We start from the raw sequence: 144,179 nt of genomic DNA, 5'->3' as shown, positions 1-144,179 counted from the left end.
TCCCAGGGAATAGAGAGCCCTGAGGAGAGGTAGAGAGATGGGGGAACAGCTGGTTGATGGAGAAGTCAGAATACCCACACTAAGTTTGTTATCTCATATATGCCAGTTTGAATCTATTGTGTCCCTAGAAAAGCCATGTTTTAATCCTGATCCCATCTTGTGGGAGCAACCATTTCTTTTAATCTTGATTCAGTATTGTAGGATTGAAATTTTTTATTAGAGTAACTCCACGGATGTGGGACATGCCCAATTGTGGATGTGATCTTTTGATTAGATGGAGATGTGACTCTATCCATTCCACGGTGGGTCTTGATTAGTTTACTGGTGTCCTTTAAAAAAGGAAACATTTTGGAAAGAGGTCATAGCCCACAGAGAGAGCCTAGACACAGTAGTTTGGAGGTGCTTGGCCCAGCAGATGTTGTTCTTTGCCCTCTCATGAGATGTTAAGCAAACCAGAACTTGGAGAGAGCTAAGGGAAGCCAAGAGATGAAAGCCAACCCCAGAAAATTAAAATGAGGAACCCCCACAGGAACAGAGGTTAAAAGCAGTGGAGCCCAGGAGTAAGGGATCTGGGCTTAAGGGACCTGAGCTAAGCCATGTGACTTTCCAGCTGATAAAGATGTTCCAGGTCCATTGGCTTTTCTTGAATTAATGCATCTTTCCCTGGATGCCTAGTTTGGACATTTTCATAAGTGAAGAACTATAAACTTGTAAGTTAGTAGTTCCTTTTTAAAAAAGCCATTCCATTTCTGGTATATTACATTCTGGCAGCTTTTACAAACCAAAACATCATATGAGCACAATTTTTGGCACTTCAAAACTTGCAAGAATATCAGTCATCACAGATCACCACAACAGATATAATAATAATGAAAAACCTTTGAGAAATTCTATTGCAAAAATGGCACTGGTAGACTTGCTTGATTCAGAGTTGCCACAACTTTTCCATTTGTAAAAAAGTACAATACATGCAATGTGCAATAAAGTAAAGCACCACAAAATAAGGTATGCCTGTATGCATACATATAGATAATATTTTTTGTATCTAGCTACCTGTATTTATATTGAGCTAAATATGAGCTCATACTGTGTCCTCAACTCCAGTCCTGTCCTTCAGGGTTCATTCTAGCCTACCTCCTTGTATATCAGTAACTGTTCTCCCCCAAAATGAGAAAACAGGTCTCCACCTTCTGCATGTACTAATTTTTTCAAACCCAGTGTATATGTACAGCAATTTCAGATTTGTTAACCCATAAACATGATGAGAAACTACTATTTACAGTACAATGTTTATGTGCACTCAGTTTTGTCCTTAGTATCACACCATTTCACACAATTACCTAGGTCCACAACTATTATTCCTACCCTTCCAGTGAGGTTGTATTATATTTTTGTAACAGATATTTTTTCCCAGTTTCCATCTTGGGATTCTCCAACCTCCTAGTTTTAAAAGAAATTGCATACAGTGGGTACAAGTGTAGTGCAATGGCAAGACCCAGTTTCAATTCCTGGTTCATGCACTTCCCCAAAAAATGAAAAAAACAAGTAAAAACAGACAAGCAAAATTCAATGAGTGGTGCTGCAATAATGTGATACTCATGTGGAAAAATAATGAAATGTAACCCCGCCATTCAGCATCCCCCGAAAAAAGAACTTGCATACGTTTTCATTCTTTGTGCTATAAACTTCTACAGGATTTTACAAAGCAATAGTGTTATATACTCACCAATAGAGTACCCATCAAGATTAGTTCCACCACTCTTAAAAATCCCTTGGGCTTTCTCTTTGGGATTTTGCCTTCCCAAAATCCCTGCAGACACTTATTCCATGTTTATATTTTTGCCTTTTCCAAAATGTAACTTGAATGGAATCACATAGTATGTAGGGTTTTTGATCTGGCTTCTTGTACTTAGCAAAGTGTGTTTAAGATTCATTCATACTGTTGTGCAAATTAATAACTATTTCCTTTCTTTGATTAAATATTTTATTTGGAGATAATTGTAGATTCACATGCAGCTTAAGAAATAAGGCAGAGAGATCCTGTGATTCTTCAATGCCAGTATTTTGCAAACCTATAGAACAATACCCAAGCAGGATGTTGACACATTTAAGATACAGAAAATTTCCATAACTACATGGATCACTCATCTGGCCACCCTTTTTTAGGCATACTCACTTCCCCCTGCCCTGATCATATTCATAACCCCTGGCAACCACTAATCTGTTCTCCATTTCTATAATTTTATGATTTCAAAATTGCTATATAAATAAAATTATATTGTATGGAATCCTTGGGGACCAGCTTTTTATTTTACTCAGCAAAATTTGTTCAATGTCTATTTCATTTCCTTCAAGACTTCCTCTTGACCTTAGGATTATTTATGTGTGTTTAGGTTTCAAGAATTTGGAGATTTTCCTTTTATCTTTCTGTATTAATTTCTAATTTGGTTTATTGTGATATTCAATAATATTCTGTATGATTTTAAATCTTTTAAGTTTGTTGAAGTTTGTTTTATGATCCAGAATAAGGTCATATTGTATATGCTCCATGAGTGCATGGAAAGAATATGAATCCTTCTATTGTTGGAACAAGTGTTTTGTGAATTTTGAACAGACTCTTGTGGTTAATATTGATATGAATACTCCCATTTTCTTTTGATTAATTTTTGTGTAATATAACCCTTTCCATTCTTTACTTTCAACCTGCCTATATCATTATGTTTGAATAATACTGTAGCCAGTATATAATTGGATCACGTTTTATTTCACTATGACAAGCTCAGCTAAGAATATTTATATTTAATGTAATTACTGATATGTAAGGGCTTACATCTATCTTTCTTACATTTAGTTTTCTGTTTTTTCTATTTTTCATTTCTGTTTTCTTTTGCCTGCCTTTCTTTAGGTTACTTGAATATGTTTTAGGATTCTGTTTTGGTTTATCAAAAATGATTTGGGGTGTATCTCTTTGTGTAGCTTTGTAGTAGTTACTCTATGTCTCTGAGTATATAACACGAATACACATACACTTTTTATATCACAGTATACCATTTGAGAGAAGTGTAGAAAATACCTCCTTTTAATATCCCTTACCCCCATTTAAAATATAATTGCCTTAAATATTTCCATACAATTAGAACCATATCAGACAGTGAAATGATTTTTGCTTCTACTATCAAAACAATTTATGAAGTTCCAGAGAATGAAGTTCCATTGTATTTACCCATATTTTTGTTTTCCATGTTTTTTATACTTCCTTAATGTTCCAAAATTCCTTCGTGTATTGTTTCCTTACAGTTTAGAAACTTCTTTTACTTATCCATTTAGGGTAGCCATTCTGGCAACAAAACTCACTTAGTTTTCCTTCATCTAATAAAGTCTTCATTTCCCTTTACTCCTGAAAGATATTTTCACTAGATATAGTTTTCCAGGTCAACAGTTCTTTTCATTATGATGTGTGTTTGTGGATTCATGTGTTTATCCTGTTTGGAGTTCATTTAAATCTGTAAGTTTATGTTTTTTGCCCATTTTGAAATTTTTTCAACCATTATTCTAAAACTTTCCCTGCCCCACCTTTTTTCTCTCCTTGTGAGACTTTAATGATATTGAAGTTAGATCTCTTTGCTTTATTGTCCCACAGGTCCATAAGGCTTTGTTAATTTTTTTAAATTTTCTCTGTTTTTCAGATTGGGTAATTCTGTTGTTCTGTCTTACATTTCATAGATTCTTCCATCTGTCTCCTTCATTGCTACTGAGCCAGTTCATTTGGATTTTTGTTTTGAATGTAACATTTTTAGTTGTATAATTTCTATTTGTAGTAGTTACTCTATGTCTCTTGAGTATATAACATGAATACATCTTTATTTATTTGCTGAGACTTTTACTTTTTCATTCATGTCAAATGTGTTCTTTCATTGTTCATTGAAGCAGTTTTGCAATGGCTGCTTTAAAATCTTTGTCATATGATTTTGACATCTGTATCATCTCAGTGTTGGCATCTATCCAGTTGTCTTTTTACCATTCAGTTTGACATCTTCCTGATTCTTGGTTTGATGAGCAATTTTCCCTTAAAACCTGGACATTTTTGGTATTATGTAATAAGACTACATCTTAATTAAACCTCACCTCTTGTCTGGATTCCTGTTACACTATTCAATCACAGAAAGAGAGGATGCTGCTTCTTTACTGCCAGGTGGGAAAAAATTCAGGTTCCCCATTCTGCTTCCATTGACACCTGAGGTAGGGGCTCTTTTTTAGCTGGGCAGGGATGGAGTTCTGGTTCTACACTAGGCACTCATTGATGCCTCAATGACTGGGAGGGATGAGTGCTTTACTACTGGTTCATGTGTAACCTCCACTGATAGTGCAGAAATGGTAGTCTCATGACTACTGGGCAGTAATGAAAGTCCTGCCATCTCATTTGGACTCTTCTGACACCATCCCAATAGGGAAAAGGAGGGGTCCCTCATCACTGACAAGTGTGGTGGAAATCCAGGCTCACACCAATAGTTTCCATTGACACTGCAGAGTCAGGAGCTTGTTAATTCCCAATAGGGATAATAATCTCCATTTCCCACTTTCTTTTCCAACACTAACACAGAATTGTTGGGGTTTGGTGATTAGGCAATATATTACAGTCTCTAGAGGTTAGAATTCCAGACTCCCCACTCTGCCTGTTCTAGTCTGCCAAAGCTTCCAGAAGGCAACACAGCAGAGATGGATTCGCTTTTTGATAAAAGGGGATTTATTTAGTTAAAAATGTATAGTTCTTCAGAGGAAAGGCAGCTAACTTTCATCTGAGGTTCTCTCTTACACAGGAAAACAAAGGGTGATCTCTGCTGGCCTTTTCTCCAGGCCTCTGGGTTCCAACAGCTTTCCCTGGGGTGATTCCTTTCTGCATCTCCAAAGGCCTGGGCTGAGCTGCAAGTGCTAAGATGAGGTATGCTGAGCTGCTTGGGTTGTGCTGCATTGACCTCTCTCATTTATGCATCCAGCCAATTAAATCAAACATCATTCATTGCAGCAGGCACTCCCCCTAACCGACCGCAGATGTGATCAGTGACAGATGAGCTTCACACACCATTGACTCATGTCCACAGCAAGAGAACTAGGCACCTTCTTCTGGCCAAGTTGACACCTGAACCTAACTACCACACTGCCTTTGGTGGTATTATTTTCTGTGGCATTTGGTTGGAATAGACCCATTGTTGTCTCAATGTTATGTCTTGTATGGCTGCTCCTTTCCTAGTCCTTTGGCTAGAGAGAGAATGCTTTTGCATTTGATTTTTGTTTGATTGTTGTTTTTTTGTTTTGGACCCATTCGTGTTTACAGGTGGCTAGCCTCTTCAACTCTAGTGCTGAAATATATGCAGCAAAACAAAATAAAACAAAACAAAAAAACAGGGAACTAAACATGATGTCATTTCTTGAATTCTAAAGTCCCTACCCTGTCTGTCTTCTATATACTTTTAAGAGTCTTATATTTATTTTATATATAATTCCATGGAATTATAGTGGAAGGAATAAAGAAAACTATGTCTACCCCTTCATGGAAGCAGAAGTCCTGCTCTTTTCTTTTGATTGCTGAATAATGATATATCAGTTTGCTTACCCATTCACCTATTGAAGGACATCCTGGTTCTTACAGTTTTGTTGACTATGAACAAAGCTGCTATAAACAGTTGCATTTAGGTTTTGTGTGAATGTAAGTTTGCAAATCAGATGAGCAACTACTTGGGAGTATGATTACTGGACATTAGTAAGTATATGTTTAACTTTATAAGAAACTGCTGAACTCTCTTCCAAAATAGTGATACCATTTTGCATTCCCACCAGCAATAAATGAAAGTTTGTATTGCTCTGCATTTGTGTTAGTTAGATTCAGTTGTCAACTTGGCCAGGTGAGCAAACCTAGTCTTGTTGCTGCGGACATAAGCCAATGGTACGTGAAGCTCATCTGTTGCTAATTACATCTGCAGTCGGCTAGGAGGCGTGTCTGCTGCAATGAGTGACGTTTGACTTAATTGGCTGGTACTTAAATGAGAAAGCGTAATGTAGCACAGCCTAAGCAGCTCGGCATTCCTCATCTCAGCGCTTGCAGCTCAGCCCAGGCCTTTGGAGGTGCAGAAAGAAGTCACCCCGGGGAAAGTTGTCAGAACCCAGGGGCCTGGAGAGAAGACCAGAAGAGACCATCTTGTGCCTTCCACGTAAGAAAGAACCTCAGTGGAAAGTAAGCTGCCTTTCCTCTGAAGAACCAACAAAATAAATCCCCTTTTATTAAAAGCCAATCCGTCTCTGGTGTGTTGCATTCCGGCAGCCAGCAAACTAGAACAGATTTCAAACTAGAAATCTTAGGCAGCCAGCAAACTAGAACAAAATCAACAGGGAACACTTGCAGATATAAAATTCATGAAAGTGTCTCACGTGACCGTAGGAACGCAGAGTCCAAAATCCACAGGGCAGGCTGCGAAGCCGATGACTCTGATGGATGGCCTGGATGAACTCCACAGGAGAGGCTCACCAGCCAAAGCAGGAATGGAACCTGTCTCCTCTGAGTCCTCCTTAAAAGGCTTCCCATGATTACATTTAGCATCACTAATTGCAGAAGACACTCCCCTTTGGCTGATTACAAATGGAATCAGCTGTGGATGTAGCTGACGTGATCATGACCTAATCCTATGAAATGTCCTCATTGCAACAGACAGGCCAGCAGTTGCCCAATCAGATAAACAGGTACCACAACTTGGCCAAGTTGACACCTGTCCCTAACCATAACAGGGCCCACTTTCATTCTTTTGCATATGCATATCCATGTTTCCCAGTTCAAATTGCTGAAGAGACTATTTCTTCACAAATGAGCCACTTCTTCCCCTTGTCAAAAATCAGGTGGCCATAGATATGAGGATCTATTTTTGAACTCTCAGTATGACTCCATTGACCTGTGCACATACCATGTTGTTTTGACCACCTTAGCGTAATAGTAAATTTTAAAACCAGGAAGTATGAGCTCTCCAACTTCATGCTTCTTTAAAAAAATGTTTTTGGCTATCTAGGGCCTCTTAATCTTCCATATAAATTTGATGATTGGATTTTCCATTTCTGCAAAGAAGGCTATTGGAATTTTTAATGGGATTTCATTGTATCTGTAAATCGCTTTGGGTAGATTTGACATCTTGATGATAAAGTCTTCCAATTCATGAGCATGATATGTCTTTCCATTTATTTGGGTCTTATTTTATTTGTTTTGCCATGTTTTGTAGTGTCCCATGTATAAGTCTGCTATATCCTTGGTTAAATTTGTTCCTAGATATTTGATTCTTTCAGTTTCTGTTGTAAATATAATTTTTGTTTTTTTCTTCTGATTGTTTATTACTAGTGTTTAGAAACACTACTACTGTTTGCATATTGATCTTGTATCCTGCCATATTGCTGAATTTGTTTATTAGCTCTGGTATATCTGTTGTAGACATTACACGATTTTCTATAGGTAAGTTCATGTCATGTGCCTATGTTGCAAATAGGCAAAATTTTATATTGGTGATAATGGACTTCCATGTCTTCTCCTTGATCTTAGAGGGAAAGCTTTCAGTCTTTCACAATTGACTATAATATTGCCTGTGGGTTTTTCATGTATTTGTCATGTTGAGGAAGTTTCCTTCTATTCCTGTTATTTCTAAGTGTTTTTATCAAGAAGTGGTGCTAGATCTTGTCACATGCCTTTTTCGTTCAATTGAAATGATCATGTATTTTTTTTACCTTGTTTTACTATTGTGGTATATTACATTAATCGATTTTCTTATGTTCAAACATACTTGATGCCTGAGATAAATGCTACTTGGTCATGGTGTATAATTCTTTTAATGTGTTGTTAGATTCAGTTGCTAGTATTCTGCTGAGGAATTTTAGCTTCTCTATTCATAAGAGATAATGTTCTTTAATTTTCTATTCTTGTGATATTTTTATTGGTTTTGATATAAGGGTAATGCTGGCCTCATAAAATGAGTTGTCATGTGTTCCCTCCTCTTCTATTTTTAGAAAAATTTGAGCAACATTGGTGTGAATTTTTTTTGGAAAGTTTGATAAAATTCAACTGTGAAGCAATCTGTTCTGCACTTTTCTTTGTTGGAAGAGTTGTTTTTTTCTTTCTTTCTTCCTTCCTTCTTCCTTCCTTCCTTCCTTCCTTCCTTCCTTCCTTCCTTCCTTCCTTCCTTCCTTCCTTCCTTCCTTCCTTCCTTCCTTCCTTCCTTCCTTCCTTCCTTCCTCCCTCCCTCCCTCCCTCCCTCCCTCCCTCCCTCCCTCCCTCCCTCCCTCCCTCCCTCCCTCCCTCCCTTCCTCCCTCCCTCCCTTCCTTTCTTTCTTTCTTTTGTATGCTGTATGGCGGGGGTCACATTTCATTCTTTTTCCATGTGAGTATTCACTATTGTTGAATTTTTGTTGGGTTTTGTTCTTTGTTTGCTTGCTTGTTTGTTTGGGAACTGCGTGGGCTGGGAATTGAACCTGGGTCTCCCACATGGCAGGTGAGAATTCTACCACAGAACTACCCTCACACCCCAGTTGGAAGGGTTTTGATTAAATAATTCAATCTCTTTACTTGCAATTAGTTGTTGAGATCCCTTTTTTGTTGTTGTTTTTGGGTCTCTAATTGGTGTATAGTCAGGAATTTATCCATTTCATCTAGTTCCTCTGTTTTGTTTTTGATATACAGTTGTTCATAGTATTTTCTTTTAATCCTTTTTATTTCAGTGGTATCAGTAGTAGCATCTCCATTTTCATTTCTGATTTTAGTTATTTGCTTCCTTTATTTTCCTTGGTCAAGCTAGCTAAGAGTTTGTTGATTTTATTGATTTTTTTCAAAATGCTAACTTATGGGCTTATTGATGCCCTATTCTTTTTCATAGTTTTCTGTTTCATTTATTTCCATTCTGATCTTTGTTATTTCTTTCCTTTTGCTTACTATGGGTTTAGTTTTTTCTTTTTCTAGACCTTCCAGCCATGAAGTTATGTCTCTGATTTGAGATCATTTGTTTACAATGTAGGCATTTAGAGCTATAATTTCCCCTTCGTCACTGCCATTGCTGGAGCCCATACATTTTATATATTGTGTTTTCATTTTCATTCACTTTCAGATATTTCTTAACATCTCTTGTGATTTTTCTTTGACCCATTGGTTATTGAGTATATTATTTCCACATATTTGTGAATTTTCCAGTTCTTTTCTGTTATTTATTACCAGCTTCATTCTATTATGGTTGAAGAAGATACTTCATATGATTTCAATATTTTTAAATTTGAGAATTGTTTTGTGCCCTAACATATAGCCTATCCTGGAGAATGGTCCATGCACACTAGAGAAAAATGGGTAGTCAGCTACCCATTGTGGTGATGTATCTATATATGTCTAGTATATCTATATATATGTCCAGTAGGTCTAGTTGTTTTAGAATATCATTCAGGTTTATTTCCTTAGTAATCTTCTGTCTAGATGTTTTAATCATTATTGAAAGTGACATGCTTCCCTCCTCCTAATAATTATAGAATTATTTCTCCCTTCACATTTGTCAGTATATGCTTTATATATTTGGGCCTCTGCAACTAAAAATATGTTTATAGTTATGTCTTTTGTTGAATTGACTTCTTTATTAGTATATAGTGACATTCTTTGTCTCACATAACTTTTTTTTACTTAAAGTCTATATTATCTGATATTAAGGTAGGCACCCACCTCTCTTTTGACTGCTATTTGCATGGCATAATTATTCCATCTTTTGACTCTCAGCCTACCTGTGTCCCTTAATTTAAGGAGAGTCTCTAATACAGTTGGATCATCCTTTTTATCTATTTTGCCAATATCTGCTTTTTGACTTAGAGTTTAATCCATTTACCTTTAAAATAACTACAAATAATGCAGGACTTTTCCTGCCATTTTGCTAAATAGTCTTTGTAAGTCTTATACCTTCTTTTGTTACTCAACTCTTCCACTTATGCCTACCTCCATATTTATTTATTTGTATCATAACATCTTGTGTCCCTTCTTATTTTCTTTGTGGTTATCATGGGGCTAAAATTTAACATCACAATTCCATAACAATCATCTTTGATTTGATACCAACCTAAGTTCAGTAGATTTCTTCTACCTATTCCTACAGCTCTATGAACCCCCACCCTTTTCCTATACTTGTTATATCTTTATATGTTGTAATTCCAAAACTATAGTTTTATCTTTACTACTTATGCATTTGATTTTTGAACCTCTAATAAGTAAAAAAGTGGAATGATATACCAAAAAGGACAGTAAAATATTCCTGAAATTTTAGTTGTCTACATTTACATTCACTTTTTTAGAGGTCTTTATTTCTGTTATTCAAATCCACTCTAGTGTTCTTTCCTTTCTGTGTTAAGAATCCCCTTTAACATTGCCTGTAGGGTGGGTCTACTGGTGCTAAAGCCTTTCTGTTTTGTATATCTGAGTATGTCTTAATCTCTCCCTCATTTTTAAAAGATAGTGTCTTTTGCTATAAACTTTCTTGGTTGGAAATTGTTTTCTCTCAGCACTTGAGGACTTCATCTCACTGCTTTCTTGCCTCCATGTTTGCTGATAATAAATTGGAACTTAATCTTATTGGAAATCCCTTGTACACAACCCATTGCTTTTCTCTTACAGTTTTCAGAACCCTTTTCTTATCTTTTGCATTTAACAGTTGGAGAACTATGTGTCTGTCCATATTTTTCTTTCAGTTTATCCTGTTTGGTGTTCATTGTGTTCTTGGATGTGCAGTTTTATATCTTTTTCTAAGTTTGGAAAGATTTCTGTCATTATTTCTTTGACTATTTCTTCTGCCCCTTTCTGTCTTTCCTCTTCTTCTGGGGCTCCCATAATGCATATACTGGCATGCTTGATGGTGTGCTTTAGGTTAGTTTCAATTTTATAATTGCTTTTTCTTTCTGTTCATTACTATGACTCATTTAAATTATCTTGTCTTTGAGTTCATTGATTACTTCTTCTGCCAGTTTCAATCTACTGTTGAACCCCGCCTTGGGAAATTTTTTATTTCAGTTATTGTGGTTTTCAACTGCAGTAGCTCTCTTTGTCCTTTTAAAAATGTCTTTTTTTTTTTGAGATCTTCATTTTTCATTCATTATTTTCTTGGTATTCTTTAGTTTTTTTAATCTATATTTTTCTGCATTTCCTTGCATATATTGAGGATCATTTTTATAAAAGTCTTTGTCCAGTATATTCACAATCTAGTCTTCTTCATTGATGTTTTTTGATTTTTATCCTCTTCCTTTGAAATGATGTTTTCTAGATTTTTACCCTCTTCCTTCCATTTGATGTTTGTCTTGTAATCTTTCATTGTACACTGTACATCTAAATATTTTAAAGTTTAACTCTGAGATTTTTTCCCCATAATCTGTATTTCTTGATTGTGCATCCAGTTGGTGTTATGACAGAGATTTCCCTGAGTGCCAGGAGCTAATAAAACCAAACACACCAATGCAAAAAATGTCTTTCAGAGTCCTTGCAAATTGGTTACTTATTGTCCAGTGCTCTATTTCAGTGTTCATCCCTCTTATGAAGAAGACCAACTCAGGTGAATGCAAAGTGCTGAGCTCTCTGTCTTTTCTGAGCCTGTGTTTTGTCTTGGGCTTGTGGTTGTGCTTGCTAAAGTCTTAGGAGTTCCCCTGTTACAGGAATTTTAATACCCCCTCTACTACCTATGAAATCCCTCCTCAGGTTGCTGTGTTTTAGGACTTAAAGCAGATAAGCCTATGCCTGAGGCTCTTTGACTTGTTTGTTACACTGCTATAACTGTCCCAACCTGCTTTTGCCTGGAGAGTAAATCCTGGGGAAAGAGAAGAGTCCAAGAGGTGTTTCCTAGGTCAGTCTTTCCCAGCCAGAATAAGGCCAGGGACCAAAATAGAAATACATGTCAGCTGCACAGTTTGCTCAGAGGAATGAGGGAGAGGCCAGCAAGGTAGAGATACTCCTATATGGCTTTTTGAAGCTATGTTTTCTTGATTAGGCACTTGCCTAGTTAATGCAGCCCTTTAATGATTTGTTTGTTTGGGGTTTTTTTGTAGTTTTGAGGGTGGGTACTGCTTTTATGACTCCTCTAGTCCTTTTGCCTAAGGCAGGGTGGAACAGTGTTTGTCTTCAGAGCTGTATTTCCAGTGATATGAAGTAGCTAATCAAAATCAGAGAGCAGTGATCAGACTGCACACCTTAGATCTTGGGGAAGCGGTACTTTATATCCCACTCTGACACCAGCATGATGAACCGGGAGCCAGGGTGAGGATTCTACTGCTGCCTGCTGAAGAGATGGGGTCTGCAGGATCATAACCACTGTAAGGAGAGTGAAATTCACCAGTATTTACTGCAATTTGCCATTCTCAGCCTCCCTCTCTTCCCTAGATTCTATATAGTGTTTACAAGACTCTAGAGTTTCAAAATAATTGATTCAGAAAATTCACACCAGCTCAATAGTTCTTCTGGTTGATGGGCTATCCTGGGACTTCCTACTCTGACATCTTCCCACAATCCTCTTTACCTTAGTTTTTGTAAGATATTTGCACTGTGCCTAGAATTACGGGTTGAGAGCATTTATTTTTCTTTCAGAGCTTTAAAGAGGTTGTTCCATTGTCTCCTGGCTTGCATAGTTTCCAAATAAAATGCTTATCTTTGTCTTTCTGTTCATAATGTGACTATTTTTCTGGCTGTTTAAAAGATTTTCTCTTTATTACTGGTTTTGGGTAATTTGATTATTATGTGCCTTGGTATAGTTTTCTTCTTGTCCCTGGGGTCATTGATTTCCTTGGATCTGTGGGTTTATAGGTTTTATCAAATTTGGAAATTTGGGGCTATTATTTCTTCAAATTTTTTCTGCAACTCCCCCCTCCCTCAACTTTCTTTTTCTTTCCTTGGGGGATTCCAATTCTTTTATTCTGGTCTGAGTGAAGTTGCCCCACAGATGTATGTTTCATTTTGATAGTTTCTATTGTGACATCCTCAAGTTCATTAATCTTATCTTCTGCAAGAAGAAGAAACTTGGATTGTTCATCCAAATCATTGTTTGTAGAATCTCTAGAAGTTCCATTTGAATAATTTTTATCTCTTTTATATTTCTACTTAACTTTTGAACATATGGAATATAATTATAATAACTATATTTAGTTTCCCTATCTTCTGATTCTTCTGCCCTTTCTGGGTCTTATTTTTAGCAGGCAAGAGTGACTTTATTCCAAACTGTATGCAAATAGAGAAGAGAGAGAAACCAGAAGGCTATTGTGATGGAGAGAAATAGAGAGACCTGGGGTGGAGGTGGTAGGACTAGAAGGCTGCCACAGAAGGGCTGAATTCTCATCTAAGTCAGTTTTGATTGCTTTTTCTCCTTCTTTCGGGTTGCACTTTGCTGCTTCTTTGCATGCTTAATCTTTGCTTGGATGAAAGACTGCAAATTTTACCATGTTGATTCATAAAATTTTTGCTTTCCTATAAATATTCTTGAGCTTTGTCCTGGCATTTAGTTAAGTTACTTGGAAATACTTTGATCCTTTTGGATCTTGCTTTTCAATTCATTAGGAGTGACCAAGGTAATATTTAAGCTGAGGTCTCCATCTATTGATGCAAAATCCTTCTGAGTATTCTATCCAGTGCCTCATGAATTTTGATTTTTTTCTAGCCTACTACTATTCACAAGTGGCCCCTGGTGAGTACTGTTCTTCTAATCCTTCTATGTTGTTATTTCTCCAGCAACTAGTAGTTTCCTTACATGCATGCACTTATTAGTACTTTGGGGAATAGTCAAGGGAGATCCGTTGTAGATCTTCAGAATTCTCTCTCCACTTTGGTCCTCTGTTCTGTGAACTCTAGCCTCCTTTCTTCTCCAGATTCTCACCTCCATCTCTTTTACTCAGGACTCATCTGCCCTCCATCTAGGTTCTCCTTTACTGCTTCATGTCCTGTAAATTCTCCTAAAGCAGTAAAGTGGGGGCAATTAGAGAGCTTGTATTGTTTCTTTCTTATGTCTCTTGGATCACTGCTCTTTATTGCCTGATGTCGTCTTTCTCATATTATTTTGGCTACTTTTTTAAGTTGCTTCAGGAAGGAGGAAAATCCAGTCCTTGTTACTCAATTTTGGTTGGAAGCAGAAGTCTACACCACAACATTTGAACTACCTGGGCCAATGATTTTGGCTTTCAGGACAATTCACTGTCAGGATACTGGGGAATTTTAGGGAGCCAAATGGAAGAAGCTCACATGTACTCAGTGACCTGGGAAACCATTGGTCACTGAGGCATCATCCTCTGTTTTCTTTTATCTGAGCACATGTCCCCACTCTTCTCTCTCTCTCAGCTATTTCCTCTGCTTTCACGTGGCCCTTCAAGGCCAATAGCTTGATTAAATCATGGCCATTAGTTTCTGTGCTACCACCAGTTTCTCTCTTTTTCTGTCTCGATTCAATTGCTTAGGTGACAAAACCTGATTGGATCTGTTTGAAGTGACTTCTACAACACAGAGGCTGTGGCCAGGCTAGGCTTGACTTCCCAAAGCCAGATATACAACCCTGCAGCTAGGCAGGATCCAATAGAGAGTGGGTTTCTCCTCCCAAGGGTGGTCAATAGGACAGGTTAAAGTAAAAAACATAAGTTAAATGCATATGTACCAAGTTTAATAGTACATCTAATATAATTGCTAAACAATAAGTTTCATCTTATGATGCCTGTTTTACCATAGTATTTCAAATGCCTTTGTAGGCAAGCCCTAAACTGCTTCACAGAGCCAGTTCTGGAATAAATTCCTATAATATTTTCTAACTTGGATGTCATTTTGATGGTCACAGTTAAGGCCAATAATAGTACTTCTTTGCATGTTGTTTCATCTAAGAATAACTGACCACTGAATACCTAATATTTCATGTCTTGCTAGAAGGTTGGTTTCAACAACTCTGGCTCTTGGGGTGATATGGCCTATTTCCCTTTGAATCCTCCATACTTTGCATGGTGTCTGACACAGGGTTGTGTTTGATAAATGTTTTTTAAATGGATCTCTCACTTCCCCAAATGGATGAATTTAAAAGTAAATCTCTTTTAATCATTTCCAAAGAAAGAAGCTGTTAGGGCAAATCCTATAAGCTACTTACTTCTCTTCCTTCCCTTTCTATTTACTCAAATAGAAACAGGTTAAAATGAATATTTAGGGACAAACACAAAACCAGCAGTGGAGAACAGGCAAACTATGGTAGAACTAATAGCTGAATTCATTAAAAATTATGTTTTGAAGTATATTGAATAACGTGGAAAATGTGCATGATACATCTAAGTGAATAGAAGCAGGATCTAAAAGTGTATTACAGTATGATTCCAATTTTACAAAAAAGAAGCATGCTTACACAAAAGAATGTGATTATCACTAAATTGTTATTGTCAACCTGAAATGCAAATTAGAATCACCTGTAGAACTTTTAAAGCATAGCAATACCAAGTGCTACCCTAGACCAATTAAATCAGAATCACTGCAGGTGGGGCACAGATGATTCTAATCTGCACCACAATGAAGAACCACTGGTCTACATGGTGGCTGATTTTTATTTTCTCCTTTATGATTTTTTGGCTTATGCAAAATTTCTTCAAGAAAACCAACATTGCTACATTCATAAATAGAAAGAGAACAACTTTTAAAAAATAAGGAATGTATAAGATAACTTTGAAAGACATGTGAAAAGAGGAAGTATTAGGGGATTACTGCACCTAATTTTGGTGAGGAAGGACTCATAGATCAATAGTGTGTATATAAGAGTTAGGAGATCCCCACCTCAAAACATTGCCAGGAAGACGGTTGTCAGGGCAACCAAATGCTCCCCAACACAGCTCATTTGAAAACCAAAAATAATTTCATGACACTTCAGCCCTAATTCATGAAACAATTTACTTTAAAATACTACAGCATCCCAATGGTAATATCATACTAAGTGCTGAAAGACTGAATGCTTTCCCCTAAAATCAGGAATAAGACAAGAATGCCTGTCCTTGCTATTTATATTCAACATTGTACTGGAGATTTCAACCAGGGCAGTTAGGGAACATAAAGAAATAAAAGACCTCCAGATTATAAAAGAAAGCATAAACTATTTCAGTTGACCCAATCTTGTAAGTAGAAAATCCTAGGGAATCCATGAAAAAGCTATAAGAATAAATCAGCTCAGCAAGGTTGCAGGATACAAGATCATCATACAAAATAGCAGTTGTATTTCTATACACTAGCAAAGAAAATTCTGAAAAATGAAATTAAGAAAATAACTTGATTTGTAATAATATCAAAAAGAAGAAAATACTTAGGAATAAATTTAACCAAATTAACGCATGACTTGTACATTGATAACTACAAAATAGTGAAAGAAATTATGAAGACTGAAAAAAAATGGAAATACATCCCATTTTCATGGATCAGAAAACAATATTGTTGAAATGGAGATAGAACCCAAATGCCTATCAACTGAAGAATGGATACATAAAATGTGTCATATTCATACAATAGAATATTATTCAGCAATAAAAAATGATGAAGTACATGCTACAAAAAAAGGATAAGCCTTGAAAGAAGGAAGACAGATACAAAAGGCCACGTATTATATGATTCTATTAATGTGAAATTTTCAGAATAGGCAAATCTATTGAGACAGAAAGATTAGTGGTTCTCCAAGTAGTTGGCTGCTGCAGGTTTTATGAACAGTGGAGGCAATTACACAGGCTTCAGCAATCTGAATATCCAAGGTATATCTGAAACTTTGCTAATTTCATAGTAAATGCTACAAAAAGGTTGCTAATGGTGAAACTGATGATTTGTTCATTAGTGTGATAAATGTTAGACATTGGATTGGATTGGTGAAACTGAGGGTATTTGAGAAATGCATCCTCACTAAAATATTTTGAATCAGGGAGGCCTGGTCCTCAGGAAAAACACTCTTGTTTGGGCTTGATTCCCAAGCATGAGTAGACATGGGGTCAGAGTTAACTGATGCCTAGCTCTGTGTTAACAGAGGCTATCTCTGGATCACTGCTAGAAACACTTCACACAAACTTTTCATATAAGGCAGGAGGTTCTGAGCACCTGAAGGTACAGCTTTAAAGAGCCTCTTGTGTGAACCCTACTGTACCTGCTGGCTAACAGATGTGTATTTCATAATACCTATGGCAAAATTTGATGGCACATGGGCTTTCTTTATCACTTTCTAACAAGGTGGTAGGAGAGTGGCTAGTCCTTGATCACTTTCCTTGTGAAAAAAGAAATGGACCATTACCTGCTCTATAGACTTCAACCAGGTTGAAACACCTTGATAGTATAGTTCAGTGTAAGAAAAAGTGGGGTTGTAAATGCATCTCTCTGACTAGGGCTACACAAGCTCATCACAACTTAACTAGGTGTGCTGGGTTACTTGAGTTTTATATACTAGTGACTCTCAGCTTGTGACAAGCCTCTATCTTCCAAGTCCTTTTAAAATCCATTACCTGGAATTTGAAGCAGTTGCCCAAGATCTCTGGGTAGAACAGGTGCTAGTTCTTCTAGGTCCAACAGACAGTGTAAATGGAGCCCCACTGGCAGTGAGCTGTATACTCCAATCTGCACACAGCCAGAGCTCCCACTTGGGCCTCATAGGCCCTGCCCTCAGCCCTGACTGAGGAGGGGATGGGCTTCCCCCAAATCATCTCTTTATTGCTTGGCAGTTGGAACAGGAACACCTTGCTCTAAACCACTTTTAGAGCAAAAGTCAAATCAAAGATAATTTAGAAACCATTTCAGAGTCACAAAAAATACTCCCTTACAAAACGTTCCTGAGTTCTGCCCTTCACCCCAGATGCCCCTTTCCTATGACCACTTCACTGCCTATGCCTGTCTTCCCATACTTAGCACCATTCAGTTTCCTCCCCTGCATTCCTTTCCAGCCCCCTTTGGGGGAGGATGTCATTGATAACACAGAATACAAATATGACAAATTAAAAACACATTGAACAGAAAGTAAAATAAAATAAAACCAAAAATTATTTTTAAAATACCAAAAAAAAAAAAAAAAAAGAAAAATACATTGAAGTTGAGCTACAGAAGCATGAGGAGGAAGTGAATTTCACTTGAAAGGCCTGAAGGATCTATTTATTCTGTGGGGACACCCTGGACTTGAGGGATCTGGCACTGCCCTTATAAAGCAAGAAGCACCAGGCAGAAGGTAGAGGGAAGAAGCACATATGCTTTCAGTTTGAATGAAGGGGACATAGAGAGTTCTGGAAGGCTGCATCCTCCCTGGCCTTGCCTCCTGCCAGCTGTCTCCCCAGCAGAGCTTTGAGCAGAGGCAACCTGGTGCAGTAAAAGCACTGGATTGGGAATCCAGGCTCCTAGGCTTAAATCCTAGCTCTAATTCTCTGAGCAACTTCAGCAAGTCCCCTCTCCCCTCTGGGCTTTTGAGCCCTCATCATTTGGGGCCAAGTAGCCTCTAACAGCCTTGATGGTGTCATGTTTTGTGATCTCAGAGCTGCAATTTTCCCATGTCAGTTTCAGCATATTAGCAGTTAGGATGTTGTTAGCCACAGACTTCTGGGTTGAATGAGCAAATGGTTCAGTGACGGGATTTAACAACTCTTCTGTCCCTCCACAGTGTCATCTGAAGTCTAGGCCCCTTGGTGGTAAGATGGCTGACAATAGTAACTGTAGCCACATGCTTCTATTTATACATTCCAGAGTGTGTCTTGCTTTCAGAACTCTCATGAGAACAAGCATGCTCTTCCCCAGGGCTCATAGTGAACATTTTGCCACATTTCAGTGTTGTTTAGGCTTGCCCTGACCCAGGCCAATCGCTGCGACAAGACAGATGACATTACTTTCATTCACTTAAATTAGTCAGTGCTTACCCCTGGGACTGGGGATTGCTTGGGGTTCAGCCCTACAAAGTATATAACAGCCATTCAGTAGGAGAGAAGTTGCCTGGATATTTGGGAACAACCTGCATGTCCTCTAATTCATGGAAACTCATTGAGATGTGCACAACATTTTCTAGTTTAGAAATCATTTTCACATCCACTTGAGTTTCCTAATAAAAGTACATGTTTACCCTATGTGTAAACCAATGGATGAACCCTTCTTGGTAAAGAAGATAAGGGAGCTACCAAGGTTCTTTGAGTTCTGTAGGGTTTGGCAAAACAGTAACTCTTAAGGAAGAAGAACAAAAAGAGGGCCTACCTGTTGTTTGGCCTATGCAAGAGAAGACTAAGAACGGTTAGTGGGTTGAAGGTTATTTGAAGAATACAATGTTTAGGTAAAAAAAGGTTGGTGTCTGCTGGTCTTGAAGAGAGTTGAGGCTTATTGGGAAATAGGAATAACTGAAGTAGCAGGAGGGGAACAAGGACATGAATGATTGACATAATATATGGGCAACCATCAGCTCACCAACAGTTGATGGATCCTTAGTGAGGTGTCCTCATTATTTCTCCTCCTCTTCCTCCACTTCCTTTTTCTTCTTCCCCTTCTTTCTTCTCCTTTCCTTTCTCCTTATCCATCTTCTTCTTTTACTTTGGAAGAACTCATCTTTGAATAAAGTCCTTGTATATCACAATTACAGAAAGGGCCCAACTTCAGCAAATTGACAAATCCCATCCTTGACAAGTTCATACAATAAAATTCTAGAAAGTGTTGTTTTCAACCACCCTACATAAAAGTTTACCTATTAAATTTTGAAATCCCTTAACTGTGTTAGTTGTCTTCTCTTTGTTTTTAAAATACAAATAAAAGGTTATTGTACAGAATTAAGACCTTCATATTCCACAACTCACTAAGGCTCAAGAAAGACTGCATAACTTTTATGTCCTTCACAAAAATATTGCTTTCACTATGTTCTGTCCTCCACTATTAAAAATGGCCTGACTAAAATGTTAGCAAAACAAACACCAAGTCCTTTAAAATAGACTGTCCCAAAAATTATTTCTTGGAATAGGTGATCTTCAAGGCATGGGATGGTGTGATCTTAAATCCTTGTAATACATCCCTCCAGCACCAGCTTCCCTATCATTTTCAAATTCAACAAAAGCAATGTCATGTCTTCCAGGTACCAAACAGACTTCCTTAAAACCAGGGAACTGATTAAACAGTATGGATAACATCATCTCATTAGTTTTTTATAGTAACTTATTAAGGAATAACATATAGTTTGGAGGATAATCAGGAACCCGAAGGTTCGCTATTGTATTTTCTTGTGTGTTATTTGAATTTGGTGTTCCCAGACCAGGCTTTTTGTTTGCAGTGGTTGTGGTCTACTTCACGGTTTTGGCTTTTTTCTTTTCTTTGTCAGCAAACATGCCATGCATTTTAGGTATTATATCAGAATCTGTTTTTGCATACTGGATTTGCATTGGGCTGCCATAAAATGGAAATCCTTGTAACTGCCTCAAGGCATTTGTGGATGAGCCCAGTTCCTTAAATACAGCAATTGTCTGTCCCTTCATCTTCATAGTCTTTAAAGCTATAATATCTACCACATGGCCAATTGAGAAAACAGGGCATAGAGGGATCTCTTCAATTCTTCTTTTTAAATTTTATTATTCATATTGTTGAAATAGATGATATGATTTGGCTCTAATATCCATGTTTTTGGTTAAATCATCCAAATAACCTGAGATCTTGCAGTAGGCCTGGGAATTCAGCCCTTGTCTTTTAACTCTTCTCTTGGTTTTTCTTTCACACCACTACACTATTTCACCATAGTATCAACTGTGACCTTGCTTTATCTACTTGGGTGCATCACATGTTCCTCACTTTCACAAATATTTACTGTGTATCCATTGTTTGTGAACAGCACTGGATCACAGACAGGGGAAGAGCCCACTAACAGAGAGAGTCCTTGAATGGATAATAGCTAAAAGGTAACGTCTCAGAGACACAGTCTCTCCAAACAGAAGTGAAATAATTGCAGCTGGGATTGCAAAGCCGAATGGGGAGTGACAAGGACACAGGTGCAACTAAAAACAAGGAGACCATTGGGGGCAGAGTGGTCTTGTAACATCTCATGAAAGGTTTCTTGGTGGCCTCAACTAGAGCATGGGCACTGGTAGTCACCTCCCCACTGCAAAAGGGAGCACTGGAAGGTCCCTGAAAGAACTGTTGAACACTTTGCACAAGCGTTCGTTTCTCACTTCATCCTCACAAGACTCCCACCTTTCCAGATACAGGCATGCTCACCCAAGGTCTGGCCCGAAGTCCACAGCCACTGCCACACCATCCTCAGTCCCATTCCGTCCCCATAGTTACAAGGTTCCTAAATGCGGAGGCCTCCCAGAGCGAGAGTCTCAGTCTCCATTCCTCCTTACCTCCCTTGCCAACCTCTCCTCCAACCCTGGCCTGACACACCCCGGCCCCACTAGTAGGCTCCTGGCTCCAACAGGGAAAGGTCGACTGAGAGAGCAGCAAATGGCCTAATTATCTTCCTAAAAGCACCTAGACTGGAAGATGCAGAGGAAACTATGTAAGAAACCTCCAATTTATATGTGACTGAAAAGTAAACACAGACCTTTCAGTCCTGCCCTGCCCTGCCAATTTGGCTCCTTTCAAAGACATGGTTAGTGAGTTGGGCCTGCAGTAAACAGCTGGAGAATAAGCCTCCTGCATCCCCATTTCCTTGAAAGAAACATGTGGCAGCCAGAGTGTGCACCTTGGCAACACATGGAGTTCTGAACAACAAATACTGGGGCCCCAGAATGGAACCCTGTGGTCATAGTGCCCTCCCAGGCCCACTGACAGAACCCAGCTGCCTGGTGTCCAAGTGCGTAGAGAAATGTCAGATCCCCAAGCCCACCAGAGAATTTCATGGAAGACCCACCAGCGAGAAAAACATCAGAGCTTTCCAGGCAACTTAGGCTTTCAGGGAAACCGGTACTGTTCCACATTTGGAGAGACCCTCAAGTTCATGGAAACAGAGAAGTCCTATTCGATTCTATCTTTCAACTGGAAAGAAGAGAACTTGCTGAAAAAGAAACTCAGTTTTCTGGAGGCCATGAAAAAATCTGAAGCCAATGCCTGGCTAATGGAACAGAAAGCCTTCTATAAGCGCTGCCACTCTAAGCTCCAGCGGTCAGAGCTGGCACATGCCCGCCTGCTAGGCAACAAGGATCTTGTCAAACAGCTCACCAACAAGGATGTGTTCTCCAACTACACCAGTACCTTGGTGGATGAGAGCGAAGCAGCAGTGAAGGCAATAGTCCAGAACAGGAGAGACTGTGAGAAGAACAAAATGTTCTTTAGGCTTAGCTTAGATAAGGAGAGACTCCACCCAGCTCTCAGGAGTGGTTTGCTTAAGAGTGTGGAGACCCAGGCAGCTTCCAGGGTGAGTCTAACATCAGACTCCAAGGAGGAGAGCTTGAAAACTACTGTAAAATTAAGGAGGTCCCCCCCTGGAAGGGAGGGCAAGTCAAGTCTGGTTTTATCTTTAGAATCTCTTAACAGTCCAGAGCAGGAAGCACAACAGACAAAGCCTGAGGAGGGCAAAGGGGCCGTAAGGGATTTCCCTAGTAAATCCTCAAGCATCCTGCATAATAATCTCCAAGACCCAGACAGTGGCTGGAAAGCAAAAGGCAAGCTTCTTAAATACATAGTCTATGGTGACAGGTGTGAGCAGCACTCCAAGAAGAAAAGACCCAAACCCAGGAATGGCCTCCACAACCTGCAGTGATAAATGGGTAGGAAGGATAGGCATTTGTTTTTCTAAGGCTCTTCTCCTATTCCTACCCATTTACTGTTCAGCAACTATGTCTTAGTACTTGCCAAAGTAAGTATCTCACCTCTGACCTCAAGACTGCTCCTCAACTCAGGGGAAAAAAAAGCTTTCCTCTTCTATAAAAATGTGACCATCAAGGCAGGATTTAACAGTAAGAAAATGAACCCTAGACCATGGCTGTGCATCCCTTCAGATGGAGACTCTCAGACAGCAGCAAGCACAGGCAGCTAAGGAAGGGCCAGTGGGCCCCGGTGATTTCAGACCAAACAGTTTCCTAGGAAAAATCTCTAAGAGGAACATGATTTGGGGAAACTTTTTGCCAGTTTTGCTCTTACTGTAAAAGAGAGTAAAAAAAAAACAATAATTTGAGGCACATTAGCAAATTTGTTTCTTCTGAGGATTGGGGAGGGAGATCTGGCTCTAATTTCTGGCCTTTTAATAAATAAAAGCAATCAAACAAATGAAAACTTACTAATTGACTAGAGCACTAAGTCAGAGTGAGCAGTCTCTTTGTCTCTCCCTCTGTCTCCTCCCATTCTGCCCACCAGCCCAACCCAGGTGAGTGCCTGGCATCCAGTTAAGCAAAGGCATTGCTGGATCAGCAAAGTTAAAACATCTTTAGTCCTTTCTCCCTCCAGTGGTCTGTCAATAATTCAGACTATTTTCCTGATGTGGCATTAGGCATTTAAAATATTTTTATTATCAATTAGGTGGTCATAATATATATATATATATAGGCACTTTCACATTTAAATGAAGAGAATAATGTTGGGGCCCTCCGTGAATATTAACACTGTGTTTTTCTAAATATTTAAGTCCCATGTGACAGTGAAAGGAACCAGTGGGAGTGGAATTACGTTATAAAGCAATTGCTAGATAATTGCAGATTTACAGTGCCCAATGCCAAAATCAGGTAAGTGAAATAAGGGCATTTGAGGGCTGAAGGCACTCCAACCCCACAGGAGTTGGTATGTGTTGTCTCAAATGGTGGTGTACATTTCACATGGATTCAGTGGTCATTTTAATTTCTTCCATGGTTTGGCTGAGTAGAAGCATTTAAGCATACAGATGGTTGCTATAATAAAATAGCCACCCCTAAATAAATAATGGGATTACACATGTGATCTGGGGTGGAGAAAGAAGGGGGACAGAGAGGAGCGGGAAAGAAACCAAGGTATCCTCATCAAATTAAGGTCACTTAGGACTGATTTACTTCACAATTTCTTAGAAATAAGAAAACGTGCTGTTTTCCTCTCACTGCATTTCAGAAACCAGCTCAAGCCACAAGAGTAGTGACTGGGTATACTGTCCCTGTTCAATGGGGAAGTGTGTGTGGAATGTCTGCATCCCTGAAAAGCTCCATTCAAGTCCTCTCTTCACAGGCAAGATCAATTCAATTCTTATAGGACCTTTTATGTGTTATTCCTGCAGAAGTCTGGATGTCTACTCTCAAATCAGGCCCTTTGGGTTTGAATTCATACTCTTATTCATACATTTCTTCAACAAATATGTAGTATGTGTTGAGGTGAAGAAAACAGACATGTTCTTCCTCTTATAAAACTACAATTTAACGAGGAAGCTAGGCAATAATGAAGTGAACAAGTGAAAATAATTAGATTGTTATAGGTGCTATGAAATTAAGTTGAACATTTTGTGAGACGATTTAAATATGAAAAACATCTCAGTCCCCCGAACACCGCGTATTGAAGGTGAGTGGCATTTCCCCAAGTTTGTGTGCCAGTTGAAAGCATCCTGTGACCAAGTTTTGCAGTGTTAGGTAACTAAATGAGTTCCATTGGATAAGTTGTGAGTGTAAGTGTACCCTATCTAATTTTGGCAAACTGGGATCATCACAACTGTGCCCTTTTGGACCCACTGAGAAGTGAGCAGAATCCATCAGTGCCAGGCACACTGATGGGTTCTAGAAAGGGGGGGGGGGGATGATTTTGGAGTTAATATGGATAACATTTCAAAGTTGTCAAAATATGGTTATCACTGTGATGATGGTAACTATGCCCTTCTTGAAAGGTCTCATGGGAGGCAAGATTGGAGAAAGGGGGTTAATGGTGTGCAGAGGGACAAAAGAGAAGTGGATGGAAGGCAATTAGAAAGTACTTGATACACATGACAAGGCCAAGAAAGCATGTTCATATTCTATTCTGGTCACTGGAGGTGCAGCCATGCACAAAACAAGGTCCCTGCCCTCACTGGGCTTAGTGTCTAAGGAGGAGCACAGATAAAAATAGGCAACAAATAAATTAACTGCTGCTTCTTTTCTTTTACGAAGGGTTCCTTCCATAACTTCATATGCTAGCATTTTCCAGGGGTTCTGTCCATCCCCTTCTCTCTGTCCTCTTTCCTTTGATGGCTGGTATTCATGCCTATTTATGATCTACATGCTGAAGAGTCACAGATTCTTATCATCTGTGTAGACTTCTCATTTCCGTATTTTTAACTGCCTTTGGACAGCTCTACTTGAATATCCCCCAGACACTTCAGCTAAGACATGACCCAACTGTACTAATTTTCCCTCCATAAACTGCTCCTCTTCTGTGTAGATCCAAGAGCAACACTATCCACTCAGTCACCTAAACTGGAAGTCATCCAAACTGGAAATCTGAGTCGATTTTGATTCTTTTCTCTCCTGTGTAAGACAGAATAATCAATTACCCATTGCAGGTCCTAACATGTCTACCTTCAGGCTCTGATTGCCTTTCTAGAATTTCAGCCACAGCCTAACAGAAAAGACCACACAGGAATATATGCCCCTCCAGTTTATGTAATAATAGATTAAAAATACATAACTGATTGTGTTTGCTTCTCAACATCTCAGAATAGTCTGAAGTCTTTGGTGTGGTCTAAAAGGTCCTTCATGATCTGACCCATCTTACTTCCTATCCCATCTTGCTACCTTCGAGCCCTACACTTGGGCATACCGAACACCCTCCATATATGTGCCTGGCATAAACCTGCATATATGTTAAGATTTAGCTAAATTTTCATTACTTCTTTGATAAGATTTTGAATCTGAATTCTGTGCCCAAATTGTGCTTTTGTAGAATTCTTTTATTCTTAGTGGTGTGTATGTCTGTCACACTCAGATTGTCTCCCAGGAACAGACTCTTTAAGGGAACAAAGAAACCCTGACTCAACCTGAACCCTCCAGCAGACTAATCTCCAATTGGTATTTGCCAGCTATATGTTAAAGGAAAACACTTAATACTTCAGTTGGAATGGGGATAAAGGGAAATTTTGAAGTAGCCCCTAGAGATCTTTTCTCATAAATATCTTCATCCTAAGTGTCCTAAGTCCTATCTGTAGAATTGATTTACTAGATAATGTGGACTCTGCATGTGCCCGTGTCAGGAGGGAGGAGAGGGGGGCACGGATGGAATGGGGCAGCAAAAGCAGAACTTCATTCTTCCTGGATTTATTTTTCCAGGGACAAAATTTCAGGTCATCTAGTTTTCTCGCCACTTTCAGGTAATAAACAAAGGGTTAATGTTTCCATGAAACACCAATGCACGAAACCCTTTCTTTATTGAAAAAATAACTCTATCTCTGGATCAGGCCTTCCTCTGATGGGAACAAGTTATTTTTTCCTGCCTTCATTAACCTTCATTTTCTTTACCACTGAAAAGCTATTTCTCACCCTTCCAGAGGGAAGGCAATTAGAGAAATATACTGATTTACCAGCTGGTGCGGTTATAATGCTGAACTATAGGAAGAGGAGGTGGCAGGGAGGAGTGATAGTGACTTTCTTTCATGGTCTCTTCTGTGAATTCTTATAGAACACCACCCTGCTGGGAACCCCATCTGAGATTCTCTGGCGTGGCTGGTAGCTTCTAATCTTCCCTTCATCCTGCACAGCTTCTACATTTGAGGGAAGTCTGGCTGCTGCATGCCTGTCTCTTGGCTTGGAACCATCTCAAAGTTGGTCCCTTTCAAGATGGTTCATGGTCCATTTCTTATGGTGAAAAGATGTAGTGCCCGGTAAAGAGACATTTCAGCCCATTATTGGTATATTTGCCCTTTATTCAGCTGTCACTTTCAGCTATCTCTTACCTGAAGAGCCTTTCCAGGAAGAGTCAGGTACCAGTCCCTTTGTCCCCTAAAATATAAAGATTGCTGGTTGAGATCTCCAAATCGTTCATTTGAAACATCCATTCATTGGGTTAAAGATAAGGGGAAGCATCCAAAGCATTCTATGAAGCCCATATTACCCTGATGTCAAAACCAGACAAAGACATCACAAGAAAACTAAAGACCAATATCCTTTATGACTATAGATGCAAATATCCTAAACAAAATTCAAGCAAATTGAATCCAGCAGCAGAAAAGGATTATGCATATAACAAAATGGGAAAATCCATCAAGATAATGCTTATTAATACAAACATAGACAAACACCACATGATCATCTCAACAGAGAAATTAGATGAAATCCAAAATGCTTTCATAATTAAAACATTCAACAAACAAAGCAAAGAAGGCTTCCCAACCATTTGATAAAGGGCATCTATGAAAATCCCATAGCTAACATAAAACTTAATGGTAAAAGACAATGTTTTCCCTCTAAAATTAGGAACAAGATAAAGATACCCACTCTCACAACTTATATCAATATTGCATTAGAATTGTAGGACAATTAGGGAAGAAAAAGAAATAAAGGCATCTAGGTTAGAAAGGAAGAAGTAAAACTATTTGCATTTACAGATGACATGATCCCATATATAGAGAATCCTAAGGAATAAGATAAAAAAAACACAAGAACTAATAAATGAGTTCAGTAAGAATTTGTACAAAACATTGCTGAAAGAAATTAGAGAACTACTAAATAATTGGGAAAACATATTGTGCTAATAGAAGATTTCAATACGTTAAGAAGGCAATACTCCCCAAATTGGTCTAAAGATTCAATGCAGTTTTCCCCAAAACTGACTTTCTGATCCTAAAATTGATATGGAAATGCAAGGGACCCAAGACAGTCAAAATGGTCTTGAAAGAAAAAAAATTGGAACACTCGCATTTCCCATTTTCAAAACTTATTACAAAGCTACCGAAATTAAAACAGTATGATGCTGGGGCACACGGATACTTAGTTCAGTGCTAGCATTTTCTCTGGCCATGCCAGACACCTTGGTTGACTTCCCAGCCTATGCATTCAAAACAAAACAAAAAACATTCAACAAATGGTGCTATTTAATGGTATATTTATATGGAAAAACAATGAAATGACACCCACCACACAGCATACAAAAACAAAAACAAACAAACAAAAAAAACAGTATGGTACTGGCTAAAGGCTAGACAATTATAGTTGAGAGTCCGGAAATAAACCCTTGCATTTATGGTCAATTGGTTTTCAACAAGAGTCCAAAAAAACTGATGGGGAAAGAACAGTCTTTTCAACAAATGGTGCCATGACAACTGGATAGCCATATGTCAAAAAAAAAGTAACAATACACTATATGCAAAAATTTACCTAAAGTGAATTGAAGATCTAAATGAAAAAGCTAAAATTATAAAACTGTAAGAAAATATAGGTGTATATCTCTGTGGCTTGGATCAGACAAATGTTTCTATGCTATGAAACAAGCAATGAAAGAAATTGGATATCACCAAAATTAAAAACTTTTGTGCTTCAGAGGACACCATCAAGAAAGTGAAACTACTAATCATGGAATGGGAGAATATATTTGCAAATCATGTATCTGATAAGGGATATGTATCCTGAAAATATAAAGAACTGAATTATAAAAACATAAATAACCTACTTTAAAAATAGGCAAAGGAGGTGCAAGGGTAGTTCAGTGGTAGAATTCTTGCCCGCCATGCAGGAGACCTGGGTTCGATTCCCAGCCCATGCACTTCTCAAAAACAAACAGAAAACAAACAAAAAATTTCAGCAAATGGTACTGCAATAACGGAATACTCAAATGGAAAAAGAGTGAAATATGACCCCTGCTATATAACATACACACACACACACACACACACACACACACACACACACAATAAACAAAGGATTTAAATGGACATTTCTTCAAAGAAAATAGACTAATGGCCAAGAAGCATGTGAAAAGATGCTCAACATCATTAGTCAGTAGGGAAATGCAAATCAAAACCATAATGAGATAATACTTCACAGTCATTAAGAGGACTATAATCAAAAAGGTATTGTGAATACTGGTAAGGACATAGAGAAATTTGAACTCTCACACACTGCTAGTGCAGATATATAATAGCATAGATGCTTTGGAAAAGTTTGGCAGTTCCTTGAAAGGTTAAAACATAGTTACATATGATCCAGCAATTTCACTCTTAGGAGGAAGAAAAAAAAAAAAGAAAATTTAGGTACACATAAAAACTTGTATATAAATGTTCATAGTCATATTATTCATTAGAGCACAAAACTGGAAGCATTCCAAATGTCCATCAATTAACAAACTATATTAGTACACTGAAATATTATTCATTCATTCAAAGAAATGAAGTATTGATAAATGCGACATGGGTGGACCTTGAAAAGTTTGTTAAATGAAAAAAACCATACACAAAAGGTCACAAGTAAACCATTTCATTTATATGAAATATCCAGACTAGGGAAACCAACAGAGACAGAAAGTAGATTAATGGTTGCTAATGGGTATGGGGTTTCTTTTGGGGGTGACACGTTTTGTAATTATATAGTCGCAATGGCTGCATAACTTTGTGAATGCAGTACAAAAATCACTGAATTGTACACTTTTTAAAGTGGTGAATTTTACCTCCAATGAAGATGAGAGGAAGCACCTCTCCTCCATGTTGAGGTAGATGAGGGTGAACGTGTAAGAAATACTCATTACAAACATCTCTGGCCTCTCAGTGGACTCCTTTCTCTTCTTTAATTGGCAAATGTTGGGAGAACCCATCTCACAGTCCTTCAGTAATATCCTCCAACAGGTTGTCTAGCATCTATATCTCAGCCTCATTGACTCCTGACAATAGCAAAAAGGTAGGTAATAGTACATCGACTTTTGGGTAGGGTAGTCTCAGCTGGGGGAAGAGGGAAACTCATTTGATGCCAAAGTCTGCATCCTCAACTGCATTGTGTGTACTGTTTACCAGCCATACCCCGTCCCATTTTCTTGGTTTCTTGGGGAAACCAAGATGGCTATGTACTGCTCAGCTGACCCCTTAAATCCTGATTTAAGGGTCAATTTGTAGCAATGGAAAGATCACACTTCAGTTGTCAAATTGGGCTTCATCCAGACCCCTGTCCACTTCCTAGCTGTGTGACCTTGAATAACGTGCATATCCTCTTGAACCCTGGTGAACTAAAATGTGAAATGAAACTAGATTATGTATACAAGATACTCATTAGGCACTGCAAGACAGCTCCTTTGAGAACCGAATTAGAGAGTGTAAGCAAATGTTAAATGTGGATGTGAGGTTCTAGCGAAATAGTTTTCATACAGATTTGGCAGAGGAATGCTCCTTGATAGGTTTGCATGGCTGACTACATTTCAACAGTGTAAAACACAATTCCTCCCACCTACCTCATATCTACTCTGGGAAGGAATGTTGACACAAAAGGGGTGGCTGCACAATGCTCTTGACTTCTATAGCAACCCAAACGGCAGGGAAGGGGAAGTTGGACAATAATCTTGCTTTCAAAGCCTGTCCCTTTTTATCACCTTCACCTTTTGCTGATCCTCCAAGTGCTGAGATGATAGCCAGTGGTTCCAAGGAGTCTCATTCTTAGAACCTGAGGGAGTAAACCCCTAGACAATAAAAATTCAAATATTTAATAATGAAAACTTTTCCCTGACCCTAGGTGGGATATCTAAGAAAATAGAGGCCATCTCTAGTGAGAAAACAAGAAGCTTTATTTAACATTCTACTGTATGCTGGCTTGTTTTCCATCACTCAAGTGGTGGCTAAGAGGCTGAGCGGTAGGATGGAGCCAATGTCTTCAAGTTATCATGTCCCTGCTACATGTGAGAGGCATAAAGATTAAAAAAAAAGTCTTAACCCATAAATTTGCTTACATTCCATACAATGGTTTTCAAACGTTTTTGCTGCGGTACCCTTCTTGCCAAAAAATAAATAAATAAAAAAGCCTTATAAACAAAGCACTAAAAATGTGGAAAGGATTTTAGTGAGGGTGGCCCCCAAGCCACACCTTAAGTCACTGGGATAAATAATTTTAGCATCCTGGGCACAAAAAAATCTCTTCTCCCTTCCCTGAGGCTAGCATACAAAGCCTTCCATGTATCGGGCCCCACTTACCTTTCCAGTTTTGCAGTCTATTACAGGTACCTACCCCTGCACCCATACCTAGCATCTTAATTTGTCATTTTTTTTTCTCAAAATAACCTTCAAGATGCTTTTAGTGGAAAACAAGAAATGCTGTATTGCCAGAGCACATACATAGCATAGGTTGCTATAAAGTTATGGGACTATTTTAAGGATCAAGGAAGTCTTTATGGGCAGGATGCTTTTTAAATGTTTGCTTTTGATAAGGAGGAACCAGGTTGAGACAAGACAGAGCAGTCAGAGAAGGAGGAGCCCAAGTTCAGGGTGTTGTCAAGTTCAAAGACTCAAGCTCTGGACTTTGGCAATCAGGGGGTTATTAGTTTCCTTAGAGCAGTTTCAGTGGAACAAGTCCAATTAGCTGGGCTTCCTCACATCGATATCCACCTTACATCGATATCCACCAGTGGCTAACAAATACCAACAAACTGAAACTGCAACAGGGAAGGGGGCAATAAGGCTTGGGTCTCTGCACCTTTAACATCCTTTGCCCTTCCCAGGTGAAAGAAGGCAAAATAAGACAGGGAGCAACTGGAAGCTACTGTTGGACTCTTTGGTAGCTAAGGGAAGGAGCTGGAAAAGTAGAGTTGGCCCTAGAGAGAGGCTGGTAGAATGCTGGAAATATATTTAAGGGTATCAAGACTACAGATAGAATAGTTTGGGGAAGAAACTCTCTTCTGCCAGTTTGTAAGGGACTTTAAGAATAACCCTAAAAGGGCTCTGCAATCTGTGTTCTTACAGGAACAGGGAGTGATGCTCTCAGATAATGATCATTTTGTCCTTTCTAGTAAGATATCTTTGGCCAAAGGAGAATGAATCACAACAGCAAATGCCCTTAAAATTTGATGCCTGTTTCAAGTTTCCTTTTGATATATATATCTCTCTATATAGGCATGTATTCTAAAGTAAGGATAAAGTTGTAATTGGATGTTATCGAATAATTAATCATAGCTCAGAAAAGTAGTTTATAGAGTCAGGACACTCAGCTCATTTGCTGAAAGTGCCAGGCTCGAGAAAGGTATGGCTGTGTTTTTAAGCTGTATGCTTGAGATTTTCTATAATAATAAAATGTAAAAGAAAATCTGTATTTTATTTGGAATGCCAATTTTTTATGAGTCATAAAACATAGGAAAGATCGACAGAGAAGCTCTGTGCTTCCCCCCCACCACCATCCCAGCTTCCTTAGATTGTGGGCCAAGACCAAAAACTGTAAGAGAATATCTGAGCTAAAACACTTTGAAAACATGACATTTAGGGTACAGGGAATAGCCACTATAGTAAAAATCAATATTGTTTTCCTTAAGGTAACTTTCATTCAGTGACATTTTAGTGAACAGTAATGAAAAGGTAACAATTGTACAGAGAAGTGGTCATAGCCTAAGATCATTATTATGAAGCAAGCAAGAACACATTAGTCTTCTCAAAAAAAATTTAAGGGTGGATTTAAACTTTGACGTTTTAAAAACAATAATGTGATATGATTTCTATATACTCATTTACCATCTCTAACCTTTCCATACCAATACATCATGACTGCAGAATCTCAGTACTATAGTGATAAAACTTGAGAGAAGAACTTAAGAGTACAAATTTCTTCATGAATTTATTATATAAAATGTACCCAAAGTACTTGATTTCTCCTGTTCTCACATTCATGAACACATGACGCACAATGGATGGGAGACCCTTTAGATACCGGAGGGTCCCTTGCATCAAGGTAGTGTACAAACCTTAAGTGTTCTAAAGGCTGGCCCACAAGAAACCCATGTTATCTTATCACAATATGGAAAGCATTGATTTTTTTTTAACCACTAAATTATTTACCACTGTTTTATTTAGCATTATGGTACACAACAGTTCTCTCTTGATTACTAAAAGAATTTATTAAAATAATCCTGAAAGACATCTTTTCCCCATCCAATGATATGAAAGCTGTATTTTTCCTGTCAGTTTCAAACAAATCATCAGGTTGATCTGTACTGGTTAATTAAAACAATCAACAAGACACAAGCTCAGCACATTAGCTACAGCTTGCAGCAAAAAGATATATCAATGTCTCTCCTCAGTTAAAAATACATAATCCTTTTATTTTATATTGTAATAAAAGAAATTAACATCACAGACACAGAAGACTAGGGAAGGGGAAACTACTTACTTCTGAATGTCCAGTAATTTAAACCTATACGGACTTTTCCATAGTACTTGAAAGTAATCTTTAACACTTACGTTTTGAAGTAAAATTTAATCTTTGGGGATACACAATGTAAATAGATCTTAGAAGTAATAGTTCCATTAGGTTCCAGGTTTGCTAACTGTATGATTAAGTAAAACAAGGCACAGTAGCCATCCTTTCCATTATGTTGCAACACTGATCACGTGCCTTGATAAAATGGCTGATTAGACAGGATGATGGCAACACGAAGGGAAGACTTTGGATTGTCTATTTAAAATCCAGATAATAAGTAATTAATAAAAAATTTATTTTAAGTGCACTTTCACATGCTTTTTGTTTATAATAAAGAACGAACTTCCTAATTTTCTTGCAATAGCATGACTACCATTTCATTTGGCCAAATGCACTTTTCCCAGTAAACTTAAAACAACAACAACAACAACAAAAATCCCTGTCTTTTCATATACTAAGAAAGAGGATTGGCTACTGAAATAGTTCATTGCAAGACACATGAAGACGACATACTGTGTGGCATGAGTTGCTTTTAATTTTTTGTGCTGTTTCTAAAGTAAAGTTCTGAGGGCTGTAGTTAAACATTCCAAATTCTCCCTTCCATCTTTATTGATTCTCAAGATTTTGCACAGAAAACTCCTTTGGGGCTAGAACAGCAGCAATTGCATCACACTGTTTTCAAGACTTCAAGTTTCAAAAGCAAATTGTTTTAAAAAATACAGTTCCTGATTTGAGTTAGATACAGGGACAAAAAATAGCACATACTTGAAGGTTACATGGTCTACAAATGATGGCAATATTTTCCTTGGGAGAGTAGTTTTGTTGGTATATATTTTTTAAATACTCAAAAAGGCTCAACCTCAAGCAGTAATAAACACAAGCAAAAGTGATTTAACCCTTAAAATAAATATTCAGAAAATCCTCTCTGTACATACAAGTGAAAGAATATGTAACACTTTCACACCAAAAAAAAAAAAAAAAAGAAAAAAAATTTGTTCATATAAGCAGCTGAAATCTGCTGTTCCAGCCCACATGTCCCCAATAAAGAAGGGAGGCACAGACACAAGTGACTACTATGGTTCACTATCTTACAGCCTTTTTGTACTGGGACACTATCACCACCAATTTTATCCCTGTTGTTACATTTATTAAAATTTTTAATTTCTTTTTTCTCTTTTCTTTTTCTTTCTTTCTTTTTTTTTTTTGTTACAGCATGCCAAATCCTTTGGCATATGTGATGGCCTTCAACAATCTCTCTTTAAGTTTTTCTTTACTTGAGTATTCCGGAAGTAAAAGGACATTAAAGCAAGTATGAGATGTAGGTAACCTAAATAGAGAGAAAGAGGAAAATAGTAAATCATGGGAAATACTACCAATATTAAATGCTCATACTTTTACAGGGCATACATAGTTGAGATGGTATGCAATGCAAACTATACATTAATGCAAATCATAAAGATAAACATTTTGGTTCTTGTGCAGCCACCAAAAATCAGTATTTTTTTTATCTTGCCAATTATTCCAGATAATAATTTGCTGCTGATCTTGTACCACCCACTAAATTATTACTATGTATTAGATACTGTTTCAGGTACTTACCTGTGTAATTCATTTAAATATATATTTTCACAACAAACCTATAAAGTGGGTATAGGTACCCCTACTTTACAGATGAAGACAGAGCAGTTACATAATTTGCTCTAAGACGGAGATACTATTCAAATCTACTTTTCAAAATTTTGGTCTGTCTTTTTTCATGCAATAATTGCTAGCAATAAGACTATGTAAATGACTTGCTAATCATTACAAATAAATTTATGTAACACCATTATTCATCAAATAATGCAAAATAAATATGAACAGAAAAGCTTCTACATATTTAAACCATTAAATACACTATTGCTCATAGATGGTTACTATTATATAAAGGAGCGAGAACACAATGAAATGCCAAGAACACACAATCAGGCACTCTAGCATGTAATATTGAAGAGACAATCTCCTGAGCCTCAATTCAACCATTCTAAATATATTATATAATGTGGCTTTCAATTAATAAATTCTGAACCCAAAACTGAACCATACTAATTTGCAAAATTTCAAATCAATGTAAGCCCCAAAGTAATTTTTAACTTGGCTAGTTAAAATTTTTTTTTCTAGAACAATAGTAAAATATATTCTGAACTTATGTAATGGGAGATGTCTATATAAAAATTGCAAAACTGCATCTATATAAAATTGCAAAACTGCTAAGAAGTTACAAAGACAGTACAGTTCATACTTGTCTGATGTGGAATGCAAGGCTTTTGGTATATAGTAGTAATTTCATAATTACCTTTCTGTGTCTGGGCCATTTTTGGCTATAATCATCTTTAACTTTCCTAATCCTCCCACAGGTGCTCTATCTGTGCCTGTTGTAAATTGCAAAAAGAGTCTTTTCTGCTCATCTGTAAATGAATGAACAATTTCCCAGAACTCCCTATAATGAGAAAAGAACAATACTGATTTCAGCTTGGCCTTTATTATAACCAGCAATAATATAACCTTATGATTTTTATTAAAACCATATTAGAAAACAACCCAGAAGTTACTATCAGAAACCCTAAATTTCAATATTGGTGATCTAAATTTACGCAAATTTATTTTAAGAAATACATAATAAATTTAGGTTCATCATTATATTATTTACAACAGTAAAATACTAGTAAAACTTAAGTGTTTAACAGTAGGAAATGGTTACATAAGTTATGAATTGTAAGTTATGAATTATCTGATGGTATATTATGTGGTCAATTATACAAACACAAGAAAAACCAAAACCCAAAGAATTGAAAACAACTGAAAGGAAATACACTGAAAACTAACAACACTGGATATCTTTGGATTTGTATATTTTATTTATCCCTCCTTCTTATTCTCCTTGTTTAGTTACCCTCTATTTACCTTTGAGGGAAAAAACATTGATATGGATGAATAAAAGAAACAAAAAACCCAAATACCAGTAATATATATACAATTTCTATAGATAACTACAACCCTATTAACAAGCTCTGTTTGGGGAGGAGAGTGATTCTATGAAATAAAAAGTCATGTCATAATGGCACATTATTCTGAGTCCTCGCCCACAAAATGCAAGTTCATTAAAAGCAATCTTGACATGTTTGGGGAGGGGTCCCTTGGAAGAGAGGTATCCTTTGATAGTAGCCTGGCTATAAAGGGATGGAAGTGGCTGATGAAAAATGCCCTAATTTAAAAAGACAGAATTGAAGGATCAGAAGGCAAAGGACCACATAAAACAAAATCATATATTATGAGAAACTGCCCTTTATTATAGCAACACAGAAGAGATCACCAAAGCCAAATAAACCCCTTCCCACTGCATGGGATTGCCGAAAAGCAGGTCCAGAAAAATCAAACATACTGAAACATGGGAAAATATAATTTCGATACCCTAAAAAAAGATACTATTTAAAAAACAAACAAAAAGTCCAGCAAAGAGACGCAAACCTTTCTGGAAGAAAAAAGTATATCAGAAGAAATCAGTCATGATAAACAGGACACCTACAACATAATATCCCAATACGAAGTGAAAATACACAGCAACCAGGGAAAAAAGACTATTAATCAAAAATACAAAAGGGAGATGGACAAATACAAAAAAACAGAAATAAGAATGCTAAGAATATAAACTAAAGAAGTATGCAAAGATGGTTCAGAAATAAGCACTAATTTACAAGATAACCAAAGGAGGAGCAATTTGACCCAAATTTTTCCCAGAGACATTCAAGCCTGAAAAAGAGAAAAGCAACAAAATGAAGTACATAATTTAAATGCATATCAAAACAATATAAAGGAAAAGATCAGTATCTAAATATATAAACATAAAAGGTTTCACATGGCAAAAGAACTGTAAAAGCAAAGCAAGTTGAAAGAAAATGACAAAGTTGAACAAATATTTGCAAATGTACCAGCAGTTAATGGGGTTAATCTCCCTAACTTAAAGTTTCTAAAAATGAAGGAAAAGAACTGAACAGCAAATGAACAAGACCATGAAAATTCAAGTGGCTCTTAAATATATGAAAAGACGCTTGCCCTCATTCATAATGAAGAAAATTTTTAATTACACTGAAATACTGTTTCGCACCTGTCAGAAAATTTTAACAACACATTCAAGTTTGGGAGGCTGTAGGAAAGATACACTTTTTTAATATATTGCTGATGGGAGTGAAAAATGCTAGATTTTCTATGAAGGGAAATTCGGCAATAATTAGCAAAATTACATATACTTTTACCATTTGATGCAACAACCCCATTTCTAATAATTTATTTTAAGAAACACCTACATACATATGGAATGGCAGACGCACAACATAATGCACTATAATTTCTAACAGCAAAAGGTTGGAAATAATCTCTAATCAGAGAATGATGTGAATAATCTATGCTGCATCAATGTGGAAGGTATTATTGCATTGTTATTGAAGTGACTTCCAGTATATATTTGGGGGTGGGGGGTGAGAATTTCCAGCATTGTCCCCTGAAAGTCCTAGAGGCCATAAAATCTGATAGCAAATACCACATTCTTATACCCAAAATTTGACTTCTAAATACATTTCCTAACAAAGGAAACCAAGATTACTTGAAAAAATGGCTTATTTCAGGCCCAGGGTTAAAAACGTTCAAGGTGAGCCGGAAATTCCAAAATCAAACCGCGGAAAGTCAAAAGGACTTAAAAGCCAATGTGATAGACTTCTTGGGGGCAATCTAAGTATCATTAAGAGCATGAGACACATTAAATATATAAAAACCACCAGTTCATAAACATTACTCAAAACAGTAAGATTAAAAAAAAACTTCAAAAAAGCCAAAGTCAATTGTGACTACTGCAATCACCACATTAATTCCTTACTTTAAAAACTTCAAACTCTAAATTACATTTTATCATGCCTTTGCAGTACAAATTGTTTTTCAAGGTATGCAAACAGCTCCTGCGGATGTGGAAAAGGAATGGCACACGATATATGCAGAATGAACAGAAGAATTTTTTTCCAGCCCCCAGTAAAATAATGGGTTCAAGTAAGGATAATACTAAAACTGGATGAAAGATAGATAAAAGGTCCTGGGAAGATGATACAGTGTTTAACTAGAACATAGCTTACAGGGGCTGGGGTGGGGGTAGGGAAGGGAGAGTGAATATTTAAATTATACAGAGTTTCTATTTGGGGTGATGTAAAAGTTTTGGTCAGGGATGAACATAATTAACAGCAATGAATTATATATTTGAGGTCAAAAAAGGGAAAATTATATATGTTACTAGAATAAAAATTTTAAAAATACAGCACAAAATACAATGAACTCCAATTTAAACTACAGACAACAGTTAATAGTACAATAAATATTATATCATCAATTTTAATAAAGGTACCACACTAATACAAGGTATTAATAATGGGGAGGATATAAAGGAACTCTGTATTTTCTGTATGATTTTTCTGTAAACCATCAACTTCTCTAATTAAAAAAACATTAAAGAAAAAAAAGAAATAATGGCTGAAACTTCCTATGTTTGGCAAAAGACACAAACACACAGATTCAAGAAACTGAGAGAACCACAAACACCACGGACCAAAAAATCATGCCATAATATATCATAATTAAACTCTGAAAATTAAACCCAAAGAAAAAAATCTTGAAAGAGGCCAAAAAGGTATGACATGTTCTTATAGAACAACAATTTGAATGACAGCAAACTTCTTCCATGAAGTCAGAAGAAAGTGGTAAAACCTTTTTTTCAAGTGCTAAAAGGTGTCAACCTTGAATTCCAGATACAAGATACAGTCAGCTATTTTTTAAGGAATGAAGGAGAATATTTTTCCTCTCTTCACACAAAGGAAAATTAAAAGAATTCTGATTAGCAGACATATCTTAAAAGACTGACTAAAGGAGATGATAAAAGAAGGAATCTTGGCGCATCGAGAAGGAAGGAAGAATAATAGTAACAGCAGGAATATGACATATAATAGATCACCCTTACTATTATGAGTTTGGTAAATCATATTTGATGAAAAAAAATTATAATAGCATCAAAACTCAATACTGATATTTAAAAGTAGGGAAAGTAAAGGGACCCTAAATGAAAGCAAGGTGACCAATATTTCACTCAGTCACCCAGAGGAACCACAAAGAAAAATATACAAAGCAACAGACACATGCACTCAAAACACTATAAATAAGTCAAGAGGGCATCTTACAAAATGCTTAAGAAAAGAGAAATAAGAAACAAATAATAAAATGGCAAACCTAAGCTGTAACTTAGAAAAAAGTACTTTAAATGTAGATGGCCTAAATATCCACACACAAACAACCACAATCCAATTATATGTTGTTTACAAGAAACTCCTTTCAAATTCAATTACAAAGGATGGGTTGAAATTAAAATGATAAGAAAAAACCATACAATGTAAATTAATTTTAAAAAGCAGGAATGGGTAATAATAAAGTAGACTTCTGAGCAAAAACATTATAAGAAATAAGAAGAGACATTAAATAAAGATTAAAGCATCAATCCACCAAGAAGACATAATGGCCCTAAAATGTGTATGCACCAAATGACAGACCCTCAAAACATATGAAGCAAAAATATGATAGAACTGCAAGGAGAAAGAGAAAAATCCCAGAAACAGACCCCACAAAAATATGTGCAAATGATTTTTAATTTACGTGTAAAACAATTCAACGGAGGAAGGGTGGACTAGTATCTAGAATATAAATTCTTCTAAAATTCAACAGAAAAAAAAAGTTGCACTTTGGGCAATTATGCCAGAAAACTGAAAATTTATGCTTACACACAAAGAAAACTTATGTTTGCACATGATTGTTCATAGCTGCTTTATTTGTAGTAGCACCAAACAGGAACAAACCATAAGTCCCCCAAGAGAGGAATAGTTTATCAAACTGTTAAACGATCCATTTATAATATTCTTGAATAACATTCTTGATATGACAAAATTAAAGGGCATATGGTCTCTCTATATAATTACTTACAACTATATGTGAATCCAAAATTATTTCAAAATTAAGTTTAAAAAATAAACGAAGCATTAAAGAAGATTAAAATTAATATTAGAAAGTAGGTTTTGGAAGAAAGCAAATTAGCAAGAACAAAGAGGGAAGTTATGTAATGATAAACCGATCAATCCATCAATGAGACATACAAAGGTTCAATGTGTATGTACCAAACAAAAGAGCTTCAAAATACATGAAGCAAAAACTTAGAGTTAAAAGAAAGAAAAGATAATCCATAATTATTGTTGGGGCCTTCAACAGCCCTCTCTGAGCAACTGAGACTAGAACTACTAGAGAGAGTATCAGCAAATCTATCAGCCCATAATTAACTACTTAATATTTGGAAAAAAAAAAGATCTAATTGACAAAAAAAAAATCTAATTTATTAAACACTCCACCCAACAACTCAGGATATATTATCTGCAAGAATCCATGGAACATTTACCAACATATACCACATATGGTCATAAAACAAATCTCAACAAGTTCAAAAGAAATGAAAGTATATAGAGTAGAAATGAATGAAATTGAATACAGGACAACAATAAACAAAAATCATGAAAACAGAAAAAAGAAGTAAAGAAAGAAAAAAAAGAGAGAAAACATAAATTACAAATACCAGGAATACAACAAGGGTTATCATTTCAAACCTTGTGGACACAAAAGGATAATTAAGGGAGTATTATGAACAACTGAGCACACATAAATTTGATAACTTACATGAAATAGACCAATTATTTGAATAAAACAAACTACCACAATTCACACTACATGAAACAGATAATTTTAATAGTCCTATAATCATTAGAGATATTGAATTCTTAATTTAAAAGTTCCCTGAAAGTAGTCTCCATGGCCACATAATTTCAATGGAGAATTCTATAAAATATTTAAGAAAGAATTAATACTACACATCTACTTAATCTCTTTCAGAAAGTGGAAAAAGAGGACTACCCAACCCATTTTATGAGATCAAAATTACTCTCTATTAATACTAGACCCAGACAGTAAGTAGAAAACAGAAACAAAAAGCTATAGACTGGGTGGGCCACGTGGTTCAGCAGGCACACTTCTCGCCTGCTATGCTGGAGACCCGGGTTTGATTCCCAGTGCTTGCCCATGCAAAAAAAGAAAAAAAAATGCTATAGACCAATATTGCTCATGAAATTAGATGAAAAATCCTCAATAATATATTACCAAATTGAATTCGACAATGTATGATAATAATTATATATGTTATGAGCCAAATGGGATTTATTCAAGAGTGCAAGGCTGGTTCACAATTCAAAAACCCATTAATGAAAAACATCATATTAATAGGAAAAAGAAGGAAAATCATGACCACATCAACTGACACAGAAAAAGCATTTGCCAAAAGCAAACACCCATTCATGATAAAACTTTCAGCAAGCAGGCACAGAGGGGGAGGGAACTTTCTTGAATTTACAGAGTATCTACATTAACATGTTTAGATTAAAAGCTATATACTCTCCCCTATGATCAGGACAAGGCAGGATTTCTACCTTTAATATTCCTCTTCAATGCTGTGCTTTAAGTTCTGGCCTGCAGAATAAGGCAAGACAAAGAAATAAAGTGCAACAGATTGGAAAGAAAGAAATATAACTGTCCTTATTTGCAGCTGACTGTCTACACAGAAAATGCTGAGTCCAAAAAAACACTTCTATGAATAAAGTGACTTTGACAAAGTCAATGGATACAAGAATATGTGCAAAAATCAATTATTTTTCTATATACTAAAAACGAGGCATGTAGAAACTGAAATTAAAAACACAGTGTCAATGACAATCACACACAAAAAATATTAGATATAAATGTAAAACAGTATGTTTAGGAGCTGTATACTGACAATTACAAAATGCTGATGAAATAATTCAAAGAAGATCTGAATAACTGGAGAATGATATACTATTTTGATGGATTTAAAACCTGACAGAGTAAAACTGTCATTTCTCCCCAATTTGATCTTAGTATATTTCCTATCAGAATTTCAATGGCTTTTGGTAGACTTAGACAAGGTGAATCTAAAATTAATACTGAAAGGCAGAGGACCTAGGGTAGCTAAAACAGTTTTGAAAAATAAATAGAAATCTTTCATTTTAAGTAGGAAGAATTACTTCATCTAATAGTAAGGTTTACTACATAGCAATCAAGGTGTGGTTGGCAAACACACACACAGACCAATGAAATAGCACAAGGAATTGAGAAACAGATGGACAGAAGTATTACCAACTGACTTTTGGCAAAGGTGCAAAAAAGCATTTCACTGAAGGAAAGACATGCTTTTTAAGAAAATGTGTGGGAGCACTGGGCATCCACAGTCAAAAAGTGAACTAAATTTTAAAAATTTTAGTCCAAAAAGTAAACTAAAATTCAAAAATTTTTTAAAAACTTCATGTATTATACAGAATTTAACACAAAATGGACCGTAAATATACATGTAAAATATAAACCTACAAAACTTTTAGAAAAAAAAAAGGGGAAATTTTTTTGGATTTAGTGCTAGGTAAAGAGTTTTAGACTCAATACCAAAAGCATAATTCATAAAAAGAAAATTCAATCAATTAGAATTCATAGAAATTAGAAAGTTCTGCTATGTTAAGAGGATGAAAAGATTAGCTGTAGACTGGGATAAAGTATCTTTAAACCACATAACCCACAAAAAGATTACAATAATATATAAAGAATTCAAAACTCAACAGTAAAAAATCACATATCTCAATTCCTGGCCCATGCACTTCTTAAGCAAACAAACGAACAAAAACAAACAATTCAACAAATGGTGCTGCAATATTAAGATACTCACATGGAAAAAGAATGAAATGTGACCCCTGCCATATAGCATACAGAAAAAAAAAAAAAATGAGATGTCATGGAAAAGGATATGCGGGTGGCAAAATAAACACATAAAAACATATTGACATCATTTATCATCAGGGAAATTCAAATTAAAACTGCAACAAGAGGGAATTATGGGAAGATGGTGAAGTAGGAAGCTCCAGGAACCAGTCCTCCACCAGAACAATTATTAAACAGGCAGGAACTGTCTGAATCAACTATTTTGAAAATTCCAGTGACCAGCAAAACATTGTACAGCATGTAGGGAACAGCTGGAGGAAGAGGCTGATAAATTTGGGTAAACACAAAAACACTCATTGGCTCTAATTATGGGGAATAACTGTGATCTTATTAAGATTAATATGGACATAATTAGTGATCTGACAAAGTCAAAGGGTGGGGGGTATAAAGAGATTGTAACTAAATGTGTTCTGCTCTTTCAGGTTCACTGTGAAGGAGGGGAAGACAGACATGGGGAAAGAACTAGTGAGAAATTGGTTAAGAGGAGGTTTTGTTTCAAGAATAAAATATAGTGGAGGAATCAAGGGAAGATGATAGAGTATGAAGCTCCAGGAATCAGTCCCTCCACCAGAATAACTATTAAACAGGCAGAAATCTTGTGACTCAATTTTGAAACTGTGGAGTCCAGTAGAGTATCTTACAACATTTATGCAAGAGTGGAAAGAAGAGGCTAGTAAATTGTGGTAAATACCAGTGAAGTGCCCTCTGTGTCGTGGGTAACACTGGCCATTCCATACTCTCAGGGCAGGCAGTAGTGGGATCTGGTCTCTGGCACCAATAAATTGTGCTAGGGATAAACATAAAAACTAGTTGTCCAATACTTGGTGGTGGGGGTGGAAGTGTGTTAAGTTTCAATTGCTTATCACTGCTTTTGATGGGCTACTTCAGATTCTTGGGGGACCCTTCTCATAGAATGACCTTTGTTTCAGCTTACCCCAGACAAAGTCAGTGGAAGAGACTTAAAGACAGTATGATTCCTCAGAGCTGTGGAGGACAGTTGAAAGGCTCAATTTGCTTGGTAGATGCTTTGAAAGAAAGCACAGCTTTGGGGAGTCGCAAAAGAAGAACCTGGCACCCTTCCTGTTCAGTTACAAAACTAAATACACACTTACCAAATGACTCAATAACTGCATTCTTGGGCATTTATCCCAGAGAAATAAAGATGTACATTCACACAAAAATCTTTACATGTGTTTGTTAACAGCAAGCTTTATTCCTAATAGCCAAAATCTGAAAATACCCAAATACCCATCAACAGATGAATGGTTAAACCTACTGTGATAATTCCAGATCATGGCATACTACACAGCAATAAAAAGGAGTGAATTAATGATATACACAACGCTGATGGATCTCAAGGGAATTATGCTCAGTGAGAACAGCCAAACTCAAAAAGTTGTAGACTGTCTGATACCATTTATATTACATACTTCAAATAATGAAATCATAAGAGATAGATAACAGAGTAGCGGTTGCCAGTTATGGATTTGGGGAGGGGTGTAAGCAGATATAAAGGAATAGTATTAGGAAGTCAAAGGTTATGAAACAGTTCTGTTCTTTATGGTAGCTACTATGCAAATACATGATAAGATGCTCAGAATTATACAAACACAAAAATGAGTTCATGTAAAATTGGTGAAATCTAAACATGCTCTACAGACTGGGCAATGCCAATTTCTCTTTATTGCTATTATGCAATTTGATAGTTATGGAAGACATTACTATTGTGGGAAAATGAGCAAAGGGTACATGGGGCCAACCTGTACATGTCTTGTAAAAATTTCTGATGAATCAAGAATTATTTTAAGATAAAAATTTCAAAAACAAATAAAAATCTTCCTACTAAGAAAACTCCAGGCCCATATGGTTTCACCCATGAATTCAAACAAATCTATAAAAAAAGAATACCAATCTTATGCAAATATTTCCAAAAACAAAGGAGGGCAAAATTTTCAACTCATTATATAAGAGCAGCAAAACCTTTATACCAAAATCGAGTAACTATATTACAAGAAAAGGAAATTGATTACAGATCAATTAAACTCATATACATAGACACAAAAATCCTTAACAAAATGTTAGTAAAACAAATATAACAATAAATTTTTAAAAGAGTAATAGAACCTGACTAAGGTAGATTTATCTGGGACTGGAAGCTTGATGTAACGCTGGAAAATTCACAGGAATTAATCACAGTAACAGAATAAAGGAGATAATAATGATCATTTTAATAGGTGCAGGAAAAAGCTGTTGACAAAATTCAACATTTTTGATAAATTTGACCAAACCAGAAACAGAAATGCCTTCTTAAGTCTGGTGAAGGTTATCTATAAAAATTTACAGATAACATTAGAGATAAAGGTGAAATCTTTTATACTTTTTCAATAACATCAGAACAAGGTAAGAATGCCTTGTATTGGAGTTTCTAGCCAGGGCAATAAAATGACAAACAGTAATAAAAGGCATAAAGATTGGAAATAAATAAATAAAACTGTCTTTATTTGCAGGTGACAGGACTCATTATACAGAAAACCCTAAAAATCTATTAAAAAACTACTAGAACTGAAAAGTAAATTTAAAAGGGTCATAGGATGCAAGGCGTGAAAATCCACTGTATTTCTATGTATTAGCAAGAAATAAACGAAGAATGAAATTTTTAAAATACCATTTATAATAACATCAAAAACTGAAATATTCAAATTCCTAACAAAAATACATCGACAAGGAGGTGTATACGGGTGGTTCAATGGTAGAATGTTCGTCTGCCATGCAGAGACCTGGGTTTCTTCCCAGCCCATGTACCCCCCAAAATAAAAAAATAATAATAATAAAAATTTTAAAATGCAGCTGACTTCAAGATAAAAACTACAAAGCAATGCTCTGAGAAATTAAAGAAAATTCAAATTAATGGAGATATATCATGTTCAAAGACTGGAAAAATTAACATTGTTAAGATGTCAATTCTATACAAATTGAGCTACAGGCACACAATATATTTTGATTGAAGTATGGGAATATGGTTGCAATTTTTCAAAACTCTCTAAATTGTCTATGTAAGCTCTGTACATTTCACTGTGTTCAAATTATACTTCACACAGTACCAACAACACTATCACTACTACCATATTAGGAATGTTTGGAGAGCAGAATCACCTACATTAGTTTGAAAACTGGTATACAATAGGAAAGAATAAAGCATATATCCTGCCTGATATAACTGCTACAGTTAATACTTACTTAGCTGAAGTATTTCAGCTAATTAAAAAAGTAACAAAGTAATAGAATATCACCATTTTCAACCCTTAATGGATTAACAGTTCTAGGCAATGATCTCCAAAGGCTGACAAAAATTTACTAGAAGACGGATCTTCAGGTCTTGAGTAACTCCAGATAGAAGCATAAACCAACCAACAAAGTTACCTTGCAGCGGGGAGGCAGTGGAAAGAGGGGAAAACAGACCTGAATCTGATCAAGCCTTTCAAATAGAAACTCAGTCAGTTTAAAAAACAAACAAAAAAAAGCAGTCTTGTCAAAACAAAGAGAGAAGAAAAAGCCTTTGAAAGATGTTTCTAAGTAGTCTATTAAGAAATGAAGTCAGTTTCCAGTTGTTAGAAAACAATATGCATGAAAACTTTGTGACTCAACATTTCTACTTTTTAAAAAAATACTGTACTTATATAAATGTCTGTGTTTCAGTTTCAAATGTAGTGTTATTATTTAAGAAAAATTTATTTTCATTAAAATTCTTAACTGATGAAAATTAATAGAAGAATATTTTATATTAAAATTATTTTAACAAAATTACTTTTCTATGTGATGTTTTATAATAAAATCTTAATTTTTTTACTTGAAATGTATTAGGTCCATTTTTTTTCATTTTATTTTGAGAAATTCTGAATACTGCATATGAAATAAACACCAAGATGCCTATATTGTCATATTTTCCCTGATATTACTGGAAATCACTATTCCAATTCTTGAACTTCCTACTTGTTAAAAAGTCTAAATAATGAATAAATATTTCAATCATATTGTCTTGACCAAACTGTTTTAAAAGGTTTAGAATATCATTAACTCAGAGGATGTTAGAGGCTATTATATCTCTATCATTTTACATAGTAGTAGCTTCTTTTCAACTGCACTTCTTTTCTTAAGGTATGTATCAGTTACGAATTATGTTATCATAAAGCCTAGAAATAAAATTAAAACCTTAATTTCAAAAATAATTTCTCCATAAAGAAGAGCACAAATCTATTTTCAGCTATTCTGCAAACACTAAGATACTACTATTTTCCATAATAACTGTATTAGAAATCCTATCTATGGATTAATAACAAAATGATCAATAATAAAATAATACTGCGACATTTCCTCTTTAACTCACAAATGGGGATTTCCTATCAAATGTTACCTCAACCCCTTCTTTTGTTTACCTTCGAAACTCCTGAATAAATAGCAGACTAATGGGTTGCTAAGGGTAAAATACATGCACCACTGCTACTAGAAATGACCAAGGGTGTACTAGAAAGAGAAAATACTAGTAGCCATCTACAAACCAGGATGAAGGACAAAATACATGACATAAAACAAAATAACTTAAAATATTTTTGCTACATATGGTGGATATTCACTCTGGTGTTCACATACTTGAGTCCTAGAGTAGTAAGTTTGGAAACAGCCTCCAGGAAGGTACTTGTTTGCATGCCCACTCACCTGACCCCATCAGTGGGTGCCAAAATGTCATCTTTGTCCCCTTTTACCAAATTCCACAGCAGGGGAGGGTAAGCCTATGTCTTCCAAGATTGGATAATACAGTACAGAAGTAGAGAGTAGAGAAAAAAGAACATTTGCTTGGAAGCAGATAGAATTTGGAAGCTCTGCCTCTTGGAAATATGGAGCTCAGTTTCTTTAGGTATAAAATAAAAATACTAGTATCAATCTTGGTATATTACCATAAGGATTAAATAAAAGAATGTACCATTTCATATAAAAAACTGCTCAAAACAGGGTGACTGTGTAACAGCTCAAGAATCCAGAGTTCAAAAGGAGGGATATTCAGAGGTGGCAGTTCTGCAGTTCTATTTTCATCATCATCTTCTAACAGTAGGAAGTACACTAATCAGAAACATCAGGAATATTACACAATTTATATCCCAAATGCAAAAGAAAACATGCAACTTACAAAAACTACTTCATAAAAATAAATTGCAAGATTAACTACAAAAGGTGGTAATTAAATACAAATACATTTCTAATTTTATAGATTGAGAATTCGTGGGTTCGTTTATTTGGAAAGTAGAACCAAGACACAAAGGTCTATAGCATAAAGCTTCCCATCCTTCCCCTTGGTGAATCAAATCTTCCTTTTAGGAATTAAACACCTCACCTAATCAGAACAGAGTCTCTGGTATAGCCACCATCATATTCTGTAGTTTCTTCAAGTGCCTGAAAATCTAAATTCTGCAAATACAAGAAAATATATCTTAACATCTTCTCTATCACACCATTACAAATGATAAATCAATGATTTTTTTTTTTTTTTTTTTTTTTGCAGACATCTACTTCCTTACCCGGCTTCCACAAATAAGCAATTCAATTTCCTCTGGTCTGAATAAGTACTTTAAGGGAGATTCATTGGTCACCATATGAAAACCTCTCCGAAAGGCCTTGAACTGTTTTTCTACTGATTTATTGAGAATGTAGTCAGAATAAAGACTGACAAATTCCTGCAGAAAACATTAACCACAAAACTTCTTATAATATGCTATGCATACAAAACAACAAGATATTGAGCTGCATAGCTTTTTGTTATTATTTTCCCCAGAGAAAAATATTCAAGAATATTTTAAAAATTCAAATTTGACACAAACAAAAGAAAATATTTTTAAAAATTCACAACTCTCTGCAAAAGCCAATATTAAACTGCAAAGGCCATAAACATAAACCAGTGTACAAATGAATTCAATTTTTATTAAACAGAACAGAATACAATTTGTAGGTTCCCTCAGCTAAGTATGCAAACACAGATAGAGAAATCATGCATACATCTTTTCTTAATTTAGACAAGTCTACCTACTTACAGAAGTCAACATCTTAAGAGTGCAATGTAAAGGATTTGAGCAAATCAGAAGATTCATATTGTCTATTATAGAATATTTGGGAAATTGCCTACTGCATCAATCAGCAAAAATGCTGATTTTCTTTCTTAATACATAAGCCACTGTGCCATACCATAAAATAAAAATGTAATTTATATTATAAAGTTTTATTTTGTTAGAATGTATTCCTATCAATTTGTTTTTGTTCTTTTTTAAGTTTCCTATAACTTAATTTTCCTGTTACATTCTGGATAATTTCTCTCTATTCCTAAACATATTTTTCTATTCAACAGAAAACATACAATTACTTTAAAGAATATATATATATTTATTTATTTATTTATTTTAAAAATTTATTCTCAGCTACTCCTATACTTGTTTTTTTGCATGCTGTATGGACGGGGTCAAGTTTCATTCTTCTTCCTTATGAGCATTCCGTTATTGCACCACAGTTTGTTGAATTTTTGTCTGTTGGTTTGTTTGCTTTTATTTGTTTTTGGGAAGTGTATCAGCTAGGAATTGAACTTGGGTCTCCAGCATGGTAGGTGAGAATTCTACCACTGAACTACCCTTGCACCCCTCTACTTTAAAGAATATTTTCAGAAGCTTATTTATGTCACAGAAAGGATATATATGTATAAATTAAATGTAATTATTTGCACTTGAGACATATGAAAAGAGAATTAATCATGAGCCCCCTACTTACCTCTACCACTTAATATGAGAAACACCCTGCTTTCTATTTTATATTCCAGTAAGACAGAGTTCATTGCTATGTCCTACTCTATGTCCTCTTTCTCCAAATGGGGGTTGGTGCCCAACTATGTGGTCTCACACCAGCTTATATTTGCCTCGTAATATGGTAGACTCATCACATTCCACACTGAAACTTCCTATTTACATGCCTGATTGCCAGCCAGACTGAGAGCTTTTTCATTCCTAGTGCCTAGGACAGTACCTGGTCCATACTGAGTTCACAATACATATTCATAAAATGATTTGACAAAGAGCTCTTCTGGTACTTTATATTAAGTATGTCATTGTAAAAATACAAAAATCTTCCTGAATGAAGCAAAGAAAGGCTACTTATATAAAAGTCCTAGTTTCAAGTGTTTCTTTGCCCCATCAGTTCTTTATTCCATTCTTATAGCTTCCAAAGTTCAATTCAATGAAATCATATGTGTGGGAAGACATCCTTTAATTTCTTCCTGCAATCCTCTTTCTGTTCTGCCAAACTCTAGATATAAACAATTTGTTTAAATGACATATAATGATAATTCTAATGTAGTTCTTACTGGGAAAGGAGGGATTTTGCCCCCAGGAGACACCTGGCCTTGTCTGGAGACAATTTATGGCTGTTATAATGTGGGCAGAGGGTGCTACCAGTATCTAATGGACAGAAGCCAAGGATGCTGCTTTGCATCTTACAATGTACAGGAAAGCCCTCACAATAGAGAATTATCTGGCCCCAAATGTCAACATTACTGAGGTTGAGAAATTTTAATCTAATTTAAACTCTATTTTAATCCGGCCTCTTAGAATGTATCCATGTCTTTGTCTCCTATATTATTTCTAATCTAGTTATAAAAGTTTCTGGCAATAAACCATATGAATAGGGAGCCCTCTTCCTATAGAAATCATTATATGATTCTGTACATAGTGGCAACAGAGGTATGGCGATCTATAAGTCTTTAGACAGTATAATGGTATAATCCAATCCTAATGGCATTTACATGCTTGACCTTACATAAGAATGACAATTCCATTCAAGCTACTTTCCCATCATTCAAAGTAGAAAGAAGAGAAAATTCCAAGGAATAAAGTTATGAATTTTTGTCAGGTCCAAAACCTGACATCTCTTACTCTGAGGTCCTTGAAGATTTCATTTCTAAAACTTCTAAAATGTAAAAAAGGTCTAGGTAAAAGAAAGAGTTTTTAAAAAGTATATGTCCTTAGAAATATTAAATGATTATTTAAAGCCAGTACAATAATGCAGGGAGAGAGATTTGCCATCTTTTTCTGTATTTTCCAAATTTTCTACAATGAACATATTACTTTCCACTTGAAAAAAGCTGACCTTTTCACGTTTTAAGTAAATAAAACATTCATGAGAGATATATTAAGAAGTTCTGAAATACTTCATACCAACACAATTTACTGCTTAAAAATACACTTATAAAGCATGCTTACTGCCATAATGTTTGTGCCACAATAGATGTAATTCCACGGTATCCTAAAATCTAAGGTTTTGAAAAATGAGGATATATCATTTACATGAACTTGGTTACTTGATTTTCTTGGTTTTTTGTATGGACTATTACATAATTCTTTGAAAATTCAGGCATAAGTGCTTTAAAACTGAAATAAAAAGACGAGAACAATAAAGAAATAAAAACATTTATTACCTTCCTGTTTTCATTTGTAATTGGGATTTTATCACCATTTTCCTTTAGATCATACATCATTGGATTACCGAAAAGATCTGTCTGCGATATCTGGAAAGTGATCATCATATCATCTTCCACATTTCCTTCATACTCCAATAAATCTCTTAAACTCTGATAGAGAACCTAACAACCAGAAATGGAAAATTGAGGCTACCAAAGAATTACAAAATACAACAAATAGTATCATTCTTCTTGGAAAAAAGTAAACTCTGACAGTAAGAATTACAGCACAGATAAGTATTCCTATCTCCCAAATAGTTTACAACATAGAAAGTAAAGAAAGATGTTTAGTCATTTATTCCCTATCTCTGCTAAGAAACCCCACACCTCTATGTGAGACATTTCACACAGCACTGGAGAAAAACCTCAGAGGTGTCTCGGGGAGAGGGAAAGGGGAGAAATGGTCACATTGACTGTAGCCACCAAGCTCCTCAACCTTGATTTCACCTGGCAATCTCATACAATTTCATTTAAAAACAAAGAAAATGTTTAAAATCAAGTGTTTTTCAGCATTAGTCTATAAAAACTGCTTGCTGGCAGTAATATACACTTTTGCCTTAGAGTTTTTAAGTGTTCATGGCACTTCAATTAAGTTAAAACAACTTTATCTTATTGAATATAAATAACAAATATTCCATAAAAGCATTAAAATTCTTATATAAATTAAATAATTGTTTTACATTTAATAAAAATCCAAAATATTTAATGCAAAAAAAAAAGACAAAGAACTTACTGGGTGTGAATCTCCTAAGTCTCGAAAAGTTCCTTTTTTTCCCATTAGCTTCCTGTAGACAACCATGGGAAAATGTACATCCAGTATACAGTTATTGTAAATAGCCAGACCCAGAACTATGCCAATCAGAGTAAACTGACCCTCAGTTTCAAAAGAAGATGGATTAAACCAAAACAATTTTGTAGATTCATCATATGTGAACATACCTATAAGAAATGATTTAAGAAAAGATGTTACTTTTACATTTTATTGAAGATACAATTGATGATGTATGTCTATTAATACAAATGTAAATATTATAGAATTATTCATGTAAAACATATTACTAGGTATACAAAAAATATTTTTCTCTATCACATTAGCACTTGAGAAACCAACTTTCAAATATATTCTGATTTTGATATAAGTTATACCAAATGGTAGTATATAATTTTAAAAATCCAAGGAAACAAAATAGCATTTCCTGGAAAGTTAGGAAAATAACTTTCAAGTTCTTATCTTCCCTTTTGGCATATGAAAAGTCTAAATTTACAGTTGTAATTTATTGCTGAATGGGTTAAAAATGAAGACAATGAATTATCAGTAAAGAAAAAAACTATAACACTTTGAAAATATTTCATTTATTAAAACTATCCAAATGTATGGTTTAAAAATACCTATTTTGAATTAAAGAAAGGTCTATTTTGCTTTAGTTTTTTCAAATTTGCACAACGGTATCATAAAAATTTTCTAGCATTTTTCTAAGTCGGATGATGTCAAGTACACAAATTTTAGATAAACTTATTAAACTTAGATTATGCCTAAAATCCAAAGTTATTTAATATTAATTAAGAACCAATAGGTAAAACAAAAGCAATTTGCATTTGTACTATTCTTTCAGTTTTTTATGGTTTTGCTATTCAAAAACCGCACACTTGGAGACCTTTTTTTTATCACACATTACAGAATGGCAATCTCTGCTTTCACATATCTGAATGTATATTCCAGGTATACCTCGTTTTATTGTGCTTTACTTCGCTTCGCAGATACTTTTTTTTTCTTACAAATTTAAGGTCTGTAGCAACCTTGCATTGAACATATCTACTGGCACCATATTTCCCACAATACGTGCTCACTTTGCATCTATGCGTCACATTTTGGTAATTCTTACAATATTTCAAACTTTTTTTCAATATCCTTGTATCTGTGATATCAGTGATTTTTGATGTTATTATGCTAATTGTCCTGAGGTGGCATGAACCATGTCCATATAAGATGGGAAACAATGAATATCGTGTGTGTTCTGACTGTGCTGACCAGTCATTTCCCATTCTCCCTCCCTTTCCTCAGGACTCCCTATTTCCTGGACACAACAATTAATAATCTTACAACGACCTCTAAGTGTCCAAGTGAAAAAGAGTTGCACATCTTTCACTTTAAATTAAATGCTAGAAATGTTTACGCTCAGTGAGGAAGGCATGCCAGAAGCCAGTACTAGACTAAAAACTAGGCCTCCTACACCAAAGAGTTGGCCAGGTTGTGACTGAAAAGGATAAGGTGGTGAATGAAATTAAAGGTGCTACTCCACTGAATACATGAATGAGAAGAAAGAGAAACAGCCTTATTTCTGATACAGAAACAATTTTATTGGTCTGGATAGAAAATCAAACTAGCCATAACATTCCTTTAAATCAAAGCATAATGCGGAGTTTAATCCTAATCCTATGAAGGCTGAGAGAGGTGAGGAGGCTGCCAACGAAGAGTCTGAAGCTAGTACTTTGGTTCATGAAGTTTAAGGAAAGAAGTCATCTCTATAACATAAAAGTGCAAGATGAAGCAGCAAGTGCTGATGCAGAAACTACAATAAGTTATTCAGAAGATCTAGCTAAGATAACTGATGAAGATGGCTACACTTAACATGAGATTTTCAAGGTAGATGAAATAGCCTTCTATGGAAAAAGATGTCATCTAGGACTTTCATAACTAGAGTGGAGAAGTCAATGCCTATCTTCAAAACTTCAAAGAACAGGCTGACTCTCGTTAGAGGCTAATACAGCTGGTACCTTTAAATTGAAGCCAATGCTCATTTCCATTCTGAAAATCCTAGGGCTCTTAAGAATTATGCTAAATCTACTCTGTGCTCAAATGGAAAAACAAAGCCTGGATGACAGCACATCTGTTTACAACATGATGGACTAAATATTTTAAGTCCACTATTGAGACCCACTTTCAGAAATAAAGATTCCTTTCAATATACTACTGCACACTGACAATGCACCTAGTCACCCAAGCCTCTGATGGAGATGTACAATGACAGTAATATTTTCACACTTGAACACCCATTCTGCAGCCCATGGATCAAGAAATCATTTTGACTTTCAAGTCTTATTATTTAAGAAATACATCTCTCAAGGCTATAGGAGCTGCCTTAGATAGTGATCCTTCTGATGGATCTTGGCATAGTAACTTGAAAACCTTCTGGAAAGGATTCAACATTCTAGATGTCATTAAGGACATTCATGATTCATGGGAAGATGTCAGAATATCAACATCAATAGGAGTTTGGAAGAAGCTGATTCCAGCCCTCATGGATGACTTCAAGGGGTTAAAGATTTCAGTAGAGAAAGTAACTGCAGATTTGGTAAAAAAAAAAAAAAAACAGCTAGAGATCTAGAATTACACATGGAACCTCAAAGATGGGATCGAACTGCTGCAATCTCATAGAACTTTAATGATGAGGAGTTGCTTCTTACAGATGAGCAAATAAAGTGGTTTCTTGAGATAGAATCTACTTCTGGTATAGATGTTGAGAACATTGCTGAAATGACAGCCAAGGATTTAGAATATTACATAAACTTAGGTCATAAAGTAGCAGCAGAGTTTGAGGGGACTGACTCCAATTTTGAAAGAAGTTCTACTGTGGCTAAAACGCTGTCAAACAGCATCATGTGTTACAGAAAAATCTTTCATGAAAGGAAAAGTCAATCGATGTAGCCAACTTCACTGTTGTTTTATTTTAAGAAATTGCTACAGCCACTCCAACCTTCAGTAACCCCCACCTGGATCAGTCAGCAGCCATCAACATACAGGCAAGACCCTCCACTAGCAAAAAGATTACAGCTCACTGAAGGTTCAGCTGATGGTTAGCATTTTAGCAATACAATTTTTAGACATTTTTTTAGATGTAATGCTACTGCACACTTAATGGCTATAGTATAATGTAAACATAACTTTTATATACATGGGGAAACCAAAAAATTTACATGGCTCCTTTTACTGCAGTGGTCTGGAACCAAACCTGTTAATATCTCCAAGGTATGTCTGTACTAAGACAGCACTACCTTCTTCCCTTTAAATGAACATCAAAAAGGTAAAAAAGATAATGAAATTACATTTTACTTCAATTTACAGCTTTTTAATTTTACTAAAATGTTTCTGAATTAATATGTGAAAATGAATGAAAATATTTTAAGATTTAGGTCTCAAAATATTCCTGTGATTTCTGACAGAACAGACTTTAGAAATCAATACTGTACATCTATATATTTATTTTTAAATTGGTTCAAGAATTTTAAAAGCTTCTAAAATGTTTCTTCTTTTTCACATTTTAAGTGAAAAATAAAAGGAACTTTAAAATGTCCCCTTGATCATTAAAGCATAAATTATTCTTAGGAAAAAATTGTAAGCAATTCAAGTCTTTAAGAGATAATGGCTTGAAAATTATACAATTCAACTTGAAGTTCAGTTTTGATCTAAACTTCTTTACAGGCCTAAGTTAAAACATCCATGGAAAACTATCAGTTTATAAACATGGTGTTTTCATGGCCAAGAACAGTCGATAAATAATTATAGTCAATAAATTCAATGAAATCTCACAAATGCATGTCCTAGGTTTCAAGAGTAATAAAGCATGAATTATTCAACTATAAATCATCACAGCCACTACTGTTATCTTTGTACACGAAAAATAACAGTCTTGAAAGTCCAGGGAGATTCCATTTTAGGTAAGAATTTTAGGGACATGGAAGCCAAGATAAGGGTAGCTCCTAAATATTCCTTTTCAATATTTCTATTGCTATTATTTCAATTATCTTACTAACTTCTTGCTTTCAATTAAAATTATAATTGTTTTTTCTTCAAAGTATTTCTGTATGTACATACACTTTTTAGCTAATATATAATATTTCTAGATATATCAAAAGCTAAAGTTCATTATAAACCAGTGAACTTAGGCATACTTACCTAAATTCTGTAGTTGATTTTTCCTTAAGAAGTTTACAAATTAATTTTCTCTTAAAAAGGGTGTGCTGGTTTGAAAGGAAGTATGCCCCCTAAGAAAAGCCATGTTTTGATATAAATCCCATTTCTAAAAGGTAGAATAATTCCTATTCAATACTGTATATTTGAAACTGCATTGAGATCATCTCCCTGGTTGATGTGATTTAGTTAAGAATGGTTGTTAAACTGGATTAGGGGATGACATGTCTCCACCCATTTGAGTGGGTCTTGATTAGTTTCTGAAGTCCTATAAAAAGAGAATGAGAGATTCAGAGAGAGTGACACTACGAAGCAGAGAGTCCTTCAGCCAGCGATCTTTGGAGATGAAGAAGGAAGATGTCTCCTGGGGAGCTTCATGAAACAGGAAGCCAGGAGAGAAATCTAGCAGATGACGCCGTGTTCGCTATGTGCCCTTCCAGCTGAGAGAGAAGCCCTGACTGTATTCGCCACGTGCCTTCTCACTTGAGAGAGAAACCCTGAACTTCATCGGCCTTCTTGAACCAAGGTATCTTTCCCTAGATGCCTTTGATTGGACATTTCTTTAGACTTGTTTTAATCGGGACATTTTCTAGGCCTTAGAACTGTAAACTTGCAACTTATTAAATTCCCCTTGTTAAAAGCCATTCCGTTTCTGGTATATTGCATTCCAGCAGCTAGCAAACTAGAACAAAGGGTATGGTTTTATGCAATTTGGCTTAGAATATGTTTGGTTTAAAAATGTCATAGGATTCTGATATTAATAAACATTAGCTAGAAAATAAATTACCCTTACTTTAACTTTTTTTTTAATGAACTCAAAATGGTAGCTTTTGTATGACAAAGAGACCAAGAACTGACTAAGTACAACAGAAAAGTCAAAGCAATGCATACCCTGGGAAACAACAGACTGTAACAGTTCAACTCTCAAAGTTTAAAGGAAATGATCTGCATTATTCCATGCCATTTTCACAACTCTGGTGTAATTCTACTGGAAACCTTTTCCTACAATTGTCATTAACTCAACTTTTAAAAATAAGCAAGCCTAGTAACTAAGTGGTTATTTTGTAGAAATTGAACTAGTTCAGAATCATTCAGTTAGGAGGATTGATTATGCAAGGGCCTCTGTCTTTTCCCTGCTGTATTTTGCCTATTCTGTATCAGGAAAAAAAATGAACTCAAATCCTTCACTTTCACATTGACATATACAGACCAGCCTTTTCCTAAACTGTGTTCAATGGAAAACTCTCTAGAATGTGGATATTAGGAGACAAAAAAAAAAGTTTTGGAGTACAAAAACTTGGGGAAACATACCTAACAATAGTAACTCCCTCAAATTCCTATAGCAAATAAATCTAATTAATTTGGTACCATCCAGTGTTTCTCAACTCTGAGCATGATACAATTGGGAAACATTTTCAACATTCTTCAGACCATTGTTTTATTAAACTCTTGTTTAAGAAATACCATGAGTTTGCTAACTGCTTTACACCACAAAGAAGAGCAACCAAATCCCTTCGGTTATTCTCACACACCATTCTAAAGTGTACTCAATTTAATTTATTTAAGAGATAATTTCCTATATTAAAACGTTTCGTTAAGTAATAGAAACAGGAATTTAAATAAATAAATGATGAAACCAACCCATAAAATCCATAAATTTAGTCTTATCTATGATTCCCCAACCTTCTTTTGATGCTCTCCTAAACTGAGACTGTCAGAGTAAACAAATTGTTTAATTTGAGAGGATGATATGAGACCATCATTACGTATTTACCAATATCTGGATTGAAGATTTCTTCCACAACCAGTTGAAAAAATTCTTTGGAAACACCTCCCTCATCAACTCCTTGTTCTCCTTCAAATTCCACATACAGCTGTTTCTTCAAGTCTGCAGGATTTTCCATAGCGATCATCTCTAGCTAGTGAGTGAAAAGATAAATATGAAAAGAAAATGGCAGAAAATAAGAACAAAAAGTAGGGATAAGGTACAAATAGAAAAATCTCACACTTTTTTAAAATTGGAAACAGGAAGCAAACTGTTAAATTCAGGAAAGGCAATAGTGGTTCTCTAAGAGTAAACAAGGGTGAGGGAAAAAAAAGAGCAAACAAGGGACTCAATTTCATAGATAATGGAAACACAGGAAACAATTGTAAAGGGGCTGTTTTCTAAGCTTAGTAATTTGTTATAAAATTAGCACACAGTAGAAAATTAGAAATAGATCTTCTGTTACTTGTAAACAAATATGGACTGTACAGTTAGTTAGGAGTCCTAGAAAGAAGTCAAGACAGCAAAATGCATAAGTAACTGCTGAAACTGTAAATAATTTCAGCAAAAACATTGGAGTATAGAAATCTGACTTCAAATTTGTTTGCAAGTAATTCTTTATATTTATTAGAATAAAAACAAAAGAATTAAGTCTTCATAATTATTAAGTCATAAGGAATTTCAATTAAGAAAACTACATGAGATAAACAGGGAAGCAGCTTAAGGCTTTTCATAATAGTGTTTAGTATAAATAACCACTTTTTAAAAGATTAGAACTCCTTTCTTAAACCCACATTTCCTTGAAAGCAGGTGAGACATATGTTTGCTCATGTCCTTGCTCAACCTATCAATAACAAATATTAAACCCTAGCATTATCTTTAAATCTTTTAACCAATCCTTTTTTTTTAATTTAAAGAACAATCAATATATATATAGTGATCAATCTGAGGTCACTATGAGATCCTGAAGTTCCTTTTTATTAATAAAATTAATACTGGACTGTCTTGAAATATTTATACTGTAAGTTATTTGTTGTTTTAATTCAGATATTAGAAATTTACTAACAGTAAGCCTAAAAGATTACTCACCTTATTTGCCAAATGGGTGCCACATGCCTTTTGACTGTTTAAAAAACAAACAAAAAAACTATTCCTCAAGGATGAAAATTTGCCAAAACAGAATATTAAAGAATGTACAGGTTATGGCAATAATGAAAATGGAATTTTAAAAATGGGTTTGAGCAAAGCAAACCACTAGAATAAATGTATTATAGTTCTAAAATAATCACCTTTGGTAACGGCATTTGGACTGTCTAATGTGTTTATATAAAAAATATAATCTTATTAATTAATGCATCAAGTCAAAGTGCCCTAGATCAGTGTTTTGCAAACTGAAAACAACTCATTAGTGGGTAGTCTAATTCATTGTTTTTGAACCACCAATGCAGAAAAAAGAAATAACAATGTAATCCTTATCATAAAGGCACCAACTGTTCTGTGAAACTTTTGTATTAATTATATGTACAAATCAGTATGTACATATGTACTAGGGAATTCATGTAAAGTATTTCTTATTGGGGATGCAATAAAAAGCCTGAAAAAACAATGGCCTAAATGATCTGGATATTTCCAACTTTTGAGTTTTATGATTCTGTGAATTTAGTTAGAGTCAACTGTAAAAAAATTAATTAGTGCCATCATTTTTTTTTAACTTTAAAGAATGGCTCTATCCTTGCTGAACAGTGGTCTCTACCATTTACAAAATCATTTTTACGTCACATTACATTAAAAGAACTTATTTTTGAGGCAGCATATTGTTGCAGAGATTAAGTCAGAATATTCTGTACTAGTCCCAACTGTCACTTAACTTTAGCAAACGAGTCTATTAAGCCTCAATTTCCTCATCTGCAAAGAAAAAAACAAAAAGGATACTACTTATATGCATACTGCAAAGTTGTGAAGTTTACTAAGAATATATGAAAAAGTTCTGTAAAGCAGGCAGTATTATTAAGATAGCGTATCATATTGTTACCTTTTTTAACAACTGACGATAAAATTATCTTTGAAGAAAGGAACCTAACAAAGCTTAGTCCAACTTTGGAGTGCAACAAATGTAGATTTGAAAATAACTTTGGGAAAAAAATAGTTTCAGTTTAGAATCTGTTTCAAGCTAAGAGTATACAGAATTCTGAGGACTAAAATTAGAATTAGCACCTGTGCTGGTCTGAAATTGTTACATACCCCAGAAAAGTCAGGTTTTAATCTGGACCCAATCTTGTGGGGCCAGACCTACCTACTGTTTAGGGTGGGAAATTCTGACTGGATTATTTCCAAGGAGATGGACACACCCAGTTGTGGGTGTGACCTTTTATTTAGATGGAGATATGACTTCTTCCATTCAAGATAGGCCTTGATTAGTTTACTGGAGTCCTTTAAAGGGGAAATATTTTGGAGAATGTTCAGAGCCAGCAGAAGACCCTGACAACTGGAGATGCAGAAAGAAAATGCCCCTGGGGGAAGATGTTTAAAACCAGAAGCCAAAGGACCAGCAGAGGCCAGCCACATGTGCCTTCCCACCTGACAGAAGTGTTCTGGACCCATTAGCCTTTCTTGAGTCAAGGTATCTTTCCGTGGATGCCTTAGTTTGGACATTGTTTATGGCCTTAGAACTGTAAACTTGTAATAAATTCCCTTTTTAAAAGTCGTTCCATTTCTGGTATATTGTATTTACCAAACCAAAACACCATCTTAGCTTAGGTGTGGTTTATCCAGGGCCAATTCTGACTATCTTGCCAATGTCCCAAAATATAACACATTTTGAACTTTCTTCTCCCAGCTTGCAACTGGCTAGGTATTAAAGGAATATAAGTTAGTATTTACATTTGCCTTTACAACATAAAAGCAAATCTGCTTATATCAATTATATAACATATTCCAAAATGAAAAACAGGTGACTTTATGATTATCTGATATTTAGATTATACATCTGTGCTGGTTTGAAAGGAAGTGTGCCCCCTAAGAAAAGCCATGTTTTAATATAAGTCCCATTTCATAAGGTAGAATAATCTCTATTCAACACCATATGTTTGAAACTGTGATTGGATCATCTCCCTGGTTGATGTGATTTAGTCAAGAATGGTTGTTAAACTGGATTAGGGGATGACATGTCTCCACCCATTTGAGTGGGTCTTGATTAGTTTCTGAAGTCCTATAAAAGAGGAAATATTTTGGAGAAGGAGAGATTCAGAGGGAGCAGAGAATGCTGCAGCACCACGAAGCAGAGAGTCCACGAGCCAGGGACCTTTGGAGATGAAGAAGGAAAACGCCTCCCGGGGAGCTTCATGAAATCGGAAGCCAGGAGAGAAAGCTAGCAGATGATGCTGTGTTCACCATGTGCCCTTCCAGCTGAGAGAGAAACCCTGAATTTCATCGGCCTTCTTGAACCAAGGTATCTTTCCCTGGATGCCTTTGATTGGGCATTTCTATAGACTTGTTTTAATTGGGACATTTTCTCGGCCTTAGAACTGTAAACTAGCAACTCATTAAATTCCCCTTGTTAAAAGCCATTCCATTTCTGGTATATTGCATTCCAGCAGCTAGCAAACTAGAACAACATCCTATAGCTCTTTCTCATTAATATCAATAAATAAGAGCTGAGTCCATATGAATGTAATACCTCAAAGAACTTGGTGGGGAGTTTCAATAGGATTCAGAGGCCCAGTACTCTAGTCTTAGCTCTAAGACCTTTCATATAAAAACTGAGGCAAATTTACATACATTCTTAATAAGATATTACATAGCTGTTCATTCCCAAACACCACTCTTTGCCCCCTCCCTACTCCTGGATGCCAAAGGAGAGTTTAGGGCAATATATTCTATTATTATAAATACCTAACTTTACCTCTCTTTGCTTTAGTTTTTTCATTTGTAAAATGGGCATAGTAGAAATAAGTCAATGTATGTGAAGCACAGATAAATTCCGTGTACAAAGTCAGCACCTTAAAAGTACTAGCTGTTGTTGTGATGATGATGATGATTATTATTATATTATTTTCTTGGTTCTAAAATCTTTTCTGAGCTTACCAGAAAACCTAAAAAGCAAGAAGTTATAAAACTAAGATGTTCTGGTAATAATAATATTCTGCCAGGGCTATTCTAAGCACTTTACATATATTAAGTCATTTAATCTTCACAACACCCTTTTGAGATAGGTAAGATTATTACCTCATTTTACAGATTAAAAAAAGATACTGAAAGGTTAAATAATTTGTACAAGTCAGAGTTATAAAAAGGTGGAATGGGGATTTCAACACAGGCAGCAAGCTCTTAACTACTTAAACTTTACTTACTCTCCAGAGTAATTAGCTATAATCACTTTAACAAAGATCATCAAGTAAGGGGTTGTAATTATTTTATTTTTTTAAAAACATAAAACTCCATTGCTTAGTCAAGCAAAGAATGATTTAAGAATTAAATTATAAAGATTTCTCATTTTATACAGCATCAAAAAAAAGGAATGTATATGTGTCCCTGAATTCATTTAGTATATAAAACCTGGATTTTTATATATGGGTTTTCTAAAAGTAGGATATATTTTACGTTAATGTAATATGGAGACTGGCAAGAGACAGAGTACTAGCAAAAATAAACAAAAATAGATCGGATGTAATAACATTTACCCTTTCCTTATATGACTATTACTGCCTCTTCATACTATGACTCTTGATTTTGTCAACTGTTCAATAAATTGATTTCCAATTTCTGAACTTTGAACTGGCCAGGATCTTTTTTTTTAAGTGTCCTAATATCAAAGTATTCCTAGAATACCTAGGTAGGGTAACATCTCAATATAAAAATACCATACTTGCCAGCTTTACAGGAATCAAAGAGGAAACCCAATCACTTAAAATTGTATAGCATTCTGGGCTATTATTCATATTATTTGTCTTTATTTCCAACTCCATAATGGTATGGGTATTTAAGTGGAGGTAGGAGTATTCAAGATAAAACCAATACTTAAGAATGCCTAGGGTCTGTAAGAAAGGATGACTTAATCTAAATCAATTTGTTGGGCCCAGTGGTTAACATTTTTGTTAGTGAGTATGCTTAAACTACTGACTAGAATGGGATTATTTAATTTCTTCATGTTCCCTATAAACAGAAGAAGAAAAGTTTAATATACCTTAAATGTAAAGTTTAGGTGTTTAGGTGGCAGCCAAACTGCATAATCACATCAGGAATCAAGAGTTCTACTTCCAATTCTGCCGTTAATTGGTGCAGGCCACAGTCTGGGTTTCATTTGCTCCTATGTAATACTAATGAGGTTAACTAAAGTTTCTTTAAGTTTTAAATTATTACATGATGCTGAGAGTCTATGCAGATCTGATTCATTATCTTATTCTAGTGACAAGAAATTACTCTGCAAACATAAACCAAGCATGAAATTATTTATTTCTATTAGAATAAATCAACAAAATAATTATAAGTGCATTTAGCACACTAGAGTGAACTGGACACATATAACTATGTAACATAAAACACAAAGTAGCGCAGAAAAAAATCGTACTTTTAAACCATTGTAGGTCAGCTGATAAAAGAATCAAGTTGTCCTTTTCTATCACACCATCAACGGCCTACCATACAAACTTTTTAAAAATGTTTATATACCCACTTTCCTTGAGAATACTTTGTCTAAGAAAAATGAAAAACTCTTAAAAGAACAAATGGATAAATGCTATGAGTAAAACACTATTAAAAAACCTTATCACATTAGAACTGTTCTCATTCAAATAGTAACTGAGCTCTGAGCTAATGTTAATCACTGTACTATTTTCTAAGGAACAACAGCAAAGAAAGAATGAATATAAATCCCAGGTGAGATAGTCCAATATCTTAAGTGGAGGGTGGGGTGGGGGTTGGGGGGTAGGGTGGAGAGAGGAGTGTTCCTTAGCAGTTCTGAGATATCCATCTGTAGAAAAACAGCTTGTGCTTTATCAATTCTGAAATTTACCTGCTTTATTTATATTTTAACATCTCTGAAATCAGGATGTACTCTACAATTGATAGTATCTTAACTAATTGGCAGCATTTTTTCTTTTTTAATGGTAATAAAGTAATAGCATGTCCTACAATCAATGGTATTTGAGATTGGATAAAGTACTGTAAACATTAACTCACATTTATTTTTACTTTAACACCTGCTAAGATGAAATCCTTATAAACCAAAATGGTTTGTGTTTCCTTTATAGACTAGAAGATAATTAAACAAAATACAATAAAGTAACCATACAGTAAATAATCCTCTAATGAATCTTACAGACAGCAATTTCATTGTTTCTTAAGGGTTAGGCATATTTTGTGGAAGACAGCTAAAAGGGTCCAAATCAAAGACGCCAAACATAAAATGCACATTTTTGGCACTTAGTTCTGCTTTAACATTGAGCACTGATATACTGCAACATGCCAAAGAACATCACTCAGGTTCTATCATGTAAGTTGCAGGCTGCCTGAAGATCCATTATTAAGTATATTAATTGTTCATGTGGCTGAAAACTATTTAAGTAAAATGAGAAGGCACCCAAAACAAACAAGGATAACCCCTTCAGGCAGTTAATGTCCTTTCTGTTTCCACTAAACTGCTTGAGTTGTCTGAATAATACAAAACCTTTCTTCAACACAATAAACATATTTCGAATTTTCAAACACCAGTAAAGAGAAAAGCACAGAACCTCAGCACCTTTTTGATTTCTGAGACAATAAACAACTTTTCCCATTGGTTTAATTTATGAATCCTAAGATTAGGACAAATACATTCTGAAACAAATACACTTTCTGAATAGACACTATTTTCATTTGTCTGTGCCATAGGTTTCATTAGTATAGAAAGAGGGTCTATATCTTAATTTTACCTGACATTCAATTTTCCTTTAAGTTGATAAAAAAAAATAGCAAAGATGGGATACCTAATACTATAATGCAGCACCCTGTGACAAAGGTGTCTGGTTTGTCTTCTGGCCAGCCCCATATTCTTAAATGGGACACTAAAATTTTTATCTTCTGTAGAAGGAAGGAACGAACAAGACTTAGAAAATCTATTCTTTTTCAAAGAGAGAATGATTATTATTTAAGGAAAACAATGCTTTGTAGAATACATATATAAACTTGTATAGGAGCCACAGAATAAAATACTATTTAAGAACAGAAATGTCCATATGTCCCTATGTTACAAAATATCATGTGTAGTTTCTTCAGTCATTTATAGAATGAATTCACTGAATTGTACCAGTCTCACTTCTCCAATTTCCCCATTATTAGGTTTTTAATAAAACATTAATTTAAAACAACTGCCCAACTTACCCGGACGAGTGCATCATCTATGATATGATCACGTCTGACTTTAAGTCTCAAATATGGGTTCAACTGCTGTCCTTGAACTAAACTGTAGAGAACAGTGATTCTTCGTTCACTGTACATGCGAATTCTGTTGTCATAATATAATCCCAAATTCTTTGTGACAGCGTTCAATATAAAGGGACAGGTCATAAAAGAGAATTTGTTTTCTGTTTCTACCTTGAAAAAAGTATAATCTTTATCCATTTCTAGAACATCATTCAGTGGTTCATTAATAAATTCTTCAAAAGGGATAAGAGGTTTACGACAATCTAGAGTTTTCACACCAAGTTCAGTTTCCAGTGGGTCTACACGAGGACCTTTCTTGTTTCTTCGCTCCTCTCCCAATAACTCCTGAAGTGTCAATTCACTTGACTCAGGGATGGGCTCTTCATCATCTTCTTCATTGTGATTTGTATCCACTTCTCCTCCAACTACATTTGCATAGTAAACCATTTTCAAGCACTTTGAAGCAGCAACAATGGCATCATCATCATTTACTAGATTTCGACCATTAAATTCATTGCTTATGACTTTGTACGTAATAAGCTGCTGAAATGTTTCCATCATTCGCCGAATCTGATCCGCACTGTACCTAGACCATAGTCTAACCAGTTTTCCTTGGGCTGCAAGGGGTAGCTTGCTCATTGCTTTGCAAAACAATGGCAGAGCCATTTCCAGATATTCAGGACTATGAAGATTTCCATTCTCCATTACAATAATGAACAAATTCAGATAATTAGGATCACGGGAGTATACATTGTGATATGTTAAGTCACATTCCACATTTGGTGACAAGTATACAAGTGCATTAAGAAAGGCAGTTTCTATTTTTTCATTAGAGAGCAATCTAGTATAAACCCTTCTAATGGCATCAATATCCACAGACACATCATCAGGGCCTAATTTTTGTAAATTGTTATCTCCTTGTGAGTTATCACCTATCCTTGAGGAGGATGCTTCTGAATCTTCTTCCATAGCAGCAGCAGAACATGCAGCTTTTTCCTTTTCATCTTCATCCTTGTCTTCATCCTTTCCTTGAAGAGATTTCAGTTCTTCCTTTGTGTGATGTTTGACTTTTCGAAAGCTCTGTACCAATGCCTCAGCACTAGAAAAAACTCTTCCAATAACACGGATTAAAGGGGAATAATCCTCTCTTTCTCTACATAATTCAAGAATTTCATATACCATCTCTTCTGTTAGGTAAGTCACATCTAAAAAATTGGAGGAAAAGAGAGAACATTTATTTGCATGATGTATATACTGATTTTGTTTTAATAAGTTCCAGTGAAAAGCAAGAGTCAACATTTTATACTCATACCATCTATAATTTATAACTTAAATACTTAGGTTTAGCAAACAAAATATTGTGCACATTTTTTCAATGAACGGCAACCTCATCCACTGTTTCAACATTCTTTCAATAACATATAGCCTCTAAAGAGCTCACAATCATTTAATTCTCTCCACAATCAATATATTGACATGTAGCTCTAACTGTAAAATATGAGTCATTATATCATGTTCTGATTCACTACAATAAACCTCTTAGTCATACTTCAGAGCACAAATCTACTATTCTTCTGAGAGGTTTCTTCCTTGTTTTTCTACTCTGTTCTTAAAAGAGTAAGGAGGCAAGGCTTTGAGAAAAGTTCCTTCAGCATTCTCTTTTGGAAACAGCTCTTCTCCTACTACTGTACGTATTAATACCTAACTAGTTCTTTAGGTTCTTCCTAACTTGTTCCAAGATGGCATTCTGAGGGCAACTGAAATTGTCCAATGAGAATTAATAAACCACTTATTATTATCTTAAGTTAAAACTGTCATCTGCAGCCAGCCTTAGAGAATGGCAGGAAATAGTTTCCGAGCAATGAAAATGATCAAGTTGGGAAGAAAGAAGGCAATTTAGGAGCTGAAAAATGAAGCAGAGACTATTACATGGGCATCAAAATCTACTTTCTCTTCTCCCTGGGCATAGTTAGCCTATATTTCCCATATTTCCTTACAAGGGTATGTGACAGGTGCTACTTTCAGACCAAAGCTTTTCCCATTTTGGGAAATGGGATGAAGCTGCCACCATAACCTTGCAAGCTTCATGTTGAATTTAACAGAACTGCTACAGTTATGTCTGAATAAATGCAGGAGGCAGAACCCGTCATCCTAGAATATCTTGTACTGTCAAATGAGCTAGAAATAAACTTCTGCAGTGTTTAAGATAGTGCTCATTTTGGGCTTATTTAATATTACAATCTAGCTTATCCTAAGTAATACTGAAGCCTTTGAACTTTTCCCATATGGCTTTCAGAGAATTTCAAACTACCAATAATGCACATTCCTCTAAGCTATACTTAATCCTTCTTGGTACTTTTAATATAAATTTTATAATAACCAAGATAAGCTGCTATATCCCAACTATTTTCACAGCTTTAAGTATTTCAATTCAAGGAAGCTTTTCCCCCTATAAGTCCCATTTTCTCTCATAAAGGAAAAATATATACTCAAAACAGCAAAAATAATAGGGGATAGTGAAAGGCCAGATTGAATATTAACTTCTTATTACACATTCTCCATTATCATTTTTTCCCATTTGACTCTCTTAATATGTGCTACTATCCCCACTCAGGCAAAACCAGACAAACCTATGGGTCTCATTCTCTTAACAACCATATTTAAATCACACATTTGGGAAGAATAAAAAGTAAGTTTGGAGATTATAGAATATAGAAGTACTAAAGGGAAATGTTATAGTATGGAATAAAATAGAAAAACTGTTTTCCCTCTCTTCTACCCTTACTCAAGAAATGTAAACACATACAAACAACAACAACAAAAAAATGGAATTCTAACATGCTGTTTTCTAAAACCCCAAATGTCTTCTTATTCATATATTAATTTCAGTTTTCTCTGAGCTTTCATAACAAATTTGACTTTTTCACTGAAAGCACTGAGTATAATGCTCAAAGTGGAAAAGAGTGTAAAGCACTCAAATCCAAACAGTACTACACCCCAGTCTTAGGGACATCATACAATTGACATTTATATCATAAAACTCCCTAGTACTTAACCAAGTTTCGATTAAAAAACAAAAAAAAATTTTTTTATTAAATTACCTTAGCTTAACACATTTATTTTGATGATTCAATATAAAAACCTACAATCTCTCACGATCTGGGGTAAATTATATAATCCTAAAATTTTATCTCCCCAAGGCAGAGAAATATAACTTCATAATACCATTATTTATCTTGTGACTTGCATAAGTAATGATAACTAGGGATAAAATTAATTGTTCTAACAGTGAAATAATCAAACAAGGGCAAGATTTCCTCAAGGACTGCATTTTAAATGAAAATATTGAAATAAAGTAAAACGACAAATTAATATAACATGTTTCAATCAGTCAGCTTTATTAATAAAAGAAACTATTCTTTAAATAGTGGAAAATTAAATTTCACTTTCCAAATCAACTATGTTATTTGTTCTAAGGGCCATGGAAAGAAAGAATGCTCTGGGCAGATGCTTCAAAAATTAGAAAACTCAATGTTATTTACCTTCTTGTTTTTCTATATCTAAAGACTATCACACATGTCTGGCATATTGGAAGCATTCAAATGTTTGTGGACAAGTGTAGAATGACCAATTACTAAAACTTACTAAAAAGAAACCTCTAATAACCACAGGACCTCACTCTCAAATGGTAGAGGTCTATGTCCAATGTTAGTTAGTACCCTAAGAATTTTGGGTCCTGAGTTGTACAAGTTTAGTTTACACAAATGATATACCAACTTAACCTTTTGATAGTACTTTGACTTCAAAAAAGTGCTATGATCATTCAGCATGTGAAATGTAATGTTTTTGAACTGTCTTTCCTACATCTCTCTAATATATCAGCAGGGTGGGTTACCCTGAATCTATTACCTGCTTTCTTCCTGACCTGCCTCTGGGATAGAAACTGTCTATCTAAATATTAACATGTCAATCTTCACTTGCTTTTGAAGAGTGCATATCACACAGTTTTGCCAGTGACTTAAGTGGAAATGTACTGGTGGGCTTCCAGGAGAGAGTCTGCTTTCCCAATTAAAGGGACCAGACCTAACTGACACAAATTCAGAGTAGAAAAAGCAAGTAAGTTTTTTTTTTTTTAGTAGATATATAAAATAAGCTAATTAATATCACTATTTCAAATTACTCAAGCAAATTCTATATAGAAGCATATGTATATAAACACATATAAGATGCATTTGTAAAGCTGTACATATACGTCTCTACAAATTATAAAATTTTCTTCAAATTTTAAAAACAAGTATTTACTAATATCTAGAGTCCATTTTTCATAAAGTACTGCACAACCCAGTAAGAATCCTATCTAATGCAGCACCCCAAAGAAAGTGACATCACTATCCATTTCACTTCAGTGTTCTATTTTAAATAATTCATTATAACTAAAGAGCTTAAAGCTGCAATAATAAATGTCGTATCTTCTTATAAAACAATAATATTCTTTAAAATCAAATAAGCAAAATAATAAGGGAGCTCCTGTCACTTTGAACAACATCCACATTTTATTTTATAGGAAAAAGAACAAATGACACATATTGTGTATAACTTTATGGAGATTATTCTGGCCAAACAACATAATACTGAGCAATAGTCTTAATCCATCCCTCTCATCAAGAAATGCAAGACTTGTCATTGCTGGATCAAATACTTATGCTGAAGGATAACTTTAGAACCACACAGATAACTTTACATATTGTTTCACTGTGCCAAATACACCATTATACATATACATATACATATACATATACATATACATATACATGTTTTACAGAACATGTAAACGTTTTCAATAAAATTTCTATCTCTGCATTACTACATTTTCTTCAAAGAAAAAGATCATATAAAACATAAGTTATCATTGAATGAATGGCATCCAAAAGTCAAACCATAAAAAATACCCAGTTATAGCACACCACAAAACTGATCTGTGGTACCTACTACTAGGACATCAACATTCATAATTTTTCTTTGGGGGACCATGACTCTTTTTCAAATTTCTTCTATTAAGAATTACAAAGTCATCTCCTGCTAAACGTCAGTAATCTCTTCTTAAAAAGTGTGAAGCCACTAACTAGAAGCCTATTTCCCATCATTTTAATTGGAGAAAATTATAGTATCTTAGAAGACAACCCACAACCCCATCTAATTTCCTAAAATGTAAGCAAAACCTAGTACATATCCATTATAAATAATAATCCTGTTAGGATGCAAACCACCTTGCTTTCTGATCATGAAATCACAGGGTTGTTAACAAAAAACTGCTCTGGGTGTGCACTAATATGTGTCTTGGCAACATGGACCTGCTTCCCCTTGATAGACAGTCATGCATGCTCTTTAGAATATCTTCAAGTGATCTGACCCTCTACCAATGTATTGAGAGCTTTTTCAACTCAGTGTTTTGTTTAAAATATTGAAAAGACTCTACCAGATATAAATATAAATTAGTCAAAAAACATCATAATTAGGAATATAAACAGTCATAAAACCTGGGAATCAATAAAAAGGGGGTTCTAGTGAAAAATCATTACCTGAAGAGACATTTTGTAGGATATACCTGTAAATTTTTTGATATATATAGGGTCCTGAAAATTCTCAGTCTATAGAGTTGTGCACTTAAAAAGTTATGTAAAAAAACAATTTGGGACAGACTACTTAAAATCTACGTAAACAGAAAAATAATAAAAAAAAAGTAGTGCAGTTAAAAAGTGATTTAAAATTCTTAATACAAACAGAACAAAACAAACACACAAAAATTCTTAATACAAAATACTCTAGTAAATCAAGAATTTTGTGAAAAGGCAGGGAGAGGGACCGGCAATTAGGAAGGGTTCAAACTGCTAAATTATGGAGATGAACAAAAAAATGAACAAAGACTAGGGAGAGTCATTCAATAAACACCTTTGGGGAAGGAAAAAAGTTTAACAATTTTGGAACATAAGACTACTTAGAGAACTAAAAATTCACCCAAGAAGACTTGAGTGAAGACTGTCATTGGTAGGTGATGATCTTTAGCCGTATGAGTGTACCAGACGCCTGGGAGGAAGGTGAACAGGATATGGAAAGAACATATGAGGAGGAAAAGAAGAATTACTTCGCAGATAACTAGACCAAAATTCTGCCTTACCTTCAGAAATGGAAAAATACCACTTTCTCTCTTTTTTTTTTTTACCACGTACGTAGTCCTGGGGTTCCAGAACTCATGACAAATACTTAGTTCCAGCTACTCTATAATTTAAACAGACTTTCTAGCTTAGTTTGGGAGACTAACCACAATTGATAGATTTTTCCAAGAGGAAAATGCAACATTCCAATCAATCCATTAACAAATGAACTTTGGAGAATAATCTGCTTCTCACTAAGAGATTGTTAAACCCGGACAATGTAGTCATTAACTCAATTATTAGTTCTGTCCTTTAAAAAATTGGCTCCACTATACTCTCATGTCTTAGTAATGTCACATAACTAGGCAAAAACAAACTCGCATATAAATCTCCAACATGGTATTCAGCCAACCATTTTCAATTAAAGTTATAATATCTTACCTTTAAAATCATCTCTAGCTCCTTGTCCTTCCTTCTTGTTCATTTTTATCTCAGTGCAGTTATTAGGGGCGCTTTTTGAGTTGTTCTCAAGGTAAGCTGAACTCGCTCCTTTCTTGGAGGGATGAGGATCACAGAGTTTTGCATTAATCTTATAAAGCTCGAGGGCCTTAATAGCCGCTGCATTGTTATCCATACGAAGAAAAGTTGGACAGGAAGCACAAAACTCATTCGTGCAGACCTCATTTCCACAGCCCTCAGTTAACTGGTGGTAGTAGCGTTCTATTAGATGCTTTGCAGCTGCTCGCTTCCTGTACCAAACATTCAAACAATTAGTACAGCTTTTAGGTAGAAAGCTCAAAAGATCATCAGCATGCCAAAAGTTAGTCAAGCACTGAAATAATAAATTTGCACATTTAGATAAAGTATAGAAAATGGAGATTCAAAACTTTTGACTGATGAATTATTTGATAGATGTTTCCTAAGATGCTATGATAAAAAATGTGAATGTCAAAAGCATTTTGCTTTAATAGAATGTGCTTTCCTTTGGCAAAAAGAAAAGAAAATCTTGTTTGACATATGCTTAAATCCTTGACAACAGCTGAAAACCACATGGTTTTTGCTGATTAATCATTTCATTACTTTAAAAATTAGCATTGGGCAGGCCACGATGGCTCAGTAGGCAGAGTTCTGGCCTGCCATGCTGGAGACCTGGGTTCGATTCCTGGTGCCTGCCCATGTGGGGTGGGAGGAAAAAAAAATCAGCATTAAGAAAATGAACATCCTTTCTTAAGTGCTAATTTAAAATGTTAATCTAGTTTTTAAAAAATATAATCACTATTTTATTTTAACAGTTTGTAAATACTTTAATTCATAGTTAACAATATTCATCTTGGAAAAAATTACATTTTGTCAATTATCTGTCAATATGGGAGATTTAAAAATAAATTTATAGGTAAATTATTCAAATCTAGTGTTATAATACAAAAACCAAAATGGTTCCAAAGTATATAATCTTTAACTTCAAATTTTTCATCAAACCTGTTCATTAATTCCAGGTCATCCATGGAATATTGTTAATTCTATTAATGCAAGAACCTTATACTGCTCTTACTTTGTACATGGAGTAATGTTCCAAAATTGCCGTTCCAGCAGCGCTACCAACGATATTAAGGAATTATCTCCTCAAGTAAGAAGTTGGACTACCTTATCTACCTCTATGATCTCTTCAACTCTATAATGCAATGCTTCTACTATGTAATGATGAGATTAAAATTACGGAAGCAAAGCAACTGGATCCAAAATAATCATAACAGTTACTCAAATTCACAAACATGGGAATAAAAACTACAAAGAATGCAAACCACAAGAAGAAACTAATTCACTTAATTTCAAAATACTTCAGTTATCTTAATAGCATGTAGAATTAAATGGCAAGTGGCTCTGCAATTTAACTATACCTTGTTAATCATGAGAAACTCAACAACAAAAATCACACTTGTAAGTCCAATCATGTTTCAAAACTAGGACTTTGTACCTAAGCTATTAGAATAGGTGACAAAAAAAGAGTAATAATTCAAATACAATCAATTCATTCTGGTGCTTCTGTTTTTCAAATGTTCCATGCAAATTACTACTCACTGCATGCAAACAGAGAAAAAACTTTACAAACACACAAAAAAAACACACGGCCACAATTTAAGAAATATTTCCTAGATGCAGCTATAAATAAACCTACTTTTGAAAATTAGAAATTATCCCATATATCAATATGCGAAATGTTAATCAAAGTAACAATATATAAAGAAAGAGAAATGAGGACTCCATAAGATTTATAATATTTGTTACTACTCTTAAGCAAAGAAAGAAAGAAAAATGTCATCCTCTCCCAAACTGCAGCCACTTTTCCTAGTGAGGATATAAGCAGACTGTTCTTTCTGGAAGGAAATTATAAACATGTACCAAAGTCTAAAAAATATGAATTACATAAGAATGAGCAATTCCACTTCTAGGAAATAACTGGACAATTTTGCAAAAATATGTAGTTTTCACAAAATGTGGAAAAATCTGGCATACCCAACAAAAGAGAATCAAGTAAACGAACAGATAGTAGTTTATATCATGGAATAATTAAAAATAACCAAGATCTTACATTGGCAAGGAACATAAAGGGGCTCTTGATATATTACTAACTTATAACAGTTAGTTACAAAACAATAGGCATAGAATAAATACTTTTTTCGTTCCAAAGTGTTAATATCTAAATAATGTGATTTTGTCCTAAAACACCTTCTCCACACCCCCCCCACCAGGCATATGCATAATACTTTTGTACATAATGCATAGAGAAGGAATGTGAATAGGAAAAGATTGGGAATCAGAAGACATGAATTAAGTGTCAGCTTGTTGTACCTCTAACTAGAGCTCTAAGATCCTAAGTTAATTTTCTGCGGCTCAGTTTTTCCATTTCTAAGATTCCATATCTTAAAAGCTTAATCAGGGAAGTAAATGACCTATATACAGAAAACTACAAAATAGTGTTAAAAGAAATTAAAGAAGATCTAAACAGATGGAAAGAAAATTTGTGCTCAATCCTCTCTCCCTTTTCCTTTCCTCTCTTTTTTTCCTTCTCCTCTGCTTTCCCTAAAAATAAAAATAATAATAATAAAAAGATTTTAAACCTTTAAGTTCCAATTTTTTTTTTAGGTGCATGGTCCAGGTATTGAACCCAGATCTCCCTCATGGAAGGCAAGCATTATACCACTGAACCACCCATGCACCCTTTGAGTTCTAAATTTTAAGTCAGTCTGTGCAATGAGGTGAGGAAGGAATTAGCGCTTTGTTGAATGCCTGATAACATACTAGACAGATAGCTGGGCAATTTGACATGGGTTATTTTCATTTAAACTCACTGACCCTGAATATTATATTCAGTCCACACTCAAAGACAGAGAATGACTTAAGGAGTCAAGCCACATACCTAAGATCACACAAAGGAAAGTAGAAAACTGGGACTCGAACAGTTTTTCAACTCCGGTGTCTATATCATTTCTTATATTCTCTTATAAAAGGTAATTTATTTCAAAATAATTCATAAAATTAGTAGTACTGAAAACTTTTATGGGAAAAAAACCTCAAGGCGTAATTGAAAAAAGTGAAAATACCCTTATGAAAAACCATAATTTTAATTTCATATTCATGCATGACACCTGTTATCACATAGGAAGATTAAATTAACTGAGGAACAGGTACCACTATATTCTGAAAGGCTAATATAACTGTAATTTAATGAGGACTTATATACTAGGCACCTTACAGATATTCCCCCTTAAGGTGGCAGTAAATACTAAAGATTAAGAGTATACATACTTTGAAGTCAAGCTGCCCAAGTTGATATCCTGGCTCTGTCACTTACTAATATGTGACCTTGAACAAGTTACTTAATCTTTCTATGCTTCTGTTTCCTCATCTTTAAAATGGTGGGATATGAGAATTATCATGGTTGTGAGAGAATTAAATGAGTTGATATGTACAAAGTTCTTAGGAATGCCTGGTACATATAGTAAACACTATGTAAGTGTTAGCTGCTATTACTACTTATAGTTATTAATCATACAAGTCAATGAGTTAGCTATATTAAGCCCCATTATGCTGATGATCAGAAAGGTCACAAAATGGATCACACATCTAAGAGATTTGAACCCAGGCTTGACTTCAAAACCTGGGCTGTTAGAACACTAGTAAAAATTTAAAAGTGACCTCCTCAATTTGATCTGCTACTCTGCCCCAACACTGATAAAACAGAAGCTATACTGATGAGACAGAACTGAAGGGAAGCCCATGCCAGAACCTCAATGCTATAACTGCACTGAGCCATACTCAGCTTTCCTCATGTCAATAACACCTTGAATTATCAGCGTACAATTCTGTATCCCCATCTAAATTTAAAGCACATAAAAAGCCTCTATGCATGGAAAAATAAATTGACAATGACTTTTTGGTAGAATTCTTGTCTGAAGTTAATCCCTTTACTGCTGTTCTATATAGCCAGAACTGCCAAATCACAGTTCTGTGGGCCAAAACCAGCCTGCTACCTGTTGTTATACAGCCTATAAGTTAAGAATGGTTTTCACATTTTAAAATGGTTGGGGGAAAAAATGTAAATAAATATTTTGTGACACATGAAAATTATATTAAATTCAAATGTCAGTGTCCATAAATAAAGCTTTATTGGAACACAGCCATGTTCAGTCATTTATATATTGTATATAGCATTTTCACGTTATAACAGCAGAGCTGAATAATTTTAAGAGATCTGATGGCTTGGAAAGTTTGAAATAAATATCACCTGGGCCTTTATACAGAAAAAGGGCATGAATTTTTAATTTAGTTCCTTCTCTCTGACCCCCAGTCACTTGGACTCTATTTCTATTCAGCCATTTGGACTCTCTTTTTGTTCAGCAAATACATGCAATAAGATGTATATATCCTTCCCCAAGTATATTAAATAAAAGGAAAAGAGAGAGAAAGTAAAGGAAAATGAGAGACAGGAAGAAGAACGAGGAAAAAGCAATAGAAAGGAGAGATGAAGAAATACCTTTCATGTCTAGGTCCGTTTAGTTATACTTGATCTGCCATTCATTATCAACTCACTCTCTAATTTCCTCACACCCAACTAACTTTTCTTATTATGGTTTTATATAGACTATCTTAACTTGCTCTGCCTTAGTTCCCTATCCATTGGCCATCTCTCATAAAGCAGGCAGTCTTCAACTATTCCCTTTCCTTGGTTTTCAAGTCACTTCATCCCACTGGTTTTCACTCAAAATTTCTGACCAAATGCACAAGTTCCTTTTACCAGTTTTTTATGTTCTTTTTGCTCTTATGCCCTCTTAGGCAATTCCACCTACTTCTGTGGTCCAACTATTATTATCCATATACTAGCTAACTCAAAAAAAAAACTGTAGCTCCTTAACTTTAAATGCATAATAGACTAGTATCATTCAAATATCCCTAGGTGATTCGAATTCAACATACTCAATGCTATTTTTTCTTTGAACCAGCTCTGATTCACATTACCAAAATTAGTAATGATATCATTTTGGCCCAAGCAAAAACATGAATATTCCTTATGTACTCCATCTCCTTCACCCTATATTCACTTAATCACCTCCTCCCAATCAATAACGATTTGTTTATTTGTCCTTTTATTCTGTATAGTGAGTTAGGTAAAGACTGAATCTTACTTATGCCTACTTATTGCCTAAAGCAGTAAGTAGGTAAATTAATGCTGTAGGCACATACTAACCCCTCAAATGCTTGCTGAATAAATTATTACTTTAAGCTCCTCTGAGGTAACAAGAATAGCAAGAGGTGATTATAACCCAGAATAAAGATTTTTAATGCATAACTCAAATATCACCACATAGTATTAACAAGCAGTGTATTATTTTCTTCTAATAAGAAGCTAAGGTTGAGGAAATAAAAAAAGCATAGAAAAAACAATTTGATCAGGTTTCCTTCCAACATTAATCACCTAGAACTAACGTACCAATACTAAAGGAAGACAGATAACCAGAGTAATTAGTACATTTACAAAGTATCTAATTGAATGTATTTTTAAATTTATGCCAATACAGAATCGACAGATTTACCACGTAATTTAAAGAATTTGCTGCAATAACAACTACTATAAACAGATTTCAGAGACAATGTTTACTAAAAACACAAAGTACCTCATAAAGTACTGTTTTCATATAAAAGGTCTTTCATATCAATAACGAGGGCCACATGAGACTATCTGTGTGTTAGAGCTCTAAAATGTTAAAGTAAGCACCTGAAAGTATTTACACATTTAAAATATATTCTTCTTTCCATATTGAAATTGCTATTCCTTCTATGATTATATCAGTGAGGCAGCCCTACAAATAAAAGTTCTACAGAATGAATCATTTTTAGAGTGTTAGAGTTTACTCTAAACAACTTGACAGCAATCTCTTTATAGTTTTACCTTCAGGAGAAATGTACTTATATAAGAAATTAACTTGGAAATGCATAAAAAGAAATAAGATGGCTTGAGGGATGGATATAGATGTGATAAAGCAGATATTAATGGGAGAATCGAGGTGGTAAGTGGTTGGCAGTATAGATATTAATGAGACAATCTAAGCAATAAGTGGGAATCTAGGTAGGTGGGTGTCAACTGTACAATTCTTTGAACTTTGCTTGCATGTTTGGAAATTTTCATAATAAAATAAATTTTATAAATTTATAAATAACTTTTTATAATCAAATAGGGGCAAAAATGGCTGAGGGAATGGTTTCAGCCATCAGTGGCAGAAAAAAACAACCAGTTTTAGGGTCTGCTAGGGCAACATGCTTGTTGACTTCTAATTTAGTTTTTGGAAAAATCGAAATTACTCTCCCCCAAAGGGAAAGTGTCATAAGCTGACCATAATCGTATGTGGACAATTTAATTTACCAGCCAAGGAGACATATACACACAAAGTATGTTTAATGTTCCTATACATCTGACAAACCATGTGCTCAGAACTACTGGAACAGCTGCTACTGATACAGAAGACAAAAGATGAAAAAAATCTTAAACTGAATTTAATAGGCAGTTGGAAAGTAAGCAATAAATATAAACACTAAGAAGATGAAGGCATAGAAATAACAGTTACCAGAAAGTGAAGATATGTAAGGGAACAAGATGCAAACAAGATTAGAACCGGAATTCAAAACAGCAATAAAAAAGAAAAGAAATAATAACTGAGATACATAAAACTAATATGGGATACATAAAACCAATACTTTTAGCACAACAGCATGAGCATATTCACTGACGTACTCCCCAGTTAAACTGTGAAAATTATAAAAAGTAACCAATTAAAGTCTCTGGAAATTGCCCAAAGGGCAAAAAAGCAAATGAAGAAACATCTAACCAAAAAAATCTAGGAAACTATGGTAAGAAAGGCAAGTCTAAGGTATTTAAACCAAGACTACTGCAGTCCTGCCTCTCAGCTCAGAGAAGTAGAGACTCCACTCCAGATTACTGCAGACAAGAACACAGGCGCTCTCCCCAAATTCTCAGTCTGAGCAGCCAAAAGAACAGACTGCTTCTTCCCATAGCACCCAGTCCAAACAATCAGGAACACAGGCTGCCTCTTCCCTCAGTTCCCAGTCCAAGGGCTTTCTTCCCAGGAAGAAAAGGACTTCAGCATTTCTAATACCTCCCTCAGCTACATATTGCTGAGGCTACTCTCAGGTAAATGTGGCTGAAAGGTGGGGGTTCTTCTTCTGCCCAGACCCTACTCATGGATGGACACTCTACTTTGGGTGTAGTACACCAAGGATACTGGATCCCCAATCACCCTTGGCCTAGCTCATGAGGCCACAGTTGCACACCAGGAGTATCAAGACGAAAAAACCTCACACAGCTGCCCCGTACTTCATCAACTGCTCAGCTCAGAAAGAAGCATGTACTATCCCCACTCCAGCTCCAGAGATCTGGCTCAGAGATTTTGCCCCCATCAGAAGTAGACTGTAAAATATATAGCCTAAAGGCTCTCTCAAGAACAATGGAGTCTGCAGTGCTGCTGAGGAAGATACTGGGAGAGGATCCATGGATTTAACCAAGATATATCCTAGACTGTAGGCAGGCTAATTTGCAAGTCAGAAACAGGGAACAAGATAGCTGGGAGGGGCCCTCCTGGGATCAAAACAAATATCAAGTAGGAAACTCATGAACTATTCCTTCAAAGGAGCCACAATTTGATTGAATTCCTTTGAAGAGCAATTTATACATCAAGGCATTGTTATAAACAATCAAGCAATCACTCAGCAATTAGTGGGGTTTAACAGCTCAGTGTAGTGAGGGACAAAGAAAGAGTCCAATGCTATCCCAGGGTGACTGACTGCATATATACAGCCACACATCCCTAAGGAGCAATGAGTTTTATTCTTGTGTGTAGGGGGAGAGACTTCACTAAATAATCCAGCCACTCCCTAAACAAATAACAAGCCCCAGAATGGATATGTGTGTGTGTGTCTGTGGCAAAACCAAGAATTAATGTATTTAAAATGCCAAATTTCCAACAAAAAATTGTAAGGCATGCAAACAAACAAGAAAATATACAAGACAACACGCACACAAACACACAACAGGTAAAAAACGGCCTGTCTGTGAGTACAACCAGATATGGGATTTAACAGAAAAAGATTTCAAAGTAGCCATTACAAACATGTTCTAAAAAAGTAAGGGAAGGTATTATGACAATGTCAAATCAAATAGAGAGTAAAAACAGAAATTGTAAAGAAACATCAAATGGAAATCCTGGAATGAAATGTATACCTGAAATAAAAAATTCATTCACTAGAAACAATCAACAGCAACTTTGAACTGACAGAAGAATTAGTAAACTTGAAGACAGATGAATAGACATTGTGCAAGCTGAAGAACAGAGAGTAAAAGAATGAAAAAAAATGAAGATTATCAGATCAGCTGTGTCAAATGTGGGACACCATCAGCTGAAACAACACACACATAATGAGAATACCAGAAAGAGAACAGAAAGTGGCAGAATATTTAAAGAAACAATGGCAGAAAACTTTTCAAATGTATTATAAAACAATGAATGATATAGTCATATAGCTCAGCAAACGCTTAGCAGAATAAATGCAGAGATATACAAATAGACAAATCATAGCAAAAATGCTGAAAGTCAAAGACAGAAGAAAAGCTTGTAAGCAGCAAGTCAATAGGTCTCACAAGGGAAAAAACTCAATGACATTAAAAACTGACTTTTCAGCAGAAAAAAACAGCGGACAGAAGACAGCTGGATAACAGATTCTAAGTGCTTAAAAAAAAAAAAGTCTACCAAGAAGCTGTCTTTCAAAAATGAAGGCAAAATAAACTTCCCAGGTTAGAAAGAAAGACAAAATAACTGAGAATTTGTTGCCAGTGGACCCACTTTACAAGAAATACTAAAGGGAGTTTTTTAGGGTGAAGGCAAATGACCCCAGTGGTAAATGAGAATTTATACAAAGAGCAACAGTAAAGGTAATTATGTAACTATAAAAAAGTCTAAAGGAGTACTTCTTCTCCTTTCTTCTCATTACTAATTAGGAAAGGAACTGCATAAATTAATATGTATTCAGTGTAATATTGGGCCTACAAGGTATAGAATTATATGTATACCTGCCAATAACAGCACTAAGAAAGTATATGGAAACAAAGCTGTACCAGGATAATAAAACTAGGAGAGATGGTGAAGTAATAATTATAACAATGTATAACTGGATTTGTAACATTAAGAGATGTATTCTCAATATCATTAGCACCATAAAAAGAGAGAAGGGAATAGGGTTATATAGAAATATTGTATATATATATAAAATTTTAATGAAGGTAACATGATATCTGAAACTGATTCTGAAAAGTTAAGATGTATATGGATGGTTTCTTCCAATAAGCGGCCCGAGGTGATCTCTGAAAATGGTTCACTGTCCACATGATCCAGAAAACCCTAGAAAATCATGCAAATCAAGAGGTTCAAATCTTTGTGTTCAGTATAAGAACATCCGAGAAACAGCTCAGACCATCAAGGGTATGCATATTCAAAAAGCCACCAAGTATCCGAAAGATGTCACTTTACAGAAGCAATGTGTTCCTTTCCATCGCTGCAATGGTGATGTTGTGTCCAGCCAAAACAGTGGATCTGGACACAGGGTTGGCGGCCCAAAAAGAGTGCTGAATTTTTGTTGCACATGCTTAAAAATGCAGGGAGAAACGCTGAACTTGAGGGTTTAGATGTAGATTCTCTGGTCACTGAGCACATCCAGGTGAACAAAGCCCCCAAGGTGCGCCACAGGACTTAAAGAGCTCATGGTCGGATTAACCCATACACGAGTTTCCCTTGCCACCTTGAGATGATCATTACTGAAAAAGAACAAATTGTTTCTAAACCAGAAGGGGAGGCTACACAGAAGAAAAAGATATCCTAGAAGAAACTGAAGAAACAAAAACTTATGGCTCGGGAATAAATTCAGTTTAAAATAAATGCAAATTAAAGTTAAAGCTAAAAAATAAGATGTATATGGTACACCCTAGAGCAACCACAAAGCAAATTCCAGACTTGCATTCCTTATGAATATGGAAAAGAATACCCTCAACAAAACACTAGCTAACTGAATCTAGCAATTCACAAAAAGTTATAGATCATTAGTAGTATCAGTAGGATTTATTCCAGGATTTGAGGTTGGTTCAATATATGGAAATCAATTAATATAATAAAGCTTCAATAGAATAAAAAACAATCACACAATCATCTAAATGCATGCAAAAAATGTATTTGATAATATCTATCCAACACCCTTTCATGATAAAAATACTCACTAAATAAGAACAGAAGGGAATTTCTTAAACCTGATAAAAGGCATCTAAACAAAAAAACCCACAGCTAATATCACACTTAACAGTTACAAGACTGGATGTTCCCCCTCTCAAAGATTAAAAACAAGTCAAGGATGTCTGCCCTTACCACTTACATTCAAGACTGTGCTCAAGGTTATATAGCCTTGGCAATTAGCCAAGAAAAAGAACAAAAAGGCATCCAGATTGGAAAGGAAGAATAAAATTATCTCTATTCAGATCACATGACCACAAAATCCTAAGGAATCCATTAAAAATTTATGAACACTAATAAATGTGTTCAGCAAAGTTACAGGACACAGGATCAAGATACAAAAGTCAATCGTATTTTTATACATTTGAAGTGAAAAATCCAAAAATGAAATTAATAAAAGAATTCCTTATATGATAACATACAAATAAAATTCTTAGGAATAAATTTAACCAAAGAAATGCAATATATACACTTCTAAAATCACAAATATTGGTGAAGAAATTTTAAAAAGATCTAAATAAATGGGAAAATAGTACATTCTCCTGGATTAGAAGCTTTAAAAGTGTTTAGATGGCTGTGCCACTTTGAAGCTATTATGTACCCCAGAAAAGCTATGTCCTTTAATCCTCATTCAATATTGCTGGGTGCAATCTTTTTGATGTTTCCATGGAGATAGGACCCACCTAATTGTGGGTGGTAACTTTTCATTAGATGGTTTCCATGGAGATGTATCTCTACTCATTCAGGGTGGAGCTGCTTGCTGGAGCCCTTAGGGAGGGAACCATTTTGGAAAAAGCTTTAGAGCCACCAGAACTGACAGAACCAACAGAACTGCAACAGGGGAAGTCATTGAAGAAACCTGGAGAGAATGCCACGCACTTTACCAGCGGAGAGAGAAACTCCAAACTTCACTGGCCTTCTTGAACCAAGATATCTTTCACTGGATACCTTAATTTGGACATTTTTATAGCCTTGCCATAATTTGGGTATTTTCTCGGCCTTAGAACTGTAAACTTGCAACTAAAATTCCCCCTTTTAAAAGCCATTCCATGTCTGGTATATCACATTTTGGCAGCTTACAAACTAGAACAGATTTGGTACCAGAGAAGTGGGGTGCTGCTGTTTGTAAATACTAAACATATTGGAAAGGTTTTTTTAAATGGATAAGGGAAAGATTCTGGAAGGATTGTGAGTAGCTTGATAGAGAAGGCCTAGAATGCTTTGCAGAGGTTGTTGGTAGAAACACAAACTCTAAATATACTTCTGATAAGGCTTTAGACAGAAGTGATGAACATATTGCTGAAAACTGGAAGGAAGGCATTCTTTGTAGATGGAAGGCAGAACTTGAAAGTAATGAACTTGGATATTTAGGAGAAGATATTTGCAAACTAAATGTGGAAAATTCAGTCTGGCTGCTCCTTGCAGCTTTTAGTAAAATACGACAGGAAGGAGATAAGCTGAGAACTGAATTCTATGATACAAAGAAGCCAGAAACTGCTGGTCTGAAAAATTCTGGGCTTCTAGAAAGTGAGACTCCAGAGAATAGTGTCCCATGTCAGGATGTAACCAAAGAAGCAGTCAACCACTTCAGAACAAGCCAGGATTGGACATGGAGTTATCCACAAAGGATCTGTGGAAGCCCATCTTTTGTCTGATGGGCATGATACCAATATGTTGCACAGAAAACCAACAGGTATGTTGTGGGATCTGTATAAACAGAACCACTGATGGACTAGACTAAAAGGGACAGAAAAGGGACAAATCAGAGGAAAAATAACTTCACAGGCAGAACCCTGGAAGCTACGGTCTGAAGCTAAGAAGCTGTGGGGCCATGAGTACAGACCCACTCAAGCACCTGAAGAGGGTGAGTTTTCTCCAGGCAAAGGGTGGACCTTCTACCTCCTTGCTCAGGAACAGTTCTGCTGCTCAAGCCTTGGAGAGGTTGGAGCCCATTCCTTGGGGTTTGGAGAGAGCCTGTCTGCCACCATGTTGTTCGGGAGGAGAGCCAGGGTGCAGCCCCAATGCTTGGAGAAAGTGGAGCCAAGAAAAGCCAGGCCACTGCATTGGCCCCTGGAAAAGGTGGGACTGCCGCCTTCTAAAGCCCCAGGGATAAATTACTCTCAGACTCTGAAATCCAATGGAGTTTGTCCGATGTTTCCAGAACTGTTTGGGTCCACTGACCCCTGTGTTCCTTCCAATTCCTCCCTATGGAAGTGGGTATAAGCATCCTATGACTGTTCCTTCTTTGTATATTGGTGGCAGATAACCTGTTCTGAGTTTTACAGGTCCAGAGCCAGAGGAGAATTTTGCCTTAGGACAGACCATGCCTGTAACTGACTTTGATAAGATTTTTGTATTGTTTCTAACTTTGTATTGCATTTGTCTTGTTATTGAAATGGTTTAAGGCTTTCTGATATTGTTATGGAATGAATGCATTTTGCATTTGGAAAGAGGAAGGAATCATTCTGGAAAAAGCTTTAGAGCCACCAGAACTGATAGACTTAACAGAAAAGACAGAGCCCCAGGAAAGCTGTTGAAGAAGCCTGAAGAGAACCTTAGTAGAGGGTGCCATGTGCCTTATCAACTGAGAGAGAAACCCCGAATGTCATGGCCTTCTTGAACCAAGGTATCTTTCCCTGGATGCCTTAATTTGAATATTTTTATAGCCTTGCCTTAATTTGGGTATTTTCACAGCCTTAGAACTGTAAACTTGTAACTCAAAAAATTCCCCTTTCTAAAAGCTGTTCTGTTTCTGATATATCGCTTTCCAGCAGCTTACAAACTACAACAATGGCAGTGCTTCCCAGACTGATGTACAGATTCAATGCAATCCCTACTGAAATCCCACATGACTTCATTGTACAAACTGACAAGCTGTTTCCAAAATTAATATGGAATTGCAAGGAGCCAAGAATAGTTAAAATTTTCCTGAAAAAAGAACAGGAGGACTCACCTTTCCAATTTCAAAACTTAATACAAAATACAATAAATAAGACAGGTGCTGATACAAGGTTAGACACAAAGATCAGAGGAACAGAACCAGAAATCCAGAAGTAAGATCTAAACTATGGTCAACTGATTTTCAACAAATGTGGTGACAAGACTATTCAATGGAGAAAGAATAATCTTGTCAACAATTGGTACTGGGACAACTGGATAGTCACACAATATAAAAAAAAACTGACCCTTTAATGTAAAAGCTAAAACTATAAAACTCAGAAGAAAACACAGAGGTAAATCTTCAAGTCTTTGAATTTAGCAAAGGATTCTTAGATATGAAACTAAAAACAAAATGAAAAGAAAAAACAGATTAAGAGGAATTCATAAAAATTTAAAAGTTTTGTTCTTTAAAGGACACCATCAACATGAAAAGTCATATCATGAAGGAGAAAATACTTGCAAATCATATATTTGATAAGACTTGTATCTAAAATATCTGATTCAATAATAAAAAGACAATCCAATAAAAAATGAGCTAATTCTCTGCAAGGATGATAAATACATGGTCAATAAGCACATGAAAAGATGTTCCACATCATTAGCTATCAATGAAATGCAAATCTAAACATCAATGAAATATATATATACACACACACTACAAAATTCTTCCTATATTTCTCAGAATTTAAAAGGCAGAAACAAACATTTTGCATAAATTTAATTAATGAGGCAAAATCAAACATTTATCAATATTTAGGCACATGCATAATTTAATTATTATAATTATCCTAGAAGGGAGATGGAACATGAAACAAGAAATTAAGGCTCAAAAGTCTGGATAACTTTTCCATGCTCACAATGATAATTATGTGGTACAAAGAAGTATGAACTCAGTTCTAATGCCAAAGTGCTTATTTTCTTTTAATAGCCATTCTTCTTATCTAACATACAAAATCAGAAGGCAATTAAGGACCCAGTGAATCAAACAGTTCTGCTTTTAATTAATTTGGGAAAGGGCATTCCCTTTATTTTTAATGACTTCGTTTGGCTTTAAAACCTATTTACAGCCGGCAAATCCTATCAATAATGGTAAAATATTCATATTAATGTTTCCTCAATTCTTCCTTGGTTCACAGAAGATATAAATAAATAAAATTCAAAATTCAAATTGATCTGAAATACCTCTCATTAGAGTACATCAACAGGAAGCTACATTTGGCTCAGTCTATTTACTGAGAAGAATCACCTAGAGGCACTTTACACTCAAAACCAATTCTTACGTGAGCCAGGAACCCATTTTCTTATATTTAAAAAAGAAGATATAAAATATAGTAGAGTGGACTAATGGCTGATTAGGTAGAGGCTGGGCTCACTTCTCTTCCAGAAAAAAAACTAGGGGTCAGGCAGAAACTATATGAAGCTCTGGAGATCTGGGGAGTGCTCTACGACACCAAGGAAAGTTCAAGAAGAAGAGACAGACAAGCTGCAGTGATAGAACCTGAGAAAGCCCTCTCAGCCCAGGAACCTTGTGCCCACGCTCCACTCTCAGGGCAGAAAGTGTCTGTCTGTCCCACTCTCCAGTCTCTGGCTGGTGGACAGCTTCAGACTGAAAGGGCAGCAGAGGTCCATTCTCCCAAAAACAGAGCAGGACATGATCTGCCATTGTGCCAGCTTTGGGCTGGTGAATCTAAACTGCTGAAGCCACTGGTGGTTTAAACCCACCATGAGTCACTACGCCACTGTCTGGAGTCAACAGAGGATTGAGGGGAAGAGGTTGCCACCTGCTGGCAGGTGGGGGAAAAGTGCATGTCTGGGAAGACATATGTTGGGTAGACTAGGAAAGTGTGTCATTATCAAAGGCTTTTAGGCATCATTACCTGACCTTCTCCCTGTGCGCCTATAAAGCTATTGTACACCGCCTTCTTGGGTCCCTACCTCAGCCCTGTTTGTGTAATAGTGATAAAACAAGTGCCAAAGAAGAACACTAACACAAATCCAATCAAAAACAAAAGTTGTGGCAAGATAGAAACTCCAACCTTCAGAGTAACTCACCAAGATAACCCCATGCCCAGACACCAGCAAAATAGGCCCAGTCAAAAGAGCAAATCAAAAAGTTTGAGGGGATACAAAATCTGGAACAACTAATCAAAGATGCTCAAACAAATCTCCTAAACAAAGTGAAATGGACCAAGAGATAAAGCATATTAAGACGATACTGAGTGAGCATAAAGGAGAATTTGAAAGTATGCAAAGAATGAAAGCACAATAGTTGAAATTAAAAATACACTGGAATATACAACAGTAGATTTGAACAGGCAGAAGAAAGGATCAGCGAACTAGAAGACAGAACATTCAAATTCTAATGGACAAAAAGAAACAGAGAAAAGAAAGGGAAAAGTGATACAGCATCTCTGGAAAGTGAATGACAACATGAAGCACTTGAACATTCACATCATGAGTGTTCCAGGAGAAAAGAATGGAAAAAGGGCCAAGGAATATTTGAGGAAATAATGATTGAGAACTTCCCAAACTCTTATGAAAAGTGTGATGTTTAGGCTCATGTGTGACCTTTGTCAAGTGATGGTGCCCAGTCATCTAGTCAAGCAAACTGGCCCAACCATTTAGTGGCTGGTTAATAAACCGGAAGACTGGTTTATTAAATTATCAGTCCACTGATTGCATCTGTTGCTGATTACCTCTATGATCAACTAAGGGAGTATCTTCCACAATGAGAATCCAATCAACCGGACTTAATCCTATCAGTCACAGATTTTTAAGGGTGAAGAAAGAATTTTTACTTCTCTTCTAGAGAGTTCATCAATGATTTTCTGTTCTAGTTTGCTAGCTGCCAGAATGCAATGTACCAGAAACACAATGGTTTTTAAAAAGGGGAATTTAATAGGTTGCTAGTTTATAGTTCTAAGGCTGAGAAAATGTCCCAATTAAAACAAGTCTATAGAAATGTCCAATTTAAGGCATCTGGGGAAAGATACCTTGGTTCAAGAAGACCGATGAAGTTCAACGTTTCTCTCTCAGCTGCAAGGGCACATGGCGAACATAGTGGCATCTGCTGGCTTTCTTGTGGCTCTACCAAAAGGGACTCTCTCCAAAACGTTTCCTCTTTTAAAGGATTCCAGTAAGCAACTCCACCTTCAGTGGGTGGAGACACACCTCCATGAAAATCATCTAATCAAAAATTACAACCCACAATTGGGTGGGTCACATCTTCACGGAAACAATCAAAATGCTGCCACCCAGAAATGCTGAATGAGGATTAAAGGGCATGGCTTTTCTGGGGTCCACCACAGATTCAAACCAGCACACCTTCTCAAGAGTTGCCAGCAAGTGGCCTGCCCTTTGGAATATGGATTCCTGCCTCCCCACAGCTGCATGAGACATTTATAAAATCTCATATTTACAGCTATCTCCTGATGGTTTTGTTTCTCTAGAGATTGCTGACTCATACAAAAGGCATTGATATTCAGTTCCAAGAAGCTTAACATACTCCAAACCAAATAAATCTGAATAGACACATTCCAAGACACATACTAACCAGAATGTCAACAGACAATGATATGATTAAGTTCTGATTTTTCATCAGAAACTGTGGAGGCAAGAAGGCAGGAGAATGATACATTCAAAATGCTAAAAAAAAAAAGCTGCCAGTCAACAATTCTTTATCTAGCAAAACTGTCCTTCAAAAACGAGGGAGAGGGCAGGCCATGGTGGCTCAGAAGGTAGAGCTCTCACCTGCCATGCCAGAGACACTCTTGGTGCGTACCCAAGCAAAAAAAAAAAAAAAAAAACGGGGAGATTTTAGATATTCAGAGATAAGAAGCTGAGAGAGTTAGTTAAGAGATCTGCCCTACAAGAAATATTAAAGGGAGTTCTGCAAGCTAAAAGGAAAAGAAAAGATTATCAGTAAGAAACAAAAAAGGTTAAAAGAGAGACAAAAATAAGATGTGACATATAAAAGCCAAAGGAAAAACAGTTGAAATAAATACTGCCTTTACTAATAAGTGACTGTTTACAATCAAAAGACACAGAATGACAGAATTGATAAAAAAAAATATGAGCCTCTTGGGCCCTCAACGTGATGCCCGATGAATGCAGATGGCTAAAGGATGCACTGAAGTAGAAGTAAACTGACAAATGATGGTGCATACTTATGAATGAAGGTTGTGCTGCTACAAAAAGGAACAAAGTCAGGAGGCATGCAATGATGTGCATGAACATGTGGGACACTGGTGAGACAAAATCAGCTAGAAACAAAAAAACAACAATGGTATGGTCACCTTTAGAAAATGCTTATAAGAAAACAGGGACTTAGATTGTAAGCTTTTAGAGCACACACATTAAGTCCAGGGTGGTGATTATTATTTCTAGATTTTGAGAGGCTGTTTCATATATATATAACCTGATATTTAGAGATAAGAATGAAGACGAACAGGTTGGGTTTAAGGTAATTCAAAACATAGGAGTAAGGAAGACAGTATCTCTATTTTAGAACCATACATACCCTTTGAGACCAACGGGAGATCCCAACAAACCAATCATGAGTATAGAGTATGAAACAGTCATCAAAAACCTCCACAAAGGGGCAGGCAACGGTGGCTCAGCAGGCAAGAATGCTTGCCTGCCATGCCAGAGGACCCGGGTTCGATTCCCGGTGCCTGCCCATGTAAAAAAAAAAAAAAAAAAACCTCCACAAAGAAAAGCACAAGACCAGATGACTTTATAGGTGAATTCTACCAATCACTCCAACAAGAATTAATACCAATCCTGTTCAAACTCTTGAGAAATTTGAAGAGAAGGGAACAACACCTAATTCATTCTATGAAGCCAATATCACCCTAATACTAAAACCAGATAAAGATATTACAAGAAAGGAAAATTACAGACCAATCTCTTTAACAAATACAGAGGCAAAAACCCTCAACAAAATCCCTGAAACCAAATCCAATGGCACATCAAAGAATTATACACCATGATCAAGGAGATATTATCCCAGGTATGCAAGGGTGGCCCAACACAAGAAAATCAATCAATGTAATACATCACATTAACAAACAGAAGGAGAAGAACCACAGGATCATCTTGATTGACACAGAAAAGACATTAAGACAAATTCCAGCAGCCCTTCCTGATAAAAATATTTTGAAAGGCAGGATTGCAAGGAAACTTTCTAAATGTGAAAAAGGGCATACATGAAAATTCCACAGCTAACATCCTATTCAATAGTGGAAGACTGAAAGTTTCCCCGTTGAGATTGGGAGCAAGACAAGGATGCCCACTGTCACCACCATTGTTATTCAACACTGTACTGGAAGTTTTAGCAAGAGCAAGTAGGCAAGTATGAGAAATAATAGGCATCCAAAATGGAAAGAATAAAGTAAAAGTTTTACTTTTTGCAGATGATATGAAGGTATATACAGAATGTCCCAAAAAATACACAACAAAGCTACTAGACCTAATAATAGGTTTAGCAAAGTGCCAGGATATGAGATTAACATGCAAAAATCAATAGTATTTCTATACACTAGTAAGGAGCAATCTGAGGAGGAAATCAGGGGGAAAAAATCCCATTTAACAATAGCAACCATTAGAATCAAATACATAAGAATAAACTTAACCAAGGATGTAAAGAATCTGTATTCAGAAAACTACAAAGCATTGCTATCAAAGAAGACCTAAAGAGAAGGACATTCTGTGTTCATGGATTGGGAGACTGAATATTGTTAAGGTATTAATTTTACCCAAAATGATTTACAGATTCAATGCTATCCCAATTAAAACTCCAATAGTTTACTTTGCAGAAATAGAAAAGCCAATTACCAAATTTATTTGCAGGGTAAGGGGTTCCAAACAGCCAAAATCTTTCTGAAAAAAAGAAAAATGAAGTTGGAGGACTCTCACTTCTTGACTTTAAAGCATATTATAAAGCTACAGTAATAAAAATAGCATGACATAAAGACAGACATACTAACCAATGAAATTAAATGAATGGTTCAGAAATAGACCTTCACATCTATGGTCACTGAGTTTTGACAAAGCTGGCAAGTCCACCAGTCCACCCAACTGGGACAGAGCAGTCCCTTCAACAAATGGTACCAGGAGAATCAAATAGTCACATGCAAAAGAATGAAAGAGGACCCTTATCCCATACCTTATACAAAAATTAAGTCAAAATAGATCAAAGACATAGGTATAAAAACCAGAATCATAAAACTCCTAGGAGAAAATGTAGGGAAATAGCTTTAAGATCTTGTGGTAAGAAGCATTTTACTAGACCATATACTCAAGCACAAGCAATGGGAAAAAAAAAAAAAAGATAAGTGGAAGCTCCTAAAAACTGAATAATTTTGTGCTTCAAAGTACTTTGTCAACAGAGTGAAAAGGCAACCTACTCACTCAATGAGGGAAAATATTTGGAAACCACATATCTGATAAAGGTTACTTTCCAGGCATAAAGAAATCCTACAACTCTACAATAAAAACATAAGTAACTCAATTAAAAATGGGCAAAAAGTCATGAATTCACATTTTAGGACATACAAATGCTAAAAATCACATGAAGACATGTTCTTTGTCATTAGCTATTAGAGAAATGCAAATTAAAACCTCAATGACATATCATTTCACACCCACGAGAACGGCCAATATTAAAAAAAACAACAGAAAACTGCAAGTTTTGGAGAGGACATAGAGAAAAACAAACACTTATTCAATGTTGGTGGGGATATAGTATGGTGCAGCCGGTATGGAAGTTTGATAGCCACTCAGGAAGCTGAGAGGAGAACTGCCATATGATCTGGCAATCCCAATACTAGGCAAATACTCAGAATAAGTGACAGCAAGGACACAAAAAGACATTGCCAAAAGAGATAACCCAGCTGCTCAAATACCAATGACTGGATAAAAAAATATGGCATAAGCAAATAATGGAATATTATGCAGCTTTAAGAAGAAATTAGTCATGATGCATGTGACTACATGGATGAACCTTGAGGACATTATGCTGAGTGAAATAAGTCATATACAAAAGGACAAATATTCTATGACCTCATTAATATGAATTCAATATAACTAGCAAACTCGTGGTGTTAGTATCTAGAAAAGAGGTCACCAGAAGATAGAATAAGGGCAGGGAATGGGGAGCTGATACTTAATTTGTATAGAATATGCAAAGCATTGATTGTAAATATTTGGAAATGGATGGAGAGTAAGGTGTGTAACAGTGATGACTAGTGTGTGTGTGATTGTGTTTGAAATGGAAAGCATAGGATTGAACATGACACTAGGAAGAAAACCAGAGGATGAAACATAGTGAATCTTCTTCAGAATGAATGTTACAGAACTGACAGTGGTGATGCGCCCACAACTCTGTGAATATTCTGGAAATACCGACTATACACTTTGTGGATTGTATGATGCGAATTTATCTCAATAAAACTGCCTTAAAAAAGAAATAGAAGGCATAGGTTTAGATGATGCTTCATATGGTAAAAAAATGGACCAACCATAACTCTGTTATGTGACTTCTATGCCATACTTTTCTTTGCCTCCCCACATTTGTAGGAGAAAACCAAGAGTTTTCATGTGGTGTCTAGGTCTTTCACAATCTGGTTCTAGCTTTCTACTTTTCATTTTTCATATCTCCTCCCATTTCTACTCTGTCAACTATCTCTATATTCCAGCTATAAAGAACTTGTGCAATTCAAAGGATTTGCTATGCTGTCTCTCTGGACACTGTGTTTCAGAAAACACAGATCACTGATACCTACTTATCCCAATTACCCTTAAGGTCTAAGCTTAGTTATCACTTCCAGTGATTACAGTATCCTCTGTACTCTCATAGCAACATGGACTTATTCTCATTATGTACTTATCACACTTTATTCTAACTGCCTATTTACTAAATGTCCCTGAAGCACATGACCCAGTCACTCATTTACTTAAGTAAATGTAATTTGCCCTTAAGACACAGCAAATTATGAAGCCTTGATAAAGATTCTTCATTTCACGTCTTACAATGTTTAGATAACAGTGCCAATTAGTGCTCTCTTTCTACTTTTTGATCTTGAGAGGAACAGATGTCAGAATACCTGCTAAGTATACAAAATAACTTGTAACGGCTGAACCGGGAGAACAAGAATGTTATTAAAACCTACAGGAGAGATCCTGAAAAGAGAAGAACCATCTCTGTTTGACTTAAAAGATTTTTCTCTTTTATTTCTGAAAGTTGCTGGAGATGTCATTCGGTCTAACTATTTTTATACATATGTACCCTAAGTTAGAAATCACATGGAAAATAGAAGCATCCAAGCTATACCCCCATCCACACAGTCTACTTGGATTAAAAGATTCACCTCTCCCATCAAATGACATAATGCCAATTTGTACAACACTGAGCACAGTGGACAATAAACATCCTCAAGATGTTAGGTGTTTTACCCAAGTTCTCCAGGGTTAGAGGGGCTATACATATCCTAGAAAATCCCATAAAATTCTTCCTACATTTCTCCAAGGGAATTAAAAAGGCAGAAACAAATGTTTTGCCTAAATTTAATAACTAGGTAAAAACAAACTTTGTTCTCTCATGTGCTAAGTATTTACTGATGACCTATTCTGGGGCACACACCCTCAGGAGACCTCCACCTTTGTGGTACAGTAGCTGACAACAATGAAGTAAATGTGAAACAAGGCACATCACATTAAGTACCATGGGGGACTGAAACAAAAGGAGGAAATATTAAACTTCCATCTGGGGAATTTCTGATATTCTCCCAGGCAGTGGGGACAACCAATTCAATAGGCTGAGACTTTGATTTGGGGTTCACACCTGTGGAACTTAATTCTGCAAAAGATAGGCTAAGTCTACTTATACTTATGCCTAAGAGTTACCCCCAGAGAACCTCTTTTGTTATTCAGATGTGGCCTCTCTCTCTAAGCCAACTCACAGGTAAACTCACTGCCCTCCCGCTGTGTGGCTATGATTCCCAGGGGTGTAAATTTCCCTGGCAATGTGGGACAGGACTCCTGGGATGAGCCAGGACCCAGCATCGTGGGATCGAGAAAGCCTTCTTGACCAAAAGGGGGAAGAGAGAAATGAGACAAAATAAAGTTTCGGTGGCTAACACATTTCAAACAGAGTCGGGAGGTTATCCTGGAAGTTATTCCTATGTATTATATAGATATCCCTTTTTAGTTTATGGTATACTGGAGTGGCTAGAGGGAAGTACCTGAAACTGTTGAACTGTATTCCAGTAGCCTTATTCTTCAAGACAATAGTATAACTATACAGTTTTTACAACGTAAATGTGTGATTTTGAAAACCTTGCATCTGATGCTCCTTTTCCAGGGAATGGACAGATAAGTAAAAAATTAAGGGTAAAAATAAATAATACGGGATAAATGATATAAAAAATTAGTAGTAGTTTGAAATACTAGTGGTCAATGAGAGAAAGGGGTAAGGGCTATGGGATGTTTGAGATTTTTCTTTTTTGTTTCTTTTTCTGGTATGATGCAAATGTTCCAAAAATGATCGTGGTGATGAATACACAGCTATCTGATGATATTGTGAGTCAATGATTGTATACTATGCATGGATTGTATGTGTGTGAAGATGTCTCAATAAAAATATTTAAAAAGAAAAGAAAGATATCTGTTGTTTTAAGTCTGCATTTCCTAAATTTATTTGACAATGGAACGCTTTCTTCAAGAAGCACTTCGTAATATCTCAAAGGAGAGCTCTGCTCTGTGCAAAACAATGCAAAACAGACCTAAACTAATTTACTGGGAAATTGATGATGCTGGTACAAGAGACAATGACTTTTCACCTACAAACACATTTAATATTACATATCCATATTTACCTCCTAGTTTCAGAATATGAGGGTCTTTCCTCCTATTCAAAGTCTAGCCTATATTCTTCTTTTAAACGCTTACTGCCTCAAAAATTTTTCTTCAGTATTATCACCTCCTCTGTTTTAAAACTTCGCAAGCCCTGAAGTTTTACTTACTTTACTTTATAAGTATTTGACTTAATTCCCAGAAAAATATATCTTCAATTTCTATTACCATCACTGCCCTTTTGAGGTCCTCATTGACCAAAATACTGGAGCTCTGGCTACTTTACTAACACACATTTCTTTTCTTTCCTGTTTCTCTGCTGCCAAAGTTATTAAAAATGTTTAACAAAGTTACTACTTCCCTACTTAACAGATTATTTACTGGTTCCCAAATACTACAAGACACAGGCCAAGGCTCTTTGTATGTATGCAAGGCCTTCCATGACCTCGCTCTTTCTATCAAGTCGTATCTTACGCATTTTCAGTCTAAAATATAAAATCCTCAACAGCTTACAATACCCTATACTCAACATACTGGTTCATAACCCTGCTCATGAGACTGCCTAGAACAATCCTGCTTCCAACTGCCAAACTACTAGTCACACTTTAAGATTTAACTTAGCCTTCCCTGTTCACCCCTATTTCCCTGCCTTCTATAGTAGATTCTTGCTATATACCTGGGTACCCTCATGCTCCTTTATGTTCCCACTGCATCCTAAGCATCCTTTGAGCACAACGCTTGAGATGATTTGCTTCTGTGTCTCAATGTGAGGAAACTGAAATTTGCACATAGCAGGCACTCATAAATTATTGTTCAACTGAACTCCTTTCTCATTTCCTTATCTCCCCCAAACTGCTAGTGGAGAAACACACAATGATCCAGAAGTAAGCACTTACCTAACCAGAAGTAGGATAAGGAAAAAAAGTAGGTATGTTCCTATCTATCTGTAATAGGAATTTTTTCCTAAATGATGATAAAGTATTATTTCCTTTTAACTGGAAATTATTTTTTAAATAATGTGTTACATTTTAAACAGCCTAGGGCAACGTAAAAGACACAGCAGGCTCAACCAAGTTACACTTACATTCGGCTAGCTTCAATGTCGTCAGACTGCGGTTCTCCTGGTGATCTGTAAATTGTAATTGTGGAAAGTTAATCTTGCAAAATATTGTATATTCCAGAAAGATAGACATGTTATTTTGGAAGACAAATTTGAAATCAAGATTTATGCTCTAACTAAAACAGTTTTTAAAATAATTAAAGGTTGCAATACAAGAAAAAGCAGTTAAATCAGATTGCCATACAACAAACATATTATAGGGGCTGGACTGCAAAACCTCTACAAATTTTTTAACAAAAAGGAAACTCTGAACAATGCATTAAAATACCAACATATAAACCAGCATGATAAAACATAATTATTCATAAAATCAAATATTTATAATAAAAACACATAGAAATTTTCTACAGTCAAATTTTGCTTATCTACAATGTAAGGACTTACTGGAATTCCTATTCCCACACTTTAGACCAGAGATTGACAAACTATAGCCTGGAGTAGAAAACTGAAGCCTGGGCTGGTTGGCTGTTTAATATAAATAAAAGTGTACTGAAACAGAGCCATAATAATTTATTTATGCATTGCCAATGGCTGCTTTCATGCTACAAGAGAAGAGTTCAGGAAGCTGTGACAGAGAATGATGGCCCACAAAGTTGAAAATATTTATTACCTGGCCCTTTAAGAAAGAAAAACTTCACCAACCTCTACTCTGAACAATTCAAACTCAAATCTGCTTTGACAGATTTTAAGACACAAGATTTACCATCTGGATCATAATTATCTTGATTCAATAATGAAATTAGTTTTACTGAAAACTTACTGGGCAGAAGGTGCTACTTGTCAAAGTATACCACCCTGCATATATGACTTCAGTTATAAATAGGCACCAGTTATATTCTATTATTTCTGAATAGAGTGTTCCTATCTTAAGTAGAAATATTTAAAAATCTAAAACACTAAGAAGACTTTCATTTTCATTTTAGGTATATGGACAAATTTTTCCTATCCCTACCATGTTATTAAAAAAATAAATTTCTGTTAGCCTACCATCCATCAATGCATATTCAGGTGAGCTGACACTAACACCTATTTCCAATTTTTAAATCCCTAAAACAGGTAAACTACTCTTTCTTTAAGCTAAATTTTCAGCGTGGCATGACAAGGACTTGATTTCTGACTTCAGACTTCAAACTCTGAACAAATTTAATAAAACAAAATCCTAAAAGTAGAACCACCAAGGGAGAAAAATCAATTTTTCGCATTTCTTAGCTTTAAAAAACTCACTTCTTTATCAGATTTTCAAAATTGCCTCTCTCTCAGTGCAGGGTTTAAGAGTTAATTCAGATTCTGAGGACAAGAGTGCAAAAAAAAACAAAACAAAAAACAAAAACAAAACAAAACAAAAAAACCCTGCTCACTATAGTTCATATCTTCTTTGTAGTGTATTTAGATTTTAGTTTTGTACAAAATTATATAAGAACTAAAAATTGAAGCATGTTGGAGGTGGCAGTGACTTGAAAGTGACAGGAATGCAAAAATTTCACTCTACCCTCTCCCCCAGGGAGCAAGCAAATCACCTCTGTGACACACCTGGTCTCCACCAGTCTTGTGGGTAAGTACCCCAAGAATGCTTCCAAACTTGTATCTCCCAGACAGAAGAGCTAAAAACTGATGATAACCCAATGTACCAGCTGACTCATTTTTGAAAGTGCGACCCTCCAGCATCAGATGTCATATTGTAAGGAGGCAGAGCAGGCTTGTAAAACAAAAAAAAAAACAAACCTGCTGGCACTAAGGGAAGAGAGGCAGATTAGAAAGCTTTCAAACATGTAGGCAGCAAAATTTGCAAAAATAACAGGAAAAGAGAAAGACAAAGAGAGGGGGAAAATGAGGACATGATGACAAGGAAATTTTTTAAATATTGCAAAAAGATAGGCAAGAAGGAAAACAAATTAAAGTCTTAGAAGCATAATATGTAACCACAGCAAAGTTTTGAGATTCTGCCATGGGACAAAGGTAAATAATCATCAAGTGGTAAGTATAAACTATTTTTCTGACTTCTGTTTCCTAAACAACAGAAAATGCAAACAGTAGTATCAAAATATCACCAAATTCTTATAGATATATTAGATTATTACTTAATATTAACATACATTAGTGAGCTACTAAACACCAATAAATCAAAACAAGTAATTTAAACTAATTCATTCTAGAAAAAGTGCAAAAGCATAAGAAAGGATTGAAAGATTATTACCCTAAAATAGACCTATCTTTGGTCATTTAGACACGATTAGCATAAACCTATATTCAACTTTAATCAAGAATAAAGTAAGTATACACAGAATAGGTAAAAATACTTTTCTTGCACTGAGTAATAATAGTATGTCTGAAAAAAATTCTAAGTCATCCTGCTTATAGTACATTTCTGCAAATTTATATTCTATAAGAGTCACCGAAAACTATCTTAAAGTTAAGATTCAAATTCTCAAAACCATGAAATATCTAACTTCTAGCAATAATTTTCAAATTTTGGTTTGGCTCCTAAAAAGGCTTCACTGCAAAGTGACTGAAATTTTTTAAAAAATCCAGTACATGCTTGTAATTTTGCCAAATTTAGAACATACAATCAAAGAGGAGTGGGGGGAAATATTGACTTAGGATAACGTGAAGTCTGTCAGAATAATAAATCATAAAATAAATCTTAAAACTGTAACAATAAACAAGTAACATTAAAAAATAAAAAGTAAATCTTGCAACAGTCTCAATTTTAGGTCTTGATATAGATTACAGAAAATATGATCACAAACGCCCACTATTCTGAATACTGCAGTATGAGCTAGCAAATTCAAATGGTGGCTCACTTCCAATAATACTGGGTGCAGCTTCTCCATCCTGCAAGCCACTCCTTTTACCTCCACTGAAACTCTCTAGGAGAGAAAAGTATACTAGTTTTATTAAAGTTGTAAAACTTCTAGGAGTATTAAAAGTTCATCACACAAAAGGCACATTTTAAAATGCATATTAAGAAAATTTTCAAGTCTTCTTAAGTAATACTCAGAATAAAATGCTTATTTAAAAACTTAAATTTTTTGAGAAACACAACTGTTTATTCATATAGATAGGTCTTTGGTGACAGCTACCGGTATTTTGAAAGGGGAAAATAAAAGGACTAACACTTTTAGGGAGAAGATTAAATGAAGTAGGTCAACTCTTAGATACGTACACTATTCTTAGCAGTACTCCTGTCAATCACACATTTTCTTCATTTTTACAGCATTTATATTACTTTACAATGACAGCCTGTTAAAGGCTGTAAAATAATGTTCAAAATTACCTTTTACAAGCTGTGGCCATTCGGTGACATCAGGGTGATCACAGCTTTGAGTCACTGATTAAAAACAGGTTGCCACACCAGTCTAGCTGCTAACTTGATCTGAGCGTAGGCTTAATAACTCTAACAAATTAAACAAACTTTCAGTTAGAACATTTTGTTACTATTATAAACCCAATTCATTGTTCAAAAGGTAGTCTTCAAATCATCAAATTAATGGTCAATTCAATACTCGTCAGGAGAGTAACTGTAGAAATGCTTTTAAGGACTATTTTCTAGTATTTTTTTTCCTTACATTATTATTCACTAGAGAAAAGATCTTAAACTTGTATGTAGTGTTATAATTTATAATTTACAAAGCGCTTTGGTAAACATCTCATTCCACTCTCATGATGACTTTGGTTCTAGCTTATCAGGGCAGATACTACAGTAGGAACGAAAAATAAAATTAAAGCAGCCTCAGAGTGATTAATTGACTTGCCCAAGATTTTAGAATTAATGTTAGAGCTAGGACTAAAACTCAGGATTGGGTTTATTCGGTTTGATTTATAGTTTCACTATACAGAGTTTCATGATTTAAATATACATAAATGAGCAAAGATTTACAATGTAGCCTGAGAACCCAAAATGGGGACTTAATATTTTAAAAAGGACTATTTTATAGGAAAAATACTTAATGGAATAGTATATAACATACATGTTCACACAAATAAATACAATGAAGTCTAGGGTGGTTTGACATTGGCCAAAACCCACTTGCTAATGCATTAACTTATGTTCTGTTCTTTCTCAGCTATAAACTAAGATTGAATTTCCTGACAAAATATGAAAACTATCCTCTAAATATATTTGTATGCCCTTACTTGACTCTAGCAGAATTTTCCTGACAGTCATTGGTCAAATTTATCAAGTGTACTAATCACACTATATAGTTCCGGCAGAGATAGATAGCATTCCTGCTGAAATAGCCCAGTATCCAGTCATGATCACCCCATTAAGTTGTATATTCAGGCCAAATGTGAGAAACAAACTAAAGAAAGATGAGAAAGTAAGGAGCAGAAAAGAAAGATCCTTTGTAGTTAACACCTTCAAACTGGTCATGGATAAGCAGAGAAGGTATTTACCAGCATGGATTCAGAATCTTTTATAAAACAGCAATGTATCTGAAAAGTCCAAGAGAATGGCTAAAACAACAATATTTTAGTCCAGATGAAGGTGAGGGTTAGCCTGAGTATTTATAAGTAACCTTAATGAAGATTTCAATAAATGTTTAAAAAAATCCCTAGAATAAATAACTCAAATTCACCAATATTCTTGTCATAGCTATAAGCAACAGCATATCTCTAACAACAACCTAGTTCGTATGGGGAAGAGGTAATGGAGGTCCTGAAATGAACAATATGGTCATGAAATAGTTCCCTCCCTGGTTCTCATGAAGCTAATAGTATATATGGATTCAGAAAATGCAAATGTTATACAAGACCTTTTCAACTTGTAAACACAAAAATATGAAGTAAAAAATACATTTTAATTGACTAAGGTCAAGTAATATTAAATAGTTAATAGTTATGTACATTTTGAAAATTACTGAGTCTAGTCCTCTCTTCTATTGCTCTTCCTTCATAAGGTCCATGGCTTAATAATATAAAGGAAGATAGGTTCCAGAGCCAGACTGCCTTGATTCAAGAACTAGTTTGGTGACTTGCAAACAGGGAAATCTTGGGCAAGTTACTTAACCTCTCTGAACCCCAGTTTCCTCAGGGAAAATTAAAATAAGAGTAGCACTATTTCAGAGATGTGCTCAGAACAGTGCCTGGCACACAATAACAGCATGGCAAATACAAAGTATTATAAATACTTATAGTCCGATGGCCAAATCTGTGCCCCAGCCCCCAGTCTTTTTATGCACATTTTACCTCTCCTAACATATTAATCTATTCTAAATTATTTCAGCACCCAACTTGGGTTCCTCATACATTTGACCTGGTAGCATAATTAATGTAGCTATTTGTTTCCCCACTAGACCTAAGTTCTTTGAGAGTGGGGAATATATTAAAATTTAATTTTTTTCTACATCCTTCATTAACACTTAGCACAATGCTTTGAAAACAGGGGTCAACCAAACACATTTGCCATTATTTAAACATTCAATTCCAGGTAGACAAGCCATGACATTAAGATATACACGCAATATGAATTTTAAAAAATAAAATGTTAACATACCATATTTCGTCAAACTTCTGATGAGTTGGTGAATTCTAAAATCAGGTTCTTACAGATTTTTAACCTAAAATATAAAACACTTCACTCAATTCTTTGTATATAAACCAAGATAAACTTTCAGAAATAAATGTATTTTTTACTAAAGTATTCAAACAAAATTCACTATAAAATAAAAAGCATTCATTTCCTCTAATATTTAAGAAGACAAATTACCCTCCCTGCTGTTGTCAGAATGTTGGTAAGGGTAACTAGACAAGCCTTGTGGCTGAACACTTTCAGCTAGCAGAGCCATGTTTCCAATATTCATTCACAGAGCTTACTCCTGTCTAATTTTTTGCTGTTTCTTCCCTCCAAAAAGGCTGAAAACATAGGAAAATAAATGAAAACTGTTTGACTACATGCCTCTATTCCCTTCAGATACCTCCTGCAATTTCGCTTTTAATTAACTTCTCTATTCTGAGCATCAGCTGTTATGTGCAAATACAGGTACGTGCCCATTACCTCTTGGAAGGAGTAGCCTTGAGGGCAAGTCCTCCCAACACAGGTATCTATCTGTAAGATAAAGATAATATCTACCTACGCTGCTAAGGTGTTGCACTAAAGGAACCAGGTGTTTTCACCCTGGCAGAGAAAGGGTGAGGTACGGACAAACAAACAAAAACTGACTTTCTGAGCTGCATAACCCAAAATACTGGAAAACAGCCGGATCCCAAGAAAAGGGGCACAGAGAGTCTGGGGACACAGAGCCTCGTAACAATTTCAGCTCTTGACTGGCAAACCCCAGGAGTTAGGCCAGATCTGTAAAGGCTTTTTTGTTTTCCCTAACTTTTTAATACCTCATTAAATAGAAATAATCAGAACTAACATTAGTTAGCACTCTCAGGCTCCAGCGCTGCCCCAGGCAAGGGTAGAATTACAGCATGTCTGACAGACAAAGTAAATAGTCAGGTGGATGGGGACATTTCCCTAAAGGCTGTATCTTCCCCAAGAAAGGAAACCAGAGCCCAGATCAAATGGAGGCCATCCTGGAGGGAATTCAGGCCAAGGGCCTGGAAAACAGAAGGAATCAATGTCTACCTACTACCTCAGCCTCTATCTCAATCACCTCCAGAATAAACTAATTAAGGAAATCAAATAACTAGATGCCAGCAAAAAATAACAAGTCATACTGGGAAAATAAAAAGATATGGCCCAGTCAAAGGAACAAACTAGCACTTCAAATGAGATACAGGAGTTGAAACAACTATGTCAAACAGACATGCAAAATCTAATCAAGAATCAAATCAATGAGCTGAGGGAAGATAAAAAGAAGACAATGGGAGAACATAAAGAACTCAAAAGTTTGAACAAATTACCGAACTTATGAGAATAACAGGCACAATAGAAGAGATGAGAAAAACAAAAACAATGGCAACCTACAAAATAGATCTGAAGAGGCAGAAGAAAGGATTAGTGAATAGAGAACAGGACATTTGAAATCATACAAACAAAATAACAGACAGGGAAAAGAATGGGAAAATATGAACAGGGGATCAGGGAAATGAACGACAGCATGAAGTGTAAGAATATACCTGTTATGAGTGCCCCAGAAGGAAAGAGAAGGTAAAAGAAGCAGAAAGACTAATGGAGGAAGTAATCATTGAAAATTTCCCATCTCTTATGAAAGACATAAAATTACCCAAACAGAATAGATCCATTAAACCTACTCAAAAACATTTACTAATCAGATCATCAAATATCAAAGACAAAGAGAATTTTGAAAGCAGCAAGAGAAAAGCAACCATCACATACAAGGGAAGCGCAATAAGACTATGTGTGGATTACTCAGAAGAAACCATGGATGTGAGAAGGCAATAGCACAATTTATTTAAGATTATGAAAGAGAAAAACTGCCAACCAAGAATTCTACACCCAACAAAATTTACTTCAAAAATGAAAGGGAGATTAAAATATTTTCAGACAAATAGCCACTAAGAGAATTTGTGGCTAAGAGACTGGACCAGCAAGAAATATTAAAGGGAGCACTACAGGTAGACAGGAAAGAACAGGAGAGAGACGTCTGGAGAAGACTGGATAAATGAAGACTATCAGTATAGATAAAAAGAGAAAAAAAATTAAATATGACATATAAAATTCAAAAACCAAAATGATAGAAGTACTGACTTTACAGGAATAACATTAAGTGTTAATGAATTAAACTCCTCAATCAAAAGACACAGATTGGCAGAATGGATTAAAAAATAAGACCCATTTATATGCTCTCTTACAAGAGACTCACTTTAGACCAAAGGACAAAAACAGAATAATAGTGAAAGGTTGGAAAAAGATATTCCATGCAAAGAACAACCAAAAGAGTGTGGAAGTAGCTATACTAATATCTAACAAACTGGACTTCAGGTGTAAAACAATTACAAGAGACAAAGAAGGACAATGTGTATTAATAAAAAAGGAACAATTCAACAAGACATAGCAATTTGAAATATTTAGGTACCAAGGCAGAGTGCTCCAAGATATGTGAAGACACAATGACAACACTGAAGGAAGAAGGAGACAACTCTATCATAATAGTTGGAGGCTTCAATGCCCAATTTCATCAATAGACAGAACATCTAGACAGAGAACCAATAAGGAAACTGACATTCTGAATACTATGATAAGTGAATTAAACTTAACAGACATTTACAGAACATTACACCCAATGATAGCAGGATACACATTTTTCTCAAGTGCTCATAGATCTTTTCAAGAACAGACCATGTGGCTGGGTCACAAAGCAAGTCCCAATAAATTTTGAAAGATAGAAATTATACAAAATACTTTCTTGGATAATAATGAAATGAAGTTGGAAATCAGTAACAGGCAGTGGGCCAGAAAATTCACTAATATATGGAGGCTAAACAACACTCTCAAACAACCATTGAGTGGTATCAAGGAAGAAATTACAAGAGAATCAGTACATATCTCAAGGCAAAAGAAAATGAAAACACAACATATCAAAATTTATGAAATGTTCATTTCCCAGACCATGAACCGCTCCCCCCCACAAGAAAAACTTATGAGATGCAGCAATAGCAGTTATGTATTGCCTTAAATGTCTATATTACAAAAGAAGAAAGAGCAACATTGATGAACTAACTGTTCACTTGGAAGAACTAGAGAAAGAACAGTAAACTAATTCAAAAGCAAAGAAAAGGAAAGAAATCGTTAAGATTAGAGTAGAAATAAATGCAATTGAGAACATGAAAACAATCAAGAAAATCAACAAAACCAGAAGTCGGTTCTTAGAGAAAATCAGTACAATCAATGGGCCTTTAGCTAGTTTCACCAAAAAAGAGAGAAAGGATAGAAATAAATAAAATCAGAAATGGAAGAGTGGACATAACCACTGACCTGACAGATATTAAGGAGGAAATGAGAGGATACTATGAGCAACTATATGCTAATAAACTAGACAATGTAGAAGAAATGGAAAACTTCCTGGAAAAACAAATGAATGCTAACTCAAAAGACAACCTCAACAAACCAATCATAAGTAAAGAGACTGAATTAGTCATCAAGAAGTTCCCCAAAAGAAAAGGCAAGGACCAGATGGCTTCACATGTGAATTCTAACAACCATTCAAAAAAGAAATAGTAACAATCCACCTGAAACTCTTCAAGAAAACTGAAGAGGGAAAGCTACCTAACTCATTCTATGAAGCCAACATCACCCTAACACCAAGCCAAAGATAATACAAGAAAATAATCTCTTTAATGAATATAGATGCAAAATTCCTCAACAAAATACTTGCAAATTAAATCCAGCAGCCCATTAAAAGAATTATACACCATGACCAAGTGGGATTTATTTCATGTATGCAAGGATGGTTCAACACAAGAAAAGCAATTAATGTAATACACCATATCAATAAGTCAAAGTAGAAAACTATATGATCATCTCAAATGATGCAGAAAAGACATCTGACAAAATTCAACATCCTTTCTTGACGAAAACACTTCAAAGGATAGGAATTAGAAGGGATCCAAATGAAAAAGGAAATATGTGAAAACCCCACAGCTAACATCATCCTCAAATGGGGAAAGACTGAAAGCTGTGCCTCTAAGATCAGGAAAAAGTCAAGTACGTTCACTGTCACCACTCTTATTGCACACTGCACTCAAATACTAGTCAGAGCAATTAGACAAGAAAAAGAAATAAAGGGCATCCAAACTGGAAAGGAAGAAGTAAAACTCTCTTTACAGAAGACATGATACTACATGTCAAAAATCCTGAAAAATCTACAGCAAAGCCACTAGAGCTAATAAATGAGTACAGCAATGTGGGAGGATATAAGATCAACATCCCAAAATGAGTAATATTTCTATATACTATTAAGGAGCAATATAAGGAGGAAATTAAGAAAAAATTCTATTTACAACAGCAACCAAAAGAATAAAATATTTAGGAATAAATTTAACTAAATACAAAAAAGTATATACAGAAAACTACAAGAAATTGCTTTAAGAAATCATGGAAGACCTACATAAAATAGATGGGCATACTGTGGTTCATGGGTTGGAAGACTAAATATAGTTAAGATGTCAGTTCTACCCAAACCGATTTACAGAGTCAATGCAATACCAATTAAAATCCCAACAAATTACTTTGCAAAAATAGAAAAACCAATAATGAAATTTATTTGGAAGGGCAGGGTTCCCAAATAGCTAAAAATATCTTGAGAAAGAAAACTAAAGTAGGAAGGATCACATTACCTGACTTTAAAGCACATTACAAAGCTACAATTGGTCAAAACAACATGGTATTGGCATAAAGATAAATATACTCATCAATGGAACAGAACTGAGTGTTCAGAAATAGACTCTTACATCTATGGACAACTGATCTTTGATTAGGTGGTCAAGCCAACCCAAATGGGACAAAGAAGCCTCTAGAATAAACAGTGCTTGGAGAATTGGAAATCCATATGCAAAAGAATGAAAAAGGATCCATATCTTACACCCTATAAAAAATTAACTCAAAGTGGATCAAAAACCTAAACATGAGAATTAAGACCATAAAACTTTAAGAAGAAAATGTAAGGAAATATCCTTAAGTCTTATGATATGAGGCAGTTTTCTAGACTTACATCCAAAGCATGAGCAATGAAAAAAGAACTAGATAACTGGGATCTCCAAAAAATTAAACACTTTTGTGGATCAAAGAACTCTGACAAGAAAGTAGAAAGGCAGCCTACACAATGGGAGACAATATTTGGAAATCACATATCAAATAAGGGTTTAATATCCAGAACATACAAAGAGATTCTTTAACTCAATAACAGAAAGGCAAACCAATTAAAAAATGGGCAAAAGACATGATACATATATCATATCATAAGACTTAAGGATATTTCCTTACATTTTCTTCTAAAAGTTTTATGGTCTTAATTCTAATGTGTGTGTATATATATATATATATATATATGTATTTTATTATTGTTTCCATGGAGAGGTGACCCACCCAACTGTGGGTAATAATGTTTGATTAGATGGATTCCATGGACGTGTATTTCCACCCATTCAAGGTGGGTTCCCCTACTAGAGCCCTTTAAGAGGGAACCATCTTGAATAAAGCTTTAGAGCCAAGTGGGCCCACACAATCAGAGATTTTTGGAAATGGAAAAGGAAAATACCCCCAGGGAAGCCTTATGAAATGAGAAAAGGAAACTAGAACACATCACCATGACCCTTTCTAGCCAACAGAGGTATTCTAAACTTATCAGTCTTGCTTGAATCAAGGTATTTTTCCCTGGATGCCTTAGTTTGGATATGTTCATGGCCTTAGAACTGTAAACTTACAACTTAATAATTTCCCCCTTTTAAAAATCATTCATTCCCTTTCTGGTATATTGCATTCACAAATGCAGCTTTCACAAACTGAAACACAAGATATCAGGCAATAGAAGAGGGTAGAGGATAGAGCTTGGGCATTTGGTGCTGAAGGAATACAGAATGTGCAACAGGATTGATAGTAAAAATTCAGAAATGGATAGCACAATACTATGTGATGGTAGCACAATAATATAAGAACACTGAATGAAACAGAACATGACTATGATTGAGGGAGAAGTGCTGGGAGTATGCATGAAACCAGAAGGAAAGATAGAGAGGACAAAGACTGAGACGGTATAACTTAGGAATGCCTAGAGTATACAATGATGGCGATTAAATGTACAAATACAACAACATTTTTGCATGGGGAAAACAATGAATGTCAACATTGCAAGGTGTTGAAAATGGATGGTATACAGGAAAAAGTGCAATCAATGCAAGCTAAGGTCTATAGTTAACAGTAACATGGTAATATGCTTCCACCGAATGTAACAAAGGCATTATGCCAAACTAAACGTCAACAAACAGGGAATATGGGGAGGGGGTATGGACTCTTAGCATAAGAAAAGGAAATGTTATTATATAGATAATGGTGGTGAAGGCATGGCTACTTAAGTCGGACTGTATGATGTGCAAATAAAACTGTTTCAAAATGAACACAGAGAGAAAGTAGTGCTAGAGAAAATGTGGAGAAAGAGATTTATCTATTCACTGCTCACAAGAAAGCTGAGAGGTGCAGCCCCACTGGACAGCAATGTGGTAGTATCACAGAAGGTTAAATATAGGGTAGTATATGATCCTGCAACCCCACTGCTAGGTATATACCTGGACGAACTGAGTGGGGATACAAATGGGCATTTGCACACTGGTGTTTATAGTGGCAGTGTTCAAAGATTCACAATGGATGGAAGTGGCCTAAGTGTTCAACAATGGAGGGATAGAAGTGGGAACTGTGGTGTAAACATACAACAGACTACTGAGCAGCTGCAAGAAGGAATGAAATTGTGAGGCAAACAACTTGGTGAACTAATCTTGAGGACAGTATGTTGAATGAAATGTCAGAAGCAAAAAGACAAATATTATCATGCCTTTCTCATATGGACTTTGAAACACAAACTTGGAGAATTAAAGTCAAGAACATGGGTTACCAGGTTGGGGACTATTATAAAGGGTCCTAGACTGTAAGCTCTTACAGCAGCCACATATATTCAGCTGTAACTGTTATTTCTAAATTTTGAGACACTGACTTATTTGTGTATAATCTGGTCATTCCCAGAAACTTTGGGCACTTATGTGACACCTGAGACTCAGAGTGAGAGCACTAAAGCTATAAAAGGCAGCATAACTCATAGAACAACTGTTAAAAATGTTGAAAAAGTGATCAAACTTCAACTAGACATATAAATGAAGCTGATCTTGATGGGTTTAAGGTAAATCAAAATATAGGGTAAAGGATGATATGGCCTATATTTTAAAACTTTAACTTCTGTGTGAAACCAAAGAGAGAGACATTCATTTGGTGCAAAATTTGCATTTTGGGTAACACATTATCTAATTAAACTTGTCTGGTCAGTTCATTTGAACACCATAATTGCACGGAATCTTGAATAGGGTGTGAGATATTGTTGGTTTGTACAGGCTAGTGTGATACCCCGATACATGCCAAAGTAATTTGGGGAGAGAATAAAAAAGTATTTACAAAGTCCCCTTGGGGGACTGGGAAGAAAGGAGAAAATATTAAACTTTTCCATATGGGGAATTCCTGATATTCTCCCAAGCAGTGGGGACAACCAATTCAATAGGCTGAGCCTTTGATCTTGGGGTTCACACCTATGAAACTTATTCCTGCAAAAGACAACCTAAGCCTACTTATAATTATGCCTAAGAATCACCCCCAGAGAACATCTTTTGTTGCTCAGATGTGGCCTCTCTAAGCCAATCCAACAGGTGAACTCACTGCCTTCCCGCTATGTGGATATGACTCCCATGTAAATTTCCCTGGCAGTGTGGGACAGGACTCCCAGGATGAGGTGGGACCCAACATCACAGGATTGAAAAAGTCTTCTTGACTAAAAGGGGGATGAGAGAAATGAGACTAAATAAAGTTTCAAGGGCTGAGAGATTTCTGAGTCGAGACATTCCAAGCACACTGTCCCAAAGATTATATAACTATATAGGTTTTATAACGTGACTGTGTGACTGTGAAAACCTTGTGTCTGATTTTTTTTATCCAGGGTATAGACAGACAGATGAGTGAAAAAATAAGGATAAAATATAACTAAAAAATATGGGTTTAAGGAGTAGAAAAAAATTGGGTAGACTGAAATACTAGTGGTCAATGAGAGGGAGGGGTAAGTGATACAGGATGTATGAATTTTTTCTTTTTTCTTTTAATCTTGTTATTTCTTTTCCTGGAGTTATGCAAATATTCTAAAAATGATCATGGTGATGAATATACAACCATTTGATAAATATTCTGAGCCACTTATTGGATAGTACATAAGGACTGTATTTGTGTAAAGATTTCTCAGTAAAAATATTTTAAGAAGAAAACCAGGTTTTAAGACCTAAGTCAGATGATTCTCAAATATTCATCTGTAATAAATTCACTTGGATAGCTTATAAAAAATATAGCTCTTGGTTTCTACTCCCCAGAATGCTAAAAGAAATCAAAGACCTAAATAAATGGAAGGACACACTATGTTTATGTATTAGAAGACTAAATATAGTTAAGATGATAATTCTACCCAAACTGATCTATAGATTCAATGCAATACCAATTGCAAATTCAAATTCCACTTTGCAGAAATAGAAAAACAGAAATGAGAACACATGTTCATAAAAAGGCATTTTCTGGAATATTTAGAGTAGGAATATTCTTAATAATTCCAAATCAAAAGCAACTAAAATGTCCATCAATAGAAGAGTAGATAAATTGCAGTATATTTATAAAATGGAATACTATACTGTAGCAGGTATAAACAACTATTACAACAGTGAATTAATCTCACAAATATGATGTTAAGTGAAAGAAGCCAGATGCAACAAAATGTGTTCTGACTGATTCTAGTTACATAAAGTATAAAATAAGGTGAATTTAATCTATGCAATTATAAATCAGGATAGTGGTAACACTCAGGGGAAAAGGAGTAGTGATGAAGAGAGCACAAGGGACTTCAAAAGTGTTGACATTGTTACTTGTTTCGAAAGCTACACATGTGTGCTTAGTTATGTAAAAGCTCCACAAGCTGTACAATTATAAATGAACTCTTCTGCAGGTACTATTTTGATCAGAACTTTAAAAAGGAAAGTGTGATATGGGCAATACACAAAAGGTAAGTCCAGAAGATTCAGAAGTATATTACAGGTGCTTTCTTCAAGTAGAAGAAAAATGATACCAGATAAAACATGGAACTACGAAAAGGATTAAAGAGTACCAAAAATGTCAAATATGTGGATAAATATAAAACAATGTTATTCCTATTTTTAAAATTTATTTGCAAGATAATTTCTCTCTTTCAGACAACACAACAAAGAAACTCACTGCCTGCCCCCTCTTTACATGGGACATGACTACCAGGGGGAGTAAACCTTCCTGGCAACGTGGGACAGAAATCCTAGAATGAGCTGGGATTCAGTATTAAGGGATTGAGAAAACCACCTCGACCAAAAGGGGGAAGAGAGAAATAAGACAAAATTAAGTGTCAATGGCTGAGAGATTTCAAACAGAGTCAAGGAGTTATCCTGGAAGTTATTCTCACGCATCATACAGATATCACCTTTTCAGTTAAGGTATATTGGAGAGGCTGGAGGGGAGTACCTGAAAATGTAGAGTGTGTTCCAGTACCCATGTTTCTTGAAGATAAATAATGATATAGCTTTCACAATGTGACTGTGTGACAGTGAAAACTTTGTGTCTGATGTCCCTTTTATCTACGATATGGGCAGATGAGTAAAACATATTGATTAAAATAAATAAACAATAGGGGTGGGAAAAGATAATTGGCAACTTAAAAGAATTACAACACATGTTGTGGCAATTGTATGTATAAGTAAAATTTTAAGGCCACAATAGCAAAAAGGATGGGGAAGGACAAAAGGATGTATACCGGTCTTACATTCTTACATTATACAGGAAGAGAGATAATAGTTTAGACGGTAAATTGAGGTACGTTAAAGATGCAAACTGTAAATTCTAGAGAAATCACTGAAAAAAAAAAGAACAAAGAGGCATAGCTTAATAAGCCAAAGAGATAAAATGGAATTCTAAAAAATTTTCAATTAATCCAAGAGAAGATAGGAAAGAAGAAAAAAAGAACGAAGATGTGACAAATAGAAAATAAGTGGTAAGTTGGTTATCTTGAAAGCAACCATAATGATAATTATAATAAATGTAAACAGACTTAATACTAAAACAAAAACCAGATCAAAAAGTAAGATGAAACCATACACTGTCTTGGAGAAAGACATTAAATTTAACAACATATAAGTTAAAAGTAAAAGGATGAAAAGGATATAATGTGCAAACACTAATAAGAAAGTAGAATACCTCTTCTAATTTAGACAAAGACTTTAGGACAAGGAATAATACCAGAGACAGAAAGAGACATTTCATAATGATAAAAAGATCAATTCATCAAGGAAAACAAACAATATTAAATGTGAGAGTATATTAAAAGAGCTTCAATATGCATGAAGCAGAAATTGACATAATTGAAAGGAGAGCAAATTCATGTTTATAGTTGGAGATTTCAACATTCTTCTCTCAGTATCTAATAAAATATATAGCCAGAAAATCAGTAATGACTAAGAAATTCTTGTAATACATAACATCTCTAACTAGACTGTTTTTATCTAGAAAAGAAAAAAAAATGGGTAAAATATTTGAACACTCACAGAAGATATCTAGATGGCTAATAAGCACATGAAAACTTCTCAATATCAATAGACAACAGGAAAAAAACAATAATATATTGTTACAAACCCATTAAGCTGTCCATAATTAAAAACACTGAAAGTATCAAATGCTGACAAGGATTTGGGGGAATTCAAATCCTCGTAAGTTGCTAGTGAGGAGGTAAAACAGTAATAATCATCAAGAAAACAGTTCAGCAATTTCTTATCAATTTAAACACACGCTTACCATGTGACCTAGCAATTCCTATTGTAGGTGATTACATCTGTGGAAACACGTTCAAAGAAAGACCAATACACAGCACATGGTACCTTTATTCACAAAAGCTAAAAGTAGAAACTGTCTATAAATGTTCACCACTAAGCAAATAAACTATGGTATAGTTTTATTATAAACTATGCCATATTATAAACAATAAAAACAAAACAGTGACATACTCAACATTAATCAATCTCAAAAATATGCAAAGTGAAAAAAGCCAGACATGGTTCCTTACATATGCAATTCTATTACAGGTGAAACCTACCCATAGTGACAGAAAGATCAGTGGTTGCTTCCTCTACAAGGTATATGAAGAAACTTTCTAGAGTAATTAAAATATTTTATATTTTTATGGTGGTAGTGGATGTGCTGTATGTATTTGTCAAAAAGCACAATAAAAACAGTTCATTTAATTAGATGGAAACTTTAACTCAAAATTTATTTTTCAAAATTTCATGAAAACTTGTCATATCATATCCAAAAATATGAACATATTACAGATGTAACCTATAAAGCAAAATCACAAAAGTGCCAAAAGAAAATACAAGTGATTATTTTGAAATCCTTATAATGATGATGAAACTTGGAAGCCATAAAACATGGACAGACTGGCCTATGTAAAAAAATTTTCAATTTATTAGATAAACTGTAAGTTTACATAAAAATCTTGCATACAGCACAGAGTTGTACACACCCTCCAGTTACTAACACTGTGCATTAACTGATTCTAAGAGGCCTTTACCCTATTGACAAAGTCAAATAAAAAACCACAAGAAAATTACAGAGCAATATCGCTTACGAATATAGATGCAGAAATTCTCAACAAAACATTAGCAAACCAAATTCGAATTCAATTGCAGATTAAAAGAATTAAACACCATGAACAAGTGGGAATTATGCCAGGTATGCACAGGTAATTAAACAAAAGAAAATCATTTCACACAATACACATTAACAGAACAAAGGAAAAAAAACACAAGATCTCATTTGTAGCAAAAAAGGCATGTGATAAAATCCAACACCCATTCCTGATAAAAACACTCAGAAAACTGGGAAGAGAAGGAAACTTTCTTACCATATAAAAGGCATTGTATTAATCAGGGTTCTCTTGACAAACAGAACCAACAGGAGATTATCCGTAAATAATGAGATTTATAAAAGTGTCTTAGGGAAATGTGGAAGGCAAGAGTCCAAAATCCATACAGCAGGCTGTGAAGCTGGCAACTCTGAAGGCACTGGACAAACTCCATAGGAAAGACTCACTGGCTGAAGAAAAAAGTGGAAACTCTCTTCTCCCTTGATCTTCAACTCCCTGGATCAAATCCAAGTGACTGGATTATCTTGCTTGCAGGAGACACTGCCTTAGTTGATCTTAGATGTAATAAGCCACAGCAGCAATCAATTAGTGATGATTTAATAAACCAGTCTTCTGGTTTATCAACCAGCCAGGAAATATGCTTGCAGTGCTGCATATACAGTGTTGCAATAAAAGGCATATGTTTCACCTAACAATACTAAACCGTACTGCCTACAACTGAAATGCACTAGATCTCTCCAGAATAGGGTGCAAGTTCTTAACATTCACTCTAACTTTATGTCATATGATAAAAAGAAAACAAAATATTTGCTTTGTTTACAAAGACAAACATACTCGTAACAAATCAAAGAGGAAATATTCATACCATCACAGTCCTCATTTCTGTAACTGATCTTCTGGTCGAAGTTCATATTTACCACACCTTCTTCTACCACCTATTCACATTCCCTTTACCCTCAACAAGCACTTCAGCTGTGCCACGGTTCTTTGCCTGGTGGGGTGACCCAAACCTTCATTTAAGAAGTTTCCAGGCCATTAGTAGTCCTTGTTAATGGGCTGCTGCAGTTTTCCATTGACTTTAATCACCAAGCATGTTAATACTAAGAGAGGCCCTAGGGGATCTCCTGTATTCCAGGAAAACTATTATCTTCCACCTGTAATCCCCTTTTCTGCCTGTTGATTCAGAGTAGCCAAAGTGGCCAGGTGGCAGGCAGTCTTAACTTCCAGTTCAATGGAGTCATGGATATGTCTCCTGAGAGGAAAACTCCTCCTTTTCAGACTAGGACCTGTAGACCAGCACAGCTTAAGGTTTCAGGGACAGGAAACAAAAATGTTTCTAGTGGATCACTACGGTGTGATAGTGAGTGGTGCCACTCCCATTTCCACCTCTTGATTCCTGAATCTGTGAATCCTGGCTTTGAGAGAAAGGGCACCATAGAGTGGATGGTGATTCAGAGCATTGACAGCCTCGTGGAGAACATTTCCCCAGCCCTGCAAGTTACTGCTATTTAATTGGGGCCATCAACGGGTCTTCAAAAGGCCGTTCCACACTGTAGCAACCCAGCTGCCTCTGGATGACAGGGAACATTGAAGACCATAGAATTCCATGAGGATATGCCCATTCTGTACTTCCTCTGCTGTCAAGTGGGTTCTCTGATCAGAAGCAATGCTGTGTGGAATATCATGACGGTGGATAAGGCATTCCGTAAGACCATGGAATGTTTTGGCGGAAACACTGCATGCAAGGAAGACAAACCCACAGCCGGAGAATGTGTCTATTCCTATTAGAACAAAATGCTGCTGCTTCCATGATGGAAGTGGTCCAATGTAATCAGCCTGCTACCAGTTAGCATCTAATCACCTCGGGAAATGGTGCCATATGGAGACACAGTATGGGTCTCCGCTGCTGGGAGACTGGGCACTCAGTAGTGGTCATAGCCAAGTCAGCCCTGGTGAGTGGAAGTCCATGTTGCTGGGCCCATGCATAACCTCCAGGCCTACCAACATGCCCACTTCATTCACGAGCCCATTAGGCAATGAATGGAGTGACCGGGAAAAGAGGATGACTGATATTCACAGAATGGGTCATCTTACCCACTTAAATATAAAAACCTTACTCTGCTGAAGTCACCCTCTGATGAGCATTCACATGGGACACAAATATCTTCATGTTTTTTGCCCACCCAGAAAAGTCAATCTATAAACTCTTCCCCAGACCTCTTTGTCACCAATTTTCCAATCATGCTCCTTCCAAGTTCCTGACCATCTGACCAAACTATTAGCAACAGCCCACAAGGCAGTATACAAACGCACTTGTGAACAGTTCTGCTTCCAAGCAAAATGAACAACCAGGTGTACTACGCAAAGTTCCATCTACTGTTTTCCAAGGACATCTATGGTAGTTAGGTTTAGGTGTCAACTTGGCCAGGTGAAGGTGCCTAGTTCTGTTGCTGTGGACATGAGCCACTGGTATGTGAAATTCACCTGCTGGTGACTGTATCTGGTCAGCTAGGGGGAGTATCTGTTGAAATGAATGGTTTGATTTAATTGGCTGGATGCTTTAATGAGAGAGCTCAACACAGCCCAGCCCAAGCAGCTTAGCATACCTCACCTCAGCACTCGCAGCTCAGCCCAGGCCTTTGGAGACACAGAAATCACCCCAGGGTAAGCTGCTGGAACCTAGGAGCCTGGAGAGAAAGCCAGCAGACATTGCCCTGTACCTTACGGTTTAAGAGAGAACCTCAGATGAAAGTTAGCTGCCTTTCCTCTGAAAAACTATACATTTTTAACGAAATATATCCCCTTTTATTAAAAGCCAACCCATCCCTGGTGTGTTGCATTCTGGTAGCTTTGGCAGGCTAGAACAACATCCCAGAAAGGGACCGTAGTGCTGCAGCTGTCCACTGTCAGGTGGTACCTGCATATCATGCAGAACCATCTGTAAACCAGGACCGAGTTTTCCATCCTCAGTCAAGTGACTGTAAGGAACTCCCCAAGAGGCCATAGCTCTGGGCTGGGAAAGAGAAGATAATGTGGCAAGAGTAGAGGCCATGGGCATTTGGGTCACTTCCTCATGTAAACTATTTGTGCCTTCATGACCCTTTAAGCCCTTTCCCTTATACACAATTTCCATTTTATGATGAAGTGCTGCTATTCAAGCCTAACTGTATGGCTTGGTAGGTCAGACAACATCGAGCTCACGACAGGCACCTAAGGTCTCATGGTAACTTGGTGGCCCATGGTTAAACATTCAGACTCTAAGGCCTAGTAGCAGATCAAAAGCTGTTTCCTGCAAATTCATGCCTGCCAAGCCAGAGAACCTGGTTTGATTCCTAATGCGTGCCCACGCAAAAAATAAGTAAAAGTTTCTCTGCAAGAGACAGTAAGGTTTCACTCCACAATTCTAAGCGTCTGCATTGTGATTCTCCTACAGGTGCCTACCAAAGGCTCCAAACAGCATTGCTATTTGCCACTGAAACCTCCAGCATCACTGGATTTGCTGGATCATAACAGCCAAAGCAGCACAGCATCTTGCACAGCAGCCTGTACTTGTCACAGAGCCTCCTATTGCTCTGGTCCCCACTCAAAACTAACAGCTTTTCTGGTCACTTGGTAAGTGGGCCGGGGTAGCACACCCAAATGAAGAATATATTGTCTCCAAAATCCAAAGAGACCAACTAGGCATTGTGCCTCTTTTTTGGCCATAGGAGGGGCCAGATGCAACAGCTTATCCTTTACCTTAGAAGGCATATCTCAACAGGCCTCACGCCACTGGACACCTAGAAATCTCACTGAGGAGGAAGGCCCCTGTATTTTTGTTGGATTTATCTCTCGTCCTCTGACATGCAATTGCCTTACCAGTAAGTCTAGAGTAGTTACTACTTCTTGCTGACTAGGTCCAATCAACATGCTATAATCAGTATAATGGACGAGTGTGATGTCTTATGGGGGAAACAATTAAGGTCCCCACAGACAAGATTATAAAATAGGGCTGGAGAGTTAATATATCCCTGAGACAGGACAGTGAAGGTATACTGCTGGCCTTGTCAGCTGAACACAAACTGTTTCTGGTAGACATTACTAATAGCTACTGACAAAAAAGCATTTGCCAGATCAATAACTGCATACTAGGTACCAGGGGATGTACTGATTTGCTCAAGCAATGATAACCACAACTGGAATAGCAGCTGCACTGGGAATCACCACCTGGTTATGTTTATGATAATCTACTGTCATCCTCCAAGACACATCTGATTTCTGCATAACCAAACAGAATTGCATCCTTCAACTCCTTGAGTGGCGCAATTTCTGTAATCCCTCCACAAATCCACTATTGCTTCCGATTTGCTATTTTGCTAGGAAGGGCCAGTTCCAGTGGTTTCCATTTGGTCTTTCTTATCATAACAGCCCTAACTCTGTGAGTCACATGAACCAATGTGAGGATTCTGCCAGTTGCTGAGTATGTCAGTTCCAATTATGCATTCCTGAACTTCGGAAATACACACAGAATGGGATCTGGAACTAACTGAACCCACTGTGAGACAGACCTGAGCTAAAACTCCATGGATCACATGACCTCCATAAGCCCCTACTCTGACTGGTGGACCAAAGTGTTCTTTTGGGTCTTCTGAAATTAGTGTCACTTCTGAGCCAATATCTAATAATCCCCAAAATATCTGACCATTTTTGTTTCCCCAATGCAGTCATCCTGTAACAGGCCATAGGTCTCCTTAGGGAAGGCTGGCATCAACGTTACTAGCCTAAATTTTAGGCAGTTTAACGGGGTCCTTCCCCAAGGGTACCTGGCCTTCCCCTCATTTAAGGGGCTCTGGGTCTGTAAATTGCCTCAAGTTTGGGAATTGATTAAAAGGCTGTTTCTGTAATTCAAGTTAGACTTCTGTTCACTTGACCTAAAACTCTTCTAATACAGCTGAAACAAGAATTTAGTAGACTGCCCATCTACTGTACTTCTAGGTACCCCATTATCTACTAGCTGATGCCACAAGTCTCCATGAGATTATTCTGACTGCTGCTTTGCGTCTATTGTCCATTATGGTGGCCACATCTACCTTGTCTATAGTGATTAATTGGTGCCACATGACTTTTGCCAACTCGGAATCTGATCATCCCTACTGTGTTTAAGGAGTCCATGTCACTGACAGCAGATCATACAATAATATCTGGCCTACAGAGTAGAGCTACAACACTGAATGAAGAATCTCTGCTTGATGGACCTATATCAATAAATTCAGCTTGACCCAACTTTATATTCCTTTCACCCTTATCTCATACCCTTACTATCCATTCCCACACATATTCTATAAAGACTGGAAAACTCATGCAGTTCTTTTGGAGTACAGCATATCTCCTCATAAGTCATACTTTATACCTCACCTTTTGGGGCCTGTTAGGACTTTAGGCTAATTATAGTTCTTGAAGAAAGGAGGGGTGGTGGGAGAGGGTCATGAAAAGAATTAGAAGTATGTTTCAAGCCACTTGCCGCAGGGCATTCCACAGCAGTTTATCTGGTCAAACAGGATTAATAGCTCCAGAGGGACGAGTGAGGGCTGTTTCTCCAGGGGAGGTGGGTACAGGTTTAGCAGGCATTGAATGGTTAACCTCATTTTTAGAGGTTGGAGGGCAAACTCCTCTGGGTGGGGCCTGGAGGCCTCTAAGCTGTTTCCTCAAGGCAGGCTGGAAAATAGATGGCTGTTTCCTCAGGGCAGGCTGAAGGGGGCGGGTGGGCAGCTGTTTCCTCAGGGCAGGCTGAAGGCAGCTGTTTCCTCAGGATTACTACTGCTCTATCCAGCAAAGACTCAGCAGAATCCAGGGTTTCCATGTCCCCATTGCCATCATTAAGCCCTATGTCCCCATCCCAAGTGTTAGGTTCCCATTCTTATCCAGTCAAAGCCCTTACTTAAACAGCAGACACCCTGCAAGGTTGAGATTTTTATTTACATTATAAATCTGCTATTCGCACAATGAGGCTCTGGGTCTGGTTTTCAGAGATTTCAAGTCTGCGACCACAGGAAGTAAAATTTCTTTCAGGGTACACATGGAAACTTTTACACTTTCATATGGTGCTTAAGTTGTAAATTTGAAGCCTTCAGCTCATCCCTTTCCCTCATAATTGTATCAAGTATATCCAAGAACCACCAGCCAACATCAGTATACCTCTTACCTCCAAAGAACTCTGATAAGGTGTTAAAAACACTGTCACCCAGACAGAGCCTTGCATCATATAGCATACAATTAGCAGAATCAAATGGTGATATTTTGCATATCTTGACTGTCAACTCACATCATGGACTGTCATTGCCAGCTAGATTATTGGGAACAGAGTCATTTAATGCCTTTGAGTCTATCAGAGTAGAAAACCAATTGTAAAAACCCATTTTTAAGATTCTGTTTCTCAAGAACCATTCCCAACACCATGCTCTATGAGTATGGATTCTCTAGAGAAAGAGAACCTACATGAGATAACCTGTAAATATGAGATTTATAGAAGTGACTCACACAACTGTGGGTACAAGAGTCCAAAATCTGGAGGGCAGGCTGTGAAGTTGGCAACTCTGATGAAGTGTCTCGACAAACTCCACAGGAGAGTCTTGCTGGCTGAAGAAAAAAGTGAAATTCTTTCTTCTTCCTTAAAAGTCTTCAACCAATTAAATTAAATCCAACTCAGGTTATCTTGTCTGTGGGGACCCTCCTTAGCTGGTCATAGATAAAATCAACCAAAGATGCAATCAACTGACTGATGATTTAATGAATCAATCTTCTGGTTTACCAAGCAATCAAGAAATATCCTTGCAATAGCGTTAGAACAGTGCTATTTATATAGTTCTCCTTTGATTTCTTTAAGAATATTTTGTAGTTTTCTATGTACTGGTGGCTTTTCGTCCTTAGTTAAATTTATTCCCAGATATCTGTTTCTTTTAGTTTCTATAATGATGGATTTTTTTTCCTTGATTTCTTACTCACTGCTCATTACTAGTAGGATTTTTGTGGGCTAGTCTTCTATACAGTGCTTTGTGTTAACTCATTTATTACCTTTATTGTAGATTTTTTGAGACTTTGCAAATATAGGATCATGTTATGTACAAACAGAGAATTTTGCTTCATTTCAATTTGGGCTCTAGCTAGAACATCTAGCACAATGTTGAATTACAATGGTAACAGTGGGCATCCATGTCTTGTTCTTAGAGGGCAAGCTTTCAATCTTTCACCATTGAGTAGGATGTTAGCTGCTGATTTTCATATAAGGCCTTTATCATGTGTGCTGGTTTGAAGGGATGTATGTCCTTTTAAAAGCCATGTTTTAATCCTAATCCCATTTTGTAAAGGCAGCCATTTCTTCTAATCCCTATTCAGCATTGTATGTTTGAAACTGTAATTAGATCATCTCCCTGGAGATGTGATGTAATCAAGAGTGGTTGTTAAACTGGATTAGGTGACGACATGTCTCCACCCATTCGGGTGGGTCTTGATTAGTTTCTGAAGTCCTATAAAAGAGGAAACATTTTGGAGAATGAAGAGATTCAGAGAGACCAGAACAGAACGAAAAAGCCATGAGAGGCAGAGTCCACTAGCCAGCGACCTTTGGAGATGAAGAAGGAAAATGTCCCCTGAAACAGGAGGCCAGAAGAAGCTAGCAGATGACACTGTGTTTGCCATGTGCCCTTCCAGATGAGAGAGGAACCCTGACCGTGTTCACCATGTGCCTTTCTAGATGAGAGAGAAACTGTGACTGTATCCACCATGTGCCTTTCCACTTGAAAGAGAAACCCTGAACTTCAACGGCCTTGTTGAACCAAGGTATCTTTCCCTGGATGCCTTTGACTGGACATTTCTATAGACTTGCTGTAATTGGGACATTTTCTCGGCCTTAGAACTGTAAACGAGCAACTTATTAAGTTTCCTTTTTTAAAAGCCATTCCATTTCTGGTATATTGCATTCTGGCAGCTAGCAGACTAGAACACCATGTTAAGGAAATTTTCTTTTTCTCTTATTTTTCTTTGTCACTAAAGTAAAGGGTTTGTCAATTTTATTGATCTTCTCAAAGAACCAACTTTGTTTTGTTGATTCTCTCCACTGTTTACTTGTTCCCAATTTCACTTATTTCTGCTCTAGTCTTTGTTATTTCTTCCCTAATACTTGCTTGGGGATAAGTTCACTGTTGTTTTTCTAGTTCCTCCATGTATGCGGTTAGGTCTTTCATTTTAGCTCCTTGTGGCACAATACTGAGTAACAGTAGTACAGCAGGCATCTTAGACTTGTTCTGATGTTAGAGAGGGAAAGCTTTGAGAATTTCACCACTGAATATGATGTTAGCAGAGGGTTTTTCATAAATGCCTGTGATGGTTAGGTTCTGGTGTCAACTTGGGCATTCCATGGTCATGGATTAGAATACCAAAAATCATTATGACGTCAATTCTACACAAATTGCTTTACAGTTTCAATACAATTCCAATAAAAATTCCAACAGACTACTTTGCATAAACAGAAAAGGCAATTACCAAATTTATTTGGAAAGGTAAAGGGCCCCCAAATAGTCAAAAACATCTTGAAAAAGAAGAACAAATTTGAAGGACCCATACTTTCCAATTTTAAAACATATTACAAAGCTACAGTGATAAAACAGCATGGTACTGGCATAAAGATATATATACTGATCAATGGAATTAAACTGAGAGTTCAAAAATTGACCCTCACACCTATGTCCAACTGATTTTTGACAAAGCTGCCAAAGCCATCCAACTGAGGTACAACAATCTCTTCCAAAGTGGTGCTGGGAGAACCCAATAGTCATTCCCAAGAGGATGAAAGAGACCCTTATCTCATACTTTATACAAAATTAACTCAAAAGAGGTCAAAGACCTAAATATTAGAGATAGGACCATAAATTTCTAGAAAAAAAAATGTAGGGAAGCATCTTCAATATCCTGTGGGTGAGCAATGGCTTCTTAGACTTTATACCCAAAGTACAAGTAATGAAAAAAAAAAGTAGAAAAAATGAGGCCTCATCAAACTTAAAAACTTCTGTGAATCGAAATATTTACCAAGCGGGTAAAAAGACAACATACTCAATGGGAGAAAATATATGGAAATCACATATCCATTAAGGGCTTAATATCCAGAATAAATAAAGAAATCCTACAAAGATAAAAAGATAAACAACCCCAATTAAAAAATGGGCAAAAGACCTGAATAGACATGTTTCCAAAAAGGAAATACAAATGGCTAAAAAGCCTATGATAAGATGCTCAGCATCACCAGCTGTAAGGGAACTGCAAATCAAAACCACAATGAGATATCATTTCACACCTACTAGAATGGCCACTATTATAAAAACAGAAAACTATAAGTCTTGGAGAGGATGTAGAGAGGGAGAAACATTCGTTCACTGCTGAGGGAAATGTAAAATGATGCAGCCGTTCTGGAAAACAGTTTGGCAGTTCTTCAGGAAACTAAGCATAGAACTGCCATATGATCCAGCAATCCTGCTACTAGGTACATTATTCTCAGAAGAACTGAAAGCAGGGACAGGAACAGACATTTGTACATCGATGTTCACAGTGGCATGATTCACAACTGTCAAAAGATAGAAGCAACCCAAGCACCCACCAACCAATGAATGGATAGACAAAATGTGGTATAACATACAATGGAAGAGTAAACAGCTGTAAGAAGGATTGAAGTTCTGATGGATATAACATATATGAACCTTAGAGACATTATTTTGAATGAAATAAACCAGTCACAAAAGGACAAATACTGTATGAGATCATTGATTAGAACTAATTACAGTAAGCAAACTCAAAGAGTTAGACTCCAGAATACAGGACACCAGGGGATAGAATGGGTATAGAGAATGCTTAACTTGTAGAGAATTTCTATTTAGGTTGAATGTAAATGTATGAAAATGGATAATAGTGACGTTGTACGTTAATGTGAATGTAATTAACAAAACTGAATTAAGTTTGTGAATGCGGTTAGAAAGGGAAGTTTGGGTCATGTATGTTGCTAAGGAAAGTTAGAAGATAAAACATGGGATTGTATATTACCGTGTACTCTTTTAAGGATGATGGTCTGTGGTTAATAGTACAAATGTAAGAATGTTCTTTCATAAATTATAACAAATGTACAACACTATTACAAGGCATAACAGGGTGGTATATGGGGAAAAATACATGTAATGTAACCAAAGCACTACAGTTATCAGTAATATTTCAATATTGCTTTTATCAACTTTAACAATGGTACCACACTAATGCCAAGTCCAACAGTGGGGAGGTGGTGTATGGGAACGTATTTTTATGTGACTTTTCTGTAAATCTGCAACTTCTCTAATTAAAGAAAAATAATAATTAAAAAAATAAAAATAAATGTTAGAGGCAATGTGGAGAAATAGGAAAGCATCGTTTATTATTGGGGAAAACAAAATGGTGCAGCCATTCTGAAAGACAGTTTTGCAGTTCCTCAAAATGTTAAGTAGGGAAGTACAATATAACCCAGCAATCCCACTTCTAGGGATACATACATAAGAACTGAAAATAAGGACTCAAATAGATACTTCCACACCAACGGTCATAGAAGTATTATTCATAATTGCCAAAAGATGAAAGCAACCTAAGTGTCCACCAACCAAAGAATGGATAAACAAAATGTTGTTTATACATACAATGGAATATTCTTTGTGACAACATGGATGAACCCTGAAGATATCATGCTGAGTGAAATAAGTCAGACACAAAAGGACAAATGTTGTCTGATCTCACTGATATAAAATAATGAGAATAAGCAATTTCATAAGAGTCAGAAACAAGAATATAGCTTACTGGGGCCAGAATAGAGATAGGGAAAGAGGACTTACCATTGAAATTATTGAAAGTTTCTATTTGGTATATGGAAACATTTTGGTAATGGATGCAAAACACTGAATATAATGAACAGCACTAAATTGAATTTGGCTAAAAGGGGAAATTTTTAGGTTTTATATATATATATATATATATATATATATATATATATACATATACACACTACAAAAATATTTTTAAAAGATAGATATCACAGGATTGTAAAACACAATGAACCCTAATGTAAAGGATGGACTATAGTTAATTGTACAATTATAACAAGTCTTTCATCATTTGTAACAAATACATTATGCTAATGCAAAGTGTTAATAATATGGGGGATATACGGAACTCTGTATTTTCTACATGATTTTTCTGTAAAACTACAACTACTCTAAAAAAGAAAAAAAAAAAAAAAGAATGTTCCCAGAAACCCATCTTGTGCCCCCTCCAGTCACTACCCCACCCCAAGGATAACCATTATCCTGACTTTTAACAGCAAAAATTTGCTTTTCCTGCTTTTATATTTTACATAAACGGAAAATGTTATATGTTAGAAAAAAAGGAAATTGGCAATATCTAGTTAATTTTAAATGCACAAATGCTAATGGCCTAAAAATAATATTTGTAGAAATCTACCAAAAGAAATAACAGCAAATCACTGTTATAACGGCAAACATTGAAAAGAAACTAAATTTCACAAAAAGAAAAGGTTTCACAATATATCATTAACTCTCAGTTAGTTCCTATTCAGTTCCAAATACTGATGGAAAACATTTCTGTCTCAGATTCACTCCAGACAAATATTAAGATCTAATTTCCCACATATTTTAAACCACTCTTTTCCTTTCTTGTTACTTCCTCACCACCACCAACATGCCCCCTTTTAATTCTGCCTAAGCTTATATAATAAAATTGTCTTTTAGTGAAGTAGGCACCTGAAATGGTGCATAATTTAATGCAATAATTGAAAAGAATCCAGCTCCATTCTCACAGCTGCTCAGGCCAAAAACGCTGGTGTCATCTTTTATTCCACTCCATATTTCATACTTACATCTTGTCTATTACCAAACCCTATGTGGTCTAGTTTCAACATAAATCAAGAATTCAACCACCTTTCATTCAACCCTCATTTGTATTACCCTGTCCAATCCACTATCATCTCTTACCTAGATTATTGTAATGGCCTACTACTGGTATCTCTTATTCTGCCCCAATACCTTTCAATCCATATGCTCAACAAAGCAGCAAAAGACATATCAAACTATTTCATTCTTCTGCTCAAAACACCACAATGGCTTTCCACTCGATTCAAGGGCAAAAGTCAAAGTCCTTACTAAGATCTATAAGGCTCCATATGATTTTTACCAAACCATTATTTTTCTGAGCCTATTTCCCATTGTTGTCTTTGTTAAAGGCGCATTGGCCACCTCACTGCTCTTCAAACACATCAGGCCCTCTCCTACCTCGGGGTTTCCATATTCACTATGCCCTTCAGCTGAAATGTTCTTCTCATGGATTCACATGGCTAGTCTAGCTCTCTCATCTCAGTGAGGTTTTCTCTGTCCACCCTTTCTGAAATTTCCACTCATCCCTGTACCCCAAATACTTTATACCCCACTCATCTTACTTATTTTTTTTCTCCTTAGCATCATATAACACATATTTTACAAATGCTGTTTATCATTTCTCTTTCCCCCACTAAAATGTAAGCTCCACAAAAGCAGGGATTTTGATTGGTTTTATACCCTGCTATTTCCTCTGCACACAGAACAATTCCTGAACACAGAAGGTAGTCAATAAATATTTCTTAAGTGAATGTGGTAGAACTGCATGTAGCCATTTACCTGAAAAAATTTTCCTAATATACTGGTAAGAGAAAAAAAATGAGGTGTAGAGAATATAAGATAGATAAACAAAAATATACACAAGAAACTCTCAGAAGCAAAGAGGGGTAAATCTTCAAGACCTTGGTTTTGACAACGGATTCTTAGATGTGACACCAAAGGTATATGCAACAAAAGAAATGTGACACTGGACTTAATTTAAAACAGAAAGGCACCCTAAAGAAAGGGAGAAAAATTTCCATAGATCATTACCTGATAAGAGTCTAGTACCCAGAATAAAGAACCCTTAGAATTCAACAACTAAAAATACAAAAAAAAAAAAAAATCTTTTTTAATGCGCGAAGGACTTGAAGAGACATTTCTCCAAAGACATGTGCCACAAGCACATGGAAATATGGTCAATATCATTAGAGAAATGCAAATCAGAATCATAATGAAATATTATTTCATACCTACTAATCCACTAGGACTGGCTATAAGTATTGGAGAGGATGTGGAGAAACTCAGACCTTCATACAGTGCTGGTGGGAATGTAAAATGAATAGTTCAGTCACCGTGTAAAAATGTTTGGCAATTCCACAAAAAGTTTAATGTTGAATTACGATAGGACCTAGCAATTCAGCTCTTAGATAACACCCAAAGGAATTGAAAACAGGTACTCAAACAAATACTTGAACACAAATGTTAATAACAAACACCATTCACAATAGCCAAAAGGTGTGTATCAACTGATGAGTACACAAATAAAAGGTGGTGCATCCACACAAGAGTATTACTCAGCCACATAAAGCCATAAATAAAATGTTGATACATGCTATAAGGTGGGTTAACCTCAAAAACGTTAAACTAAATGAAATAAGCCAGACACAAAAGGCCATACATGGTATGATCCATTTATATGAAATGTCTAAATTAGGCAACTACGAGACAAAGTAGATTAGTGATTGTCAGAGGCTGAAAGAGAGAATGGGGAATGTCAGCTAATAGATACAAGGTTTCTTTTGGCAATAAAGAAAATATTCTAAAAGTAAACTGGGATGATGGTTGTACAACTTTGTATATACTAAGAATCACTATAATATATAGTTTAATATGGTAAATTTTATGGTATTCAATTATGTCAGCTGCTAGAAAAAAAAAGTTGTAGAATATGTATAGCATAATTCTTTTAAAACCCTAAAAAGGGAAATATACTACAGACATCTGTACTTCTTCCAGGCATTTTTTCATACATTTATACAAATGCAAACAAATGTTAACTTTAGGAATTAGCTAGAAATAGAAGAGGAACTTTTACTTCTTTTTATACTTAAAAAATATCTTTTTTAAATAAGGCAGTAGCTTCATTGATGGTTGATACCTATGCTATTTAAAGCTATTACGTACCCCCCAGAAAAGCCACATCCTTTAAATCCTCATTCAATACTGCTGGGTGGAATCTTTTCGATGGTTTCCATGGCCCACCCAATTGCGGGTGGTAACTTTTGATTAGATAGTTTCCATGGAGATGCATCTCCACACATTCAAGGTGGGGTTGCCTACTGAAGCCCTTTAAGAGAGAACCATTTTGGAAACAGCTTTAGAATCACCAGAACCAACAGTCACCAGAACCAACAGAGCTCGCACAGTCAGAGACCTCTGGAGATCAAGAAGAAAAATACCCCCTGTGGATTTCATGAAACAAGAAGCCAGGGAGAGAAAGCTAGGAGATGCTGCCATGTGCCCTTCCAGGTGAGAGAAAAACCCTTAAATTCATCAGTCTTTCTTGAGTGAAGGTAACCTTTTGTTGATGCCTTAATTTGGACATTTTCATGGCCTTAGAACTGTTAACTTGCAACTTAATAAATTCTTTTTAAGAGCCATTCCAGCTCTTCTATATTGCATTCCAGAAGCTTGCAAACTAGAACAATACCCATAAAAAACGAAAACAAAATGATGGTGGCTCTCGAGTGTGCTGCTATTATTTCTGTTGGTCATGGAGCTGGCTAAAGGAGGTCACTTTGTAGTTATTTAGTGTCTACATAGTGACTATATACTTAAGGTTTATTTGCTTTTATGTATGTGTGTGATATTTAACAATAGAAGCCTCTAAAATAATTTTTTGTTTTTTTCTTTTTTTTGTATTTCCTAACTTTCAAAAATAAGTTTTTTGAAAACTAAGTTTATACATTAATATTTGAGGACTGGAGAGTGGCAACCAACCACAAAATACAACACTCTTTGGAATCTGAAAATGGTACAATTTCTGGGAATTTTTCATGTTTTAAGGGAATAACAATCTAATATTTAAAACTGAAACTGCTAGAAAATCCAGGCAGTATGATCACTCATATATAAGAGTAGAATTTTGGGACCATACTCATTGTGCATTAGAAGAGAAGAGAAATCTCTTTCCAAAGTGAACCTCAGCCCTCCCCTCCTCTTGGGTCCTTTGAAAGCTTTTTTTAAAAGTAAGTTATATTTATTTACTTACTTATTTTACATGATTTGTCAATATTAGAATGTTATTTTCCCCCCTTAAATTATGTTTAAGTTCTTATTATGTGGCTTCCAACAAGTAGAGAATCTCATTTCGGTATCATCTCTGGGTTCTTTAGAAATTCCAAATTACTGGTGGGAGATGGGGGGGAGGTGTCGATAAGCAATCTCAGGGATTTTAAAAAGACTTTACTTTTTTCATTTTGAAGATACTCTGAAATATAGCACACTGCAAAATTATTAAACAAATATACAACAATGAGGTTTGAAATGTAAAAAATTCTGAATCTGAATGATCTTAAACAGCATATATTCAATTACCGATAGAGAACTGTCAGCTCAATTCAGAAAACCAAAAAAGGAAAATGTTACTCTTCATGTGAAACAGAATTTATCAATTAGTATAAGTGTCATATACAGTAAGCACTCTAAAAGATTTTTTTTTAATTTCCAAATTCAAACTTCAGGATATTTACAAGAGTAAATATTCAATATTCTTATTTATAGCACATGGTAATGTTATCAGTACTGGTGCAAACATACACACTGGCACAACAGAGTTCTGAAAAAAACAATACTAAGATAATTAGCAAGCTTTAAATAACCTGTAGTTCTCCCTATGACCCAACAGCTTTATATAGAAACACTGCTGGAGCATTTTATCCTTTCCCTTTCCCTTCTAAAAACAGCATGATGCTTTATGTCTGTTAAAAGACAGGAAAGTGTATTTGTTAGTAATGTGACAAGAAGACATCTGTAGTAGTATCTTCAGTGCTAAAAGTATCATCAGGGAAGAAAATAAAGAACATCAGTTTTAATGAGGGTGACATAGTATAAGCAAATGACAGCATGTGACATTTGTCCATACTAGATGGTACTTATTATATTATTTGTTATATTATTCTTTGTACTTTTCTGTATATTTATTTGGGAAAAATTAAGAATTTATTCTGCAACCCAAAGAATATAAAAATAAATGAGTTAGCACGGTGGATTATAGTCCACAAGGGCAATTCCCAGACTACTTTCTCATATTCAAGAGGAAGTATATTGAGGTAGAATATTAAAAGCCTGAAATTGATAAGCCATCCCTTCTGATAAAAGGAGACAGCAGTCATTTACGAAAGGACTGAGGAAGTACAGCACCGATGGTATCTTCATTCAGCCCGCAGCTATGTAAGTTGTGCGCAGCATTGCTCATCTAAAATGTGAAAAGGAACACCTTGAATTGCTGAAAGTATATAAAATGGATATACATTAAGAACTGGAAAAGGGCTATAAGCCTGTATAACACAAAGAGAAAGGTCAAAAGATGTTCATGTTATCTTTCTATAACTTAAAGGGATCTTTATGTTAACCTCAATTGACCCCGAAGGAGATAGAAAGATCAACTTGGAGAACATACTAAGCTTTTAAGAATAATAACATTAGACTACACAACAATTTCATTTAAGGATGATCTTATCCTATTTGAGTTAAGTGTTCAGGGCCCATTCACTACCTCCATGCTGTTATATACAGCACAAGTGCTGAGTTTAAGTAATAACGTTACATATATGACTCTTTTATATGAATCCTAAGCAATGTTTTACATGAGGTTCCTGCTCAGATTTTCTAGAATTAAAATTTCAGGAAAATCTTAACCGTTAAGGTTTTATGTCCCCTAAAATCCCTTTACCTTTCAGATCAACCTTATGATTTGCCTGCCAAACTGACACAAGAGGTCAACCGAGCAAATCACAGAAGGAATGTGACTTCAGATCAATAATAATATTGAGTAATGCAGCACTATTAAAATAACTATTATTCATTTCAAATTTGTCAAGATTTTAATAAATTTACACAATAAATATTTCCCAAAATAATCTAAGAAAAGGTTCATAATGTTAACGGAGATTAAAAAATTAAAAAATAAAGTTAATGGAGCACCAACGTGAAAGCAAGATTCCAATCACCTCTGTACTATGCTTTCTTGGGCAAGTCACTAAATCAGTTATAAGATCACTTTCTACAGTATGAATTTGCTTTTTCAAAAACAATTACACTCGAAAAACTCAATCCTCTAAAGCAAGGAACAAAGGCTTGGAAAAGTTAAATGACCAGCTTGAGAGCAATAGAGAAAAGATAAGCACAAGGTCTTCTGTCACTGAAGTCAGTGCTCCTTCCACATCAACAGTTTTTTATGGCTTTTGCTCACTGAGATGACACCCAAAGCACTAAAAACTTTAATTTTAGACAGTTTACCATCACAAGGCTTACAAAGAATAATAACTGAGTTTCAGCTAAACCTCATGTACAAACACCAGTAAATACAATAAGTCTAATATAACAATTTTCTTTTTGCCTTACTATCTGTGCTGGTTTGAAATGATGTATGTACCCTAGAAAAGCCATGTTTTAATCCTAATCCCATTTTGTAAAGGCAGCCGTTTCTTCTAATCCCTATTCAATACTGTATACTTTAAACTGTGATTAGAAGATCTCCCTGGAGATGTGATCTGATCAAGAGTGGTTGTTAAACTGGATTAGGTGACAACATGTCTCCACCCATTCAGGTGGGTCTTGATTAGTTTCTGAAGTCCTATAAAACAGAAAACATTTTGGAGAATGAGAGCAATTCAGAGAGTGCAGAAGAACGACATAGTCACGAGAAGCAGAGAGCCTACAAGCCAGCAACCTTTGGAGATGAAGAAGGAAAACACCTCCCCGGGAGCTTCATGAAACAGGAAGCCAGGAGAGGAAGCTAGCAGATAACACCTTGCTCGTCATGTGCCCTTCCAGCTAAGAGAGAAACTTTGACTGTGTTCGCCATGTACCTTCTCACTTGAGAGAGAAACCCTGAACTTCATTGGCCTTCCTGAACCAAGGTATCTCTCCCTGGATGTATTTGATTAGACATTTCTATAGACTTAATTTAACTGGGACATTTTCTTGGCCTTAGAACTGTAAACTAGCAACTTATTTAATTCCCCTTTTTAAAAGACATTTCGTTTCTGGTATATTGCAATCCGGCAGCTAGCAAACTAAAACACTATCCATGATGACGTTTACTTATTAAAGATAACTTAGATCCATGGGTGTCATTTCTGAATTAAATAAAAATGAAGCTGGCAAAGAGGTGCATTGTGTATTTATTAATAAGATTCATTAAACAATGTTATAATTTAATTATCTTCAAACATTGTCATAATGAGAATATATGGATTAAAACTATGGTGTCTTGAATTTTGCAGTAAATGTATTAAACTTTGTAACAAAACTAATTTTAAAATAAATGAACTATATTAGGATATATTTCTAAAGATTAACACTAATTATTGTTTATTTATATTTAACATAATTTCACTCCATTTCTTTTATTAGAAAAAAAAAGCCTCTTTCCTTACACTAAATGTTAGGATCAGAAGAGGTACCTTGGTGGCATCCTGAGAAAGCTGCTTTCTATTTAATAGTGTAAGAAACACCCACTTATCTCCAGAAGAATGGGTGGGTAACCACAAAGCAAATATTACTACTCCTAATAGGTAAGACAGAACATGTGCCAATGTAGGCAAAGAGCACTGAATGGGAGCATTGTCATTTTATGGGTGACTTTAAGAAAACCATTTCGAAGTTTTGTGCTTCAATTTTCTCATGTGGAGTAGCTGATCTCAGGGATAGGCAGACTCAAGTTTAAAATGTCTGTGAATCTATAACCAGAAGAAAGAATGATAATCATAACAGAAAAATATCATTTACAGGCAACTGATAAAGTATTCATATGATGAATATACACACATACATGCACACAACATACATGCACACAACATGCCAGATATTGGGTAGTGTGCTGGGACCAAGACATTTAATATACATGCCAGAGGTTGTATAAAGATTGCACATTTTACAAGTCTTAACATAGCATTTGGCAGGGGGAGGGGGAGTTGAGTCCACAGAACTTCCCTAAGATTGGAAGGACATGGGAGAATGAGGCTCTAATATGTGATGATAGGGCTTCACAGAAAAAGGTGTTACATGGAGAAAATCATTAGACTATAAGCTTCCAAAAGGCTGACATTTCTTAAGTCTCTGGCGCTCCTGCACCTAGTTCAGCTCATAGTAGCCACAGTAGGTACCTAATAAATGCTAATTGATCATTTACTGACAATTTATCACAGACTCTGGGTTACAGTCTCTGGTAAACACCTGAGTCCTTGCCCTCAAAGAGTGAGTTCACAATAATGAGAAAGAAAAAGGATAATACAATACAATTAATTATATATAAGGTGCTTTTAAACCATTTTAAGAAAGCTTCTAAGGTTATCTATTGGGTGTCTATGTTTTACGCATTTCATATACCTTAATCCTCAAAAAAACCCTGAGGTAGCTTTAGCCATCCCATTTTACAGATGACAAAACTGAGGCTCACCAAGATTAAATGACTTGCCAATCGTGAGATTGCTGGAATAAGGCCACAATTAAAAACAGGGTCTAATTTCCATTACAGATACTATGAGAGCTCTGATTATATTTTATCTTCACAGTTGGAGTGGGGTGAAAATTATCAAAACCAACCAAAACTCTGTTTCCTGAACCATCAAATTGTCCAACCTTTATTCAAGTAGTTTATTTAAAAAGCTACTTTGGAAAATTTAGCTTCACTATGAATTAGAAAGCTGATTTTTTAAAAACTGCATATGCATTTAATATAATGTTTATTATAGGTCTATATATAAGAGTGCATGGGGAACATAACCAGTAAGGACTTAAGAAACATTTGGATACATCATTTCAACTTGGATTGAAAAGTTTACAGACAGTTTTGAAACATTTCACTGCTTGCAATATTGAAAACAGCAAATTATTTCGGATTTTTTCAAAGGAAAGTGAGAAGGGTATTAAAATAGAAATAACCTCAAGTTTCAGAAATCTTAGCTATTAAAATCTCACAGGTCACAGACATTTTAGGCACCCAATAAATCTTAGTAAGTATACTGGGGAAGTGGGATGACAATGTGTTAATATGTTATATGTCAAACACACTGCAGGTACACAATAAATTTTGTTGAAGGGACTGGGCAAGTGGGATGAGAAGTGTTCTCAAACCTCTGACTAGTAAGTACCCGTACTTAAGAAATTAATTTTAAGCCATGAAAAAGTTTCAATATAAGAAAGATAAAATAAAAACACCTTACATAATATCTGAAAAGACATAAAAGCACTATATTTTTATTTTTATAAATTATAGGCAGATTCCTCAGGGATGGGACAATGTCCAGAAAATGACGTACATACTACCACTCACAACAGTTAATAAATAGTGACACAGTAAGACTTCCGTAGTTTACATTTTAATTTTGTAAATGAGTTATTCATTTAAGTTTTTACTTTTTTGTAATGCTTAATAGTGTTTATTTAAAGCACTTCTTGTCAGCCTTAGGACTCTTCAAAAGCATCATTAATATTGCATTCATCTCATTAAAAATGCTATATATACCTTAGACTTAAGAGTCGGGGTCTAATTCCAAAGCTCTCTCATGCATATGACAAAACTTCTCTTCTTTTCTCCTGAGTTGTAGATTTTATTTCATGGCTTGAAAATAATTTAAGTAAGGGTACTTACTAGTCAGAGGTGTGAGAACACTTCTCATTCCACTTGTCCAGTCAATTCAACAAAATTTATTGTGCACCTGCGGTGTGTTTAACATGTAACATTTTAATGCTTGTACTTCTTAAACTTTAGGTCATTTCTAGTTCACCTTCCTTCTCCCCACCCCCAAAATGTCTGGATAATTAGTTGCTTCTCTCAAATACTGCAGGAAATGGAATGATGTAAAATTATTGGTTAAATTCATATTTCATCATCACCGAGGGTTAACTTTGGACAATAAATCCCATCTGCTATTAGTTTACTTTATTAACAGCATTTTAGCCACTTAATTAGAATTCTAATCAGATTCTGTATTGTCTCTATTTTAGCACACCCATAAGAAGTTTTTAAAAATTTAGAGACTAAATTATCTTTCTAGGACGCTAAACTTAACCAAACAATGTCTGTACTACATCTATTTTTAAAACCCTAATGGCCTAAAGCATTTGTCGTATTCGATTTTGGCTTTTCCAATCAAAACCTGCACACCAAAATGAGCAAAGTTCCCTTCCCATTCTCTCAATTAAAAGGAAAAAGAAAAAAGGGGGTGGGGAGCAATTATTTGCAGGTCTGCATTTAATACATTCTCTGGCAAACCCACTAACTCGCATTCAACTTTAGAATCTTGGCAACGAGGAACACTTGAACAGTCTGTGAACGCAACCCTGAGGCTTGACACGCCAGTTCCTCCGTCGTCTTCCCTTCCCATCAGTCCACCTCCCCAAACCCCAATTCACCAAGCATACGCCTGAAGATTTCTTCACCAAGAGAGTCCAAGACCTCGAAAACATCGAGAGCGCTTCCCTTGGCAGGGAAAGGACAGCTCTTTCCTGACCTGGACCCTGGCTCAGCCGGCCTTTCAGCGAGCCAGGCCTGCTCTTGCAGTCCTGGACGCCCCACCCCAGGCTCGCTCCTGTACCCTCAGGCAACAAAACCCTCCCTTCCGCGCAATCAGGACTGACAGTTACAGAGGCAGCAAGCTCTGCCAGAAGGGGCCTAATTCTTGCACCGGCCCCCCGAGACTACGCGCCCCCAAATACTCACCCTGGCGAGAGGTGGAGGGTTCAGCCCGAGAGGACAGAGGAAAGAAGGCCGCGCCCCACTCCGCCTGGCCCACCCGCTAGGCCTCTGACAAGACACTGACCTGCCGTCGCTCCCGCGCTTGGGCCGCGGACCTCGTAGCGGCAGCCGACTCACTGGTCGTCGTCGCCCTCTCCCGCCGTCTCCGCCCGCCGCCTCCGCCCGCCACCGCCTCGTTCCCCTTCGCTGCCGCCGCCACCGCCGGGGCTCATGCGGGACCCGCGCTTCCTTCTTTGGAGGCCGAGGCCGGCAAAGTGGCTAGGGACGCCGAGGACCCCACGCTCGTCGCCAGCTGTTGCTCTACCGCTGCCTGTCCACACCGGGGGGGCTGCGGGCCTGACTGGCCGGGGATAGGCCGCGAGCCGCTCAGAGACCGCCGGGAGGAGAAGCCGAAGGAGGCGCCGCCGCCCGCGGCCGAAAGAACCGGATCGGCGGAGGCGAAGCAGAAGGCGGCAGCGGCGGCAGCTGTCGGGCGCCGGGCCGGTGGCTGGCTACGTGGCGGCGGGGTGCGCGAGCGAGCGGAGGGCGGGTTATCGGTGCCCTGTCGTTTCCTGCAGTCACCCCGAGCCCAGCGCCACCATCTTGGGAGAAACACAGAACTCGCGGCCGCAGCGCAAGCCGGGAGGACTGGATGGGCGGGCTGAGTATCCCGGCAGGCTGCGCGCGCCGCGGCCTGGAGAAGGCTCCGGTCGGGGACGCGGGGACGCGGGGCGGGGCCGGGACGCAGGCGGGAGGGCTCCGCGCCGCAGCCTCTCCCAACCCCACCGTCTTTCCTAGCCCGCTCCGGTTGCCGCCGTCCGCCGCGCGCACACACACACACACACACACACACATACACACACACACACATACACACACACACACCTCAGTGCAATCGCCGCCGGCGCAGGGATCGCTGGGAAGAGGAGGTATCCCGCGGCTACGCTGAACCTCTCGATGTTCCGTCGCCATCTTGGAACTAGGCCGGAGAAGCAATTCTGCCACCGAGCCGGGCTGTCAGCGATGCAACAGAAAGCGGAGGAGATACTTTCCGGAAACCTCCTTAGTCTTTAGGAGGGTTGGAGAGCCCCCTTGTCCACCCACCCGAGAAACGTGCTGGGACTTGGTCGCCCCTGTTTTGTCTGGAACGAGTCGTCTCCAAAAGGCAGCAGAGATGGCACTGATAGCCCCCAGCCCCGAGGCGGGATAGAAACCTCCTTCCCTGCTAGATCTTTGATCCCATCCTCTTTCTACCTGAAGCCGCCCATGTAAACACTGCGAATGTAGCCCGAGAGTGTGGGCCAGCTTTCAGAGGCCAAGGTCATCTGCTTAGTCCTCTTGCTTATTACAGGATGTGTCACTAGTTTACAAAAGAAGAAAAGGTAAAAGTCAGTTAACTGCAGTACTGATACATGTAGGTTGTCTCTGAAGAGATGTGGCGTCTTGGTTGACTCCAGTTGCTGTGTTGAGGTTAATTTTGATCCTACTGACAACTGAACCTATTTAAAGCCATGCAAATTGAAATCATATTTGGCATCAGGGTCCTCGTCTTATTTTAAAGAGATTATTTATGGCTTTGTAATACTTGATAACAAAGCTGTAATGATATCATGAACAATTAATACTCCTACAGGTTTTCAACTTTGCCAACAAACTCTTTAAACAGTGTTCCTATTTGATGGTAGCATAACATTGTGCATATAATTAGCAGTAGAGAAATATAGATCTGAATGTGGCTAAAACGGGAAATGTTAGAATGCAGGTATACAAATAATAAAAATTTTTTTAAATCCATGAAACTATACCACACAAACAGGAAACCCAAAGTTAAACCATGGGCTAAAGTTAATAGTACAATTATCAAAACGTGCCATCATCAATTGTAACAAAGGTTCCACAACAAATGCAAGGTGTTAATAATAAGGTGATATGTGGGAATCCTATATTTTATGCATGATTGTTCTTAAACCCACAACTACTATAATAAAGGGAAAAAGGCACGTTAGAATAAAATATTTGGAAAATTAAGGAAAGCCAGTAAAAAGAATATTGTGTGTTGCTCCATTCAAGCAATATTCAAATTTTTATGGATACAATCATATATAGCAGTATAGTTTTGTAAGTAATATTATTAGAGTATCCTTTTTTTAATATAGGCAGGAATAATTAATAGAACCCCTCTCCCAACTATAGAATATTTAACCAGCTATTAGAAATAAGCTGAAGACATTTAGATTATTCCAGAATTGAAAGCCATGTCCGATTTTATGATGTTTTAACTTGGGTCCTTATTCAGTTGCTACTTCTATTTTCATTCACTCCAGTTACAGAGCTTCATTTGGAAACTACTTGCAGTTGTATTTTATGGAGGGAAATAATCTTTTAAAGGTTTATATTTATCTTTATTTTGATACATAAGCCAAGAGGAATGAAAATCATTAAAGACTTTCTTGTTAGAACTAAAAGCAAAATGTTACCACTATAACATGTGAAGACACTTTTTAGCTATTCTACTTTCTCTTAAGTAGAACTTGAATAAATGAATGTTTTAAAACTTGATGTATCAAAATGTGTCTGAAATCCCTGAGTTCCAAAAAGGTTAGACTTGAGGGAAATAAATCTACTCTTAGTTAGATGTCTAAATGACTATCCAGTTATTTATTAAGATATTTTGATGTTAGTAGGGCCTCTTTGGAATCTCGGAAATTACTCATAGCCATTTTAGTTCATTAATGTTAAATATGTATTCTTGTGTGTGAATTAGCACCTGGGAGACTCATAGCCTAAACCTTTTAGTTCATTAATTGTCTCCCATTTAGACCCATGTTTTTCTTCAGGTGTGTCTTCCCAAAAAAATTACTTGGTATCTAGTAAGTGAGCAGTAAATTTTTTAGACTATTTTAGTTAAAATGAGATCCAGTCATTTCTAATGATTTTCTCATTTCAGGTGTAAAGTGAAAGTGTAATTTAATTTTTTTCAGCATAATGCGTTAATTCCTTAAACAAACTTTGAGCTTGTACTATTTACAAAATACTGTGCCAGGCCTTGAGAAAGAATAAAAGATCAATAATCCCTATCCCTGTCCTTAAGAGCTCACAGTTCAAGGGGAAGTCATACCTGGCCACAGTAAAACTGTGGACAGTTTATCAGAGTAATTCAGTTCTTTAATGATCATGAGAGAATTCACTAATACATTTTTTTTTAATCATCTTGCTGTAAATTTCTGGTTGTATTAGTTGCCTAGGGCAGCGATAGAAAATTACTACATCCTGGGTGGTTTAAAACAACAAATTTATACTTCTACAGTTCAGAAGGCTAGAAGTCCAAAACTTGGGTATTGGCTGGGTTGGTTTCTTCTGGAGGCTCCAAGGAAGAAACGATCCCATACTTTTCTAGCTTCTGATGGTTGCCTTGGTATTCTTTGACTTGTAGACGCATCCCTCAGGTTTTACCTCCATCTTTATATCGTCATCATCTCTGTATCTATCTGTGTGCTCTTCTCGTCTTTTAAAGACACCAGTTATTAGATTTGGTAAGATTTTATCTCAAGATGCTTAACAAATTATGTCTGCAAAGACCTTATTTCCAAATAAGGTCATATTCTGAGATTCTGGTTAGGCTTGGATTTAGGGGACACTGTTCAACCTACTACACCGGTGATGTTAAAATTTTCATAGGGCTATTTTGGTTCTTTAGCTTTCTTATTAATGGGAGTTACAACAGATTAATTAAAGTGTAAAAACATGGGCAGGCCACAGTGGCTCAGCAGGCAAGAATGTTTGCCTGCCATGCCAGAGGACCCAGGTTCGTTTCCTGGTGCCTGCCCATGTAATAATAAAAAAAAAATGTAAAAACACTATTACTCAGCATGCCCCTGGATCAGGATTAAGCTGAGTGCCTGGATGAAAAGAGGGTCAGATATGGTGGGGTAAAGTCACTGTTGCATACGTTACTTGGTAATAACACTTGTTTTTAGGCTACATCAAAATGTTCAATTCCCAACTATTGAAAGAAACTAAGCTTTCATTATCTGATTCGCTCCCTATATTTAACTAATGTTTTTGAAGCAAAATTAGTTCCATGTAGAAGAGTACCTGGCACATGGTAATTATGCACTAAATGTTAATGCTTGCTGTCTCTGTAAACCAACATGGCAGGTGAACTCTCTGTGCTCCCCCCTACCTGGGGCATGTCTCCCAGAGGTGTGAATCTTCTTGGCAGCGTGGGACTTGACTCCCAAGGATAAGCTGGAACCTGGCATCATGGGATTGAGAGGGCCTTCTTGACTTAAAAGGGGAAGAGAAAAATGAGACAAAGTTTGAGTAGCTGAGAAGTTTCAAACTAAAGAATCAAGAGGTTTTCCTGGAGGTTGTTCTTATGCATTATGTAGATAATCTTTTTGGTTTATGTTACATTGGAGCGACTAGAGGGAAGTACCTGAAACTGTTGCGCTATGTTCCAGTAACCTTGATTCTTGAAGACGATATATAGTTTTTACTGTGTGTAACTATATATAGTTTTTACAATTGTGAAACCTGGTGACTGGCACTCACTTTATCCAGTGTAGGGGCGGATGAGTAAAAAAATAAGTATAGGAAATAAATAATAGAGGGGGAATGCGGGGTAAAAAAAATTGGGGTTAATTGCAATACTGATGGTCAATGGGAGGGATGAGTGTGGGATATGGGATGTATGGGCTTTTTCTTTTTCCTTATTTCTTTTCTTGCAGTGGTACAAGTGTTCTAAAAATGGACAACTATGTGGTAATGTTATGGGCCATTGATACTTTGGATGGACTGTATATGTGTGAAGATGAATGTGAATATTATCGATATCATTATTTACCATTACACACTTCACAGCTTTACACCTCCACCCTTACCCCTACAGATCTATCTAAATCTGGACACCTCCTTACCTCCTGCCTTCTTCCTTTCTAAGGCAATATTTTTTTTCTTTTTTGGCATGGGCAGGCACCGGGAAATTAGGCCTTTTTTTTTTTTTGTCTTGTTAACACTTCATCATTCCATCTCCAGTCAATAATCTCTCCTGCTCTACTGAATTTGTTCCCTTGTATTTATAAGAATTTTCTGTGCTTAAATTGCCACTTCCTTCCAAGGCCCTCTTCAACTACTAAAATTAGGCTTCTGCCCCCATTTTACTCCACTTTGCTTGTGTTAATGTCACTAATGGCAGAACAGCCAAATGCAAAACACAGTTTTGCTTGTAACTAACATTTTTGCAGACTTCCATACTGCTAACCACTGCCTATTGGAAACTGCTCACTTGGCTCCATACCCTACATTCTTCTACTTCTTCCTAAGTCTCTGGCTACTCTCCCTCAAGTCTCCTTTGCAGACTCCTCTTCCTCTCCCTGCTCTTTGAATGTGATTCTCCCCAGGTTGTCATCCTTGGTTCTTTTTGCCCCCATTATTCTCCTTATCTCAGAATGTTCTTTTATGAAGCAAATGTGATCACATTGCTTTCTTGTTAAATCTGTCAGTGGCTTGCCATGGATAATATCCAGACTCCAGGAACAGAGGTTATTAGATGTGGCCCCTACCTCCTTTCCAGCCCCATCTTCTTCCGCTCTTTACATGAATCCATTGTTCAAGCAATACTTAAACACTTTAGGATGTTTGGAGCCCCTTTATATAACCTTCATTCTGCCTTCTAGACCAGTTCAAGTATCTCCTCTGAGAAGCCTTCTCTGATTTCCTCAAATAGGGTTTTTGCTCCCACCTCTGGGTCACTCTCCCCACCACATCACCTCTCAGACATTCCTGTTATATGCACTCTTATACTTGCACTTTTCTCTCCCCTTATGTTCCTTGAGAGCTTTGCTTGGATTCCAGGTACCTATCTCAGTGACTGGAACCTGGTAACTCAAAAAAAAAAAAAGTTTGAATGAATGAATGAATCAGCCCTTGCAAGGGTAAGGGGTAAAAGAAAGGGAGAAAGTTAAGAACTGAGAAGAACGTGTCTAGTAGAAGACCCATTTACTGAACTGACACATGATAATATGACACATCTTTGGATGTTTCACTGTTCAACTGTGTCTAGGTACAAAGGTGTCTGCTTGTGAAATTCAATAGGGACAGAAAATTTAGGAAAATTAATTTACTGTGAGAAATCTTAACTTGTCCATTCAAAAGGTGTATAATATCATTTAACTGAAAATTGTGAACTCCAGTAACTAGGTAACGGACAGTATCTAGTCTTTCAAGACCTCAGTATTATGATCTATAAAATTAAGATTTTGAACTGGATAATCTATAAAATCCTCTTGAAACTATTACTTTTTCAACCACTATTTTTCATTAATTGCACCTGTATCCAAGACTACACGTGATAGTCTTTCAAGCAGAAACATGGAAGTCCTATCAAATCATGCTTCAACCTTAGCCATTTCAACCTCCATGAGCCTGCCTTAACCCAGCTAGAGAATAGGTGGAAACCTGGAGAATGGTTTCATTGAACACCAACTGTTGCTACTGCTAATCTAAGCCTTTCTGAATGCAAGAGTTCCACTCAAATCAATGAAAAAAACCATTAGAATTTTGTTTTCCAACAAGTGTATCATTCACATTGTATGAACTCATTCACACTGCATCTGTACATCTAATGTGATTTTTCATATATATGCCAATTCAAGCAGAAGGAATTCTAACAAAATAATTTTTGAGTCTCAGAAAGTGCTTTGATTAAAAGAAAACTTGGTTTTAAAAATGGTCCAGAATATTCACAGCTACACTTAGTGTTGTGTTTTGTTTTGTTTTCAGGATATCATAAATGAAGAAAACATCTAGATAGGGAAGAATGATGAATATAGTTTACAGTATTTAAGCAATATTTTATTCTTGCTTGACACTGGCATAATACAGAACACAAAATTCTCTTATCAAATAACTTTTACTGTGTGAAATTGCTTCAAACAAATTTATATTGATAACTTGCCCTATTTTGTTTTTTGGATTTTTTTTTACATTAAACAAGCTTTAATGTTCATCTTTAATATAGAAAGATGAAGATTTATGCCAGTTTGAGTCTGTTATGTACCCCAGAAAAGCCGTGTTTTAATCCTGATCCAATCTCATGGGAGTGGCTGTTCTTTTAATCCTAATTCAGTATTGTAGGGTGGAAACTTTCAATTAGATTATCTCCATGGAGATGTAAAACATCCAATTGTGGGTGTGACCTTTTGATTAGATGGAGATGTGGTTCCACCCATTCCAGGTGGGCCTTGAGTAGTTTACTAGAGTCCTTTAAAAAAGGAAACATTTTGGAGAGAGCTCAGAGCAGAGCTGATGTAGACGTTTGGAGAACAGAGACACGAATGTTTGGAGATGCTTGGAGCCAAGCAGACATAGCCATGTGCCTTCCAATGAGATGTTATACAAGCTAGAACCTGGAGAGAGCCAAGGGAAGCCAAGTGATGAAAGCCAGCACCAGAGAAACAAAGTGAGGAACCTCCACAGGAGCAGAGGCTGAAAGCAATGGAGCCCAGGAGCAAGGAACCAGCAGACACCATCCATGTGCCTTCCCAGCTAACAGAGGTATTCCAGATGGCATCAGCCTTTCTTGAGTGAAATAACCTCTTGTTGGGACCTTAGTTTGGACATTTTCTCAGCCTTAGAACTGAACCTTAGAACTGTAAATTTGTAACTTACTTAATTCTCTTTTTAAAAGTTGTTCCATTTCTGGTATATTGCATTTCAGCAGCTTAATAAACTAATACAAAGATTTTTGAAGATAATACAGGTATCATTCAAGACATTTTATATTGCTATTTATTCACAATTCCTACTAAGCATGGCAATGATTGTATCTTTATTTCAGTAGTATAAAGTTACTGAAATTGCACTGTATTTCCACAAATTGCAATTTTATTCTCAGTCCTTAAGTGGAGATACTTTATGTATCTATCATATCATGTATATTTTTGCAAGCCTGATCTCATAGTTGTATTTTTTAAATATAAATGTTTTATTTTTGTCATTTGCCAGCTGAAGAATTTGCCTGACTTTTCTTTTACAATAATAAAAACTTGATTACTGTGTCCATTGTTATATATATTTTTTAAATATTTGAAAAATTTAAGTATGGTAAATGTTACATATTGCTATTTTATATATGTTCATGGTTCTCTTCTGTCTCCTTTGTTTTTTCTTTTTTTCCCCCAACTTAAACAGT

The 144,179-nt window shown here is 36.1% G+C and overlaps 1 protein-coding gene, 1 long non-coding RNA gene, 1 other non-coding gene and 1 pseudogene across 11 annotated transcripts; 2 read left to right on the top strand and 2 right to left on the bottom strand.

Annotated features, from left to right (window-relative positions):
- Nucleotides 1-18,091: 18,091 nt before the first annotated feature.
- Nucleotides 18,092-21,266, bottom strand: LOC143652702 (U2 small nuclear ribonucleoprotein B'' pseudogene; annotated as a pseudogene).
- A 7,278-nt stretch (nt 21,267-28,544) lies between these two features.
- On the top strand, nt 28,545-28,615 carry TRNAG-GCC (transfer RNA glycine (anticodon GCC)). Its single transcript has one exon. It is a non-coding gene; the product is annotated as a tRNA-Gly (tRNA).
- A 3,499-nt stretch (nt 28,616-32,114) lies between these two features.
- On the bottom strand, nt 32,115-136,639 carry UBE3A (ubiquitin protein ligase E3A). 9 transcript variants are annotated; one of them, XM_077123990.1, is made up of 16 exons: nt 136,071-136,638; nt 120,629-120,727; nt 102,250-102,313; nt 100,030-100,149; nt 99,557-99,622; nt 98,286-98,451; nt 96,720-96,764; nt 72,441-72,748; nt 65,806-67,052; nt 58,459-58,603; nt 52,449-52,654; nt 51,674-51,838; nt 48,741-48,896; nt 48,557-48,630; nt 35,564-35,707; nt 32,115-34,555 (listed from the first exon to the last, which is right to left on the bottom strand). In XM_077123990.1, coding segments are annotated over exons 7-16 (2,568 nt in total). In that variant the 5' UTR covers nt 96,722-96,764; nt 98,286-98,451; nt 99,557-99,622; nt 100,030-100,149; nt 102,250-102,313; nt 120,629-120,727; nt 136,071-136,638; the 3' UTR covers nt 32,115-34,434. The 9 variants fall into 9 exon arrangements, with proteins under 9 accessions (XP_076980105.1, XP_076980104.1, XP_076980107.1 ...); XM_077123989.1 differs by lacking the exon at nt 98,286-98,451; XM_077123992.1 differs by lacking the exons at nt 98,286-98,451; nt 99,557-99,622 and adding an exon at nt 91,619-91,663.
- LOC143652394 (uncharacterized) lies at nt 128,400-131,149 on the top strand. The gene is made up of 3 exons (XR_013160606.1): nt 128,400-128,550; nt 130,402-130,473; nt 130,983-131,149. It is a non-coding gene; the product is annotated as an uncharacterized LOC143652394 (long non-coding RNA).
- Nucleotides 136,640-144,179: the final 7,540 nt, after the last annotated feature.

Source organism: Tamandua tetradactyla, chromosome 12, assembly GCF_023851605.1.
Source record: "Tamandua tetradactyla isolate mTamTet1 chromosome 12, mTamTet1.pri, whole genome shotgun sequence".
NCBI classification, from domain to species: domain Eukaryota; kingdom Metazoa; phylum Chordata; class Mammalia; order Pilosa; family Myrmecophagidae; genus Tamandua; species Tamandua tetradactyla.
The sequence above is the reverse complement of the archived record's forward strand: the minus strand, read 5'-3'. Positions and strand labels throughout refer to the sequence as shown.

Bases quoted from the DNA above. Each gene is read 5' to 3' on its own strand.
- UBE3A (XM_077123986.1), bottom strand. From the start codon at position 100,049: ATGGCCACAGCTTGTAAAAG. The intron at 67,053-72,440 runs GTAAGATATTAT...CCAATTTTTTAG, and splicing joins AGCTAGAGATGATTTTAAAG to ATGTGACTTACCTAACAGAA. The intron at 48,631-48,740 runs GTAAGGAAGTAG...TTGTATTTGCAG, and splicing joins TGCTTATTTGTGGAAGCCGG to AATTTAGATTTTCAGGCACT.